Genomic DNA, 144,179 nt, shown 5'->3' with positions numbered 1-144,179 from the left:
ATATGTCAAGTCTACTTTAGTCTGCTTCCTGAGCTTGTAACTTCCAGTCTAAGCTATCTCCTGTGCCGTAGTAGTGGTTGCCTTCTTACCTAATCAAGAAAATATATTATATATTTAAGTATATATCTATAGGTATAGGTAATATAGTCTGGAAAGTTTACTTTGGTCAAAAGGCGTCTACGTTCTTTATAATACTCTATGTCATAACAATTGCTTAATAATTTCGTCGTATTTATCATTTACTTTAAAACAGGATAATCATAATTCTTTAATATACATAATATTTTTTACTGTTTTATTGAACTGTCATTTTCATACAACATTAAAACCGATACCATTTTCAATCCTTATGAATTTTAGAATAGAGAAAAATGCTTAATTTGTTGTCTAAGACGAAATTTGTGTCTAGTTTCGTATTTCTAAAACATTTGTCAGGTTGAAAATACAAATTATAATTCTTCTAGAGGATTCTACCCTATGTTAATCCTTGCTGATCTGATATTTATTCTTCATGAAAGTGGTTTTTCTGCTTAAATTATGAAGCGTGCGTGTACGAAATGTCTACTTTCTGAGATATCGTTAAGTTGAAGAATTAGAGATGAGTGAAAAAGTCAGGGCCTTTGATGTATAGATGTTACTAGTTATAAAAGATATAGGAATGTAAATACAATACCATATCTGATTTAACAGAATATAAAGATCAATAAGGTTACTCCACTACATGAGAACAATGTTGAAATTGATTTTGTTTGTTTTTAAGATGTCAAATTTTGTTTGTTTTTTGCAGATGTCAAATTTTAAATATATGATTTATATGAATCAAAATACTTTTTACATAATTCTATTGGTTAATCAGGAAAAATCTTTTAAATTTTGGTACTTATTCGCTTCAATCTTCAAACGATATACTTTTCACAGAAAATCTGTAAAGCGTTTGGATGTGTAACATTTATATATGTAAAATAAGACATTTTGCATTGTTCTGCAATAAAAAGAAATGTGTAAAAGTTTTTGAAGTGTAACATTGTTCCTATGGGGTAATTAAACTTATTTTAATAAAAAAGGTTAAAAACGTATAAAAGCGATGTAGATTTTATTTCAGGGGCAAATACGATTTACAACTTCCTTGGACATATTTGATTACTTTTTCTCAAATATTACCCATTTATCTTAAACATACAGTCGTAACCACAAATTATGTTATAAGGGGGGTTTTCACTCACGTACTATAGTTCTATCCTGCGGGTAAACTTACCTGCGCAATAATCTTTTGTAAGGGGAGTTTATCCTGGGTCACTAAAGTAAAATGAGAAAAAAATTTAAAATTAAACACTGGTTTGCTTTAAATTCTATTCCTATCTATGTTCAATGTATACTCAAACGCTCTACTCCCTTATTCTAATATTTACAACTCCTATGATTGACTGGTAGCCCCCGAAAGTTCCTTAATTTCCGTTGAAGTGCTCGAGGTCTTGTACCGTGCTTCTGAAATAGCGGTCATTACTCTATGGTTCCCGGTTGAAACAATGGCGAATGAAATTCATAGCTCGATGTCCTGTCGACTGGCTGGCACACCACCACATGTAAAATCAAGAATTCTACCAGCACTTCTCAACGATCCTGCATAAGACTAAGTCTCAAACACGCAAATTCTATTTATATGTGTCATAAATCATGTGGAGGGATTGTGTGTCCATCCCCATCCAACCATATGTGTTGTTGATGATACCAGTTTCTCAACACGCTCGTCCGGTGTTCCGCAGGCTCAACACTTCCTTGCGGAGGTGTCGGTGGGTCAAAATTCCCTTGCGGAGGCGTCGGTGGCTCAACAGGCCCATGCGTGTTTTAAACGGTTGTATTTAGTTTTTTTCTTCTCAAATTATGATACAATATGAAAAATATTGCCTTCAGTTTGAAGTGTTTATTAAACGTAACAACCTGTTTTGAAGTATATTATAAGATTGTAATGAATGGACCCAACAATATAGGAGTGAAAAGCTTTGAAGTCATAGTAATAAGTACTTGAGGTTGCAAAGTTTGTATGTGAGTTTTAATTGTGGCAAATAAAACTTATAATAACCTCATCTAGGTACGAAATAAAAATATGACTTTGCCACGTTGCTGCTAAAATAGAGCAATAATGAACCAAAATGGTTCATAAGGTGCGTCCACACTAGGAAAACGTTCGAGACGAACGTGTTTGTCGAACGTTCGCCGAACAAATATTATTCAGCGAACTAGAAAGATTTGTCCGCTAAACATTTATTGTAGTAGTCTGTCGAACAAAATTGATGTTCGCTCTGAATTCATTAGTGAAGATGGATGCGCGTACCCGTCGGCATTTACTTGCATGTTCTGTTATATCTGCTGCATATTATATTATCAGCTATCAACATCGGCGTCGATGGTGGCAGAGACAGTTATTGAGAAGACGATACGAATATAGCGGTCAAGACTTGAGAGCGGACTTGACAGATGGCTGCCTCTTCTCCAATTTTACTCGGATGTCGAACTTTGATTTTGAAATGCTAGTAACGTTAATAGGCCCAGAAATTTCAAAACAGAATACGAATTTCCGTGAACCAATAAGTGTGAAAGATCGGTTAGCAGTTACATTAAGGTTTTTGGCGAGCGGGGACTCTTATCATTCCCTAATTTATTTGTTTAAAATATCCAAACAAAGTATATCAAATATTTGTTCCAGAAGTATGTGCAGAATTATTGATAGCATTATCTTCTTATGTTAAGACGCCAACTTGAGCTGAAGAATGGGTTGCGGTTGCCGATGAATACCAAAGTAAGTGTCAATTTGACCATTTTCTAGGTGCTCTTGACGGCAAGCACGTCGTGTTGCAGTCACCAGCGTATAGTGGAACAGAGTTTTACAACTACAAAGGACAATTTAGTATAGTGCTAATGGCACTTGTGGATGCTAATTACTTGTTTTTGTACGTGGACGTAGGATGTCCAAGGAAGGTTATCTGATGGAGGGGTTTAAAAAAATTGTGAGCTGTGGAAGAAGTTTGAAAACAAAGAAGCCGGTTTACCTCTTGATAAACCTTTACCTGGTAGGGTTTTTGCGGTACCGTATGTAATTGTTGTGGACGGCGCTTTCGAACTTCATAAAAATATATTGAAACCCTACCCAGGGCCACAAAGAAAAGGCAGCAAAAAAAGAATATTCAATTACCGAACATCAAGAGCACGCAGATGTTCCGAAAACGCTTTTGGCATTTTAAGTTCGGTGTTCAGAGTGTTGAGGAAACCTATGCTTCCTGGTCCTGACAATGCTACAAAGGTAGTTAGTTCTTGTGTTTACTTACACAACTTCTTGCGTTTAAGCAAATCTTCATCAAAAGTGTATGCCCGTCCTGGAGCATTGGACTGTGCACTACCGGATGGAAGTGTTGTGCCTGGGGAATGGAGAAATGATCAGAGAGAACTGGCATCGTTTTATCCCCTTCCTAGAATTGGGCGCAGACGAAGTGAACACGCGCAAGCCATCAGGAACGAGTATGCAACTTTTTTGTGTCTAATAAAGGAAGTGTTCCGTGGCAAAAAAGACTATGATTAAAACCAAGACTTACCAAGAGTAGTTTATATTCTTCTTTTCTGTAAGTTTTTATAAGTAAAGTTTATCAATTAACTACTTTTTATTTAGGTATTGCCCTGGAAATTGAGGCCTTAAATTTCTTTTTAACTATGATTGCTATTGTTTCTATATTCTTTTATAACTCATTAAACACCAAGCATACAAAAGGAATATTAATTTTACTGATTATTGCCTTAACATATATGTCACAATATTTATTGATTTTTTTATGTTAGTGATGACCTTGGGTGAATTTTAAATAATATTCTGGAATTTGAACCTACACCTATCTGTCTAAGGGTTGGCACACTAACAATAAGTCAGTTCGTTAACATTGTATTGACTTGATTTCTCCACAGTGTGAATATAGATTAAACACACTGTGTACATGGCGTATAAAAAACATTAAGAAATCTACTTAAAAGACATGAAAACAACATTTTAGTTCTGGCGAAATTGCTTAACAAGTTATTGATTGTTGGGGATGAAAAAATATTAAAAACAATATTACTTTGTAAATAAAATCAAACTTTTATTACAAACAATAAGCCATAAACGGTGTTATAATAATAGATATCGAGTGACATATTACATAATTCAACGACACAAGTGTAACATAAAATATATAATCTCGATCTGTATGACATTGTAAACATCTGAATACCCTCAATTCACAATGAAAACAAAAATAACTAAATTCTAGTTAGCTGTTGTAATTTGCCCTAAAGGAAAAGCAAAAAATATGAAAATATTTAATGAAATACAAAATAGTTTTCTAAAAGGAAAAACCAAGAAGTGGACACATGTCATGGTTAGTTTATGTCAATACCACTTAGCTGGGTATATGTCATGTACGAAGGCTGCGAGTGAGTTTCCTTCTCCTGCATCCAAAGTGGGGTGGTGAAGTGGTAGTCCTGGATCAGTTGTTGCTGACGCACGAGAACTAGACGATCTGGTGTAAGAAATTTCATCTTCTTCTTAAATTTCTGCCTCAAACAGAAGGTTGCCAATTTTATTCATAAGAATCAGTTGTCTTCTTCGATTGCGAATATTTTTCAGTCTACTGGCAATATATTCGCCATAAATAGACAAAGCGTCTCTTGTTGATCCTTCCTTGAGTGCATTATAGCAGCTTTTCATAATATTAAAGGCTGGAACATTTTTTGCAGGTATTTTGTATTCGTATTTTGATGCGGACGATGGCACTCCAACTTGTTCTTCATCTTCTTTTTCATCTTCTATCATATCTTCTTGTTGATAACTATCTTCTATGACTTCTTGTTGGGGTTGAAGGCGTAAGTGGGCCTTGGTGTAAATTTATCATTCAAAAACGCAAAGTGCTTCAAACCCAACCACTGTGTTTTCTTCTCGTCCGAGCCCATACCAGACTTCGACTCGGCAATTTTTTTCTCCCATCTGTACTGAGACAGCAAACTATCAATTTTGTTCTTCACAACTTCAACGTCAGCGCCAATTTCTGTAGCAATTACTTTTAGACTATCGTTTCTTTTATTTTTCATTTTGTAGCTCTCTTCCCAAGGATTCCACAGTAAACTGTGCTGTTCATACAGCTTTATCAAAGTAAGACTCTTTTCACGGTCCCACAACTGTTGACAACTCATGTCACAATTCTCTATACACACAGTAAAACACAAGAAACTAGCTGCAAGGGTTGCGACGCGCAAGATTTCTAGCTCCAGACTAAACAAAAGTTCGCTCTGTGAGCGAACATTTAGGCTGAACAAAAATGGTGGCGCGCTACCCCCACCATCGCTCCAAGAACGTTTGTCGAAGCCACACAAAAAATGTTCAGCGGATATTGTTCGGCGAACATTGTTCGGCCAGTGTGGACGCAGCTATAGCGGTTCCAGTGTTCTATGGAATTCTGCGTACGAAACTTTACTGTTTAATAAAACTGTTAAATTAACGTCCCTTAACGATGACTTCGAGTTACACGATACGGGTTAGAATTCTACGCTCGGCAAAAAGGGAGAGCGAATTAAAGTAGCAGATGAATCAAAGTCGATTGATTATGATAGAAAGGGAGATTACAATTCGGCTAAAACCAAATCGTAATGAAATTAATGAGACGACGTATTATAAATACAACATGGTCTCGTCAGAAAGTTTAGCTGTAACATATATATATATATATATATATATAGATAATACTTAGTGATATTTTCAGTGGTAAATGTTTGTTCCCTGGAGGTCGACCATACCATAGTATTAGTTTAGGTTAGTAACTGTTTCATTTTTTACTTGTAGAAAACATTGAAGTTGCAATACATCCAAAGCCTGTGTTGTGTCAATAGTTGTGTATTATTTAGGAATTAGAGGTTGAGATATTCACTACAGCGCAGCGTCTGTCTCGGCAAGGCGGGCGTGGCGCCTTGGCGCGCCTCGTCTTGACTAAAAGCTTTTTGTTTTGCTCTCCTTGTCGCCCGACAATGCATTACTGGATTCCACTCAATTAAATCAGCATACACAGCTCAAACTAATGGAGTACTGAACCATTCTTCATAGTCATAAAGTGGTAAAATCTCTGCCCATGTTTATGGCTAAATTAAAAGTTATTGATGCTTGGTTTTGTTGTGCTGTTAATAAATGTCTTTCTATAGATTTATTCAGTTGTTTATCTCCTATCTATGCTTTTTGAACAAAATTCAAAATTAATTAAGCAGACCTGTAGTAGAATTAACTTCATGGTTCAAAATTATTGTACTTCGTTTGACAAGGAAACTTAAACTAAACTTATTGCCACCTTCCAATTTACTCATTATCTTAAATATCATGTAAAGTATTTAAATAAATAAACTGATATAATACATGTGAGTGAAAGTCTATTAAATCTAGATCAAGTATCTGTTTGAAGTATGCAAGTAATTATTTTACTTGGCTGATCGTTAGCGAAGCCTATCACTAGAGGCGCTAGATATATTTGATTGTTGTTGGTTTTTCTCTTTGTCTATCTTTTAGCACGAGATCTTGGGAATGACCTGACCTATATACTTGACATGTTGCATGAAATTATTTTGTATTTAATAAACATCTAGTTTGACGGAGGTCCATGTCATCCAATGGAATTTGGCTGAGTGTTACCAAACATTCTTACATTTATCTTGTGACAAACTGAGCTTGATATGTTATACGTTGTGTGATGAAATCCTATCATATAAGTTTTAGACTTAAATACGATATTTGAACGATTATTGTACGGTTTTACATATTAAAAATCCACTATATAGGGATGCACATCGAGTTATTTGATTAAAGCCTAATTTGAAAGCGTAATATTCAAACGTGTTGTTATTCTTAAACATAATTTTTAATTTCATAGATAGTCCTTCTGTGCAATCTATTTATTAGTTTTGATTAAGGTAAATGTTTTTCATAGTCCATAGTGTTCAAGTTGAAAAATTCATTCTCGAGAAATCTAGCTCAGAGACAGACATACTTCTTTGATCAATCAAAAAGGAACGTTTTTTACCCTCAAACAGAAAGAATAGGCATTTTGCGTCTAAATGACAGCAAAATATAGAAAATTTCAAACATGTAGCTCAAATAATTCCACCTGAGTTACAAGCTCTGCTAATCCTCATTAAAACTCCATCAAGGAGATACACTTAAGGTCACTTAATTCGATCTAAGTAGAATTAAAGATACACACAAAATTGTAAATTCATACTCAATTCGTTCTCAAGATATTTAAACGAGTTACGTGTTTTACTAACTATGAACCAAATCCCACAGATAGTGAAGCATTCTCATCAACTCGATGGTACCTATTTACAAGTGAATTTACTAACAAATTATAATTTCATAGTTAAATTTGTTATCGAGATATCGCTTCGAGTTACAGGCTTTGCTAATGCTCAACCAAATCTCATGGAGAACATGAATCATCATTCACACCGATGTTGTACCTGTATATATAGAAATGAATCTTCATGCAAATTTTAAAATCTATAATGGTATCTATTCTAATATTTTACATAAATGTTAGAGTAGCTGAGATAAATCAATAACACCGTGATTTTCATTTCATGGACAAGGAAAATCATAGTGTTAAAAATCTGTAAAACTAAAGGTTATAGTCAATTTTGACTGAAACTATGTACTAGTTTTGTTGTTCTAAATAAAACAAAACACGAAATTGCGGATTCACATATTTACCTTTCAAAATATGCTTTAAGATATTTTCAATAATAACTAAGTACATTCTTTTTCCGCTTCAAACAGTATCATTAATTTCCATAAATCAATATACTCATTCTTTAGTTATTACAGAAAGACATACTCGTATTGTCAGACAGAAGGGAAATTTTGCTATCCGTCTGAGTGATAAAACATAGTCGGGAGGATTTATAAATGACTAAAGTCTACATTATTTCACACATGCTCCTTAAAAACAAGCACATTTTCTCTCCTCGCTGCATTGGGGAATAACTGCCATGATCTTGCAGTATTATAATACACAATTTTGTACGTAAAACTAGTTAATCATAGTGAAGGCTGCATGAGCTTCTCTGTGCTATATAGCCCATTCATAATACAGTATATGAACATAAGGATCAGGTACTAGCACCCACCTCACCATACCTGTTCTAACCCATTCCATATGCAACCTTTTCTGAGTTTGCTTCGGGTTAAGTTGGTAGTTAAGTAAAGAATTGAGTTTAGTTTCAACTATAACCTGTCATAACAATGACGATTGGAACAGCTGGCAGTGACATCCAGCCGATCACATGGTCTTGTCATTGTTTGTGTCTTTGTTGAATTATACAATACGAGTGCAGACAATACCTTAGTAATATTATTGGTATAACTGGATACGACAGTACAACTAGTCCATAGTGTTTAGGGATTCTTTGCCTCGTTTCGTGTTTAATAATAATAATAATATATATATATATATATATATATATATATATATATATATATATATATATATATATTAGCTGACCCAGTGAACTTCGTTTCACTTACCTCTTGGCCATGTCGCTACCTTTGTTAACATATTTACATATGTACTTTATCGATTTGACAGAGTTACAAAATTCCACACTGATGTGAGTTTCAAAAGTTTTGGGCAATATTGGCGAGTACGGCACAATCCAACGATTATCTACATCAAAATTTTGTCCTTTTATCTTCACAATTACAGATCGCCCACCGTCCTCAACTGATTGCCGATGATACAACGGGTAACCATCGTTTCCCGAGATGGTTTCAGCAATCAGTGCTCTAGGGTATCGCTTAGAACACTTGCCGTCGACCATACAGGGGGAGTTGTTGTTGAAAACTCCGCAAGGTCCATGTATCATATGTTTACTTACTACTGCATGCAATTTTAGGTCAAGTGTTTCATCGGGAATCTCGGCTGAAATTATGGAATCAATGTTTTCTGGCCTTAATTTATCAACTAACCAAACTAATATGTGCGCATGTGGCAGACCACGCTTTTGCCACTCAACAGAGTACATCCAACAACTTGGCCATACACACAATGCTTTATCATGAAATTCATTAAAGATTTTAATTTTTGCTTAAACACTCTGGCAGTGATGTCATGCCTATCAACTGGTGTTTGGCCGTGTAGCAATTCCTTCTTAATTTCCATCCATTGTGGGTTACAGGTGAATGTAATAAATAGGTCTGGACGGCCATATTTTCTAACATACGACATCGCATCTTGCGCGTATTCGTGCATGTGGTGCGGGCTTCCACTGTAAGTGGCCGGCAAAATTGTAATTTTTTCCACATTTTCTGCATTTGCAACGGCATTAATAGCATCACGAATCTGTATGAATAAAAATTCATAGAGTTGACTTTTTTGTTGGTTTCAGCACCTGGAATCAGAAACGATAAACAATGACATTTTTGCATACATTAAATACAACACATTTATTGTCAAATTATCATCATTATCATATCGGACAAAAAGCAATCAATACAGGTAATCAATTTAAAGCATTCTGGTAAACTATATTTTTTGTCTTTTTTGCGGTGCGTAAACATATAAAGATATACTTTACCATGTGTAACAAAACTCTTCGACATAAAATATTGGGTGCTGTTAGGCCCAAACACGACAGTACTTTATTTGCCATCAATAAACACATATATTCTATCATGATCAATGTCTAATTGTAAATTTCCGCATTAATTAGTAGTGTAGGATTCGAAGTTTGACATCGCACACGATGTAGCACATCCTCAGACATGTCATCCCTATATTTCATCCACAAATCTTCCGGATTCGAAGGGGAACATGTGGATATTATAATCGCAAACAATGTTCGAATTTGATGTAGTGAAGATATGATGGAATCCTTGAGCGTATTATCCCAATGTAAATCATTCTCGAGTAACTGTAATAGTTGACACGCCTCACGGTAAGTAGCACACAGATGTCCATCAACTGTTCTTAATTGTTGAAATGGACCACGAACATTCACCAATAACAATCTAAGACAATATCATTCAGCGTTATTTGGATGTACTGTATTTGTCGGCACTATAATCGATTTCTGGATTGTAGGAGAATGCTGCTCGTTCCAGGTTCACAGGAGCATTGCGTTTGCGGAATCGGTCAATTTCCTTTTCCCGGGCTCGCTGCTGTTGTGATCATGTGCCCGAACTCGTTGCATTCTTTGTCTATCCACGTCATTCTGATTTACTGTAGAACGCAAATGTGCCATAACAATACAACTGTTATCATTATCAGTCTCTTGCTGGTCATCAGTGCGATTAGCGCGTGAGGTAGCTCGCCGCACATTCGATCTACTTCGACGACCTATGTTAGGTCGTTTTCTTCTCGGCATTGTAAGCAGTATCTGATATTAATGTCTTCTTGCACTAATAATGTTAACCTATAATGGTGACAGCTGTTTTACCAAAAATTGCATACAGTAGGTAGTAAACATATGATACTGAGACACTTCGTCATTTGTATTTGTTACAGCTGTTAAACTAATTATGGATACATAAACATTAATCAAACGTTTGACAGGTAAGAACAGTTTGTATGGGAAAATCAAATTGTCGTTTTTAGTATTTTCCTTGCAATTTTGTTATATTTTCTCATCGTTTAAACCTTCCCTGGACTTCCACGAACATTTCAAGACCAAAATTAGCCAAATATGTTCAGCCGTTCTCGAGGTTTAGCGAGACTAACGAACGGGAATTCATTTTTATTTATATAGATAACATGTGTGTGTGTGTGTGTGTGTGTGTGTGTGTGTGTGTTTTTACTAGTACATAGAAGGAAAGGAAGCTTTGTAATTAGTTTATTTTACAACTAGGGTTTCCGATCTGTAACTCTTTTTAAAGAAAACCTCAACTAAACTTTTACTTGCAATACTCCTACTTCTTCCTATTTTCTGTCTCTAAATGTATTTTTAATACTATATTACGTCTTTGAATTTTAATCCCATTGTTTCGCATACATTACTCATTTCAATTCCCTATATCCTATAGAATACAGTTACACAAATTTAACGACCCTGAAATTATTACCCAATAAGTTTTTGGATTTTAGTGGAAATCTAGTTACTGAATTTAGAGTTTCTAGGTGAGTAAAGATGTTATCCTGAGACTGAAAGGACTTTTGTCTTCATAGATAGAATAATTTGTATTTACTATTGATGGGTTGTTAATCAGGAGTAACTATAGTAAATATAAATGTAAATGATTATTTAAAGTGTATTTGGAACAAGTGCCTACAATCTGATAGCCTGGATTTTACGTCAAATCATATAAAATGAAAATGTTATTTTACTGAGTAATAGACCATGTCCCTCCCTGAAGATATAATTCGTATACACCCTAAAAAAGCTTTCATTTACATCTTAAGTTGTTCTTATTTATAACTGACTAAACATTACTTACATTTTATATTTATTGATATACATATAACAAAAAAAAAACAAAATTTAATCGTAAAAGTAAGGGCGGAGCAAGTACTTTATGTGATTCAATGTTTATTGAAATTAAATTAAATTAGGCTATTGCTACTTACACAAATTTAATTAATGTAAATAAAAGTCATTTGGTCTTCCGATCATATGGTCGTTTGGTTGTTTAAACACATATGTGGAATAAACGGCCAAATACAAAAACAATTGAATCGTAAATAGTAAGGGCTCTGCGGTGTAATGGTATCACATTCACCCGGCAAATGAGAGATCCGGGTTCGAATCCCAGCGGAGCAAGTACTTGTTGTGATTCAATGTTTATGAAATTAAATTAAATTAGGCTATTACAACTTATACTAATGTAATTAATGTAAATAAAAGTCATTTGACAGGCATTTGGTCTTCCGATCATATGTTAGTTTGGTTATTTAAACATATATGTGAAAGAAACGGCTAAATACAAAAAAAAAAAAATCGTAAAAAGTAAGGGCTCTGCGGTGTAATGGTATCACATTCAGTCGGTAGGTGAGAGATCCGGGTTCGAGCAAGTACTTTTTGTGATTCAATGTTTATTGAAATTAAATTAAATTAGGCTATTGCTACATATACAAATTTAATTAATATATATATATATATATATATATATTTACTACTTTTTCAAATGGTCAATAGATGTAAATATGTAAATAACAATTTTACTCATCGATTACTGTTTACAAAGTTTTTACTCTATATTTGTAGACATAAATTACGTCCACGGAATCTCAAAGGCCTTCAATATGCTTTAATCAATATGCTTAAAATCAGAAGCGCTTTTCTCGTAAAAAATTCAAGCAGTTTGACCTTGTGGATTGTATTAGTGTTTTCGGATTAAAAAATCCGGAGGGATAAATTCGAACCGAATCACTGCAGAAGCCAGCAATCTTGAAAAGCTGAAAACAACCAAAATAAATATTTACAGATTAACTTCTCAAAAAATGCTAGTCGGAAGAAAGAGATGATTTTCATCGTTCCAGGAGCCAAAGTTGATGATGGCCCATTTTTTCAACTATGCTAAACGTAATCTTCACGAATGATGTCACCTTATTATAACGAATCTAGATAGTTAAGTGAGGAATTTAATATAATGAACTTCAGGAATTATGTTCAGATTCAAACGTGTAAACCTGTTAATTAAACAATCTGAAGATTACCTTCTGCTAGGGCCGTTTCAAAAAATAATGTAATCTATACAATTTTGAAACAATAGTCGGATTGAAGTATTTATTGATTTTTAAGGTTAAACATTGACTAATATATTTCTGTTTAAACTCCAGCTGTTTTTATGCGCACCACTCCATGGTTGGATTTGTTTAAAAAGTTTTACGTATATACATATCACTGAGTCTAAATAGAATCAGCACAAACAGATTTATACTGACTGCATAGAGTCTCGACGTTGTGAATATACTTCGTTAGTTACGGGATAATGACATACTTGACATTAGATACGCGCACATCGCTTCTTGTTATTACACTAGTATAAAATTCGCTTTATACTTATTTATAGCTCTTTTTAGTTATAAATTTTAATTTTTGTTATTACTATTTGTATCAAGTGTGTAAATGTTCATTGGTTTCAATATATTATAATTACCAATGTGCTTAGATTTGTAATACAAATATTCAAATTATTTTTATTACTTTAAATGTTTAGAATGATATTATTTATGTTTAAAGAGTTAATAAAATCGCTACAAAATATGTACTGTTTCATCATAATTAACTAAACAAATATTATATTAGAATAGCCCACATCAGATGGAATGCAAAAACTTGTTTTGAAAATATTTGCACAATTAAAACTGAAAGTGAATTTATTCAGCTACATGAAAACCTTATTTGTTGTTATTGACAAAATTCTGTTAGGTTAGAACATCAGTTGATAATTTGTAACAACGTAGTACTAACATTGTTTAGTTTTTCAGAGTTTTATATTTTTGTTGGCTGAAATACTCAATACACGTCAACCACTTGATAAGCGTATTGTTATTAACTATATTAAGAACGGAAAAATGGAACAATTATTAAACAGGATTTACTTAACAATTTGCCATATTTCATGTTAATTTCAATAAACCCCAACCTTACCCATTGTCAATATCCAGTTAGTCCGGAAACAAACTTATAGGTCTTTTTAGGATTTAGAGCAATGTGAGGAACTTCTTGTTCTAAGTGAAAAATATAAACCTTTATTTTTGTCATCTTATATACAGCAAGTATTAAATAGTACTCCAAAACATAAATAAATATTAACACTCCAAGTATTTATTTATTTATTTATCTACGGTAACACCATTAGTACATGTAAAAAAAACAATAAGATATTCTTATATTCAACAATGAGCCAATAAAAATGATCCACATTATAAATTAATAACAATGCCAAAGTAAACTGCTACAACATAACAATAACATATAAAATAGACTATATAGAAAATAACAATAATAGCATAGCAACAATAATAAATAGTAACATTAATTATACGATCAAATGTACATCCATCTGCACTTACACATATACTACGTAGGAATAATTTATAACAATGAAAAGGAAAAAAAAAGAATCAAATGTATACATGTAGAAAAGAGTAGAGGAAAAAAAAGAAAGAAAGAAATATATACACATATTACAATGAGCCAGGTATTAAATAATAAGTACAAAATATAAACTCTGTTGCATTTGATCCAACTAGTTTCATATATCCTTTATTTGTTGTAATCTTAACTCTTAAATACAGCAAGTATTAAATTTGATTGAAGAAAGCCCTAAATAATATCTTAGTATGCCAAATGGGATTGGAAAGTTTTGTTAAAGTGTGGAACAATATTTGGTATTAAAAATCTATTAGAGATCATTAAAAACTGCGTTTCTTATATTTTGAGAGTTTCATTGAATGGAGCTTACATTTCTGTTATAATAGTTTAACATATATACAAACACGCACGAGCCTTCACACAAATTGATGCATATTTTCAAACGATTTAAAAAAGTTACATAAAACGTGTTATTTAAGCTATGTTGCATTATGACTCCTTGTATGTTCCATGCAATAAGATTGGGAGTAAGGTGCAACTTATATATTTTAATTTATATTGTGATTTACTTTCCAATATATAAGTATTATAAATATTGTATCCGGCTCAGGCAGAAGAAGGAAAAATGTCTCATATGGCCGTCATCTCGAAATGTCAAATCAAAGGTGCGTTATTTGTTAGATTGTAGTAGATTTATGCAGTTATCGTGTTCACAAGCTCGCATGTATTGCACAAGTTCATTCATCAGGTTAGGGCATTTTTTATTCTATTTTGGGTCATGATTGAAAATAATTAAGAACACTTGGTATAACAATTATTAAATAGTTTTCTCTTAACGTGCATGCTAAAAAGGTATGTTTGCATCTCTTAGGCCAGACAAAAGACAAAGATTTGTCAACCTGCACTTTCCTAAAGCTCATTTTTGTCTACATTAAAATTAAAGTGTGCTGCAAAATTTAAATTATATAGATGTTTTTTTCGAGATATTTTGCGACATCGTACATTCACATTTTTTATTATGTTAGGTTTCAAAGCAGTGTTAGGTTTCAATAAAACTTCCAGTGAGGCGTAGGGAAGGCACTACAAAGAAACGCGCTAAAATGAAATCAGGTCACCGACTTTTTACAATTATTTTCCACTCTATTATATTTGTTTTATATATTTGGTTTATATATCAGATGTTAAGTTTTTCTCAACATAAAAATCTCTTATAATTGTATTGTTTGTTAGTTTACTAAATTCTGTATACTGATATTTTATCGTTGCTGCCATGTTTACTAATAAGACCAATGCAAAAATATCCTCTAACACTCAGTCCAATCCCATACTGTTACATGCACTTTATTGTATAATAAAGCTTCATTCGATTTTAAGTGGTTTTTTTTCTTCTATGGGATATCGTGCGGACAGAATTCTTGGATATGGCCTCGTTGCTTGGCATTAGGCGGATGAGTGGAGTTCTGAATGGCAGAAGAGTTCAGTTGGACCTAGTGTTTGCCACTCAGCAAGATTTTTCTGTTACTCTCGCTAGCGATCCTCTCCTACCATTCGAAGACTGTCATCCTCCCCTTTTTATCACAGGCACCGTAGGTAGTATCAATCTCTCTATTCAATGCCAACAATATGTTCACGATACGAGGAAAATATAACCTCGAGAATGGCAAGAATTAAATCTTGGTTGGCGCAGTTATCATTGACTACGAATGCAACGATGTTAACTGTGTCTTTTCCAGTTTCTGCTCTCAACTCAGCAACTGTATAAAATTGAATTCCCCCTTAAAAGAGAGTTGGGAGCTCCCCGTTTCCCAAATGGTTTACCAAGGAGTTAAAAGACATGGTTGTCTTCAAGAAAATATTGCATGCACAATACAAGAAAACCCTCACGGACTTCGACTATTGTGCATTTAGCAGTATGCGTGATCCTTTCTAGAGTTTCTAAGGCTAACTACGTCCACTTTGTTGACTCAGCTATCTCATCTAATGTAAAAGTCTGTTGTAGCTTTGTCAGCGATTTAAGACGAAATCTTCTATCCCGAGTGAGACGAACTTCGGTGACTCAGTGTCTTCCCATCCAGGAACGATGTGTAATATGGTCAGCACATTCTTCTCTTCTGGTTATGCGCCTGCTGACAACGGATTACTGCCAACGAAGGCGTATGATACGCCTTTTACTTTCTCCGTGGTTTCAGTTACTGCTGAAGCAATCCATAAAAGGCTGAGAGCTCTCGACGCTTCTAAGGGATGCGGTCCAGATAAAATTACTCCTGGAGTCCTGAAGCATTGCCGCGCCGAATTAGCCCCCATACTTCTCTTATTGTTTAACTTGAGCCTGGCCAAGGGAGGTTTTCCTGAAGTCCTGAAGGTGGGTTATGTCGTACCCATTTTTAAGTCTGGTGACAGACAGGACGTAACTAATTATCGGCCGATTGTGATCCTCTCAGTGTTGGCCAAGATATTCGAGGGTTTGGTACTGGAAATCCTTCAACCACTCTTCAAGAACATCATCTATCTACAACATCAGCTATCTACCGTAACTAATCTTCTCATATTCCAAAGTTATGTTCTTGAGGGTTGTTTCAGTCGTGGGCCTTAGGTTGATGCTGTTTACATCGATTTTAGCAAGGCGTAAGACAGGATCAGCCACAATCACCTACTTAATAAACTGGAGGGTTATGGTGTCTTAGAAACTATGCTGGCATGGTTCCGTAGCTATCTTTCCGACCGTAAGCTGGTGGTTCACTTTGCTAATCAAACTTCTGACGCCTTTGTCCCATCTTCCGGTGTGCCTCAGGACTCCCACCTTGGCCCACTTTTGTTTTCTATATTTATTAATGATATCAAGGAGGTCATAAAAGTTCCTTTCTTACTGATTGCTGACGACATAAAACTTTTTCTTGAAGTATCCTCCAGCGCAGACTGCGAAAATCTTCAGTAAGCACTTAACTGTGTATCGAAATGGTGTCAGTGCAACGGGAGGTCCATTAATGCCAGCAAGGCCAAGCTAATGACATTCAAGAGAACCACCTCCACAATTGGTTTTAACTACTCCCTTGATGACAAGCTTCTTGATCATTGTACATCCATCAAGGTCTTGGAATAATTCTCGACTCCTCCTTTGGCTACAGTCCCCATATTGACCAATTATGCTGCCGAGTGTCTAGTATGATGGGGCTGATTATGAGAACTGCTAGACACGGCCTTAGCTCTAATGCTCTTGTACTCCTCTACAAGTCCCTTGTCCTCCAGCTGTTCGAATACGCTCCAGTTGTTTGGTCTCCTCACCAACTGGGCCTCATAGGCAGACTGCAGTCCGCGCAAAATAAATTCCTTAGGTATTTGGACTGGAGAGAGCCCGATAGGCATCTGAACTTGCTCCGGCTACATCCACTGGTCGTTAGAAGGGAGGTTGCAGATGTTGCCTTTCTTTACAAGATTCTCAACTTTGAGATAGTCTGCCCCCGTCTCTTGGAGCGAATTGTATTTCGTCTCTCTTCTGCCACAAGGTTCCGCCTGTTCGAGCTGGGCCATTTAAACCGCAACTATCTGCAGTTCAGCTCTGTCCCAAGAATGCTTCGGCTTGGCAACGAGGTGTGCAGTGGAGTTTACTTTTTCTGCAATCGACTGGGAGCTTTGAGACGTGCTGTTTTGACAGTGAGGCTGGAGACATTTGATTCGGAGTGAGTTTGTCGAGTCCTACACAGGATTATATTAATAGTTACTCTATTATTCCATTGTTATTTTTGTTGTTTTAGTCTATTATTGTTATTGCTGTCGTTGTTGCATTATTATTTTTTATTACTTGTTATATTATTACTTATTATTGTACTATTGTTATTGATACCACTTATCTTAGGTTTCAAATTGTTTTAGTTATATCTTTGTTATGCCTGTTCATTTATTATATCATAGGCATGGTTAATTGTTGAATTTGATTTTTCATACCGTATTATTTTTATGAGCATTTGCTATTGTTAGTCATTCCAAGTAATGTATTTTATAAAATGGTTATACCGTGGGAATTAAAATAAATAATAAAATCAAAACTTTACCATCATATACTTTCAACTTCACTGTCCAACCCAAATTTGAATTTTCAAGATATTTTAATTACAATAAATAGATTTCAATACCAAAAAATAGCCGGCAGTTGATAAACCAACTCCTTGAATAAAGACCTCGCTGTTCTACCTACTAGCTGGAACATAATCATTTAAACATTAGTTTAATTATATAATTTATTATGACCTATATTTCTTTAATGATAAATTTTCATATTTCAATATTGAACTTAAGACTTTTGGTATTTTAACAAAATTTATTAAAATTAGCTAGCTATAAAAAAATCTAAAGTTTATATTTTTCCCAAAAGTTGTAAAGAACACAACGCCAGAGTATCTATTTATTTTGTACTGTATTGTATTTTAGTATTGGGAACTAATCTATATAAGTATATATATAATACTTAATAACAATAACACTTAACAGTAGATTTTTTTTAAATTTTGAAAATGATTAATTAAAGATGGATACTTGTTCAAACATTTTTTTAGTTTATTTAAAATAGTAACATATATAGTACACCACTCGAATTGTGTAACAAGATTCTAGTTCGTTTTCTACTCTAATAATTAAAAGATACTGTAAAATTTATTATATAATTGTTTATTTTGTTTACACATTTTTTTCTAAGTTATCTGTCTATTGCGTTTACCACCATTTTTGGATTTTAATGGAATATTTTGCCACAGTTACACTGAATGGGATTTTATTAACGTCACATTTAAGTCATCTAGAAGCTTTGATCGAAGCTTTGTTATACAACATCAAAGCGAGCAGCAAGCAAACCCCGACAACCTGTCATCCTCAGTTTCGGGCTGTCCATCTAGCAACAGTGACAAAGGTTGCTGAGGATGGTTCCACAGATGCTGAAATTTTAATTTGAATCAATTTTTGTTTTAGATTATATGTATAAAAACGAGTTAATATATAGTTTTATTCGTAGTTATATTTAGTTTATACAATATCGATAGAATAGAACGTTTGGTAACCGAAATATTTATTTTATTACTAGTTTATAACGCTTTATTTACGAACAAGTATTGATAGCACGGAAGGAACACCAGTAATAGTAACACCCGCATAAAATGCCAAACCACTTCCTCAGTGGTTTACTCTGCAGCATATGCTCAAGAGTTCACATTGTAAGATAAGACTCTTTCCACAAGTTCTTCAGCGAAACACATAACCACAAAACACAACTGAATATATCAGACAACGTCTCCAACAGTATAGTGTACTAACCATCATTGAACGACCATCTTCAATTTAACCCTCCCATATAATAACTGAATCTTTATCAATACTAAGAAACCTAATTTATTTGTTTACGTGAAAAAAACGGTGAAATAAATAAGTAGATAGATTTATGTAGGTGGATATTAATTTTAAAGTAGATTTAAACTTTGTACAAATTAGAATTATTTTAAAATAAAAACTTGTTAAGAAAAAAAAATATAAAAATATAATATTTTTTCATTCATAGCTCATGTTTGCATTTTTATTGATGTTTGTTGTATAATGTGTTAAAAGTGTCATATATTTAAATTATATTCCATAAAACATATTAGATACATATCTAAGATATAATATACTGTAAACAGACGAAGTCCTTATCTTCAGCTATTTGTCCGTGGCCCTCGATATGTAACTGAAAAAAATGCATTTAAAATATTATTGTTTGTGAAGTGATCAAAAATTTTTTACTGTTTTAACTGGCATCAGAGCTATCATAAAGAGCTACTGCTTTTAAATAAAACAATTAAACCCAAATAGAAACCATTTACACCACCTTAAACAATATGCATTTATGTATAAAATAACACGCTCTGGTGAGGACGCATAACATAAAGAAATAATTTTTTTTTTCATCCTATGCTGACATTAATTTGTAATAAGTAAATCTGTAGTATCAAAAGTTCATTTGGAGTAAAAAATCTAATCTATTTATTTTTACTGAATAATGTTGAAAAATATTACCAGCCCCTCTTAATTAGGACTTTCATATAAGTATCTTTTTTATCACTCTGTATCTTAATGGAACCCTGAGATCTGCGAGTATCATAGCTTACCTTGTAGCTAAGTCAACTGATTTTTCCTCTTTCAAACATTACTTTCCCTATGTAAACATATCTTTCTCTGGATAACAATAATTAGTGATTCCGTTATGCGTTTCACAGTCCTATGTTCTAACAGCTGATTTTAATTCCAAAATGAATTATAAAACATTGTTATGTTTCCTTATTGAAGAATAACTAGTAGTCTATGAAATGTAGGATATTCGAATAATTTCAAAGATTTTTTCATCTTTATAAAGATTATTCGTCGGAAAAGTTTTATTACCGCACACGAAAACATTTTTACGCTTGGCTTCATCTCGCGCGTAAATGCAATCTCAGCGCACAATAGTTCATTTTCGAGACTAGTAATGAAAAGTACTGTTCCCACTTACATCACATTTGCCTTGAAAGTCTAGTCCAAAATAAGTAGGCCTTCTTTTGGTGTGACGAGAAACAACTCTAAAAATTTGAATATGTGCTGAAACTCAGTATTGTGTAGAATAATGAACCAGATGCCAACTTTTCCAATTGGGATAGGCTGATTTAAGAAAATAAAAAAATGTTTCGTCTCCATTAATTTGAATAGTTTAATCATATGAGACTTGAAGATCTGAAACACATATATGATTATGTAATGGCACTGAAATATAATACTACGAGTACAACACAGCTTGCCAGAATAGATACACGAATTGAACGCTGAACGAACACTTCATAACGTGTAGTGTTGTTTAGTTTATATACAATTTTGTAAATTATTGTGCAGTAGGGTCGTCATTACGTAACCTACCAAAACACAGAAGGAGCAGACAAGTGGCTCTCTACAGTTCTTGTATCAAATTATGATTATGACAGGAGCTTCATTACGTACCTACCACAGCGCGACTGAAGCAGACACGAAGCTCTCTATAGTTCACGTAACAAATTGTGATTATGACAGGAGCTTCATTACGTAACCTTCAACACCGCGTCTGTAAAAGCCACGTAGCTGCCTACAGATCACGTAACCAATTATGATTATGACAGGAGCTTCATTACGTAACCTACCACAGCGCGTCTGGAGGAGACACGTTGCTCCATATAGTTCATGTAACCAATTATGACTATGACAGGACCTTCATTACGTAACCTACCACAGCGCCTCAGGAGCAGATACGCAGCTCTGTGCAGTTTATGTAAGCAATCTATAATTACTTATCACCTAATGTATGAAATAAAATTCCTTTGAAAATAAAAGGCTGTAAAAATGTTAATTTTAAACTAATAAGAAGTTTCTTATTTTCTAAGGACAGCGTAAAATATCTCTCGAATTGATAAACAATCACGGTATGAATTCTTTTAAGCCCTGCTTGCAATGTGTTCTTACGTGTATTTTGTATTTTTAATTCTGATTGTATTCATTGTTTTAAGACACTTTGTATGTAGACATAGTGGCTATTTATGATACACACAATAATGAACAATGCAATATAAATTTAAGTATACTTGTTTAATGTTTGGGAGTTTTTTTCTTTTGTTTTCATAATAAAATTTTCATGAAGTGTGTTACTGTTTAAGCCTATTTCAATATTTTTTAATTTAAATTGCTCCTCCACGCAGGCTTGGCCTTGGATGCACACCTTTATTTCTGTTCAATCTTTTGTATGTGTTTTATATAATTGTTATATTAGTATATACGGCTATATTTTACTGGTCAGACTTGGCATTCAGGTTAAGGTAAGATTGAACTATTGTAATTGTTATGTAAGCTTGTAATGATTGATTAAGAAAATCAATATATAACTATTAATATTAATAATTGCTATGACATGAGCTTCAATACGTAAACTATTACACCGTGTCTGAAGCAGACACGAAGCTCTCTATAGTTCACGTAACCATTTGTAACTATAACAGGAGTTTCATTAAGTTACCTACCACACCGCGTATGGAGCAGTCACGTAGCTCCCAATAGTTCATGTAACCATATGTGACTATAACAAGAGTTTCATTAAGTTACCTACCACACCGCGTATGGAGCAGTCACGTAGCTCCCAATAGTTCATGTAACCATATGTGACTATAACAAGAGTTTCATTAAGTTACCTACCACACCGCGTATGGAGCAGTCACGTAGCTCCCAATAGTTCATGTAACCATATGTGACTATAACAAGAGTTTCATTAAGTTACCTACCACACCGCGTATGGAGCAGTCACGTAGCTCCCAATAGTTCATGTAACCATATGTGACTATAACAAGAGTTTCATTAAGTTACCTACCACACCGCGTATGGAGCAGTCACGTAGCTCCCAATAGTTCATGTAACCATATGTGACTATAACAAGAGTTTCATTAAGTTACCTACCACACCGCGTATGGAGCAGTCACGTAGCTCCCAATAGTTCATGTAACCATATGTGACTATAACAAGAGTTTCATTAAGTTACCTACCACACCGCGTATGGAGCAGACACGTAGCTCTCTACAGTTCATGTAAAAAATTATGAGTAAGACAGGAGCTTCATTACGTAACCTTCCACTCTGCGTCTGGAGCAGACACCTAGCTCTGTGTAGTAAATGTAACCAATTATGGCTATGACAGGAGCTTCATTACGTAACCTACCACAGCGCTTCAGGAGCAGTCACGTAGCTCTGTGCAGTTCATGTAACCAATTATGGCTATGACAGGGGCTTCATTACTCATCCAGGAACAATATCACAGCATGTAATTGTTTTCACTTCAAACAGCTATTGGTGCTCATTGTATGTTGCGCTCATTTTGTGTTGTTTTGTGGAGAACAAAGACCGAATTGTTGTTGAATGTAGGATAACCGTCACTAGAAATGTGTATTTAAATTTAAAACTAATAAAAATAGGATTAGCACGTCTTATCCTCATTTGCGGTTATTATAGTAAATATAATTAGATTTGTTATGTCATATATTTTCTGCGATAAAGTTTTAAACTATATTGCGAAACTTTTTAATTGCCTTACTTTGACAGATTTAGGTTTTCCTGTAGAAGGAATTTATTGATTAGGGCTCATTATCAGTCTTATTTAGGTAGGTATAAATTGTCGTTATAAAATTATTCTATTATTGCAAACTAAGCGATTCCAAGTCAATTCATACACGTATTTGAAAATGGTGACCATACAGCCATTTCAATAGAGTTGCTGCTTAGTCAGTTTATATTCATATCTGCCATAAGGTAAAGAACACTGTAGTTTATCTTATTGTTTCTTCGTTAAAAAGTATATTTAAAAAAATATTGCACCTAGTAGTAAGTTTATGTACAATTATTAATAATAATCTTTTTAGTCCGGATTGAACCTATAGTGATAGGGGATATTGGATAGACGAAAGCGTCAATTTGTCTTGATTTACAAGAAAGTTGTGGTTTGCTTAGAGTCTGGGAACACATACAAGAATTTAGTTTTCAGATGTCAAATTCTGAGAACTTCTGAAATCAGGATTTTACCAGACGCCAAGATTCTCCATTAGTCGAAAATCACCTGTGGTAGTGAAATCTCATAAAATATAAATTCTTAGAGGATGGAGGCTATAAGTATCCGTAAGCTTTTAGAGATTGGAATATTTAGAGATCAGGACCTTCTGAAGACCAAATGCTTCCAGATGAGGCACATTTCTAGTAGCTAGGTGATGCCATTGGCAAAACACAATAGAGACTAGCATGGCCCAATGATGGTTGCTACCAGATTTCGGGAGATTTTAGATACTTGGATCTACCAGCTCACATGACCACATAAAGGCAATTATTTTAGAGAACATACGTTTTTAGAAGACAAAAACTTCCAGAGGGTGGAAGACTCAAACTCAAAGCCGATAAAAGTTTCTAGTGACACAACAGGTTTTATGAGGATTGAATTATTCAGTATCCCAGGTCTTTTAAAAGTATAAAATTTTAGATTTTAACTAAGGTATGAAAATGAACCCGTATTAAAAGACAACGTCGTGGTCTTGTGGTGTTGTATACTTCGTACAGCAGTACAAATAATAATTATTCGTGGTAAATAATGAATACTGAACATGTAGTACTGCTATAACAAATATATGTGAATATGCTAGCTGCTCACCGTTAGTTTTGCTACTTTGTTTTCGCAATAAGAAAATTTAGTTGTTATGTATGAAAATATATTAGACATGTTGATAGGGCTGTATATGGGGTGAGGTATGGACGAATATTTCTCCTCAAAGCAGAATTAGACGTCATTCAAATTCTGTCATAAAAGTACATATTTTGACATTACTGATAAAGGCCAAAGTAGGGATGAGATTTCACGGAGCACATTTATGAATGTAGTTCGTTAGTTGAGACATGATTACAGTGCACTGCTCTCGATGTGTGTGTGTGTCACTCCTTGATACTGTCTTAGTGTTAGTAGGTATTCCTCAGTAGGTAAATCAATGCAACAAAATTGCTACATTTGCTATGCTATTGTCTCACATTGGAACAAGAAGAATTACTGCTATCAGTTTTAACATTAAAGTGCAAAACAAGTAAACAAGTTGATATATATATATATATATATATATATATATACGGATATGACTCAAAACGGTAAATGTATAAATTACATAATATACATACATATATATAAATAAATATATATATAAAATGTCATTTATCTTTTACGTTTAATCATAGTATCATAACATCTTACTGAACACTTTTATTAAACATCACGATTAGAATACTAGACAGAGAGACATACTTACATACGCGAAAGATGATTATACGTACTTACCGTTTTGAGTCGTATATATGTGTGTGTGTGTGTGTGTGTGTGTGTGTGTGTGTGTGTGTGTGTGTGTGTGCGCGCGCGTGCGCGCGTGTGTGTGTGTATATATTAACAATGGTTTTTCACCTTTGAAACATAAATTAAATAATTAAGTAAATGTTTTCAGACTGTTTTAGAACAATTCACTCTAAGTTTTTTTTATTAAAATAAAAACACAGCTTACTATGGAACACTATCACAACAACACCGACAGAAGCTTTCCAAGCAAATGCCGTTAATTTTTACGAAACTCACAGTTACAAGTCACTAACTCTATCGGTAAATGAATTAGTATCGTTTCAATCGAAGGCGTTTGTCCGTGAAGTTGCAACTTGGTATAGCTTAAATACAACTCTTTATGCTATTTGTTACATTGAATAGTGTATTATCATTAAATATGACAAACCAAAGTGTACTGTACTTATTGCACATTGGTTGAAATATAATTTTTTCATATGTTTTGAGAATATCTTATGTCGGTAAAATGCTATATGTTTACTTATTTGTACGATTGCACATGGTCGATTGTGTGTTCGAATTGCGCTTACATTATTCCACACGGCTTTTATCATACAGAAAGCTAAGATGGAACTATTCTAAACTTAAAGAAAATGGCAGTCAAAGCCAAGCTTTAAAAAAGAAAAGGACATATGTAATATTATTGATAATGTATACCGAATGTTTTTAAACTTTGGCCTACCTAAGGTTGAGTTCCTTTTATAAGGCTTTTCCAAATTTAACTGAAAGTCGACTTATATATTGGATGAAATATTTCCAAAACTTTTGTATTTGCATATTTACACCATATGGTATTTTAATTATAATAAAAATTATGTAAATATTTATTTGTGGAGTCGCCTGATTATGAAACCTTTGGTTTCGAAAGGCCTTGTCCAAAAAATAAATAATTTCGAAAATTACTGTATTATTTACGTTTAGTAGTATTTTGAAAGTTTACTGTTCTAATATTTATTGACTGAAAGCACAGCTAACAGCCTAAAAAGCGAAAATCAATTTACACTTTATAAGATACCTAATTTTCTTTGAAATCAATGAACTATTCCTAAGACATAAATTAATCGTTAACCACGCTAGGTGTAGGTTAAAATATCGAAAGATAACAAAATCAAACAATACTATTTTTTCTAAGATAATAATTTTTCAAGCTTGAAACGACAATTAAACATATAAACCAAAACATAGCTATATTACCTTCAGATAACTACATAGATATATACTAAGACATGCCACTTCCAGAGTTCAATAACCTTACATTTAATGAATTATTAATGATAAAATAGGATTACAAATAATTTATTGGATATTTTTATCAAACACATTAATTTGGCCAAACATGATCATTATTAGTCGAGTTTCTGTATTTGCACACGAAATACACAGGAGAGCTCACCACCAATCTCAGATATAGGGGTGTAAATACAGCTGCAACATTCCGCTCTCCCTCAGAGATGACGTCAGTGACAGCCGCTAGTTGATTTGTATCACAACCGATATTATTATTAAGTATTTTTTGATATTCCAAATTGAAAAGAATATTTTTGCAAAAAGTACACTAAATCTTTTCCTCTCTGTGGTAATTTGAAGTTGTCAACATGAGTAGTTGCCTGGTGGTACACAATAAAACACAAATTTATTTATATTAAGATTTACTAGTTTTTCATTAAATCACAATCTTTTTACAAAACCAATATCACCTACGTATTCACTGAAAGTGCAAAATTCATATGCTGACAAGCACGTTGAATCCATATAAGATCGTAATGTTTAATTGTAGGAACTGATGTAAAACGGTATTAGGAACTTGAGTTACAATGTTTGCATCTTAAATCTACCTGTGGAATAGACTCTTGTAAGAGTTTCCTCACTTGTAAATAAATTTGAGTTAAATAGTAAACTTATTACATACAATTTAGACAGTATCTTATCAAAAGCAACGGTAAATTATATACTATTCTTATAACATATATATAGCACTACGATACGTTAATTTGATAAAAAGCCCTTATTATTAATCAGCATTAAATTTAATTTGTCGTATTAGGTAGGTATTGTATTATTGTTATGCAATTCGTCATGACAAAATATTAAAGAAACAGTCGATTATGTGTAAGTATCAGTCTTTATATTTTTATTTCAGTGGTAGTTAAATTTTTAATTCTATTACTTATGCAATGCTGAAAAAACTATTCAGAATAATTCATTTTAAATAACTGATCAACATATCATAGTATAGTAGTTTATTATTCTAGAAGTCTTTCACATGTGCATTATGAATTAGTTACGAATGACACAACAACAAAGTCCAGCATGAACATATCGGTAGTAATGTAGATAAAACTAATTTTGGGAAACATTTCATAATCAAGTATTCATTTTGGTAATAATTTTAAATATGTTGAAATCGTTATTTTATCATTTGGTTTCAATGGAATTGAAGTAGAAATCAATGTGGTACAAATAATTTTAGGGCTACTAAAATCCCATTATAACAAACCAAGAATGTTTTCGGAAGTAAAAGTAAGAAAGAGTGATTTGATAAAAAAAAAACATAATTAATGTCAAAATTCTACGATTGTTGTAATGTCAACTTTAAAAACCTAAAAAGCAATACAATGGCAAAAATGTTGTTAATGGTTGAAAACTTCATGAAATCTTCACGGATAAAAAATGTTAGAAAATGTTTATTTAAAAATATATATTTACTTACAGTAACATATTAAGAAACATATAAAATTGTTTTTTTACCGATCATGATAATTACAATACATATACATTTTTGTAGCATGTATATTTTAATTTAATTGTATGATTGGACGTAATAACGTGGACCTAAGTGCAAAACGAAGCTGTTAGAATAAAAAAATTAAATAGAAATAGAATGTATTCTTGAACATAGAATGATTTATATTTATGAGACTAAAAAGTGCTTTACGTTTATTCATACTTTAAAAACTGTAGTAAGTCTTCAATAAACTTTATGGTATAGATGGAATGAAGGTTGAATTTTGAACCTAGATCCAGATTGTATTGTTGTAATAGACATATCAACTATGAGCGCTACAGTCACACTTGTTATTGGCACGCTATCACTGGTGGGCATTACTTGGGCTTAACCACCTTGCTGGCAGGGGGTGGGATCTTGGCGAAGGCCGTGGAGTCGAAAACTGGCAGCAAGTCTCTCACTCTTCCTCCTGAAGAGGGTAGGTCCAGGAAGCGGCTAGATCAAACCAACCTTCAGGTTTATACTGAGACATTAGTCAGTCCTGCTATGGTCTGGTCACATACTGATCATTGATTATTTTAATTTCAACATCGTTTCCACATGAAATACTTTATTTTCTAGCATACACAATCCCCTCTTTTTTTTCAAAAAAAAAAAATATTTGAATTTCACAAATTGTCCCTAAAAGAGAAAATATTTTAACACAGTGTATACAGAACTAAGTAAAAGCTTGTTCTTTAGATTCTAAGTATTATCTCATATATTTTTTTATAGTTGTCTTGTAATGTGATTTATATTCTGATAATTTAATATTTTAAAGTAAATGGAGAAAGAAATAGCCATAGTTATAATGTATTTTATATCTCTGTTTGATGTTATAATGTATAATGTATGAAGATATATTTATGACAACTTTGTACATAAGAAACGAAGTGTAAATATATTTAAATATAATATTTCTATCAAGAAGGTTTTTTTATGTATCATTTTTATGTCCTTACGAATTTTCAAAGTAACGGAATGTAAATATAGTTTAGGTGAAATTATGGTACAAATCTTAAACAGAATATAAGCACAGATTACAAATTTAAACAAGACATAAATTAAAATTAGCTGAGTAAAATCACGAAGATATCTACAGAATAGATAAAATAGTTATAGTTATAGATTAATTGACACACGTGTTAGATATATACAAACTTACTATGTACATTGGTATTAGGTGTGAACATAGTTAATTAACTGGATTGTTAGTAGTTAGATAAATTGGGGGTTAAGTACCAGTGAGTTAGTTAATAGTAGTAGAACATATCCGACCTATAGCGCCGATTGTTGGTATACCAGTAGGCAGGATTCAATACATTGCTGCAACAAATTGGAATTTAACAAGATCTGAAGAAATTTCGATGGCTAAAATACACTCCTCCAAGTTTTGCATGCTCATATGTGAACACTATGCAGAACTTCATAGTATAAATTGCAGATTATAAGAATGTTTTCGCTAATAGAAACTAATTATTATGAAGGATCATTAAGCACATGAATCCTGGCAATTTAAAAACACCACTCAGGTCCTACCACTACATGTTAGGCATTTAATGTACATTCACTATATAATTTATTCCTTAGTAATTATATTGCCTTAATAAAAGGCTAATTAGCATATTCTGATATTTTCGATGGAATAAACAAATGCTTATGCTTTATATAGAGAAATAGCTGGTTTAATTAATAATACAATCATAACAGTCGTTTAGAACAGAATTTTCGGACATTTACATTGTTGCATGTTAAAAACTGCAACACTAACTTACAAAAACAGAAAACCGTCCACTTTTTCAGGTTTTAAAACCTAAGATGAAAACTTAGGCTTGCAAAAACGTAAAATTTGATATAAAAACCCAAACGTAGTCTGAAGGAGCCTGCGTCTTTTCCTGCCTTGACAAAAGTATCGCCTTATGTTTTTAAAGTACCAACTCACACAGAGCTATTCCGATATTAATTTACTCTACTCTCCACTCAATTTGTGTAGTGAGTGCAGCATGTGTTTTGCATAATCTGCAATATGTGATGGGCATGAATTGTGCTTTTCCGGGCTGATGCAGGACTTTCAGATGTTTGATTTATTAAATACAAGATTTTCTGTTGTCAAATACAATCTTGCAAGTTCACAAACAAATTATTTTGATTTGATTATAGATTTTTGCATGATTAATATTAAATATTGACCTCTAAACAAGAATATAGAGTTCTTGCTATCTGTTAAATGACAAATGTTCGAAAGTCTATTAACTTTGGACTGGTGTTTTATGTTTTTATTGCATTTTCAAATGATTAAATATTGGTCTATAGTTTTGGTTGAATGTACTGGCAAATATTTTTAGTTTTAGCAACACAACTTAGTTTTAAAATATTTCAACCATTGCAAATGTAATGGATGAAACAATAGCAATCCCTACTACATTGAATTTATAGACAAGAGACCATATGTTTTTTCAATTTACATTTTTATCAATAAAAAATTTCTTTTAAACTGTCGTATATAGCATTAAAATTCAATTGCTATATAATACACATTAAACATCTGTAAAGACTTGTAAAATATTTGATCATTTGTATAGGGTTATAGAGAAAAAACATAATAAATAAGAATAGTGAGTACCAAATCTTATAAATACCTTCATATTGTAACTAATATGTAATATAAATACGATATGAAACTCAACAATTCCTTTTAAAATATTTTACTGGCATTTTGAAGATCTTGGACTTTGTATCCCTTTATTTTCATAACTTGCTTTCGATTATAAAAAAAATTTATACCTGTGAACCTTGTTTATATATGACTTACCATTTATATTACATTACAATCATGATCACAATAGTTTTTAAAGTCTGTAACCAACTTAGTAACTTATTACGACACCAGCTAGTTGTGTGTATCCCCTGTCCACCGTAACTACCAGTTAGATTCCTAAATCAGGATCTAAATACCAAATTAGCACTTGATTCAAACCATTCCTGGCTTACAATAGTTCTGGGAAATTGGTACGTTAACCTTTTTCAAAATCCATTTATGTGAACGAATTCCGTGACAACTATAACATATTCTACATTCTATGAGGCCACATTCTCTTTCAAATAAAAATATATACACCATATTTCCTCTTCTTTCCTGTTTAAAAAAAAGTTAATTACCTTGCATGTATAGTATTTACAAGATATATGGTTGCAAATCAGTTTACCCTGAAATTGTATACATACGTTTAAAATTCCTTTAATACATTTTCTCGATTAGTATGTGTTCTATGCCAGGGTATATAATATATAATGTGCCATAAACTATTGTGGGATTCAAATTCTCATAGAGTGGAAGATCTCAGCTGTTGGAAAATCCCTATATTCTAAATTTTTCAGAAACTGAGCTGTTGGATACCAGGAATTTGTAGAGGCTAGGAGTTTGAATAAGTTAAACTTTCTTAAAGGTTAAGGCTTTGCCAGATTCAGGACACCTCGCAAAAAGCATTGGTTTCAAAAGAAGTTTGTTTAATACTTCAAGGGCACTTAGAAATTATTTGGCCAAAGACGTATATGGGTTCTACAGACAAGGTGGATTGTTTTACCCTAAATTTTATTGGTACTTATCCTCACACATTGCAATAGCGTGTTAGGGCTCCTAAAGACTAAATTATCATAGATATGGGTTGCCTGTATGGATTGATGCGTAAAGGAAGGAGCAGGCTGGGTACTATTGGCAGTTCTCGATGGTCACATATAACACAGACAGTCTACTTAGGCCCACGTGATTTTAAAATTTGTAAGAATGTTTTCTTAAAAAATTATGCACTCTATACATGCACAATATATACCTCTAGTAAAAACTGGTTATCAGGATTTCCGGTTACTTGAAATGGTTACAAAAGTGAAGGAGTGCGTTTTTTAAATAATAGCAAAACTTTTTTAACTTCTACTATAATAACTTTTCCATTAACAATAAACGTAGTTCAGAATAATGAGTAAAGTATGGTAATAAATTGACACTGCTCTAATAAGCCTATAACTGTAAATGAAAAAGTCACAAGCAGTTGCCCTCGGGCAAATAATAGCATTAGTTTATAACCAACATAAATTGTATCAGCTATTGGTTCTTCAGCGGTCAAAGGAAGGAGTAAAAACGATTCTGATAATAAAGAACTGTGAAATTTCATAACTCATTATGATATCACAGAGCAGCTAAACTGGCTAGCGGTTTTTTTATTGACACTTCGATACTTAGCGAACGAAAATTTTTCACCATCGTACTTCCTCGTAAGTTTATCAACATAAAATCGACTGAGTTTTTAATGAAACCGTAGACATTTATTTTGTGTATTTAATCTTTGGAAAAATAAACAATAAATGTGCTCCACCTTAATATTATATTTTAGTATTCAAATTTTTGATCATCTATAATAATATGTATATTGTGTTCTTACTATATTTCCTGTATATTAGAATTTTATTGCATTTGGGACATTCTCGTTCCCTGAAAATCCTGATGCACTGCACTTTATACTTTCCACTATTTTAAAAATTAAAGCTCGAATTAACTAAGGTCCTATTGACCTCAGAATCTTCGTACATGATACTCACCCAGCAGCAGATTTTCTGCCACCCGAAGTCCGGTAGAGGCCGCTAGTAGCGGCAGGCTCAGTAGGGAAAAACGTGGCACCATAAAAGTCGAGACCGTTCTGCAGGAGCAAGTTACACTCATCCAGATTGGCGAGGGTGATGCGAACGATGGGGGGTGGCAGTCCTGTGAGGATAGGACCCGCCTCCGACCCTGAGGTGTTTCCCGACGTAGAGGCGCTCTCCCCCCGTGGCATCTTGTCTAGCGCTCTCGTACTCCCTATTTCGGTATGATATGAATTTTATCTGATGTCTTAAAGAGGAAGGTTTTCCAAAGTGTAGCAGGATAAATGTACTCCATAAACCAACATACGAGTACATAAATTACAATATTCCTATAGGGGTCTTGTAAATACTTTACATACAGAAATAAGGAATTAATTTTAATTTGAATATTTTATAAAAGTTAAACCAGTCTTTCCATTTTTTGGTAAATTTCAAAAATATACACGAATTAATTTTTATTTACCCTGCGAAATTAAAAAATTACATTTTGTGATTTATTTAAGATTTTTTATTTCTCACGTAACTCCATAATCTCTTAAATGTATTTTTATAATAAGATTATTACATCGTATGAGATAAATGTACATTTCAATTAGGTTTTAATACCTAACTTATATTTAAAAAGTAATTGTTCTTGTATGTTTTAAATAAATACGTGATTAAAATTGTTATAAATTAAACTTTGGCTTGTGAAACATAAAATTTGGAAAATTAGGATTGATAACCTAAAACTATATATTTTTATATTCAATAAGAATAATATTAAGAAAATGTAAAACACATTTTCTAATTACTATCACAGTTATACCCATAAAGCTAATGTGAGTTTATTCACTATCGCTCAGCCAACTCCTATGGAGTGACATACCCTATAATCTAACTCAATTTTTTCCTATATAAATATGAACTCGTATAAAAATATCAAGTCTATAGGCAATTTTGTTTTTGAGATATCGTGCCAGGCATAAAGACAGATATAAGCGTTTCTAGCTCCTCGAGTGATAAGTTTATCTGACGCTCAGCCAACAAGCTCGCTATCAAACTTGTATGGATCAAGTAATATTTTATTAAATAATAAAATATTACTATAAATATAGTACGATCAATACAACTGCCACACATGGATAACTGGTCAGTATACCAACTGATTTGAGGTCACTGGTGACTCTATGACATGAGCTGCATATCTTATGTATAAAAATTGTTTTACATCGAAAAAATATCTGCAATATTTTTATAATCCTATTTTTATTCCTACGTCGTGAATTTTCGTTTGTTTTGGAAAGCATTTAAACAAACTGAACATGGTATCAGAACAGTATTCTAAGTGAATTAATGCCTGGGAGAGCCCTATTCCTGGAGTCAGAACTGTCCAAAGGATTCTTTAGGCTACAACATTATGTCTTATTCAGAGATTTTAGTTAGTAAATTTAAAACCTTAAAACTAAAATTACATTATTTGTGGTACGACCTGACGGTGGGAGCTGCAGCTAGGCACAATGAATAAATTAGTATGTAATTGGATGACCCTAATAGACGTATTCCTTGTCATACGTCTTAATTTGAAAAAAAAAATTATTTGACATAATGTATCCTCGGAATTACTTGAGTTGTATAGACGATATTGCTTGATAGCGAAACTAGTCGGAAATAGATATTCGATACGAGAAATTTCTAAGAAGATAATGCTATATCTACTAGAATGTTCTACAGATCACATGGGTCTCTTCCGGTAAAGAAAATATTTGAAGCGTTTGTATAAGCTTTCATAATTATTTCCCAAAACTTTTAGTATGGCTTTAAATAAAAGAAAACTATTAAAGAAAAACATTAGGACATTTAAATAATTCCAAACCGTTCATAGCTTTGTAAAACAGCATTAAGTGCATTCATTTGGTTTCAACGAGAAGAGAAATTTTATTTTTAATTTACAAACATTTTTATTAGGGTATTCCAAAACAAAAATATAAAAATAAATTTGCCCTATAAGTTTTATTTTAACTCTCTTATCAACTCCTCTGTATGTTACTTTTCCTTGTAAACTTAGAAACTTGTAGATGCCATATATCATCACAAGGAAACCCATTCCAATCTCTAGCACCCAACTCATTCAGAGTATGAAGCTGTTCTACCAAAGTCAGTGCTTAAGTTTAATCCTATCCTGAATCAAATCAGAGATAGGGAGAACCAGGAAGTAGAACTTAGTCTAACGTTGAGCACATCATAGCGTGGAATAAATCTCGTAGGAACATTATCTTGCACGTGCACGCACCCACCGCCGTACATGTAACGACGACAAGCAACATCGTTTTATCTACAGCATAAAATATGTTATTTTAGTAATCCGGTCATAATTCAAAGTTTCGACGTTTTATATTATAAGAAATTATTTTGAAACACTGTACAGTTTAAACATTACATTATTAAGGAAGAATATAAGCTTAACTTACCAAGATTTGAATACAGAAATAACAAAAAATGATAAACATTAGAGCCACATCAAATAATAACCAATGATATAAAATACTTAAGTTTTTCATTCCTAATAGTTCGTATTGGGTTTTTTGTGGGGGGGGGGGGGTTGAAATAACTTTTTCCTAAAAATTTTCATAAATAATTTTATAAGAACACTTTCCGAAGAGTGGTGTTGGAAAAGTGGTTACATGTATTTTATTTTAAATCATTTAAACTTTGTTCTACATTTTAGAACATTGGTTTCTTAATAAAATATGTAATTTGAATTTTTTTATTGATAATGAAACAGAACAGATTTAATGCAAAAATTTAAACAAATAAGGAATAAGGAAGAATTGAAGATCGAAAACGGCAAACGGATCTGAAACTGCAAATTGTTAAACCTGTTTGGGTCACAAAACATTGTAATTGTTTGTGTGTTCGATGTCAAATGAGCAAAGGAGGTAGAAATGAGATGAAAAATGTAGAATCACACAATAATGACAGTTCGGTTGTTATTACAATGTCTGACAAAATTTTAGGCGTATTTTATTGCGAATAAGGGCAAATTAATTAAAACTGGAGAATGTTTGGGCATTGATAAATGCGGAGTGAGCCGAGTGTGTGGGCTTAAGAAGTAATTAAGCGAGTGGAACATCGGTAGTGGCTGCTACATTAAGTCCGCAATTTGTCGCTAAGCATGCCTTAATTGCGTGCTATATCAGCGCCTGGCCCTGGGCCAACTATAGCTGAAGCTCTGGCTTGTGACACAGATACAGCTTCATTACACACTTCTCCGATTCAACCACATACCCTATACTCTAGTTGGTGATCGTGAGTTATATTGCAGATTATCGGTTAGTAACTGCTGTTTATAGACCATAATTCATTAATAGGTATGCCGTAATTGCGTACTACATCAACGCTGGTCTTGGGCCAACTATAGCTGAAGCTCTGGCTTGTGACACAGATACAGCTTCATTACCTCTAGACCTCTAGCTTCTACGTCGTATATTGTGTATTTAATATGGCTTGGAAGGGTTTGTTAGCCACTATTAGCCTAAATTGTATAATGACCTCCCGCATAGCCTTAAAGAAAACATATCTGTAGATACTTTCAAACGTAGATTAAGAAAAATGCTCATTAGTAAGTAAGTATGTCACTTGTAATTTATTTATATCTTAATGGAACTATGTACAGTATTGACTTGAGTTGTTCTGTAAATCAGTGTACCTGAGAAACGCTTCAAAATTAAGGCATTTTTATTATTTATTACACACTTCTCCGATTCAACCACATACCCTATACTCTAGCTGGTGATCTTGAGTTGTATCGCAGATTATCGGTTAGTAACTGCTGTTTATAGACCATAATTCATTAATAGGTATGCCGTAATTGCATACTACATCAACGCTGGTCTTGGGCCAACTATAGCTGAAGCTCTGGCTTGTGACACAGATACAGCTTCATTACACTTGTTATTCATCACTTCTACCTCGTATATTGTGTATTTATATATGGCTTGGAAGGGTTTGTTAGCCACTATTAACAAGACAAAGTTTGAAATTGTTGCCATTAGCATTTCAGCAAAAATTCTAACTCCGCTACTTCCCAATAAGGCACGTAAATAAATAAATAATTATATTAACATTTATTCCTGTACCTTTGTAATACCTCTTCACGTTTCAAGATGGTGGCCGTTTACTGCTTGGGAAAGGAGTTGTTATTTCTCAACTGTTATGTAGATAGACCTCTTATGTCGTGATCGTAGGGTTTAAAGCAAAATTGGTGGTAGCTGTTGTTTATAGACGAAAATTCGTTATTTACTAGCCATATCTTTGCTGTGTCTGGTGTCAGTGTCTGGATATTGGTCAACTAATGCCTAATTAGACTCTCACCAATTACCATCTCTACATACCATTGAATCACGCAACTATTAAAATTGTTTTCAAATCTAAAACAATCCTAAAATCATTTACAATATTTTAGTAACCAAGAGTTTCTGGACGTTTAGTCACATTTTCTCATGGTCGATTACAAAAAATACAGCTACACAGGATATTTCAACATGTTAAATGTGTTAGTGATGTTTTAACAAATATCTTTACTGAAAATACTTATTGTTTTACGTAATTGCAAGCAACATTGTACATACTGATTCAAATTGTTAAACCTTATGATGGAAATTCAAGTTTTAACTAAAATAATGAGTAAATATTGTAATAAATGAAATCCTAATTTCAACCCGTATAACCAGAATAGCCTATATCATAAGGACCAATATTTTATACGCCACTGTCCAATCCGGCTATACTATTATCTAGAAAACGTTTTCATATTATTGTTTGTCCTATTCACTCTGAGTCCAAAGATAATATAACTTTTAATTACAATCAATGGTGTATTACTGACTCAGTTTTAAGCTAATCATATAAATAAATATATACATGTTTTTAGCTTTAACATGCAGTACTTTAAATAGGTTTTGCGGATGCCATAGTGGTTGGTAGAAAAATAAAAATCGCACAAAATAATAAAGGAATAAGATTTTAATAATGTGAGAATTTGTTTCATCATATCTAATAGTTATAGATCATGCAATAAAATCTTCGAAAAATATGAACCATTTTTGATGGCCTTAAACATGTTTAAAGTAATTCTATTTTAGCTCAGAACATATTTTATAGTCGCTACAACTTTTTTAGGCATTGCAATATAAGATATTTATGGATTATTCAAAAGGTCATGTGTTCGGATGAAGACTTCCCTTTTAAATATAGTGGATGTTGAATAGCAATTTAAATTCAAAAGCTATCCATCTGTGCATTTTCTTGATAGAAAAAATATATGTGTTTCATGTATAAAGTTGTTTCCCAACCGTAAAAAAATGGCAGACAATTTTTTACAGATTGCAATATTTCTAAGCAGCTTTACTGATGCTTCAGAGGACATTAAAAAATACTTTGACTTCTTCTGAGCCAGTTAAACTTCAAAAACCCACCTACAATTTGACTGTTTCTTTATCCCTGGCTCATAATTTTGTAAGTTATGCTCGTAAAAAATTCTATATTGACTGAGAAGTTCGTCAGGTCTCGTTACTGTAAGCACTCCTCATCTTCGTATTTTACACATGAGATTCCACGTGAAATAGAAATCCTGCAATATATACATGTGGACTGGCTCATTTAATATGCTTGTTGATTCGTCTATCACTCATTTAACCGTGGTTTTAACAATCATTATGGTTTTACTCGGTTCCCCTGGACGCCTCGAACGCGGGGAGATCATCTTATGTGGAAGAAAGGCCTTGGTTTAAGTAGTTTATTTAACAAAATTATGATAATAATATGTTAATTTGTAAAGTTGCAAATAATTAGTTAAATATGACTATGCATTACAACGTTTAAGCTGCGTGTAGCGAAATACGGGAATAATTCTGTTGATGGTAATAACTCATTTACCAACGGACGTATATAACTGTTTAATTTATTCATTCAAATATAAGTGAACGAAATAATTTGAAATTTAAGCCACATTTTAACTTTTTCGGCTGATGTACAGAGTTCCTTTATTATAATTTTTGTCTAAAACCTTGCAACTGTTAGAATTAAGATTTTTTTATTTTTAAATTTAATCTGTGAACATTCGTTTGCCATGCACCAAAAATACGTGTAACGACCTATAATTTATAAAAATGTATCCTTTTGGAAGAGCCGATGGCCGCATCATCCAAGATGTCGGATTTTGGATCTGTGTTAGATATAGTGCAGGTTCATATCTTGTCTGTGACCTTAGCAATTTTTAACCGATTGACCTCCTTATTATTATGTTTGAGAAGATCCTCGAACAGGCCAGTGGATCTGAGGACGGGAAGGATAAGGATTACAAGGAATTGAGCCCTTTATAACAAAAACTACATTGTAATATACGAATACGTGGAAGATGAGAAGAAAAAAGATAAGCAACACAATAAACTCCAAAAGGAAATATTTTGAGTGCGAAGGTCTCTGACCAATATACCTGGATGAGAGCCTCTGCATACATAGAGATTATAATGAAGTTTACCAAAGCCGAAGAAGATAATATGTGGTTATGTTAATGCACTGCACGATAGAACGAATCGCAGTTATATAGGAGTCCGAGTACATAATAAGTATCCTACTGCGGAGAATGGACCAAATAGAAAAACAAAACTTTTTTTGTGGACGGGGGTTCCAGTTACTACAGTTCCAGTCTTCTAATTTACGTTTTTAATTAAAATCATGTTTAATGTATCGATTAAATAGACATGTAAGTAAAGTGATTAATAAATAATTTCTCCAATTTGAAAATGGAATTGGCTTCAAATAATTTGTAAAATCTGGAGAGGTTTTCATCGTATATTTAGTGCACTTACGTTTCAAGCGGTAGTTGGTAAATTGTGGCCGACGAGGACGCAGTTTGTAGTCCTCAGTACAATTAGTTTGTGTTCAGCCACTGTATGCGTGTGGTAAACCGATATTGACTTGAGTACAGCACTATTATTAGCCTGGTTGTCAGAACATGCCTAACCAACTAATATGCCATATATTTCAGTAGGAAGAAGCCTCATATTCAGAAGCTGAGGATTTTTATAAATACGCAAATGAAAAATCTGTCTCAAAGCCCCCAAGCGTTCTTAATGCAACAATTACAATCATGATTAAGAATAATATCTTATATTTTGTGCTTTAAGGCACTTTTCAAAGCAACATGGAGAGAGTTATTTAAATTTCTAAGACCAAAAGCTGAAGAACGTAATTGGATTAGCAGACGAAGCATACCATTCTTTTTCTGGGGAATCCCCAGAAACATTCTTTTCAAGGTTAGGAAGTTGTTCCTACGGATCCGACAGGATCTTTTTAAAACCATGTCGTTTTCAGTATATCTTTACGCGTGATAAATATTAATAGAAAGATCCTAGAGACGAAACTGGCACATAAATTATCTTGGTCTAAGGAAGATTTATTAATTTTGGGGTATAAAAGTTAAAGGGTAGGAAGTTGCAATAATCCAGGAAAGGGTTGGAAAGAATTTCGTTACGACATGTTGGATAGTTTGATACTGCATTAAATCAGTTCATTTAGTATTCAAAAGGCATTAATCCTATTAAGCATGAAGATACATTTTTTTCTTGTGAATAAAGAGTTACCCATTCCGAGTAACTCCTTTTTTTATCTGTACCAGTATTGGACATCCAGAAAAATTAGAAGCAGAAGGAAAAAGAACCCGCCATGTGCAGTAATGTATCTTTGAATATGGAGACTTATATTTTATCTTATAAAATACAATTTGATAAAAGAGAGTATTTGCTGGCAAGGAATATCGACGACAATCAAACTATACATCACCAGTCTACCTTGTATCAAAGAAAACGTTTGGTACAGAAGTTAACTCAGAAGAATAATACATAATTTATTAAATGATTTTAAAAATTTGGGTAGGGTCCAATAAGCGGACCCGGTTTTTTATATCGAAATTGGCAAACGATATTACTTAATCATAACCATCTATATAATCAATCGATACTGATTAATTATTTTGAACTATTAACTTAAATAATCTATATGAACAGCTGTAAACACTTTCAAATAATACAATTAAGGTAATATTTCACATAAGTAACATTGTGTATTAAAAATGGCTGTCAATCTTAGGAAGCTTCACGAAATTGCTTTAAAAGACGATAAAACATGTTTTTTATGGCTTAAGAATGTTGGGTTAGTACCTAAGAATCCATTATGTGATATTTGTGGAAAGGTAACAAATGTAACTGTCAGAGGAGCTAACATGGTCGTCTTCAGATGCAAAAAAGAAGGTAATGGTAAAGGTTATTTGTTACATCATTAAATTCACATTTTAATATAACATATGATTGTTATTACTTTTATATCGATTGATAGTCTATGATATGCGAATATTAGGTATCGAATATTAGGTATCGATGATTATATTCGATATAAAAAACCGGGTCCGCTTATTGGACCCTACCCAAAATTTCACAAAGTAGATGGTCCTAACAGAGGCACTTGGAATTACACTCTCTACAGCTGTATGCTACAGCGACTTTGCACCAGTGCGGTAGTTGGCCATGACAGATTTAACAGGATGTACTTATCTATTGTTCTCGATATCATGACACCCAATCGAAGCGATGACCAATTAAAGTATTTGTATAGTTTGAAAAAGTGTTGCTTCATTTTTAAAGAATAACTGTAAGATAAATGATACTGACCTGAAGTCTGTTGGCCTCCTGCGGATGATAGTGATGTGGCGCTGGCACTGGCCATAACTCCCCCTGCCCCCTGCAGGCGACATACCTCCACTACAGAAGTATACTTGTACAGGGCATGTCTGATGTCCTCCTCGGGCACCTCATCTGGCACTTCCAACACGAATACTACGAAAGTCTTCTGTGGTCTGCACGGAATAGGAATCTGCAATTAATTATTAGCGTCTAAGTTCATCACTTCTCCAATACACATTTTAAAATATTATCATATATTTCTCATTTAACATATTAACATTTCACAACCAAGGAATATATATGTCTTTATTTTTAAAAGATTGCACTATGTACCATTTTGATACGTAACCTATCTATAATTCTGTAACCAAGTATATAGATATATGATTTTTATATTGAACAATCAGTTAATACTAATACAATGACCATTGCAACAGTAAATAAAGATGGACTTTTTTGTTTCTTTAATGAGCACGTAAAGTCTCCATTATCGTCCACGGAAAGAATCATTAAGGTGCACAACTATTAGGTGTTTATGATCCTTGTAGGTTTATGATTCCTTATCGATAAACTATTATTCTTTGATAAATCATGAGCTGAAACTTTAAGAAAACCTTAAGAACCCGTGACCTTCCAGTTCGAGAGACGTAGCCGTAACCCCTACGTTACGGTGGTGGTAATATAGTATAGTAATCAACTAGGTCTGCACAAGGTATGAAATGCACTATCTTTGAAAGCTGTTATATATAAATAAATAACTTTTAATTATGAACGTATTTCAACATGTTTTTCAAATCAACTCAGGTCAACACTAAGTACTAACTAAAACTAGCAAAACTAAGTAATCACAGCTCAGTAGTTGGTATTTATTTAATAATTCTTCATATTTAAAAATGAACAAGATATAATACTTGAAATATGTTCGGGGAGGCCACTGCAAATGCTGGGACAAAATAATAAAAGCCTCTTCTTCCGAATTTCATAAAGTGAAGACATCCATCTTGGTGGTTCTTTGAGAGACCTCCCCTTGATACAAGAGTTTCTTGCTGAGATAATATGGTTCCATAAATGTAGGAACCTTGTGGACTATGCAACACGTTAGCAATCTGTACACCACCTCCACGGGAAGTAACTTGACAGCATCCTGGAAAGGATAGATATGTTCCACCCGGATGAAAATTAACCTGATGGCTGAGTTCTGCAGCTTTTGGATTCTGCCAACGTCCAATCTCGAAATTATGTTCCCATAAGCAGGTAGACAGTAGTTACGAGACTGGCATGACTAACGTTTACATAAGCCGCAGTTTTGCAGTTATACTGTATATCTGCACAAACCCTTCATTCAGCAATTCGCACACTAAGTAAAAGAAATGTTATCGGAAAAGTGAGGCTAAGATCCAACACGACGCCAAGAGTGTTAACTCTATCGCACTCGATCAAGCCCTCACTTGGCACCACCGCCACCCCACTCTCACTAAGGGTTTGTAACAGATTGTGCGGAGCGATATGCAGGACTGTGCATTTGCTTATATTGAACCTGAGTCCATTTTGGTTTGACCAAGTTGACACGTGGTATAGGTCAGTATTGATCTGCTCAATGGCCAATCTATCATATCCGGTGCTGACATTATATCTGCATACAGATGGACGGTGCAACTTTGAGTCTGATTTGTACAAATTGAACAACATTGGCCCGAGGGAGCTGCCTTAAGGTACACGACACAATTGGAAAATGGGCCGAGATATCTCATTGCCAAATGTTGTGAACTACTGTCTTTCTTGCACAAATGATATAATTCATAATTTACACCCTCGCCAAAGCCACAATGGTTCATCTTGGACAGGAGCATTCATGTTTGATTGAATCAAAGGCTTGGGAATAATCTATTAATACAAGAGCGATACAATGACCTTTATCTTGAGCTTTATATAAATTACTAATCAAGTTTGTACTATCTTTTCCACAATTGTTGACATAGCTGGCAGTATGAAGATGGGTCGTAGCTCCTGCTTGATTTTGAGGAGTGCAACTTTAGGCAGTGGCTGAACAACACTTTTATTCCATTATTTAGAGAAAACGTCAGTTTCTAAACATCTTTTTATTATATCAGCGATAGACCCTAATACGTATAGACTCACTGATTTAATCATTTGTATGGAAACGTCATCGATCCCCACAGCTCTACTTCTTACTACATTCACAGCTACGAATTTAAAATCTTCTATCATTTCATTTTTCTCATTTGACCAGAATAACGTAAAAATATCTGGATTAGTATCATCATTAGAACCCATTTCAACTAATTACTTATTTACATCATCTATGTTAAACTTTTCTGACATGACTTCATCTTGTTTTTTACCTATTATGTCACCCTTTTTCAAGCAATTCCAAAATTCTTTAGGGTTTCCAGATGATGCCAAATTTTTAGTACTATAAACCATTTTTATTATATTATGATATTATTTAATTGTTTTAGGTCCAATTTGTATTTCTCCGAGTTTTTACTTTAACCAGAATTCCAATAACTGTTCCTCGATTTATTTTTAAGTTTTATCGTTTTTGCAATCTCTGGTGTTCTCAAGGGAGCTATTATTTTAGTAATCGTTTACATACAATTTATGAGTACCTTCATTATATTCATTCTTTATCTTAGAAGTAATACATCTCTCAATATGATCGACACCTTCTATGCATTTGGCATCATCCTAGTTATTTATGAATGTTGAGTGACATCTTGGTTTACCTCGAAATTGGAGAAATCTCTGTATCAAATTAGCTTGGATTTTTTTTCTTCTCTTATTCACGTACAATATCACAAAATACAACTTAATGGTCACTCATTTTAACTCCTCTGTGGTCTGTTATACTGGAAGCATCTATGACGCCGGTCCTCTTGATCTCAACAGACTCGTCCACTATAATGTGGTATATAAAAGTAGTTAATGTTGCTCTCACTCTCATGGGTTCAATTACGATTTGCATAGCATTCAAATCCTTAAAGAGTTAGCGTAAATACTTCGAATCATGTTCTGAACCTAACAAATTAATGTTCCTATTCCCCAAAAGTATACCTCTGATTTCTAAGTCAACAAATAAGGCGTGAAACATAGCACCTAGGCGGGTAAAATGTATTCTGGTATCAAATAGCTGTCAGAGGGTGAGCCAGGATGAAGCCAAGACATCGAAACCGATATCGCCCACCAGCAAAGCAATGAATGACAGACTGATGCTCCAGGCTTTTAAAACAATTCCCTTAGTTAGGCATTTACCAATAGTTCTCACACTGCACACATTTTTATCCCAGTTTAAAGTCAGCATCACGGGAAAACAGTTTTGGCTTCGCAGCAGTGTGAAACCATTTCCTATTAAATAAAAAAAAAGTTAATTCAACCTAGAACCTAATTTAGGTAAGTTATTTAAAAACAAGAAACATTTGATGGTTGTGGTTATTTATGACGTAAGTATACAACAACAAGTAATCTTAACCAATTCGTGGGGAGTTGGAAATGTAAGGCAGTTTTGTATAAAACTCTACCTTCAGTGTAAATGGTCACGTTTCAACATTGGCATTGGTTTGAACTGGTAGATCAAGGAGATCAGAACAACCGACCGGATGTAATTCCACTGTCTGAAGCAACTGATGTGGCAGAGATTAGTTCATTAGTTCATATCAATCCTAAGATCATTTTCGATGTGGCAATTGAAACTTTTTAATTTTATGATGAAAAATAAGTTATATTATATTTAACGGCATTTCGACTGAGTTATGTCTTCGCCAACACATTTTCACAATAATTGTTTTATTTTCAGTGGACAACCCACCGGTCATATATCATAAAAATCCCTGCCTTTACGACAGCCTGGAGTATCCTATCTAGGCCTACGTCTTAATACGATTATATTTAATCATCCTTACTGTAACTCATGTATTTCTTACTATATACAAAAGGTCTGTGAAGTGTGTTTAAAATAAATATTTTTTTAAATCAAGCAATATAGCCTAATCCATCAAACATTTTTGAAGTAGTAGTGACATTAGCCAACCTTCAAAAGATAGTGCACGAAAAAGAACGTTTCTATTATTTAAGCCGATAGACTAAAAGTGCTATATTACCAGCTACGCTATATTATCTACTGAGTTTTCTAAACTTTTAAAATTATACTTGCATTTTTAATAAATGCTCCGGTTTTTATTTTGCAATGGTTGCTATTTTCTATAAAGTTCTATGAGTTCTGTATTATTTTGGAGGGTAGGGTGAATTTCCTCAGAGAACGGAAAAGATTTTTCCTTTAGCACGCTATAGAGGCGCATTGGTGACAATTTTGATTGATAACCATAATTTTGTAGTATATTTTGTCTTTTTGATCTTATGTGCAGTTTTTCCAAAATTTATTTAAGCAATCTACTTTTAAAATACCTAACTTTAAAGGGTTTCTAGATGTATGCCGTTTATCCCACCGTATGCAATGAGATATACAGTGAATTTTAATCAGACCCCTCAAAGAAAAAGATTCCATGAAAATCATTGTACCTGATATTTACAGGTACAATTTCAAAAAAATGTAAATTTTTTAATGGATTATATGTAGAGCTTAATATGCGCATAGTGATCAATGCATTGTGAAACTTCATATACCGTATGCTGTAATAAAGGCAGTTACAGAATAAGCAGAATGAACTTCTATCATAACTATTATTAAAGTCAAAGATATATGGTTTAGATGGTGTACATTGAAACTAATATGTGTTTTATTATGGTATTCATATAATAAACTCCCATTAACAGTAGAAAGAATTGGTTGCTACATTTTTTATCTGTAAAGGGCGTGCATTTTATTCAGCATGACCACTTGTAGGTAGTAACTTGTAACTTAAAATAAAACGTAATTTAAACATACGTCTGTAGGTGACGACCCGCAGTGTAGGCTGTGAAATACTAAGCAACTAGGAGAATATTCCTTTTCGGAATCCAACAATAATCTCCAGGGACATAGTAGTATAATTGGGGATTACTAAACAACAAACAAACATCCATTCCGTCGATTTTATCCTGCGATATTTGTATTAGTACCATTATTCTTGTTTTACTAAAATGTTGCTATAGTTCAAGTAAAAATCTATATTTATTCATGGAAAAGCTACTTTATGTTTAAAACAAATTTTAATTAAAATTAAGAGTAGTAGAATTATACCTGAGGATCAGAAAACATTGGAAACCATTATTAAGTACTAGACAAATTTAATTACAAATTAATTTAAAATAAACTTGTGTCTTATAGTTGACACAGGTACAAATTGATCGATGTTTATGTATAGGTTATCGCCAGTGCTACCGGTTACTTATAATTTATAAGTAACATAATTTAATATAAAAATGTTTTATTTATGAAATCAATGTTCCATATAAAATCCAAACACTATAATCTGAGATATCTACGGGGTAGATAACCCATTACATAAGTTTTAAACATTTTCCATTAATAAAAACTACAAACGACATTTTTTAATAAAATTTCATTCTATAAGTTTATTTTTAATCTTAGATTTCTATGTAATGTGATTACTCATTTTACAAATTTACATATCTATCGTTTTGAGAATTTGATATTGAGAAATTAAGCGTGTCTTGCATTTTAAATAATCATAATTTTATGGCAAAGGATATTTAGACTTAATGCAACCCACTATATTAACAAATATAGACTATCCCGGATGCCTTAAAGTAGTTACGTCACTAGAGTGGTAGTTTAACATAACATTCTGCAGCTAGGTATGTCATAGTGCGTATGTGTAAAATAAAGATTACCTTCTTGTAAAACCTGGCACCAGTCACTTTGTGAAATCCCTTTTTGAAGGTTGCGTGGTAATCATCCATCTCTGCGAACTTGAAGAGTATCCCGGTAGCGGTCTTGGTGAGGGAGTAGGGACCGCGGAAGTTCATCTTCTCACAGATGGCGGACGCCTTATCCATGTTCAGCTCGTTACTGGGGGTCAGCAGGAAGCAGCCCTTGGTCAGGAAGTTCTCCGAGTCCGAGAGCTCCGAGTCGGTATCGTCCTGGTCACTGGGCTGACGCAAGTCGCTGCTGGACGCCTTCATGTCCGGTCTCAAGGAGCTGCTGCCCTTGCTGCCGACACTGCCTGACTTCATGGATGGACTGGGCGTCGAGTCGCGCGGCGCAGCCTCTACTACTGGCTCTGGCTCTACAAGCTCCTGCTCCACTGCCGCCTCCGCCGCCTCTTCCACTGACATCAACGCTGCATCTGAACCCGCTTCCGGCTCCTCGGACATTTTTGTACCTCGTATGTTGTGAAATTTAAATAAGCCTTTCCGGGCCTACCTCTGTCTCTGTCTAGGGCGTAGGCTCTCACTCGGTAGCGGGCGACTCCCAGTGTTTAGCGGGGCCCACGCTAGGATAGGGTCGAGTGCAAATCGGGTTAACTGATACTCATTTAATCGTTCTGTTGAAAATTACATTGATGATGACAGTCGCAGTTATTTATGCTGATTCGCTTTGACCGCGTTACCTTTAATTATAGCGTCGATAATGCAGATGTAATGAGAGCTCCGACAGCGACCGACTGCAACTGAAATATCAATGATTGGTCCAATATTCTGCGTGGAAACCAAATCGCTCTTCTCTTGACATCAATCAGTTTATTTGCCTGCGATATGTTTTGTTTTCCGTGCTAAAGCGCAACATTATTCATTAAATAGATACTTGCCTTTTCAAGCCCCCTCGAACTTTTAATTAAAACCCAATATTGTATTTTCTACAATAGCTTTAAAATTCGTATCACCACTCTTTCCCTATTAAAATTCATGAAAAAAGACAGAACTTTGAATTCATATTTTATTTTATATTTCAAACATTAAAAAAAATTAAACTAATTATTATGATTTCAGATGCTACACAGTAAAAATAAAGAAAGGTTTATTCTAATATTCATATAATAAAACATACATAACAGTTATTGATATAAGTTTCGGTTGTAAATTGAAAAAGCCTTCTTGTATATAAAATATACTAATTTTACTAAGCATTTTGCTTTGAAATAATTATTACTGTATCTCTAATAACAGAAGTATGGATATGATTTAAAATACAAACCAAAGTTTAAATCCAAGTAGTTTTATCCGTGGGTATGTAAACTATGTTGGTACTCTTTAAAGTGTAAAGCTCTGAATAAACTAATATGACATTCGGGAACACCCTCTTCAGTTTATTCAATGTAAATATGTGTGATTCCTAGTCTGAATTACACATATAATAGGTACTGATATATGGTATGTTAACAACACAAGAGAAAAAAAAGAAATCTGGTTTCAAAAAATATATTAAGATAGTAGATTTATTTAAGAATAAATTTCTTATTTGAAATTCAGCTCTTATTTCAGCTTGAGTGTATGTATTCGACTCCAACATAGACCTAGTGCATATTTAACGTAGGTCTTTCAACTTCTTGCAGGTTTCGAGGAGTCCAATATATACACTTAAGCTGAAATTTCAAATGGGGAATTTATTCTTAAATAAATCTACTATCTTGCTATATTTTTTGAAACCAGATTTCTTTTTTATTTCTTGAGTTCTTAACAAAACATATACCAGTACCTATTATATGTGTGATTCAGACTGTAACCTGCAATGACGATTGAATTGGGGTTTACTTATATTGGAAACTTGATATAAACAAAATGACACGACATTGTAAGAACATATAGTATTGTATAAAACGCGTTAATTGTATTAGGAAGAAAAGCAGTGGTTGTGTGGGGAAGGGTGTTGTGGGACATGTCGACCACAATGCAGAGCAGCCGGTTGTTGTGGTCGGCTATGTATGGCTGCGTCCACCACTTGTATAAAATACTTCTCCCTCGAGATCGTCCTAAATCATTTAGTGCGATATTCACCCGAAATGGCGACACTGTACACCGTAATGGACTCACATTCAACGTGGGATAACTCCTCTCGATAAATATTACTGAGTATTTTAACATCTATGTGGTTGTGGTGAGAAGTGCAATTGGCTGAGAATAACTTCATTTCTGTCTGTCTGTCCGCACGATAATTCGAAAAGGACCGACATATAGATTTCCAATTTTCTATGAAGAATTATTTATATTAGCAGCTCTGAGTTCGATAACTCCATGGGATTTTCCTGATCATCAGTAAATATTTCTATATTGTTCTTAACGGTAACCATGACGGCAACAAGAAATTAGCAGAATAAATGAATATGTAAACAAACTGAATCCAGTCATTTAAGATTGCAACATATAATTTTATTCATAGAGTAAAAATAAAAAGATTAAACATCTTTTTAGCCTGAAAAAGTCATTTTGATACAAGACGGAATTTAAAAGATCTGGTTTGAAATAAATCAAACCAGATCTTGGTGATGAAATCTTATTTCAGCGAACTCTTTTGTCGCAATATCCTCCCTACGTCACAGAAACTTTTTTTAGTTGAACGCAGCTTATAGAACCTAATTGAATGAACAACAATGGGAATGCCAAAAGTGGTAAAATATGTCGAGAAAGATTTCATCTGACTTCAAATTGTGCTTGAAACTTTATTTCCACGTAGACAAGAATGAGCTGTATGATGGTGCATGTCTCACCATGGAACTCGGCAGACCATAATTGAAGGCTATGACTCAGTATGTTAACACTTTCTCTTTTGTCTGCAGAAGGATGCAATAATTTCTTTGCTATTATTCATCTTTCTATCCTTTCACAGGACAACTCAACAGTGAAATGGTTTATGGATTTGAAAGTTTAAATGCAACCCAGTGTAGCCTGTTACACTTGGTGTGGCATTAATAATAGATACCCCAGCATTAAATTTTTGTGTAGTCATTGCTTATTGAAAGTAATATAAATGTACCGATTACGGTTTTATTACACTTCTCCAAGCGGAAAGCATAATTTAACAACCATGTTGAACTTTATCTCTAATATGTATTTTAATGCTTAAATATAAAGTTGACTACTAATAAAAGTGCTCAAGTGAGTTACTAAATAGATATAATAATTATAATTCTGTAATGGATACAAATACATATAGAAAAGTTTAATGTAAAGATTGGTAAACTCAAAAGGTAGATACACTTAAATAAATTAAAGCTACACATTTAATGTTTGTTAAAAACCTTTAAGCCCAAGTTTGTTATTAATTGGCTGTGTGTAACCAATCATTTTTAGTGATTGGTATAAAAGGTTTGTGTACACTGTGAATTTGTGAGTATTACTATCAAAATACAATATCCGTCGGTTTAAGTTGGATTAGAGACCACAGCCGTCACAACCGTCAAAGCAGAGCGTACTCTTTTACATCCAGCCAAGTCTCTCCGCCATAGTGAATACAGCAAGTATTCAAGATATTATTTTTATTCAAGAGGTCAATCTGTGTGTAATATTTTTTATATATTAAAAGGCATAAAGATTTATGGAACTAAATTTAATTAAACCAAACCTGATTCCTATGTTATACAATAAGGTGAGGATATAAACTGATTTATTTCAAAACAGATCTTTTAAATTCCGTCTAGTATCAAAATGACTTTTTCAGGCTAAAAACTACGCAAAGAGAATTTTAGTCCTGTAACTTGCATATTATTATCTATTTATTATGGAAAGTCAAACATATCTGTACCTTAAACATGAAAAAAGCAAAATATAAAACAGAGTAGTGACATTTTTGAAATCTAGGAGGCTAAAATATATGAACGGTGTATTAAAGTAACCCCCAATCTATTACTGGAACTGCGTTAGTCAATTCACAAAAACCCTTCAGTAAAGGTTTAAGAAAGAATAAATATTCAAATTTAATACAATATTTACATTACAATTTTTTATTACAATACGAACATAGTAATTTGCTCCAACACTTTTCACTTTAAGAGGACAGCTGTGGCAGTATAGAGAATATAAATTCAAAGCATGGGTTAATTTCTATACAAAATATGAAAGATCTTTATAAATCTAAAAGAATATTTTAACTGCAGATAAATGCAAAAGTTTCCTTGAAAAAGTAATCTATTACAGCTATTTCTTTGTGCATTTCATGAAAACTAGGTTATAGGCTTATATGCCGTGTAAATGTTTTTCTATGAGCTCTGAATAAAATTTAATCAGGACCCGGTAGGTCCTTTATAAAATCATGGAGTTGACTCACTGAGCAATAACTTTTGATATAATGGTTCTAGAGATTTTATTTTTTTACATAGGTTCCTCTTAATCCAAGGAAACCCATATTGATTTTTAGGACAAAAGGTAAATATACTCGTAGTCCGCCTATCGCTCTGTCTGTCTGAGCAATACTCATTCTGTCGGGTCCACTAATACTTGGTTGTATCGATCTATTCTGTATCTAACAATGAGACCTTGTCCAGGAATTAGTATATACACAGAATAAGTGGCAACAGACTAAAATATTTTTTATTTCACAATAGCAATAGTCGGTAGATTTTCAGACTGATGACTATTATGAATAATGCAAAAGATTTTCTAAAACCACCGGCTCAAATGTTGTTCAGAATTTATGATGAATCGAAGGATTTTATGCAACACTTATAGAAACTGATATAAATTGCATCTGTTCAAACAGCTTTTTGGGTAAAGCAACCAATGTAACAATTGTTCTGACATGTATGTCATGATTGGGAACAAGATCAGGCAGTCAGAAATTGGGGTCTACGAAGCAGAGTTATAATTTTATTTGGAGAGTTATAAATCCCAATAGTTTTGTATTATTTGCGAACAAATTTTGTTTTAAATTTTGTTTTAAATACACATCAAACATCAAAAAAAGGGAATACAATAGGTTGTTGTTAAATCAATGTGTATCGTATTTAATAGTTAAATTCAATTTGTATTTATTAATTACTTCACTATTATATTCAGATGCTCCAATGATAGCACAAACGTATCGCATGTCCTAAATACAATTGTCGTTATTATAATTGTAGGCCTAGCCTAGCACGCAAACAGGGGGAGAGTAACTTTGATACAAAGTGTACAAGAATGATAGTAATATTGTAATTACATTGGAAACATTGTCTGTTTTTACAAATTGAAGCACATTTAACACTCGTTCACTGAATATCAAATCCACGACAGAAAATATAAAAAAGACACACAAAAAAAATAATTTAAATACATTTTCACATGGCATTTAAGTTACAACTAAGCAGATGATATTACATTGATTAGTTGGTTTTGGAAAAGCTTTATAACACATGGTTTTAGGAACCAGCAGTTTTTTTATTTCACAAAAAAATAATTTGTATATATTTTAATTATTTCAAAAATAAAGCTTAACCTCCAATATTTTTATTTTCCCAGTAGAGGTAAATGCAAAAAGCAAATTTTTTACTAAAACGTAATTACTGCAAAAGTATTAATATTATGAGTTATTACGTAATACAAATTAAATTAAACTATTAAATTAGAATTTGGCTTCCTGAATGATAACAACCGTTGTTCACTACATGGAGCAAAGTGTTTTAAGGTACTTAATCACATTTCCGTTTGAGCCCCGGAAGCAACAATTTGGTCCTAGTGATGAAAACTACTTTTCCGAGATACGAGTTTTGCCTTCGTGGAGACAGACGGACATCAAATCTAACTCAATGATAAGCTAAATCTACCGCATGTTAAAAATATAACCTTATAAGAAATCATCAAATTTATAATAGTGTTAACTGAAAATTTGCAACATAAAACACAGCAACTAATGTGATATTGATATAAACATAAAATAATTGTGTTGCTCTTCTTGGAAAAACCTGTTTAACGATAACAAGTTAAAAAATAATTATTTTTGACATTTACGTTATGAAATAGATTTAAAAACAAGTAAGAATTGAGTATATAAATAAGTATATTTATTTTACTACATTGAACTCACATGTCACTACAATGAGTATTGCCGTAGTCATCACAATGGAGTAGCTGAGTTTCTAACCCACATAAAATGTCTGGTAACTTAAGGATCTAAAAATATGAGATTTGATTTGAATCTTAAATTTTAATTATAATTCCCAATCGTAAATTCCTCATCATATTTACTTAATCCAAAGAAATACAACTATTTCATTACAAGATGTAGATGTTTTCATGACATTACCAGTTTTTAGGAGAATCCTCTGTGAGCTGTAATATTTAACATGTTTGTCAAATGATTATCTTTTTCTTTTGAGATGTTAAGATTGATTTGGGTATCTAAACGCGTGAATACGCTTGTATGAAAACGTAATTAATTGGATACGAGTGTAGGGGAAATACCTCTCATAACTTTTAAATGTTTACTCACGATTTTAAGAATCTTAAATGATTTTAATGAACCGTATAGTTTGAAGATTTCCGTAAAGTGTTACTGAAGTTTTTACACTTTAAGGCAATCTCTGCGCCTAATCCTTTGTATAAATATTTATAGTTGTTTTATTTGGATTAAAGAGTGAGTGATTTTCATAAAAGTTTGTAATTTACATAAACTAAAACTTGAGTAGTTAATAATTTATTGCTTACTTGCGCTTATCATACTGTATATAAAAAACAGCTTTTTGGAGATGAACAAAAATCATATGATGCAGATATATACATATATGAAGCAAATTTCTCCTTAATGAAATGTTTCTCTTGGCACACTTAGGCACACGAAAAATACGTTAGTGTATCATTTGGAGATGACTGAACTCATTTGAATAATAAAAGTGTTTACATTTAAAAGTTGACACCGACTTGTTACACAAAACATTCCCTCTGGAACACCGTGCAGTTTTCTTTTTGTCTTCTTTCCAACTTTACCTTAATTGTGTTTTGCAATATGAGATAATTGCTTTAATTTCGATAATTGAATATTCATACAAAGATTAAAAAATGTATAATGCCAAGTGGAAATCTATTTGTTTGAAATTCTTAACAACTGACATTTACACTGGAATTTTTAAACTCGAATACTACAGTTACTATTGGTAAACAAAAAGTTATTCATATTCAAATATTATTTCAATGGACTTCGGCGAATAAAGGATGCGGCTACCCAGTGAATGGAAGTGATGTAGTATCCTGCAGATAACATTAATTGTAGCTGTATAATGAGCTGAATGGCGAGTGACAGGGAGCTGTAAATGTGTAATTAACCGCCAGGTGCGCTGTCATATCGTCAATGAGAGGCGCACTACAACAGCTGACAGGCTCGCTAATGTCAGTTGTACCTCGAAATTGAGTTTAAGGACTTTCATGGATAACGTTCATTCTGACAATGTTCAGTTCTGTGGGTTACATTCAAACTCAACTGGTCAAATTAAAATATTATAATGTACTGCCATGATCCGTCCATTTATTTGAATTTCGAATATTTAATGGATTTGTGTCTGTTATGAATGTTATAGTATTTAATTTATTGATTTTTCGTCAAAAATAAAATGGCTTATACATAGTGAGTAATAGATATATAAAAAAGTGTTTCAATAAAATATACATTCAAAGATTAGGACTTATCGAACTATGAATAATGAATACTCCACATTAAGAATGGTAACAACTTTTATATTCTACTGAAACTATTGGTAGACGACATACAAAACCAAAGCTCACACTCACGCGTTGGGTTGGAATTATTACCCAATCAGTAAGAAGGTAGGATATATATATATATATATATATATATATATATATATATATATATTCCATCTCAAGTAAAAGTATTCAATTCAAATTTCAATGTTTCATACATAAATAATACTGGATTGCAAACTAGTTTTGATATAAACTAATAAAAGAGAAGATTTTCCTATACTGTAGGATCAAAAAAATCTTTTATTTGGAAAAAATATTCTTTGCGATGCATTTTTTTAAAATTTATGATTTGTACAAAACTATTTGAATTGTATAAAATACAACATACTTAATGATGTATTCTATGATTATTACATGATATCAGTATGAGCGAATATATTTTGTTATGTTGAAAAGGATATAAATTATAGTATAGTAAACAAGGTAGGAGTATATCATACCAAGTGTCGTGTAAAAAGTTTTGCCTAGGTTGTATAAAAAGGTTGCTTCTTTATAGCTCATTTAAGTTTTGTAATGTTTTCAGACAGACAACCAAATGAAATGTTTTACTGACGCTCAGTCTCATTGACATGCACCATCATAGAGCTCATTCTCGTCTATGGAAATGAAGTTTCATGCACAATCAAAACTCTGCAGCTGAAATCGTTCTGAAATACCTTAAGGAGTTTCATGTAAATGATTCATATAATTCTATTAAATGTTTGTACAAATGTATTTACTCTGCGATTTTCTCGTTTCAATCATGGTTGCCGATAAAGCTCAGCCAAACCCCATAAAGTGACATGCTACATCGTCTAAACCAATGTTGTCTATATAAACATTAAGTTTTAAGCAAACTATCATTTCTATAGGCCAGTTCGTTCTCGAGATATCGTGAAAACAGAAAAAAGAAATTAATATATTTTAGCGCATTGAGTAATAGGCTTTTCTAACGCTCAAGCAATAATTTTTGGTAAGTTCACAGAAACTATTTTAAGTAGAGAAGTCGTTTAAAACGCTTAAACAATATTTAAATAAAATCCTTTACACTTTGGAGAAAGTTTAAAACGTTGGAATAAGTACACCTATTTATATTAACAGTTCGTTTAGATATTTTCTTACCTCTATTGCTATTTCCCTTATTTTACCACCTTACTGTCAGTTCGTAAAGGAAAACCATGATTTTTTCAATTATGGTTTTTAAGGATTATTTCCGCAGAGAAGACTCGCAATGTGGTTTTATACTACTTGGGCAAATTGAACTTTTACTGCACAAGTCAACAATGAAGTTCAAGCAATCAAATGCGTATACCAAGATTACAAGATTACTCTGCTAACGAAAGAGTACTGAGATAATAACGGTGGAAATATTTCACTGAAGCTATAAATAGTGTAACTGAAACCCATAGTACGCAATTAACTGTTGTGCACACAATAAATAATTTCCAAGATACCGCTCACCATTTCATCAAAACTGTACTAATAATTTAGTGATGGAGTTTGATTAAAATGTATCAAGCATTATAATGATCTTCCTATTGAACACTTTTTAAGTATATAAAATATAATGAATAAAATTAAATTAAAATATTAAAAATAACCCTTTAAAGCATGTAAAACCAAATTCAATATGTTCTATAATCTGAAAGATACCGTTCAGGAAATTCAATACATTACTCCTTAAATGTCACTAAACTCAAAATTTGTTGCAAGTAAAATTCGAGCAAATACCACCTATTTCGAAAATAAGTGATGCAACTTGTAATTAATTATTACAAAGTGTTTGATTCTGTTTAATGATACAAAAAGTAAATAGCATCAAGTTTCCAGTTCACGTTACAATCTCGAAACACACAACTACTGTCAATATTGGACATGAGTTGAGTGTGTAAACAAATTAACTAAAACACATCATAACCATTACGTAGGCTATACTGATCTTCCTCAAAGAGATGGGACTAATTATTAGTATTTAGGTCTAATTGAACCCTATGCTTGTCGATATATAAATAAACGAAATTGTTAAGATAACATGAACTGCTATTTATAAAAACAATTAAGTTTTAATTTACTATAGTTCATTTTTTGAAACATATTACTTCTTCAAGGCTTTTTTCCGAAACTCTTAGAATTTCACTGATAGTGCCTTATTGTCAGAATGAAGATAAACAACTTTTATAAATCATACAAGAACTGTTTCGTATTACATTACCGGTATAGAGATTGTATTGTATAGCACTCATATAAGAACTGTGATAAACAAGTAATGCAATGCATACTGACGCGTTTAAAGCAATATTTGGTTAAATTCGACAATGGAAAGGGAAAAAACGAGTTTTATATTTCTCATTGAACTCGCGTGGTATCGGCCCTCTCTTTATTTGTGACAGGAAATTGAAAGCTCTCGAACAATCCTGGCTCTGACGGCGCATCAAAAACTCATCGAACCTTCCTAATGTGAATAGATTGACATTAGAATTCGTCTTTTGTTTAGCATCATGGAAATAAGCAACTAAAATGCTATACACTAAGCAGTGTGAAATTTGTTGAGTATTGGAATCACTATCTTAATGTGTATGCATTACCCACAAATGTTTAATTAAGCAAGTCAATTAATATTGTTGGATTTTGAAACTAAGGAAGTTTACTAATAAGAGTGAAGTGTACAATATTCAATTTAAGACGCGGTAGTTATTTCAAACATAGAGTAAAACTAACAATCGTAATTGGTTATATAATATTATATAATAAATTACTTGCATAAAATGTTTACGATAGTTACATATTAATTTGTTACTTAAGAAAGACAAATATTAATCTTTAACTAAAAACATAGATGCAATAGAATTTTAATCAAACATTATTTAGATATTTCTGAATAAGTACTGAAAATTTTCGGCAATTGAAAAGATTGAATTCGCCTTACTTTTTCCTAATAAATGATACTATTATCAAAATAGAAGATATCTAACCATTCTTTGTTAAATTGTTTAGAAAAATACTGCTTTCGTTCTCGTTTGCTATCCTATTCTGATTATCATTCTCTTTGAAATACTGCAGTTACGTACTAGGAATATGGCTTAAATAGTTCACTAATTTGAAATTCTAAGAACTATATGTTTTCCTAACTTCCATCTACCAATAGTCGGCTGACAGGTAAGATAAGCTCAATCTATAATTCTCTTCTTATTTTAATCTATGTAGTATAAGAAAGCCTACTTTATTACCTTTACAGGAAAGAGAACTGTCCTATATTGTCATATTAGAGTGTACAAGAAGCCTCATTGGTTAAAGTTTGCTTGTGTTAGGGTCAAGGTAGTCCGACATATTAGAACACAGTAATGCATGTGTGTGTGTGTGTGTGTGTAGTATCATTTCTTGTGTAATAATTTTTCTATCGAAACTAGTTTTTATTAAATAAGTTTTTTAAATTTGTTATCCTTAAATCGTAGAATTTACATGTTTTGCTTTATATATTTCACTACATTCTAAAATATATCTAAAACTAATTATTTGACTTTTGTTAAATGTTTCGAGAAAAGGACAGATTTTTCCTTTGCAGGACTAATTTTTCTATTTGCACAAGTATATTTTCAATATCGTAGATATTTTTTTAGGATAATTTACCAGAAAAATCATTTATTTTTTTATCTTTTTATTAAAGGATAGTTGAATTATGAATGATTTGAATTGTTATGTAATTAATACCAAAAGTTAATAGTTCAAAATATTTAGAATTTTAAATTGTATACATAAAATTTTATATAAAAACTATGATCGATCCTGAATAGTTTGAGAATATAAATTGAGATATTTATGTGTATAATTTGCTCATTATTTACGGCACCAATAAGTAATTTATATTAAATATACATTCATTGATCCCATATAAAACAAATCAACTTTTTATACAGTTCCGATTGTAAAAGTTTATATTCAATACCAAATGTTCAATTTCAGTTTTAAAGTACGCCATTTCATGAATTGATAGCCATATTTAGGTATAACATAAGTAAAATCACCTGTAATTTTTTAAGTGGACAAACTTTCAATCAATAAATTCTAACTTAATTGAATAAGAAAGAATTATGTTTTGTTCCATTTGATCTGAGCATTTTTATACTATTCTTACATTTATTTGTAAATGTTCTGTTTGCTGGTAATTTGATATTTCTATGATATGTGAGATTAAATATTAATTGGATTTTTAAAGATATTTTATTATTTGTAACTTGAAATTAATACTCCCCAAATAAGGTTTTACCATGAAATTAATGAACAAAACCGTTATAAAAGGAAAATACACATAAGGAAATATAAAGTCCTTGTCATAAGCGTCTCAGCTGTAATCTAATCCTAGCGTTGCAAGTGAAGGCCGACTAAGTCGAGAGATCGCGGAAAGACACAGCCCAAACAATACCCTCATAACGTTGGATCCTGTGCATGGCCGCGCCCTCATAATAAGCCCTCATTACAGCTGCTATTGTTTCAGTGCTGAGTACAGGAGACATCACTGGGTCCAACCCTACCTCTGTAATAAATGCATCACTGACGCTCGCTACTTCTGCAGCCTTCCATTTGTAGTTTAGAAAATTTGAAAAATATGATTCTTCATAGTATTATTAGTTATGAAATTGGAAAATATGATTTTTCAATATTAGTAGTAGATTATTACAACATCCATGCTCCAGTCCGATCTTCTTTACAAGATGTTTACTTTCGACAAGTTTTTAAAATTAAATTAATTGTAAGTATTTCAAACTATCTAAACATTAAAAATCATATGCGTGATGTCCAAATAGTCATTGGGAATATTTTCATTTCACTTTGCGAGAATTTAATTTCTAGAAACGATAAAAGTTTCATATGTTGAGAAAAAGCAACACCTATCGATAACTTAACAAACTAATACAGTGCCTCCAACTAAACTTACTGTGCCTTTTAAGAAATTATATGTATACAAATTTGGTTTCGCTTTATTACAATGCAATAAAATCTGTATTTGAGTGAAAAATAAATTATTTTCAGGTATTAATTCTAAAGCAAAAGTCTCTACAAATAAATTTGATTTGATTAAGAATTAAAATGCATTGTTATCTGATACAAAGCTGCTACTGAAATAACTAAAGTTATGGTTCTAAATATACATGTAATACAGTCATTTACTTTCGAATGTTACTTTTAAAATGTCATTTCGATGTAAATGACGGACAACTATCACATATATTACGCATTACATATGTTTCAGTGGGTTAATGTATAGTGTAAAAGAGAAATTGAATATAGTTTAAAATGTAAAGTATTGGACATCTTTACTTAAGCTACTCTGAAGTAAATTAAATAGCACTAAATAAATAAATAAAACAAAAATGCTTTTTATTGTGAGCGTTTCCAAGAAATAATTCAATGTTAAGCATCACATTTCTGACTAATATTATTACTAAATAAGTAATGCTCATCGGCTAGACAGGTGCAACACCTCATAAATTTTAATCTGGAAAGATTTCTTGAACTTTCAATGGAGGATGTTATACATGGTTGGGCTGAAATAAGAGAAGCTTCTCCAACGCAACTTCAGCGTCTCTTTTCGGAAGCGAAGCTTTTTATCATGCCGGTTACTACGCTTGGAGACTTATGCCAGAATCGCAATCTCTTGTACAAGTACTGCGGCTCTCCAGACTCTAGAACGTTATGCATCATGCAGTTAGTCAACAACCACCACAGAGTTTCCATTTGAATCATATTAGCATCAAGCAGATAGGAGGTCACGTATTGAAAAAGTTTCAAATTGAACACATAGCGTAAAGCATTTTGTATTCTCTAAATTCCTTTGGTGTCCTCCCTCGATATATTGTTGCCATAAGCGACATAGAAATAATAGAATACTGAAAGAACCAGTGACTCCGTGATCTGCAACTTAAAGATTCAGGAAGCGTGTTTCTAAATCCATACAGACCTTTCGGTCTGCCTATAACTTGCTGAATTGCGTGTTGTAAGAATTACGTGCTGATAAGAATAAGTGCGTTATGTAACTACCAGGAATGGTAATACTGTCTTGTACACTCTTTGCAGCTTCTCAAACATCGAATTAGGGCCAGAGAGAGAGAAGTCCACGATCGGCTCAAAGTGTAACCTGGTAGATATATCTATGATCTGCAGTTGCCATTGCTGAATGAGTAACTTTAAGACCTGAACTATCCTAACAATACTATTGAAAGAGCAGATAACTACGATATAGAGGAATAAGAAGAAATGTTCCATGAGTTGAAGCGAAGCCGATGCTTCAAAGGAGCCTTCACTATCTAATCTAGATAGAAGCGGAACATGTCATCTACCTTCTTCTTACAGCCACTAACATGATGTCTACGCCGAGATAATACAGTTTCCCAGTGACTATCATCTACAGAATTGTATTTTCCTTAAGTAAGAAATGTTGAGACTATCACTCTCTTGGCCATCAAATATTTCCTTTGGTAATATGAGGGTACATACTGAACTTATCTGGATAAAAGGCGAATTTTAGTGATTTGAGAAACACACGTCTTCTACTATGAAATCCACTAAATTATTTAAGAATTCTACTAGAGTGAATACTTGATTAAGAGCTTATTTTGTGTGAATTTCTTCACTAAACTCGTCTTTATAGCCAGTATATGTTCAAACCATGTTTTAAATTTGTGTTAGTTCTAGATCAGGTAAACTTTAGAATCATGAAGGAGATCATATAAGATTGAATTTCGTGAGTGTTCTCCAAAATTTGCTCTTACCTGTTCTTTTTTACTGAGTGATCCAAAATTCTCATAGGTTTTCAGAGTTTTGTTGAACGTTCTGGGAAATCATACTTCAAGCTCAAAATCGTAAATCACCATACATCAGATATGATTTGTTTGTTTTTTAATTTACTCTATGGCCAGATTCTACTAATTACTAACTCTCAATAACCAAGGTGTGCAAACAATCTGGTGTTTAAGAAAGACATATTTTACAAAACGAGATTTTTACTGAGAGATCCAAAATCCTCATATGTTTTCAGAGTTTTGTTGAACGGTCTGGAAAATCATACTTCAAGCTCAAAATCTTAGATCACCATACATCAACTATGGTGTGTTTGTTTTTTAATTTACTCTATGGCCAGATTCTCCTAATTACTAACCCTCACTAACCAAGGTGTGCAAACAATCTGGTGTTTAAGCAAGACGCCCACATCCGGGTGGTGGGATTAGACAACACTCGATAAACAGTACAATATAAAATAGTTATTACTTAATGTAGACAAATAAATAGATTCTGAACAATAATTTTGTTCTAAAACATTCAAATTCATCCTATAAGGGGTATTAAATCGCAAGATACTTCGTAAGCATAAAAAAATATGTCTCATTCTAAATATAAATTTTATTTTAAAATAAAACTTTATACTTAAGATTATTAGTTTGTTAACCATATCCTTAGTTATGTCTTTAGCAGATTTTTTTCCATTTGAAAAAATATATAGGTTACTTAGTTGTATTAGGAAAAAATAGGCATTTTAAAGACCTTGAAGTTTTATTTTGGGTTTTAATATTAGTACGGAAATCAGCAACATGCTATATAAGTAACAATATAATTTGAAAACTGTATAGACCAAAATTTAAATTTTTATTTAAGGTAAATTTCATCACTAGCTGCCACAAAACTGCCTTAACAATTGCTCACCAGAAAACATAAACAGTATAAAAACCCCTACTCAGAATTCGATAAATTGATTTCGACCAATGACATGGACCAAAAGTGATGGTCGATGCAACAACTGGAAATTGAAACGGCGACAGACAGACGATAAGTCCCGTGGTTGTGGAGTGGACAGTCAAACGATAAATTGAACTGTTATTATTTTTATTTTCCAATCTAGTTCAGCTGAGTTATGGGTATTAATTTGTATTGAATCATATTGATGGAAAAACATTTGATTTCTCTCTTTGACGAAACTTTCAGATAGCATAATATGAGTCATATAATTCTGGTGCATTATACTGACTCATTTTTAGAAGCCGCACCAACAACCAATGACAAAGTAGTATTGAAGGACAAAACGTAAGGAAATATACAGAAATTCCCTTTTACCTTTTTACCTCTACAGTAAATGGCATTCTTCCATGGATGAAGAGGAATCTGCAACCCAAGCTCCAAGTCTCTAGGATCTTTAAAAAAATTTATCTCTTAGATGGGCAGTTGGAAGGACAAACAGACATTCGGACAGCCCTCCAAATAAATAGGGGTTCCTTGCAACATGAGAAACTCATGCACCAAGTTTCTAGTTTCTATTATCTTTTAATCGAGTGTTATGGTACAGTGGGATAGACAATAATTATGAGGCCCATGCGTTTAAAAATCCCAAAGGTCTGGAACAACCAACCAAAGGTGGAGTGATGTCAGAGGCCAGCACATGCCAAAGTGTCGAGTCCTGCTCGTGAGCGAGGGCTGCCAGGGGAGGTTCTATACACCGAGAACTGCCACAGGCCTATATATTTAGATGTCTTAGTATAAATCAATAAAAATTCAGTTAATATGTATAATTAGAGAGTTAAAGTAAAGGAGGAAGCGTAATTTTCAATGAAATACGTATAAAACATTGCTAATTAAAGTACAGTAAAGTAGTACGATAAAGCTATTATTGGATCGTGTGGCAGACGTTTGTGCCGTAAAACTAGATGATTTGCATATAGTGATACCGTTTTAAATGTTTGTGCTTGAAGTTGAAATTCGTTTGGATCTTTTACTAATAACCCATTTTGATTCATTATATGGAATATTGGTTTTTTATTTTATTTCAGAGTTCACTCTATAATATTTCAAATACTTTTATGTAATATACTGTATAATTACTTTTAATATCGTTTTCCATTACATAGGGCGCAATGAGTATGTTAGGAGTGACCAAAGGTGGTAGAGTTAAATATGTTACCTTCACATAGTTACATGATCAAGAGTGAAACACTTAAGAGTGAACATTATTGCCTCTTTTTTGTCAAAACCAGCTGATTTGGTTTTTATAATTTTAATGAATTAAACATGCGACTTAATGAGTCATATAGGGATAGAAAATTAAAGTAATATAAATTTAAAAAGGTACAATATTTTCTTTTAGGCAGTATATTTAACATTGGCTGGAAGGTTTAAAATAAAGCAATCGACCAGTGTAATAAGTTATGAATCTATAGTATAGTGGAACCAGAAAAATAAATTGTTTACTATTGAGTAAATATTTAATTTGTTAATTAAAATAAGAGTTAAAATAATTCGGTCACCAATTGAATTCATCTGAATAAACCAGGATCTAAAATTTGAGTGGTTTTTGAGTTTTGGTTTGGCTAAGAACTCTATAACTCATAAATGTAAACATCTCGCAGTCCAAATTCTTTAAAAACCTTATCTTATGTAATTTTAATCACTATTACAAGCGTACAGAAAGGTTTTCAGACTTAATTTGATTGAGTACTAACATTATACACGCTCATCGTAATGCAATGTTAATAGTAAATATATAAAAAATGTATAGTCCAATCCGTATAATTAACCTGGGAAAGAGTTTACCGAGTTGTTTAATTAATCATTATCGAAAATCTTGGTGTATGTCTGAATTTTATTCTTTGAAGACCTCTCCATAGTTACATTTCTTAGAGTTTATTTCCATATTTTTATGTACACAATGAGTTATTATGAAATTTAATAGGCATACTTATAATAACGACTAAGGAGTCATTAAAAGAATTACAGTTAAGTTTAAAAAATGCATTAGAAATATTAGTTACAACTGATAGGTTTACTTGTAACCTTCCTCACCCAAACGCGGAAAAATAGCTTACTCAGTAAAGAATAAATTTGTATTAATTACGTTGATTAAAATTGAAAACTTCATAAAGTTTAAAAAAGTATTACCTTAAATTTGAATATAAATTACCACTAGAAGCGTGGAGCGTTGGTAACACATATTGCTTTGGCAACGTAATTCGCAGGTAAATGTAGGAGAGCACATTGTTCCGCCAGTATCTCCAGTGAAGGGGACCCCTGTAATCTAATTTGACTCGCTTTGGTTGGCTACTAATGGAGACGGTATTTATTAGTAACACAAAACTTAATGTGTTTTACATTAACACGGTTAACCTCTAGCGGAGAATGGGATTGTAGTTGTTTAGGTTTGTTTGATCTTTCGCAACCCCTTCGCAATTTATTAGCCAACTTAATCCTTTAAACGGGAAACGAGTGTTTTTTTCAGTACAGATTATACTTTATGTATAAACGATAACAGGGGAAATAATATTAATCTATTTTTACTTTAAATTAGTAACTTTTTTCTGTTAATGATCTATAATTTACATTAGTTTTTATAAGGCATTTACTTATCAAAATTAACAATGACGAGTACAGTTATTTGCATCACTTTTTAAGTTGTAATGAAAAATAAAAAATCAGCTTATCATCAATATCAGAATATAAACCTCATTGCTTGCCATAGGCTAAATCATGATTTTCGTTGTTGTAAGTTTTTGTGTAAATTTTATAAGGGAATTTATTGTGTCATATTTGTAATATTGATGTAATAAAACACCATAACATTTGTAAGATCAAAGAAATAAAGTTTGAAATCCAGAACACACCTAACAACTGTATCACGGCTTTTAACTGTACATAATAAGCACTCGAATACTTTCACAGGTATTTACCAACTCCTATGATAGTGCTCTGGAAATAGAGGGAATGCCTTCTGTCACCTGAAAATAATTAGAGGCTTCTTACGACATAAAGCAGTTTTATTCATGCTTATGGTTTTGAACACGAAAGGGAATTCGGTTTGTGTCTATTGGCGTACACAATATGTCCAAAGAAACGTTACAGCGTACTTGTACATATATGGTACAAAAACAAAATTTTACAGAAGAAGTTTGTAAGTCAAAGGTTATTGACATAAAAAGTTATTTATTCACATTGTTTCGTGGGAAATATATTTAAACAATGTGAAACCTTCTGCTTTGGTTGTGTAATTTTCACATGCCTTGTTTTGGCAACTTAATATTAATAGTTTTTATTTTAGTTACAAAGATGTCAAAACTTCTTAGCCTTTTCTTATTCACCACTGTCAGAATCGAGTTGATCTTCAAACCATACTTCATCAATATTCTATGTAATTATGCTTCTGTAAGTTTTCTGTTAAGAGAGTGGTAGTTCTTATAAATAAGATTCAACACTTAAAAGATCTGTCTTTTTCGGTAAATTAATGTTCACAGGAGCACAGGATTAGAAATGCTCTTGAGTTTTCCTCCTGCCTGTCAATTCTGCGAAGAGTATCATCGTCCAAGTCAGTGCATATTAATGCTTTAAAATGATCTTAAGCCAATTTACCTTTCATCTTCTATGTCACACTATGTGACTCGCTTTATGAGAAATTTACCCTTTTGGTAAAGTTAAGAGTAAACTCAAAACCGTCTTGTGTAATTTCGGTCACTTGGAATTGCTTCTTTCCTTTGACACTTCTGACAAATTGATACCAGTCTCTTGAATTTTGAAGTAGTGTCCTACAAGTTTTTTTAGTAGAATGTCACTCTGTTACTCCGAGGTTGATCACTGCCACACTCTAGTCTTGTATGTCCAAACAACAAGAACTTTTGACTCATTATATTTAATGAAGCTTTCTGATTCATGACAAAAAAACATTCCTGCCGGGTTAATATTTTGATTTCTCTCCTAATTCACTCTGAATATGTCACAACATAGGTAACTCTCTCAGCCAGCCCTATCAACGTAATAAACAAACAAAAGGCGGTTTAATCTGATATTCCACTTCCACCTGATTCAAGTACGTATATGTAGCATTCAACAGAGTTGTCAGAAGTACATTTAAAAATCTTGAGTTTTTATATACAAACCATTCTCTTTTAATAAGCGATATTAGTTGAGAGTTGCGTTGCAGAATGGACTTGCTACAACCAAATATTGTTTTTATTACTATCTTTTGCAGATCGTTTGTCTTTCCTCTTGCTTTCATAAGCCTTTGTAGCTTTGAGTAACGGAGCTTCACGTTCTAGTGACAGTCTTTAACTTTGTTTGTTGATTTTCTCGTGCCTTTTCTTGTTTAACAAATCGTAATAAGTCTTGACATGTTAAGAAAGGGTTGTTTGAACTTTTAAAGGATTTTGAGAGATCAAAACATCTCTGAATACACCATACCCTACAGTATCAATGTCACACTTTTCATTTCCACGTATTTGTAATCTTGAAAATTGTTTCATACTCAGTTAGCTACGAGGATAAATTTTACCTCTTCGCGAGTAGTGACTAGTATGTCTTGAACACAACTCAATGTAGTACTCTACTTATTTACTTTCTTCAGTTTTTGTTTGCAGGAGATGCCTTCCTCTACTCTCATTCCCTTACATAATCAGTTTTTAGTATCTTTAATTTCTGAATTACTGCATCTACCTTTCCTCTACTAACACCATGTAATACCATAAATATTCTTATTCCTTTGGTTCTTTTACTTATAGTGTAAGCTGTAGATATTAATTCGTAATGCTTTTTTGCTTAATCATATCCTCTAACTTTCTTCTCATCTTTTTACTGCTACGATTCTCCTCCTTACTCCAAAAAGTTTATCTTAAACATTCCTTTTATTCATTTATTTCTTTGAAATAAATAATTTGTTGATACTTAGTTATTTCCTCAAAGCGTTTTTGTTTGCAAAATTGAAGAACAGGTGGTTTTTTTCTAACATTGACTTTCTATTAGTGAAAGACAACGCTATTTCTTTTTCCTTTTTTCTTCATCTTCTCATACATTTTTTCTCTTCTCCCCTTTGTTGAATGCACAAGATCTTTAATGTCACATCTATGGTCTCCTTATTTGACAAAAAACATGTTAAATTATAGTAATTTACCGTTTATTTCTTTTTCCTTCTTACTTCATCTTCTCATACATTTTTTCTCTTCTTCCCCCCTTTGTTGAATGCACAGGATCTTTAATGTCACATCTATGGTCATATTATTTGACAAAAAATGTTAAATTATAATAATTTACCGTTTATAACGTAAATGTTGTTGACACTTTAAATATCTTTGAATGACACTGATCTCCACAGCCAACATGTCACAAAACCTTCCAGTAACATAACTTCAAAACTGTCAGGAAATTATTTTTGGAACACGTTATATGTCAAAGGTATGAAATTAAATATCAATTATTAAGATCACTAAACATCATATGGCTATCATATCATATTCTGCTTGTTTCACTAAACGATGGCAACTGTCCGGAAAAAAATCCTGTTTCCTTCATATTCTGCTCATTTAATTAATTCGATCAATGATTTTAAAAAGTGGAAAATGTGATAGGGGACATATTAAATTTTTCAATCATATAAAACTGAAAGACATATCAAATTTGGACCTAGGTCAAAGCTATTTCATCATTATATCTAGGACAAATTTAATTTTACTATACTGTAGATTTTGATATACGAAATACGGTATGTGATAACTACATTTTGCCGAAAAACTTACATATCAGCTTTTTATATTACCCACTAACTATCGATATTAAAATGAATGTTTGCAGTTTTAAAAGTTTTAATATAAATAGAGTTAGCCACTATCAAATTAAACTTAAGGAAGTGTCTTCCACAGCTTGATGACTAAAGCAGGTTTTGTAATGTTTGAAAATAGGTTTGGAACTCCTCTTCTACCTTTATATAAGAATCCAATATGATAAATTTCGAAAATGGTCCACTGGGAGTCAGTTTCCGGACCAGAGAGTTGTCCACTTTGGGGAGAAAGCGTAAACTCTCAAGCCGACGCGTCGTAACGTCAGGCATTCGTTGAACGTGGTAACGCTAATCTGTACAGTATATATTTTTTGGATTTTTACTTTCAAAATACAACAATTGTTGTGATAATCTACTACGTGTGTTTGTGTGTAGATAGAATGGTGTACATGCGCATTTTGTATCCGTAGTTATAATTACAGAGTTGCTTCCAATGAAGTTTTGTATTTTACGGATAAAAAACGAGCTTGAAATTACATTTGTATGTTGAATCTAGAAGGATGATAAATAGAAGGTAACATGACAGCTGAAATAGAAATTCATGACCATTCACAAAGTGATTAATCCGGCCTTTTGAAGGACTCCGATGAGACTGGGCGTGGCCTCCCGGCGCCGGTGATCGGTAGCTTCTGAAATGGGAGACAATTGTTAGCGCGCTCCGATGTCAGGGAGTGATGGGGTCGTATAAGTCAAGCTAAGTATCTCATCCGGCGGATGTCATCTGGCCATACACGCCCGCGGCAAGTAAACATCGTATTTCCTATCCTTGGCACATTTTTGAGGTATGCTCCAATTTATACACTTTACTCAATACATATTTTTATCGCGCTCCGATGTTAGGAAGTTATGATGCCGTATAAGTCAAGCTAAGTATCTCATCCGGCGGATGTCATCTGGGCATACACGTCCGCGGCAAGAACATCATCTTTCCTAGCTTTGGCACACTTGAGGCATGTTCCAACTTATATCTCAAACTTCCGACTGGTATAACCTGAGTGACGAGGAGATGAAGATGTACCTAGACCAGATCCAAGTCCCTGGCAACGCAAATAGAATAGATCTTTCTGTCAGCCACTTCCTCAAGATCAACACAGACAGTGAGGACACAGTCAAGATGCGAAGTTCTCTGGCCCTGGACACATACGACTACGTCCTGGCGGCGGTGAACAACCGTGAGGACGAGACGAGAGAAGGCGGAACCCACTGGTCTCTATTAGTGTACACCAGGGAGAGTAACACATACTACCATCTGGACAGCGTGGAGCCCCTGAACTGCCCCCACGCGCAGAGACTGGCAGTAGCGCTTAGTGGTGACCCTGACGTCAACGTGGTACAGATGCAATGCCGTCAATTGAAAAGTGGAGTAGAGTGTGGTGGTTATGTGGTTCACTATATTGAACTTACATGTTCAATGATAGTGAACATCAGCATCAAAGGTGATCGTTGTTTTAACAAAAGCTTTTCAGTAAACAAAATTTACAGCAAAATCAATTGGCTTAAAAACAAAAACAACAAATTAGTTAAAGTATCAAACCATACAACTCCGACCAAAGAAACAAGAAATAAGCTAATTAGTAAAGTAACATTGCTATCTGACAGCCATGGTCGTAATCTACGTCAATTGCTAAAGAATCAGTTAGGTGAAAATTGTGCAGTATACAGTGTTGTGAAGTCAAGTGGCAAGAGTAAGCACATAGTGACTTAGATTACGAGGCGAAACAATTAAGCAACAACGATCGCCTTATCGTTCTGAGTGGTTCGAACAATGTTGAAGAGAAAACTGAATTTAGTGCAAAAGACTATGTAAAAAGAATTGCTGAGAAAACAAAAAATACTAATGTTATTGTCTGTACTGTACCTTTAAGGTATGATAAGCCCCACCTAAATGTCAAAATAATAAAAATAAACATAGAACTAATAATTGAGGCATTGAAATTCGACCACTTGAAAATCTTATCATTAGCAAATATACCACCTAAAAACTATAGCTCTCTTGGTCTACACCTAAACAATTGGGGTAAACACCAGCTATGTAGGGCAATGGTAGACAAAATAAATAAAAAAAGTTTAAACATATAAGCTATGACAATGAAAGGCGTTCTGCTACAGCAAATCTAAATATACCTAGATGTTTTGATATTTCACATAATAATATACAAACTTTAGTAAATGCTGAAAACCTTAAAATATTACACTTAAATGTACAGTATATGAGAGATAAGATAGATTTGATAAATATATTTTTACACATGGAACAGCCTGACTTGGTGGTTTTTAGTGAACATGGCTTGAAAACAGACGAGTTAAAGTCAATTAATTTTCAGCATTATAAAATTATTAGTCAGTTCTCAAGGTCGGAACACAAAAGTAGTGGAGGTTCAGTTATCTTATGTAAAAATGGAATTAATGTAAATTGGATTAATGTAAATAGATTTTCTAAAGAAATGTCACTAGAATTGTCAGGGACTGAAATAATTTTAAATAATGGTGAAAAGATATTTTTGTTTGGTATTTATAGGTCACCTCACTACTCAAATGTAAATATGTTTTTCAAATTGTTTTACCAGTTGTTGTCGAACTATTTGTCAAGTAATAGAAAGCTATGTCTTGTTGTAGGAGATTTGAACTTGAACTGGCTTGTTAAAAATCCTGAAACAAATAGACTAAAGGACCTAATGCGGGAGTTTAATTTAAAGCAATTTGTAAACTCACCAACACGAGAAAACAGACACCTCTTCAACTTTAATTGATCATGTCTTATCGAATATTAACGCTGATATTTTGCAAGTCGACGTAATCGGTACAGGACTTTCCGACCACTTTGCTCAGTTGATTGCAGTTTCACCTCCGAATTCCTCCGCCAAAATTACTCGTTCAGGCCAGCGTTTGCGCTACACCTAATACATGCCCGGAAAATCTGAGAATACTAAACATCTACTAAATAAAGAGTCTTGGGAAACTGTGAAGGATCATTCAAATACCGGAGACAAATTTAGTAGCTTTATTAATATATTTAATCACTATTTTTCGATAGCCTGTCCCATTAAAACAAAACCAAACGTTAAAGGAAAAGGGAAAATTTCCTGGATTACTAAGGGGATAATAATTTCTTCAAGAAAACTTAAAGAACTTGATTATAGGAAAAGAACTAACAAGACTAAATTCTTTTTAGAATACTACCAAAATTATAGAAAAATATACCGAAAGGTTATAAAGGTTGCTAAAGCGGCTTATTTGTACGAACGTCTACGCTATACCGATAATTTAGGTAAAGAAGCGTGGAAAATAATAGATCAAGACAGAAACAGAAAATCTGTTTTGTTACCAGCAGACATGCAGAACCCGGAAATCTTAAACAACTATTTTGCTAATGTTGGTAAACATAAGAGTTCGATGATAACGGAACCGACGGTACAGTCACAATATGATAAAACTTGTCCTAGTACGCTCATGCTGACTCCTACAGACCCCAGAGAAATTTATAAAATAATAATGAAATTTAAAAACTCAAATGCTTCCGGATACGATGGTATATCACATAAACTAGTTCGCCAATGTGCAAATGCCTTATCTATACCCCTTTCGAATGTTATAAACTCCTATATGATGGAAGGTTTCTTTCCGCAGGAAATGAAACAAGCTATCGTACGGCCTATATACAAGGACGGAGATACGGGTCTCCCGTAAAACTATTGACCAATTGCAAATGTTTCAACATTTTCCAAGATATTTGAGCATGTTTTTGCTAATAGACTGCTGGATTTTCTTTTCCATCATAACTTATTATGTAAAGAACAATATGGATTCGTTAGAGGGAAAAACACAGCTTGTGCGATGGCAGAATTTGCAACCCATGCGATCGATGCTTTAGATAAAAAATTTAAATCTGTGGGGGTATTTCTTGATCTTCAAAAGGCATTCGACTGCCTAGATCATGAAGTGCTTTTTGAAAGACTAAGTCGCCTAGGAGTGCGTGGAGTAGCCCTCAACTGGATTAAATCTTTTTTACTAAATAGAACACAAAGTGTTCAGGTTAAAAATGTAAATTCTAATAAATTGGAGTTAAATTTTGGTATTCCCCAAGGCTCCGTTTTGGGGCCGATATTGTTTATCATATATACAAACAGTTTAACAATAAATTTTCCAGAGTTACATATTACAATGCACGCGGAAGATATCGCCTTAATCTTCCAAGCTAAATCAGTAGAGCATATAGAGATAAACTGCTTCTTACAACTAACAAAGTTATATCAATACTTAAATCGAAATAATTTACATGTTAATCCCTCAAAAACCAAAAGTATTTCTATTTCAAATTATTTTAGCTCAGAAATCGATCCACTGATCGTTATGAATGAATTCTAATTGCCTTTAGAATCAGATTGTAAGTACTTGGGATTAATTTTTGATAGTAAATTTACTTGGGAAAAGCACATAGATATGCTATACTCAAAATTATCATCACAATTGTTTTTACTAAGCAGATATTCTCAATATCAAAATTATTTTCTTTTACGACTAATCTACACCTCCCTGATCGAGTCAAGGCTGCGGTATGATATAATAGGGGACGGCTCGATTACTCCACTGATCGTTGGCCCAACGACCCTCCTAAAAAAAAATCATAATTTCTACTACAGAGGATCGTTGGCCCAATGGGGATGGCTCGATTACTCCACTGATCGTAGGCCCACGACCCTCCTGGAAGAAATGTAATTTTTACAGAGGGTAGTTGGCCCAACGACCTTATTTGTTTCATTTCTGTAAATTGTAAATAAAGGGTCGTTGGCCCAACGAACCTTATATGTTTTATGTACTGGTATAGGTTCGTTGGGCCAACGATCAGTGGTGTAATTGGACCATGATTAAATATTAAGCAATATTGTTTAAAGGGGGTCGTTGGGCCAACGAACCTAAGTGAAATGAATCGTACGATGTTCAAAAGAGGGCCGATTACACCACCAGGCGTTGGCCCAACGACCCACGCCGCTACATTAGCTCATTTCAGCGGCCAGAGGGTCGATTAGTCCACTACTTCATTCTCCTTCTCCTTATAAGTCCCCTTGCAAGGCAATGTTTTACTTTTTTAGCACTCCAGTTAATATGTCGTTTTAGTGTTGTTCTCGAGATACTAAATGTATGTAGAAAATATGTCATAACTGATAAAGTAACCACATATATATTAAATACTAAAAATCAAATATATACATATTAGTAGGAGTATGTACTATTATATTAGTATTAGTACCACAAATGCCATTATGAGATGACATTTTGTTTTTATCATTACCTGTTTAATATTTATATAACAAGGTTGATAAAAAGTATAAGTGGTTTAACCAAATATTATATTATTAAATTTCGTTGATAGTTATACTTTGCATGGATAATAAGAAGTCGGTTTAAAATGTAATGAAATCCCGTAAACGTTGTTAGATGCATATGTTTTACAAGTTTAGGAATAATTATAATAGTAATATCATATAACATCTTAAAACTATTTCAAACCCGATTATTTTTCATAATAAAATGTATCGAGAATTATTTTGCATTAAAAAAACCTATTATTGTAAGATTTCTCAGGGTCCATAATCCTTAATATCACGTGAAAATTAATAATTGTTAAACAGTTATAACTACATGTAGAAGCGTTATTTACATATTTTATGGTGTTTTGACATTTGACACAGGTTATTAACATATTATTACACAAGAATGCAATTTTAAACGAACGTTGTGTGTAGGTCGATAGATGAACCACTTTCACTTAAAGATATTTTGTAATAATTTTAATTTGCAATCTTAAATCTTTGGAGTCAAAAAAATTATAAAATACAAACAGCATAACAAGACACACAATGGAAAAATATAACACAAGATTTATACATAAAGAAGAAAATATAGTATTTGTCGATTACTACATTGCCTGTGATATAAAATAATTAAGGTTGACTGAGGTTTTGGGTAGGACGTTATGGTCTTAGCTGAATTATTCAATTAATTCAATTTAAATAATTTCAATAAGATGGATATTCTTTTGAAATAATCTATAATGAATAACTTTTATAAACTATATCTGGACTCCTCCTTCATACAAACACTTATTCATTGATATAGAAAATAATTATGCAATAAATCTACACTATTTAACGATGTGTTATTGTTTGGCCACAATAAAACGATACTGGAAATATATGAGATAAAAATCTAAATAAAAATATATTTTAAATGATCAAGAATTAGTGCAGATTGTTTATACCAGTTTATTCATAAAAATATTTCTATGAAAATATAAATATTTTATATTTTGCTTACGATACTTTGATTGAGCTGCATTACGTTTATAGATTACCTCATATAGAATACCCGGTATAGGATAATGTAATGCCTTCTGTCACATTCCATTAATAATCAACATTAGGCCTACTTCTTCAGAGGCTTCTATTTTAAAGTTGGCAACATATTCTCAATGAAGCTTTAATGATTGATAGTTACCTTTAATATATACTGTAAATGTAGTTTATATCCATCTGAAGAAATGTACCAGATACACGAAAATGTTTAAATGCTTCAGAACATTATACATTGGCTTTTTGAAGAGATTTGGCCAGTTCTTTTACTTGTACATGTATATGTATGTGATAAAAAATCGATACTAATGTAGTTTCAATAAAGATTAAATCACGCTTTTGCCGTTTATACAAATTTTATATAAAACATATATTTGTTTAGTCACGTCAATGATGTAGAATAAATTATAACTAAAAATATATTACGTTTATATTAACCAATGTAATTTTTTCTGTACCGACAAAAAAATTAATAATGTACAAGTTACCTCATACCTGCATTTAATTAATATATTAATTTATAATAACATTTATAGTTATATATATTTTTATTTTTATCAAATGTATTCACGCTCATAATGAAGATAAAATTTCTACAATGCAGGAGGAGCGGCTGCCATTACCGCCTGCCCTTGTCCATAGTGGACTAATCGGTCAGTGGAGTAAATCGACCCTTTTTCACTTGAAATGCAATGTTTTATTTGATCGGGTCGTTGGGGCCAACGACCCAGTGGACTAATCGAACCTCTATAAATTATAAAACGGGTCGTTGGCCCAACGAACAGTGGTGTAATCGAACCTTGCATTCTACAATTTAACTTGTTACTCCAATAGGGTCGTTGGCCCAACGAACCATATACGTTATTAGTATTTGTAAGTAAATTTTTGATCGTTGGGCCAACGAACCTTGATTGTAAATTTACTGTTTAAATTGTAAATACGGTTCGTTGGGCCAACGACCCATTTTAGTTATGTTTTCACTTTATGAAACAAATCAGTCCGATTACACCACTGATCGTTGGGCCAACGACCCACTTATTTTAACTAAACTAATGTTTGGGTCGTTGGGCCAACGATCGGTGGAGTAATCGAACCAGACCCCAGGCTCAGCGTCACGTAGGGAGTTTCTACGAGTATTTTATTTGCAAAAAAGAGCCGTCCGTATAATAGCCGGCGTACGTAGGAGAGCGCCATGTAAAAAAAATTTTTTCAGTCGTATATATTTGTGACCCTCCCGTCTCTATACATTTACGAAATGCTTGTGCACTACAAATTCAAATACGGTTCCATCCAAATTGGTTCGGACGTCCACAATTGCAATACAAGATCCAGCGCTCAACATAGGCAAGTTCCCCACCGACTTCAGCTTAGTGCCTCACTTACCCAGAATATGGGGCCAAAATTATATAACAGGCTACCGCAAAATATTAAAATGGAAAATAATCCTACAAAATTGAAAAAAATTATTATATAACTATCTCATACAGAAAGCTTTTTACTCGGTTTTTTCCGATTAGTAATTTAAAAGTGGCTACAGAAATTGTGAAAAGTTTGAGAAATATTGTTTTATTTAGATATGCAACTTAAACCATATTTTTCTGACGAGTGTAATACAATTATTGTAAAAATTGGCATACTACACAATAAAGAATTTTGATTTTGATTTTTGATATACTTGACTCAATACACATTTTAGCGCGCTCTGATGTCAGGGAGTGACGGGGTCGTATAAGTCAAGCTAAGTATCTCATCTGGCGGATGTCATATGGTCATACACGCCCGTGGCAAGTAAACATCGTCTTTCCTAGGATTGGCACACTGAGGTGTATTCCAACTTATACAATTGACTCAATACACATTTTTAGCGCCCTCCGATGTCAGGAAGTGATGGAGTTGTATAAGTCAAGTTAAGTATCTCATCCGGCGGATGTCATCAGGGGCATACACGCCCGCGGCAAGTAAACATCGTCTTTCACAGCTTTGGCACACTTAAGGCATGTTCCAACTTATACACTTAACTCTATACATATTTGTTACTTTGTTGTGGAAATGTCATGGAGCATCACAGGTTCTCTTCGATATTACTGAAACGTCTTATGTAATGGCCAGCATATTTGTGCTATATAATTCAAATCAATTGTGTTCAAACAAGTTTCTATACAGATGTTCCAAAGAAGAAATAAAGTTACTTTCAAACTTAATCTTATTATTATACAGCAGTATAATTTAAACCATACATACTGCAAAGCAATATTTTACATATTCAAGGTATGAACTTTTATATCCTAACATTTTACCTCATATATTTATAATAATTGATATGCGATGAAATTCATTTGCGCCTATACGACTATCCTGTCTGTGTAATCTTCAAGAAGAGGTTTAACCCTTTCAAGGCCAGGACCAAATATGAGATGTTGCAAAATTTTTTCACATCTCATATCGCCTTGTGAATAGTCAAAAGTGCCAGGCTAAAATTGGCGATTTTGCAGTCTCTTAGATTAAAATTTATAATTTTTCATAAAAATTAGAGAATGACCTAAAAGTTGCACAAAATTACTCGTATGGATATATACTATCAACATAAAATATATAGATGTAGTTTTAAGTAATTTAAAATCTAAAAAATTATGTTTTAATAGATTACATAATTTTTTTTATTTTATTTTTTGCAAATAACTAAGAAAGGAAAACTAATTTTACCGTGGGAAGCTGTTTTATTATATTGTACATTTAGAAAGGAACAACCATAGAAAATGTTGTGTTATTTCTCTCATGGATAAATTTGTTATGACACATTTTGTATAAATACGCATAATTCTACTTCGCAACATTTTATAAGTGTAAAAGCAACTGACTCTTACATTGCAAGAAACTTAAAAATAAATATTCACGTTATGGATGTACTGGTAAACAGATGATTGTAGGATCCATAAATAGTTTCAATACAGTTAAAAAACACTATTTACCAAGAAATATTTACACAATTTTATTTGAAATTTATTTACACTTTTTCTATTTACAAATGTGCTACTTACAATTTTACTCCCGTGAGATCGCAAATTGTCAGTCATTGTAACTACTACACACAATAGCTGAGCACGTAACAACTAAAACTACTAATATTTACAACCACAAAATAAAATAATAAAGAAGAATCCAGCGATCAGCATACAATAGTACGATTACACTAAAGCATAAAGAATTAACGACAATATATCGAGTCGGCTGATAATGTTACGTGATAATTACGAAATAAAAATGCATAGATCTCCAAAATAAACATGATATTCATATTAATTATCTAAAAATATACCAGGGAATAAAAAAACATAAAAATCTAATCATTTGACGTCGTATTTATTTAAGAAAACAACGAATATCAAAGAGACTATATATTGCCGCCTGGCGCTTTTCGCGTATACTCACCGGCAATGTTTTGTCGCCTGGCACTTTTTAGACGCGATCTATGGCGGCAATATATTGCCGCCTGGCCCGGAAAGGGTTAAAGATTTTAAAATTATTACGCGTGTTTCTCTTTGTTCATGAAAGAACTCTCTTGATTTTGGGATCAGAAGGTCAAAAGGCAGCTAAGTTGGTACAGTCAGTTAGTTACAGTCAGATTGGTACGGTCAGTTACTTTGTTTACATACCGTCTGGTCCTTCGATTCTCAGTTGTATGAGTATACCATTCATCCTCTAGCAACATACACGTTATGTATGTTCTCCCTTTAAGATCCTTAAATTAACAGTTTAACAACTAATATTTTCACATCAATTGTCCACACAATTTACGGTTTAGTGAAATGGTAATTGATATCTTTACAAGTACAACCATTTACGAATTGAATTACAAATGACGTCCGTATAAAGATGTGCTGTGATAAAATTAGCACCCCAGAGTCCTTGAGATGGCAGCCAAGCCGGCAGTAATGTATGACTGTATAGGTGTGAGCCGCCGCCCCACCCTCCATTACGGGCCGGAAGGGCGGGTCTCCTCTACTTTCACCCCATTACCGCAAGTGATGATGCACCAGGCCGTTGTATTTATCAACTTTATTTGTGGCCATAAGTTTACCACCCACAATAAATTATTCTTTTCCGGCATGGAAATGATGTAAAATGTCATTCAACTAATTCAGTTTTTTGAAATGTAATGTAGCATCAAGAAATCAACATTCTAAATGGACATTTCCGAACTAGAAATTTAATTAATTGGCACATCAACACGTACAGCCTAAATTTCTGAAAGATATATGGAAACAATTTCAACAGGAAAGAAGAGTTTCAAATGAAAACTCTTTTCTAGACCGGCGCGGGGTGTAAATATATCTTTTCTGTGTTATTGTATGTCAGCGTGCCTGTCCGCAGGAGATCTAAAAAATAAAATGAGCTATAAACTTGAAATTCTCCATGCAACATCAACGTAGTCTGGTACGCGACAGGTGGTTACTCTTACCTTGTTTTAACTCGTATAATTAATTTCAAAATCATTAGGATGCTTTCTCCATTTATATAGTAAACATTGTATTTTTCCATCCTATTAGAACGTTTAGTTAAGTTTATTTCGTGACCTTATTTCAATCATAGTTACCAAAATACATTCAAGTCTGTGTCTAAAAGAATATTTCAATTCAGAACCTGTTTATGCCGTTACCCATTTAATAAGTTGTACATTTAAAAAGTCGCCAAAGTTGATTATTAAAACATAATCCGAGAATATGAATTTAAAATGCAGGTTATTGGAAACTTCAATAACGTTATAAGCACATGCAAATAAGACTCTTTAAATGGAATTATAAAAATATTTAAACACAGATTTCGTTAAGTCATTATCATGCCAGTGGTCTAAAAATAGCGGTTTGATTACAATCCCGGTTCCCAGTTAATCCTAAAAACACTTACTTATCCTTTCTTGACTCTTGAAGGTGAATTTACGAGACAAATTACATTAATTTCGTGTAATAACTAGCAGTTACGAGTACCTGGGCGCTTTTTCGTATTGAATAACAGGTGCGTCATAGGCTTATCTTTCTTAAATGGCATAATAAACATTCTTTAAAATAATGATGCTCATAATAAGATTTTACAATCACCTGATATATTTCAGAATGATTTGATAAGTTTAAAGGAAAACCTGAAGTCAACAGAGAGTGAGAACCGTTTATGGGTACCAAAGAACTAGACAAATGTGTCCAGTATTTCATAATATTTGAATGATTATCTCTAACAATTTAAGTAACACTTTTTTCAAGCCAAGTGCAGGAATGAAGTCCTTAGTAAACGTAGTGGAAGCATTTAAGATGTGATATGTTAAAGCCTCATGATACTGTTGAATCGGAAGTTTAATGAGTAGTATATTTAAGTTTTCATTGTTAAGAGGTCAAAAGATAAAACACATTTACCACTGGGTATATTTCAGGTTAGCGCGTTAAGAAAATTTCTCGGTCGAATCAATTATATTTCACTCTCGATAGGAGTTTGCCTTGTTACCATGCCCCAAAAAATATATACATGCTCGGCCTGAAAGAGAATAATTTAGTTAAGAAATGAGTATTTTCTGCTTTTGTAATCTTCTTCCTGTCAAAGTTATTCCCAGTGTCCTAGTAGCTTTTGCCTTGTTGCCCTGATCAAGAAAATACACGTAAAGATGATCAAGAATACATACACAGGTCTGAGAAGTCTATTTTGGTCGAAAAGCAACTACTTCCGGCCGTTGAAGTCTGCATCCAATACTAAGTGCCATAATAGCATTTTTATTGCATCCTCGATCAAAAAAATAGATTGAAAAGTCTTCTTAGGTCAAAAAGTATCTATTTCCGGCACTTAAAGTCTACTTCCTGTCTAAGATATTTCTGATATCGAAATAGCGTTTTGTATTCTTGCTCCGATTAATAAAATACACATATATGGATGTAACAAGAATTCTTTGGTCACAAAGCCTCTCTGTCTGCCATAGTAATCTACTTACGGACTATAGCATTTCCGGTGCTGTAGTAACGTTAGCTTTGCAAAGTGCTTCGGTCGAAAACCATCCGTTTCTATTCCTGTAAATTTATTTCCGGTCTAAGATGATTCTGGTGCGTTTTGCCTCGATGAAGAAACTATGTAGGCCTACATTGGTCCGTTCGGTCAAAAAGCGAGTACTCGCTGTCGGTATAATCTGCTTTTGGTGTCAGGTAGATTATTTCCGGTGTTGGTAGTCTGGTACAGCACAATACACCTATTTTCCCTTTCTAGAACAGCGAGAAAATGAAAACACAAAATATAGTTCTACTAGAGGTTGCAACACAATTTAACCCCTATGGATGTTTGATAGTCATGAAAATGCGTTAGTTTGTCTATTTACGAGTAAACCACGAGGCATATTTCGTATTTTTAGGCTATCACGAAGTTGAAAACACACATATAGGTATTCTTATAGGGGTTGCAGCTCTATTTCACCCCTAAGGGTCGTTGATATGCGTGGAAAATATTGTATTTTTCTGTTAAGAACATAATGTAGGACATCGGAAAGTTAAAACATGAAATAAAGTTGTTCTAGGGGTTGCAATCTCATTAAAACCCAATGGGTGGTTGATAACCAAGAAAATATTTTTTTCGAAGTGATGGGGCACAACTGTGTTAAATTTCATTGTGCTAGACCTTTGGGAAGTTGAAAAAACAAAAATTTAATTTCTAGGGGCTGCAACTCCATTAATCACAAAAGTTGATTGATTTTAATAAACGAACTTTTATTTACAGATCATAAGACACGTATGTGTGTCAAAGCTAATTTTTATATGACTCTAAATAATTAAAAGATGAAATATAGCTGTTCTAGGGTTTGCAACCCCTATGGGTGTTTTTTTTCTAATTGTTTTAACGTTTCTATTTAAGTCACGAGGAGTAACAAATTTTGGATTTCTGGGATTTTGGTAAGTTAGAGAATTAGTGATAAGCGAATTAGTGAGTATATGCTTTGGTTTTTATATGTAGGATGGTGTGTCTTGAAACTGTTTCGTAAATTGAAAATATTACATGTACGACTATGCTATCAAAATACGTTTTGAAATAATTTTATGGTGGAAAGAGAAAATACTTGTAAATAGAAAATTACCATCCGATATAAAAAGTATACCAAAATAGTTCGATTATCTCAACGATTAAGGGATTTATAGGTTTCTTATCGTTTTACAAACAGGTTATGTAAGAGTTCGTTATGGAAAATAAAGATTTCCTTATTGTTCGATCACTCATAGTATCTACATGATCTTGAGCAGACTGTAATGATGGCCATCTTGATTATAGCTCCAATATAACCATCTTAGTTTAACATTTTAAACATTAAAAAGTTATTTTTATAAATATTTTTAAATAAAATTATGATATATATGTGTAAATATATGAATAATATGCATTAAGCGCTATTTGTATCATTAGTTATTTTTATTTGTTATTCAGAAAGTACCTGATTTATTTTCATGGTTTGTCGGTTGAATATTAAAAAACAAAAATAAGACCGTAGCGTTTGAAATTTAAAATTGTTCTTATGTAATAAATGTCAAAATCGTTTCACTATAACCGGCCCCAATACCATCGAACAAGAATGCGTACCTTCCAAAGTATTATTAGTAAGATAAGAAGTATTTTGAAGTCGATACTTCTCTTAACGTGTTATAATTTAATTTTAAAAAAAATTTTGAAGGATTTATAACCAACATTATCTACAATTGCTCAATATATCACAAAACATTATACAAGCAATGTGAAACTATTGTGCTTCTGAAGATTATTAATAATACGATATAGTTCATATATTCACAGTTCCTCGTTGAACGGTTTCCTTCATCTAACAAACCCAATCTTATGTACTTTATGCAAATTTCTAAGTAAATAAGACCCACTCAGTTTAGTGGGCAGCTAATATATTCAGTGCCCAGCCAATCCCTTGCCAATTGAAATGCAAATTACATTGATCCTTCATCTAGATTGGACAGCGCTACTTAGAAACGCGTAGACATTCTTAAGAATATAAAATTGTTTTTATCTCAGAGCAGAATGTAAAGTTTTACTTACTGAAAATAAATAATTTTACACAAACGCCTAAAAAACCTAATACCAATCCATTATATATTGAAAAAAATAGTACAATATCTTAATATTTGCGGTTAATTATATTGTGTTTTTATAAAGTGCTTTACGACCAGACACACAATAGTCACAATGGAGGGATAGTTTTAGCACCAACTATGCCAAATAGTGCCTTTCACTGGCACTTTCATAAATTTTAACAAATAATGGACGTATCTTTAAAAAGTGTTTAAACTAATTTAAATTAATAATAGTTTATTTTAATAAATTTCAAAGCCCATCGTTGCAATCAATCTGCACTGCTTGTATTTGAAAGTGGTTGACTCCATTGTGATGTTTATTAATTTAGAAATACAAGGATAATTAAATGAATTATACATTCACATTATTATATATATATCATATAATTGGAGATCATCAAATAAAAAATATCATATTAACTATTCATGAAATGTCTAAAAGCTAAATTAACTTTCAATTATTCTTCACGTTTAGCTCCTAACAAAATTGGTTTAGGTTGCTCTAAAGTTTAAGTTGATAAAATTAATATTAACAATAATCATAAAAAAATGGAAAATAAATTTTAAACGATTGTCACATAATTTAATCCTACGTAAATATTTTTGTGTTTTAGGATCCCTAAAACACAAAATCGCTTTCTTCGATCAAACGGTTTATGGGAAGACTTTTTGAATTCTAAATCTATATTAACTCGTTTATCATTGCTAATACAAGCAGCAGACTCCTCAAACATCTCGCGAACCTGCGGCTGTGACAATCCATGCATACTTGTATTTAAAGAATGCAACCCATTTCAAAAACTGATAGCTAATATGCATGAAAAGTGTGAACTAGATATCAAAAGTTTAATTTTGTAATGGGAATTCGTAGTAGCCTCATACTCTACGTTTATTAACCAAACTATATTTCCTTGTAGGTAACTGTGTGTACTAAAGTAATTAAATTAACTAAGTTATCAAATTCCATCAGCAATAGCCGGTTATTATTTGCACTATTCAATTTAAACAAGTTTTAATAATTGATTTATCCTAAAAATTAAGAAATCTGAGAAATTTTAAATAATTATATATTCTCCTGTAAAAATGGACTATAACAATACTAATATTATTAAAAAATATAGCCTATAATAGTATTCGTGATGTTTATAAATAAATAACACGTACACATTTTAAAGAAATATCACTAGTAATGAATTATAAATATTAATACAATGTTTCAATTATTTATTAGTTTATAACTGGATGAAATACATTTTTAAAGGCAAAGTTAAAGTCACATGGCATTTTCTTAGTAACCTTCTTTACAATAATAATTAACAATTTGACATTGTATTTAAGCCAATAATAACTTTTAATATCTATTATTAGGTAAAAAATAAACGTACGAAACAATAAAGAAAAAATAATGTTTCACATAACATTTAATCAAAATATTTTATCCATGGAGAAAGAAAATATCATACACAATAACACCCAGAACAACATAACATTTACAACAAGAACATTAATAACATTATCTAAGAATATCAATAAGTTTCAATGGAAAATAAAAAAGAAAACGCAATACCTTTCTTTTACATTTATAAATTATATAACACCAACAAATTTCACCATAACTTTCTTTATTTTTCCTGTTCAGGTCTTTATTTAATCTTGTCATTATATGATATTATCAACAATTAATTTGGTAGTCTTGTGTATCTGCAACCACTGTTGCTAAAGTTTTCAAGAAAAATTTTGATTTATCATTTATGCTCTAAAGAGGATCTGTTTATAATAGTACCATGTAGTTAGGAGATACCAAAATTAACATCAATTTGAAAATGTACCATTTCATTCCCATCCTATATTTTTTTCTCATGAAAAATAAAATGGCGAGTTAAATATACGTATATGGTATAACAAGATACATAATGAGATCTTTCATTCCAAGATACATCCCTGTGTTTATGTAATCAATTTTACCCATATTTTCCAATTTCTAAAATATTGTTATACTTAATGATATAAACAAGTTTTTTTCCTTGTGATTCGAAGGTATAAACAATATATCTAAAGAAAACGTAAAAATAGATCTATATGATTTTTGTAATGTATTTGCTTCAATACACCCTAAAATTTTTATTTGTCTTTTAAATCCAATTATTGTCAACGGAACCCTTTTCTTATTGGAAATCATTATTCAGAGCTCTTATTAAGTAAATATTTTAGATTGGGTAGACGCGCAGTTACTAATTACTTACTTGTGCAATTGTGTTTATCTTTACATATTTTTAGCCTATGAAACTCTGACATAGTCTTATAGTAGTTTTCCATAATTATAATCTCGTTTCATATAATGGTTGTCTGAGTAAGCCAAGAAACAAACAAAACCATCTTACCGTATACTTGTATGTGATTAGTTTAATAATTCTTAAAGTATTCTACGACATATCTCCATTCTAATGTATGTCCTTGGGTTTCCAAAAATGAAGAATGTGGTTGAAAGATTCACGGAAGGATATCTATCATAACATTGTATTTTTAAAATATAATTCATGCATAAGGTGATTAAAAACTAATCTATCACAATACTCAGTGATTTCCAATAAACCTCAATTGTTTGTTGAATGGTGTTTTTTGTGTAAACAGAGCAAGTCTCCCGTCAGTTAATGGCCTGTACCTTCCGAATAAACATGCGTAATGGCTTGGATGATATTTGAATACTCAAATATTGACATCCTAACCCCACTAGGTTTGTCTGCCCTTCTTGTTTTAGTCATGAACACACGTCAATATTAGACTTGGTGAACATTCAGAAAACGTTTATTAACAACTATTTCGAATTAACTGCTGCACATAAATAACTTTTCACGCTCTCTAATCTACACAGTTTTTAATTCATAAATTAAAAGCTCTAGTTACGTACTACGACAAAAGATTTCGAAAAAAGCTAAAATTTAGTTGAAAATTAATTCAATAATTAGCTGAAACCTATCACTCGAGGGCTGGACAAAATCATTTCTGTCTCTCTGTCCATAGCTCCAGAAAAAACTGGCCTAGATAGCCTACTTGAAACTTTGCCTTAAGCTTGATTTATATTTTAGCAACATCGATATCGATGACGTTATATGTCACTCCATGTTTGAGCGTTAACGAACATGTTTGTATTAGTATTTTGGGGAGAGTTTAATCATAGAATAAATAAATTTGAAAGCAAACTGAGATAGTCACATGACTTATTAACACGTGACTTAGTAATATGTAGAGTAATAAAATGAGCGTTTGAAATGCAATCAGAGAGTAATGAAATGAGATATTTGAAATCTGGCACGTATACTCCGTGAAAGTTATTACGAAACACGTGGTGGGGATTACTCCTAACGCGATTTATGTTTGATTAGGAACAAACGAGATGATATTTTTTGTTCCGCACAAAGGAATAGTTAATAAGCGATTGTTATTACGTGAAATAAAAAGGCCACATAAAAGAACGACGTAGCCAAAGAAATGAGATCAGTTGAGAGAGTTAGAGATTGAATTGCTGTAGTACATCGAATCTCATGGCATGTGGACAAGGATTATCGATGAGATTCACTCTTTTAAAAATAATTCCATTTAATGAGAGAATAGAAATGAGGGGCATGAGTGATTAAAAAGACATAATGTGAAAGAATAGGCACCTGTAAGTCAAATAAGGTGCTGACTGCCACAAAGTGGCAGGCTGTGGGACCTTGTTAGCCACATATTTGAAAGAGACCGTCCCAAAATAAGTTCTGTGATAACGCTGTGATGAATGGCGATTGGGCGAAACTTAAATACAGAAAGGTTGGTCCAACATTATTTATTTCCTATGAAAATTAAAAGCCTATTTACACTAACTTTAACACATTTTGCAGGCGGTTTTATAGGAAATATGTCAAATGCACAGTAATATATTTACGCAATATAAAATGATTACTCAGGATGACACTGAGAATTTTGAGGACAAATAGTGTCACGCAAAAAACATAACTAGCAGATGATGACTATAACATGAGAGATATCCAAGTGTTATTTGATTGGAGGTTTTATATGACAGTGAAATGGCTAAAGTTAATTGTTAATAAAGAAACTGTTCGATTTTGACTGTAGTTTTGAACACGAGAAAAGCTTGTGTCTGGATGGAGCCAAAAAATCCCTCTTTCCAATATATTAGTATAGTAAGAATAATTAGAATCTGACTTTTCCTAATCAGTCTTGTTACTATTCCTGCCTATATTTGAACATTAATGTTACCTGCATTGAAGAGTATCATCATAACAAAAACATACTTAATCTTATACTGAATACTTGCGAGCATTTTGATGAAATATCTATTGTACAAAAGAAGTTAGAACGTAAAAGTAAATTACTAAAATTATAGAGGAATATTGGAAAGACTGTTTAGAAGATTGAATCATTTATTATGTCAATACATTTTCACATAACACACTTTCAGGGCACCAGTTTTTAAAAAATAAAATAAAACATTGTTTTGCTCCTAGTTTACTAACTACTTACCCTTATGATATAATGTGGTATAGTTCTAAAAACGATATCGGTTTTAAAAGGAAATTTTTACAAGAAACGATTTCCTAGCTACTGGGACACAAGAGGTGAATAGCTGTACCAAGGAAAATGTAAATGCTTCATTGCAGACACATAGAAAATAAATATACATTTATAACAGCCACAAATACATAATGGTATTTGGTACGTGATATCCGGAATACGGTTATCTGAAGTACATACATATACATGACAAGAATGATTTTTTTATAATCCCGTCTTTATGTTATAAAAATATAGGAAACCGAAAATAACTCAATCAATTAATCTTTTATTGTTTTAATCACTATAGCATAAAAGTAATAATGTCTAACTATATAATGTCCTGCATGAATATTATAGAGCAGTTTACATGTCGTGAGTGACTACTGTTAGAAGCCAGACTGCGTTGTCAAATGTAGCGATGTTTCTGTGCACGCATCAGAATTTTTTTGGTTTTTGGTAAATCGATATGAGTAAGTTATTTTGTAAACAAGCTTTCCTACATAAATAACAGAGTCAGACTCTCATTGCACTAAGCCCTAAAATGACCTAAAAGGAGTAACTCTGGATATTCAGGATGGGTAGGATTGGGGAAAGGGAGTTGTCGAGAACTGTGAGGAAGGATATTGGACATTAATCTCAGTCATGTCTTCTTGAAAGAAGGAGAGGCCAACTCTATACCAGCCTCTTCGGTCAAAGTGGGAATAGGTGGCACGCCCTTATGACTAGGCTAGCAACTGCCTTTAAGAATTAGGGAGCCCTACCAACCCCCACAGTCGTCCTCCGAAGTAGACTATACCTATCGATCTACCCTTGCACCCCAATTTGCTGTTCGTGATGTGTAACTCCTGGCAATTCATAGAGTTGTCTGTGACATGTCGCTTTTTGCTGTACTTAATACAGTTCTAACTAGAAGGTATAAACCAACCAGAGTTGAATCATCCTGGGACATTCTATTAGCTTGCTTTCATTAGGAATATATTAGTTTTTAAGCAAACGCCAATTATCACTGTAGGCGCGTATGTAAATATTTAGTAACTCCTGTATGTTTTTATAAATCAATAAAACCGGAAGAAAGTTTTTAATGGCCTTATCCGAAATTAATATTATTCGAAACAGGCTTGGTCCCATCAAAATTGAATAATAGAGTTCATAGCGTACTAAATAACTAAAACAAATACGGTTATGATATTTGTTTCGAACCAAAAAATAGATTTGAAGAATTTTGACTGTTAAAAACACAAAAATAAACGTGAATAATGGAAAAATATGATATATAGTTAGAGTATATAGAAAGTCAAGTTTTGCAAAACACCTACTGTAATGCAAATTATGATATAAACTAAATAAAACACTTTCAAACATGTTAAAAATCTGTGGGAAAGACATGTGTTACAGAACATTACAGGGATACGAAATATACTGAGTATATCCTCATAACAAACCAAAAATATATAATATTATAAATGAATATATAATGTTGATTCCAACATAATTATTTATGCCACACTCAGTCACATTACGTTACATGTCGTCTTGACTGTTCGTGTCGCAATTTGCAGTGTTGTATAAATGAAAGCTACAATGTTGTAATGTGACTGTGTGAGTTGGGAAATTGTTTGTTGTTTTTTTGTGTGTACGTTATGTTGCGTGTTTTAACTGCAAAACTCTGCCATTTGGTAGATTAAATGACTTTGTAGTCTAGTCACATGATGGAATGGTGTCACATTTATATTATTAGTTAAACAAATTATTATTAGTACAAAACCTTATTGGTTATTCTCAGATTTGAAAGACGTAAAGATTCATAATTAACAACTAACAGCTAAACCTATATCCTTTGCCAAAAGGAAAAATAAAACTTAACTACTGCTAGCAATGATGCAAGACATACAAGTATATTTGACACTTAAATAAATTATTTAAATAATACGTTTAAAACCTATTGTCATGGTTTTCACAAAGTATGTGAGCTTTCAAAAAATGTTTGCATACAAACATAGAAACACTTATCCTAGTAAAATGTAGCTGTCTGTTATTCATAAGATAGAAACTTTACGCAATTTCCAATCCAGCAGGATGACAGATAAGGCAGAGCTGAAAATTTGATAAACCGGTGTTAGCCGTGATGAGATTAGAGAAACTGACGGATCCCGATGTAATTAAGGGAAAGGGGAACACTCTAAACTCGGTTACAAAATGTCATGTTAACTGTAATGGTGAATCGGTGCAGGGGGTGGTGCTGGCGGGTGATAATGTTCACACCTGGGAAAATAAATTGTCTTTCCTTCAAATAAATGTGTTTATGAGTAAAATTATTTTAAATCTGTTTCATATTTTAAGTAATTATGTTGAAAAAATTAAATTAAGTATGGATTTTTATTTCAATATTAAAAAGTAATGACAGCATATAGTTGAGAGATGACTAACTACCGGATGAAGATTAAAAGCTCTTACTCGGCCTTTTTCATACTATTTTTTCGATGGTGACGGTATATTTTGTTTCGAGTTATAGTATTATTTAGTACTAGACAGGATATACTTAATATAGTGTCCTTTTCCTTCATTCTGTTGGTCTGTCCGTCCAATTATGCGATAAATCGTGAAAATCCTGGGGATTTGAAACTTAGTTCATAGTTCCTCTTGCTTGTATAAAGACAACTTTTGAAGTCAAGCCGTCAAAGGGCAGTTCGTCTGCCTGTTTACCTATTCGTCTGCCACCTGTGCAATGAACTTTAACATAGGTGCCAGAAACTTGATTTTTTAAGTACGTTCCTCTTAAATCAAAGAGGAACTTTACTGATTTTGGGAATTTACAAGTAAAAGAACAGTCTCTCTTTCCGCTACCCGTTTACTCTTGATAGATATATGCTACATACTAGAAACTTAGTTTCTCTTGGTCTGACAATAAACGTTATTTGTAATGTGGTAAAATAGTCAAAAGAGAGTCTGTCCATTTGTCAGATATTTTCCGTGCAATAAGTCTTTCATTACGTTTATGGGATTTTTCGATCACCAGTTGACAATGACAAAACAGTGCAATATGAACGATGGTAATATTAAGACCTTGACAAATTTGATTAGAGTTTGCCATTAACCGTTTATTGGTTTAACACATTCATAGCAAGAAAATGCTTTAATTTGATTGTTGAATACGTTAAGTTTTAAGATGATCAAGATATAAATTAGTTAAAAGTTCTTCAAATAGTTTTTATATTCCCATATATCGAGACAAAATAAAATTGGAACTAATAATTTCACTAAATTGTCAATTAATCTACACATCTGAGTTCTCATTTTAATATTTTTATTTTCATATTATATTCAAAAAGACATGTTACATTTTCAGAAGGGACTGTCGCATTTTCTGAGGAAAACTCAACTCGTTACTGTAGAGGGGAATGGGAGGAAAAGCGCCGCAGTATCGGAGGAAGACGCCGCACCGTTATCAACTCTCCAACATCCACCCCATTACTGTAACAGATGGTGCTAATGTATATTCATATTATATCTGCTTCGGGTGTTTCCATGCCATAGAAAATTACTCTGGATTTAAGTTGCTTCAATAATATATAGCCATACTATCTATAGTTACATATTCAACTTTAACTATTAAGTACAATGCTGACACCATCTTTTTACTTATTCAATATAATTATTCTTTGAACAGTATAAATATTATTTTATTGATCTGGTTTATGCAACAAAACAGAAATAAATATTGGAGGAAAAGTACAATATTTGTTTCCTCATTGTAAAGAAAAACAATATATTACCATATTTTGAGGTAAAATTTCTCGCAATCAATATTTCTATATTTATGCACTTTAAAGTTTCATAAAATACTTAAGATAACTTTTAACCATAGAAAGTAATCAGCGTATTTGAGTTATTATAAATAATTTCTTGTTTCTAATGATGTTAACATATACCAATATTACACAATTTAGAATATTCCAAAAGGAAGATTTAACAATGAGAGAGAAAAGTAAAATTACGCAAACATGTTTTATGTTTAAATTTGAGTTGAAGTATTTTAGAAGTAAACTCTATAAAATAGTATGACAAAATTCAGTAATATATAATATATAGTTATTATTCCACTTCAGCTTACTGGGGTTTTCAGTTTAGCATAATATAATCCTGTAGTAAAGAGATTGAAAACGGCGAGATATAAGCAATAGAATATTAACTAGCAATCATAGTTTATCTTTAATTCAAAGGAATATGAATCGTAAACAAACTTGGAGTTGTTTATAATTAAAAATATGAAATTTATTTGGACTATAATTAAATATGTTTGAATTTGCAGGCAAGAATAATAATTTAATTGAACGTAATTGTAATGTGCTATCTATTTTAAACAGCGACTCTATCTTCAGTAAATACTACTATCTATATAAATGCTAATTTAAATTGGTTATAAATTAAGTAATGAAATAATTAAATGCGAAAACTTCTGAAAATGAAATCACATTGTCAAAAATGTCAACAATGTCATCATCTCTAACATAATTTTATGAAAGAAAAATAAATAGTAAATGTACGGACAAGAATATCTTAAAAAGCTTATGGAAGATATAAGCTTTATTCGAACTTGAACTACACATTGCCTTCAATCAGACACCTGGAATTATGCTTTCCTAAAATGAATGAATGATTGGTAATAATATTCATTCCTTACATACGTTGACTGATACATCTATCTGCACATGATATATCGGCTAAAGTTAAGTTGTAAATATCTTTTTTTAAGTTGACCGCTCACTGGCAACCTCAATATGGCGGAATACAACCTAACAACAAAAATAAGACCTAAAGCAAACTCGGCTGAAATGAATCATCCACGATATTGATTCCATTGTTATAGTTTGAAATATAACTTCAACCTCCTGCCTGTTACTTTCAATACTGTTTAGAATGTTCTTACTTCCTAGAAAACTCATTCGTATAGTCAAATCAGTCTCTCAGACAAATATAATACTCAGAATATTTATTGTCTCTTACACACACAAATAATTTACATTACAAAACAAACAGAAGGAAACAAACATGAATATAAAACTTATTGTTACAAATACAATCATTATTCAAAGAAATTAAAATACAATAATACTCAGTACTATGATATTTACAAATCAGTTGATTTATCATTTGAGTTTTGAAAAAACGCAAAGCCTCAACAACGAACTTTTCTATTTCGTCCAACATAATATTTTTAGTAATAAATGATGTAGATGGAAAAAGTAAAATGTATGATATAAGCAATTTTAATTGTTAATTTTTATATTATACATTGAATGGAAATAAATTATCCTATTTACTTACATATTTTGTAATCTCAGCACAGCTTAACTTTCCTAAAATCTTTCGCATAAAAAAATAATATTTAATTTTTTCCCTCTATGCGTATGTATTAGGTATTGAATACAACGTTGGGAAATTTTATAATCAGTTTATAATGTTATATAATACCCTCTATTCACAAGACTTGAAGCCTTTGGATTTCCTTATTTGGGAATATATCACAAACAAATTTTATACGGCCAATCCACAAAATACTTCTTTAAATTCAAAGAAACATCAACTTTATGAGAAGATTGACACGGAGTGTTGAATATTTTTGTAGCGTGTGAGTGATGCAGTGAAAAGGCCATATTGAACACCTTTTGTAAATTAAAGTGTATTTTAAAACCTTTAAATTTAAATTTCAATACATAATACACCCTACTAAAACTAAAAAAGAATACTACAAACTTCTTAATTTTTGATGTAATAGAAATGTAAGTTTAAATTCTAAATTTTTTTAAAGTAGCTTTTAACTAACCAAATATATTTCTTTTCCTTTTTATTAAGCACAACATTGTCTATTTAATATTTTCTGTGTCTCTTATGGTCTTCAAGATGCCTTCGATGTGCATAACATTTAAAACATCTGGTATGTTGAAAATTTGACTTTGGCGAATACTATGGACTTTTCAATCTCCTAATCTTAGCTTAGCCTTGAACACTTGCACAAATCCATTAAATTTTACAATAATATATTCACTTAACTGGATATTTCCTCTTTGGTATTCACTGGATGTTTTTTTTTATTTATTTTTTAATTTTAATGCAACCTCAGGAGTCAGTATCACAGAATTAGCAGAAAGAAAACGTAACGAATCATCAAAATGATTCTGTCACAAAATTATGCAGCCACTAATTATGAAACTGCGGATATTCCTAAAGAACACTTTAAAATAGTCAGCATGAGGCTAAAACTACTGATTTATGTTAAATAAAAAAAACTACCTTTTCCCGGAAGTAGGAGTTTAGTCTTGTGAAGTAAATAATATTATAGGGGTAGTCCATTATGATTGTTTTATTGCAATAATGTCATATTTCGGGGTTGTACCTGTTTATTTAATGAATTTGAAGCCTTTCAAGTGCTTCTTGCCGTAAACTTCTCAACAAAGACTAAATTTTAAGGTGTGCTTTGGCTTTTGAGGCAAAAATTTCTGTTCAAAAATGTCATCAAAATGGATAAAAACTTTTACTTGACGAAAAGTTATTGAAAACATATCTGCTCTAGTCAGTTCATCTAATAAAAGTATATTTATTGTAATTTGTAGTAAGAGTGATGTATATTTTAAGGAATAATCCAAGAGTATTAACTGTCAGCGGTATTTTCCACTCGTATTCAACAAGAGACAGGCAGAGACAGCAGTGCACAAACATTCAGCATCAACTTTTCAAAAGGGGCAACTTTATCTCCGTGCTTTACTGTTTAGCAGGTTGCCATTAAGTAGTAAAACATGAAAGAGGAAAGGATATATTCTGAAACTCAGGATAGTTCTTCATAGGCTACTACTAAGGTTAAACAATAATATCTGTTGGCAAGAAAAGTAAATTAGTATTATGAATTGTATTTAATATAACTGACATATTAAACTGCATATGTGATTTACCTGATCATTTAAATATAAAAGAATCAGTTGTTACAAAATAATTGTATACCTAAAGGAATATGTTCGTAAACAAAAAATGTTTAATTCCAATCTCAAATCAATTAATATGCCAAAAAGAATTTGCCAAATAGAATTTGGAGGATCCAAGTTTATGAAACACACATCTACAATATATGATTGGTATACATAGCATTGTGCTTGAGGTAATGTGGGAGATGTCAACTGAAAACTTTGGAAATTTATGACATGATTTCCTTGAAAAGCGAAAGAGACATCATATACCGCTTCCTGCGTGATTTTGTCACTAAAACTACCATAAGTAACTGCTGTAATGATCCACTCCACTCAATAATGATCAGTACGTGATCATTTTATCTCATGGCATGAAAGTAAAATAGGTGATATTTATACCTTAGTAAAATAAGACAAGTTTTAGCTTTCTATCCTTAAAATGTCTTTCACCACTCCAAAACGTTACTTATTGAGAATTACGTATCATTTTATGACTTCTAGGGCGCAAAATGTTTTATTTACACAATATTTTTTGGAGTTTTGGCACTCGTATTATTTAGGACGTACTGAAATATAATCAGGTTTAAGTCAAGTAACATGAGAAAAACCTGTTGGTGGGTAAATTAAAATTCCGTAAGGTGGAACCGCAAATTACCTCCATTTTTCCAATGACGGCACTTATAAAACCGTTTGATTCGCAAAATGAACTTTTCGGTGAAAAAAACACGCCACAATTGCGTTAAGTATTGCTTCATAATGCATTAAAAAAATAATTTTATTTAATATTACGTAAATAAGTGAAGTAGGTGATTTTTATATTTGTGATTCATCTCATAAAAAAGTGATGACACTGTACTGAAGATGGAAACTAAATCGAATGAAGAGGAGGGCTTATTGCACGAACTGACGAAATTTGAAGGCAAAATACCAACTGAAGATAAACTTTGTCCACTGCGCAGTGATAACGTGCGGACCTGTATAATATCAGTGCCGTGAGGGGCCGCGCCCGGCGAGTTGATCCCGCCTGTAATCCAATCAAGACAAGCCGATCAATACAATTTGCATTTCAATTGGCAGAGCACAGGTGTTGCTGCCGTCTCACAGCTCTGAATATATTAGCATATTGGCGACACGACAATATGATTAAGATATTAACACTACACACGGCAGAGGTGGCGTGCTGCCTTGTCTTAGCTGAGTTTCACCACACCATATAAATAGAATTGTATGACTAAACGATGTACTAAATAATAAATAGCGTGATATAAAAACAATACCTAGGTCAGATAAACCTTTTTTGTTCAGCTTTATACTGACTCAACTTTCAAAATGTCTGATCAATACTAATATGGACATTATCCGTACAGCAATTTCTCACAGTTTAACATAGTTTAGTAATCATCAAATAATAATAGCTAAAAAATTTTTTACAATGTTTAAAAAATATTCAATGAAGGAAAAGCATGTAGTAAAAACGAAAAATAGGGTTGTAGTTTAAACATACTCTACAATCACTCAATTTCTCTAGAACAGTCTGATTTCATTAAGAGTAAAACTCATCATTTAAACTATGATCACTTTAGGTGTTGTCAAGAGAATAAAAAACTGATACCTATAGTTTACACTGGTTCTTTTACCTGGAGATGAATTATTTTTTCCAAATTACAGAACATATGAATATAGCTCTAAATGTGTTACCTTATCCTAACACTTTTCATTATTGGGTATGTGAGCACAACTCTCCTAAACTAAACTTAAATGGATCATAAGACTTTCATGAAATGAAATCAAATTAGTTTTATTGCAGCAACAATAGTACATTGTATAGCAAACGTCACAGGCTTTAATCTAAAATTTCTTACACTCATACCACAAAGTTCTCATTAACACATACAATTTACAGCTATGCACCTTTCATTCTTCGCCAATATAAGCCACTTTAAACAGCATTATCAGTCGTAAAATTGGGCGGTGTCCCAGTTAAATGCTAAAAACTCCCCTGCATTATAAAATGCTTCTGATACCAAAAGGTGTTTAAGGCGCATTTTGAACGACTCGGGCGTTAGGGAATTCTTTATTGAATTTGGCAGTATATGCGAGGGCAGGTGTTCAAAAACCACTCTAGCACTTTAGACAAATACATTTAGCATGTCTCCAAAACACACAATATAATTAATGGAGTTTACCCAATAAACTTTAGCAAAGACTATACATAAAATTAAGATTATAAATAGCCATTTTAATTACTATATGACATTTTTAAAAGATTTATAACTTAGCCTATACTCATGAATTTTTATTTCTAAGTTGATCGTTCCATAACTTAATTCCAGACTTTTTAATGGTTGTTTTAATCTCTGTCATAATAATTTCTTTTAAAAATTTAACAATTTTCCATTGTAGCATTGATGATTGGTGTTCACAGTTCAATCTCAGTAGCCTACTAGGTTCTCGTGAGTCATGCCATCATCGCCGCCTCCCTGTCTATCTAAGGAATGATTATTGTCATGATGAAGCATTGATTCACAAATAATTGGAGGAGGAAACTACCAAGAGAGAATAAAGAGTGAAGTATAAGTCGTGGGTGGGTCTCTCGTTTCTGTGCAGTTCATTTGTCAAAGAACAAAGCCCAGGATCCAATAGATCATAACCAAACCCTGCTGTGCTCCCGACTGTGACTCGTACAGCCAGCTGCTACGTGACTGTCTCTGCTCATTAGTGTAAATTGGGAAGAATCTATCGACAGAAAAGGTTAACTGAGAAAATATTGTTTTTTACAAATTAATAAAAACAAAGATTTCTCTGTAGGCAGGTGTATTTCATATTTACTTCCTCCTCATAGGAGTAGTAAAGAAGAAATGCAATATTGCAGTTGTCAAAAAAAAGATTTGATTCAATGCAGCAGATGCCTTACGGCGCACATCACAGTAGTAGTAGTCGGTATCACTCACTACCAGCAGTGAAGATATCAATATTAAGATTACCTAAATTCAGTGTGAAGTAATAAAAGGTAATTTACAAAATTGCCCATCGGTACGTGTGTATTTTAATTATAGACACTTATATTCATTGTCCTGATTTTCTCCGAGCGTACGTGTTTTTGCGGTGATATAAATTCTGACTGTGTTCAGTTTTAATAAATTTGATGACTCTGTAGCGTTCCCGAAAAGAGTAATATACAGTAAAATACATTTCACTGAGGACAGAATGGTATGTAACTTTATTTATTTATAGCCAAGCTTTCATCTAGTAGCCACAATATGTATAATTTATCAAGACATTCAAATGTAACCGACTGTTTCCATACATTATTAGTTTTCATTACGCCTTATTTTTAAGATGCTATTACATCAAATATAACCGCATGATAATAATATTTAGATAATAGTATTATAATTTTTAATTACCTTATTGAATTCTACATAAATAGCTATTTAACAGTTTATAAAATAAAACTTTGGATTGTCATTCATCTCTGACCATTATAAATGTCCACAAAACAGAGAGTACTGTGTTTTAGTTAAGATAAAAAGTATATAGAAATAAATATTTTATAGATGGTAAGTAAAAATTGTTACATATTCAGTATTAATTTAAATGAGCGGAAAAAAACATTAATAAAAATCAATGCTAGACATGTTAATATATGGCCATGATTTAATATTTTATTGCCATTCTTTGGTAAAATCATTTTTAAGTTACTAAACCACCATAAAATTCTAATGGATATTCATGTATGAAATAACAAACATCAGTTGGTTTTAAACGTAAATACATGTAGAATAAAGGCAGTAAGAATTATTATAAAAGACGAAAGTAAAGTTAAAATTGTCTTAGTAATCACCACCACCATTACCTCGTGGTTACCATCATTACTAATATTAATATAAGTCCAATATATTGGAAATATTCTTAGACAGAATAATGTTATAATATCTATTTAGATTGTTTTGCATAAAATACATCATATCTTAATTACGGTCACAACTACTGAGCTTAAAAATCTGCATGGACGTTCAAATAAAGTTCAACGTCAAATTTATTGCTGGAGCCAATCGGAACTTAAGGACAGAGCTCTGAAAGCGTCAAAACCGTCTTCCTCACAACTACTCTAGATTCTTCATGGTCAGGTGGATTTTATTTTAACTTGGCATACATGAGACACATTCAACGGAAGTTTATTTGCTGCTAACGCAAACTAAGTTCGAAGGAAAAGTATAATTTACAAAACAGTTATGAGCGCCATAGTTGTTATGAGTATTCACTATTATAAGTTCTAAGGGATGGACGTTGACTGAGGATTGTTGCCCTGCTGAGAACCAGGGAGTTAAGTTTTTTGGCAATAATGGTTTCAGCGTAACTAAGAAATATCCTGCACTCCCAACGAATATATTGATATCAATTATTTGCCTTGGTGTAGACGCTCTATGGTGGAAATATTTAACCGAGAATATTTCATGAACCTCTTTGAAGCCAATGTGTGAGGTCCAAATATATTTTATTCTGTCTTAGATGTATTAGGCATCCAGTATTTCAGCTAAAATACATAAGGTCTCTTTAAGATAAATATATATACCAGCCACAGTTTCGACAAATATTATGACATTTTTTAAGTATTCAGTGCGTGAGAATGATGATAAAAATGCACTTAAAAACACTTTTAACAAGTGTAGCTATAGAGTGTTTTTGAAACTACGAAGTGTGACCAAAATTCCACTAAAACTATTTAAACTATTTATTTAGTCATTTTATGAGCCAAAGAAGCAGAAATGCAAAGGCCTACAACGTTTTAAATATAATAAATTCTCTGAAGCTTTATGAATGCGTGTGTTCTAATAAAAATTAGCGTAAATAATTAATGGAAAAAATATTTAACTAATACCGATGGCGTTACGAAAATATGAGACAATCCAGAGATGGAAACCTCTTAGAATTAAATAAAGGCAGAAAGATTCTATGTACTATGGAATAAACTGGTTCAGAACTAATAAGAAAAAACCATCCAGAGATTGAAAGTCTCTGTAAGCCGTGATGTTCTAGCAGCTGGAACCTCTAGAGTCCAGAAATTTCATTCCATGTTGATTGTGTTCATCTTACAGAAGAAGAAACTAGTCGTCTTGAAAAATAGGGGGAATTGTAACATCTGGTAATGTGAAAAGTGTCGAGTTTCATCTGCAGACGTGAGCACTCAGAATACTCAAACATTTGATGTTCTGAACCCTGACCATAACTGACAATGTTTTACTACATACAACAATGTTGACTTATCGAAGTTATTAATTTACTAAAAAGGCAAGTATATAACTGGAACTGCGAACAAGGAAAATCAGCTTGTGGTTGCTGAAAATAAACTTTACATATACTTATTCTTCTAGGTTGTTAAGATGTGTGTATAGTGAATGGGTGAAACACTACATCAAAGAGGAGCAGGACAGTGAATTTTATAGTTTTCCAACTATAAATAAGTATGATAAAGTAAACTTTGTTTTATTTTAGATAATGTGTTCCAGTTTACATTATCTAAAATAAAACTTACAATAAGCCTTAGTAAATACCTTGAAATATATAGTATTAATGCATCGGTGAAGGCTCTATATTTAAATGTATACTTCTCTATTACGCAATCTGTAAATTATAGTGTGCCCCACAGCTCTATCTTGGTGCCTACTCTGTTTATATATTTAACAATTTTCCCTTTAGTTTACCAACCATCCCTAAGTTCAATGTTTTTTATTTTATTTTTTTTATTTTATTTTATTTTTTTTTTTTTTGCAGATGATTTAGGTCTATATGTGCAGTACGCCTCATTGGTTTCTGCCAGTGCCGCCTAAACACTTAATCTGAGCTGATCACTAACAGGTGTAAATCAAATAAATGAAAGCTGAATGATGAAAAGGTTCCACTTTGTCTTATAAAAAAGCAAAATGTGATGTAGATTATGTTTTTATGTATAATTGTACGATCTACTCTGAGTATAATCACGTTGGCCCTATTGCTTCTAAAATCTTGAAGGGCATTTTTATGTTAAGATCCTTAAGCAATAGTGTACGCCTTGACGTTCTCCATACCATATATTATGCACATATACCAATTACTATGGCATATGGAACTACTCTGGAGGAAACTGTGGTTACAATGCCAAAATATTTATTTTACAGAGATCTGTTTGGCTATTATGAGGCGTTCCTTTTAAAAATCACTGTAAATCACTGTTCATTAGGCTAAGCATACTTTCTTTATCTCAATAGTATGTATTCTCAGTGTTTTTATACGATTTTAAGTTAAATCAATCCAAACTTGTTCTAAATGCTGATATACAAATATGAAACAAGGAATAACACTAACCTACTTGTGAAGAAGTGTTATTATAGTGTAATACTTTCCAAACAAAAATGTTTAATATCTCACCTAAAGACTTAAATGGCTTACCTTTTAAACAATTGAAGGCCAAAAAGAAACTGTTAACTAACGTATGCCTTTACACTGTTAAGGAATTTTATGAGACGGTATTATCCTAGTCATTAATTTGTAGTATTTTTTAAATTTATTTATAGAATTATTTGTTTTAGCCAAAAAACTCTTTACTCTTGATTCATTTAGTAGGATGGAAGCATCTAATGACGACAATCTTTCAGAGTGGTGTTGGGGATTCATATAAAGAGTTTTTAGGTCTTAAAAGAATGGGTGAGCTATAGTAAGGGCTAAAGTGCCAGATTTTTAAGTAATTTGAACTAAGTATCTATAGAAAATGAAAAGTATGAATGTGCAAGGGTGTTTTTTTTAAATATGAAAGCTGTAAGGTTCTCGAAAGATATTTTGATTTCAGAGAGCTATAGGAAACGTGACCGGACGTGCGGTAGATACTATATGAACATGAGAGATTTAAGATGTTAAAGGAGTTACACTTAAAATTATTTTGAGACTAGACAGTTACGTAGCCCGTGAAGGGTGGATCGAGATATGAATTAGTAATTTTCTATGAATTTAGTGAGTTTGCATGTGCCAAAGCGCTAGATGGTTAAGACGAAATACCTGTAGCAAGGATGTAACTTAAAAGTGTTTTACTCTACTTAATTTGATAGTCAAAAAACATTATGGAGCACAAAAGGGTCATAGATTTTTGGAAAGTAAAGCGGTAGTTTTAAATAATCAAAGGCCATAATAAATGATTGAGTATTGAAGTGCTAGGATAGCTAAGTTTTGGAAACATGTTATTCGGGTAAAAAATGCTACATTCAACTGTCCTTTATTAAAAAGATCTTGACTTAGCAGGTTACAAAACATTACAACATCATGAAAGGTCCAAAGTGCTAATATAATATAGTCAGTATGAACTTATAAGATGTAAATTTCACCACCAGAGGTGTAAGGCAGTAGGTTAATCAGAGATCAACTCTCTCTTTAATGACTCTTTGGGCCATTGAATTAAATAGGTTCCTTATTGTTGGTTCCAGCTGTACTCCTACAATTTATTTACTTTATTTCATAGCGAATGGGCCAAATTGTGGTCTGCATGTTATAGAAGTGGAGGTTGTGATGGAGGGTAAGGCTCTAGGAAGCTCATTGTAAAGTAGGGAAAAGGTTTTGAGTATAAAAAGCTTCACCTTTGAAAGTAGATTCTATAAATGCAGTTCAACAATAATATTTCATCAGAAACTATGCACAGTTCGAAATATTTAAAAACCTAATCCTGTATCGATCTTGAAGTTTTATTGTTTTTCATCCAAGTCTTTATAAATCTGTTGACATCACTGAATAATTTATAATTAAAGATAATAAAAGTTTTTCAAAACGAATTTTTAGTAAGCCAGTTTAGTAATTTCATACAGCCGCAGGAAGGCGTGCTTCTTTACCGCAACTTTAATTAATTTAGAGACGTGACCTATAAAAGCAAGTTATCAAGGTAAATTAATGGCTTAGCTAATTGACCTCATAAGGGCAAAAAGGTAAACAGAGTGTAGACATTTCATCAGCGTGAAGGGCGGGGTGATGGGTAAACAGTGGAGTTAACACCCAGCATGTCGCGGCGCCCAGACCCGTCGTCGCCGTCTGGCTCATCACCGTCATCGTCACGTCCCACGTTCCGCGACATGACGTTTCTAGGGCGATATCAGTCATTATTCGCGTTTGCTCTATCTCTCCGAATATAAAATAGAGAATGTAATCATTATCCCAACAGATACTAATGCTGATAATCTATTTTCCCTACAGTGACTCGTAAAATATTCTTCATTATGCAAGTACAGTAAATACAATTATAATTAACTTTTGCTGTTATAACTGGTATTTATAATTTTCAATATTAACCACTGAAAAAATAATTATCATAAAATAGATTAATTTATATTGTACGTATATAGTTGTTGCACTGCAATTCTAATTATCTTAAATAAAAAAAGTATAATTGATCAATCCATATGTATTTCTATTATATTTGGTTTATTATTCAAAAAAAGGTTAAAATGCATATTTTCTGCTCTTATTACACGTAGACAAGGTGACGTATTATTGCTTCAATCAATGTCCCTAAACTATTAATATTTTATGATCGTTTTGCATTTTATAGAAGAAATTTATCCACAAACGTTTTAAACTCCTAAAGTGGTATTGCTGTAGTTGTAGAGGCATTTATGCAAATTGTATGGGATTTAATATGTGATCGTGATGTGGTGAGAATATATACAATTTTAGCTCTGAATATTTGAATATTGACTTTTGCAATACATGTAAATTACATCTCTGCAATAAACAGTGATTGACTGATTATGCAACATACTTAAAAACATTGATACTGAGGCTAGAAAGGAAACACTCTTGCATCAGCTTAAAGCTTTTATAACTTCATCTATAAATCTAATCACCGTAGTCACAATTCCATGGTTGGGCATGCAATATCTTAGAACTCATTCTTTTCTATGTCAAAATGATGTTTCATCCATACTGTACAGTTTACAGACGAAATCTTTCCCACGAAATCTTGCCACCTGGAATATTCACATTTTTGTTAATTACGTTTGGTTTCTTTGCAGTGTTCAAATAGCCAATACTTAGCTACTTCCGGTGAGCTAAGTAGGGTACTACAACACAAGAGTAGGCTGAAATCAAATCTTTTCACTGACTTCTGACAGTGACTTTCCACTCTATTTTTTCATCTTCTTACTCTATGACTCAAAATATCACATGTAATATATGGCTGTACTCAATTTGTTTACAAATCTATTTACTCTACTACTTTATCGTTTCCATCATTATTTAGACCAATCTAAAAATTTTCACTACCGTTCAGCCAAATCCCGTGGAGTGACATGCTCAGTGTTGTTTATAAACAAATGAATCTATGCTAGAATTTTAGTTCCATACTTGAGTTAGTTTTCGAGATATCGTGCAGACTGAAAGACAAATGAAATTTTCCAGCCCACGAGTGTTAGGCTGAGTTAACTCTCATCCATACTGTATTTACCAAATACGAGTACACTATAGTTTGAGAAGTAAAAAATGAGATATAAATTTATTGAAAATTTTATATTCTACAACTCGAGAATTTTACCGAAACAACATATGTTTAGCAAACATATTTATTTATCCATATCTTTAACAATACTACTTAATTAAACTATAGGCATGTTGCATAAAAAAGTATCGCATATTTTAGGTAAAGCAAAAAGCATTTTTTTAATATTTATGGGAAGGTTAGTATACTAAAAATGTAATTAATTAAAATAATAAATAATAACTAAAAATTATTAAGTATTTAAGGCACAAAACTGATGATATTGTGTATATATATATATATATTATATATACAATATCATCAGTTTTGTGCCTTAAATACTTAATAATTTTTAGTTATTATTTATTATTATTTATTATCAATTACTCAAAAATAACTTTAAATGGAAGAATAGTACTTTTACCATTCTCTATTTACATATCATTAAAATTAATCATATCATCATCACAATATGATTAATTTTTTATTGTTAATATTCCTCAGTAATTCTGGTTTTAAACATTTCCACACGTAACATAAAACGCTTAATTAAATAAATCTATGAAATTAAAAAAGTTACATTTTTAGAAATAGTGTGCTTTCATTTACAAGCATTCTTGGAAAAATCAGTCAGACAGAAAGAAATTCCTAAACGAATATGAGTTTAACTGCATCAAAACAATTTCTAAAGAAAAAAAATCAACATTTTTAAACATCTTAATTAATTAATAACCATCACAACTTCAGCATTATCGATCTTTAACATGATCTACTACGCATCCTGTCCATGAAACAAAACTAACAACTGTTTGCTACAATCCTACTACGCCTGTGTTTTCTTTGATTTATATATTTCCTCTTAAAATTTACAAAAATACCGAAAACAAGCGGGCTTTCTAGAAGTATTTTGTTGAAAAACATTATTAAAAATCCGTTGCAAACATTTGTTCTGCTGTACACCAACTGCTTGCATAAGGAAACCGTATCCTTCCCCTAGTAATGCAAATCAGACTGCTTGCACATAAGTAAAACGCGCTACCGAAGGGTTTGTTGTCACCTATTACAGGGGTGCTGACTACTGCTAGGACCGTCATTATGTAAATTACTTTCATTACAGTAAATCACACATTGAGCCTACGTTAACATGCCTCACTCTACAAAGACAACCGATATAAGGTGTTGGAATAATACATCTTGTTAAACAGCTCTGTTTCACAGTTAATTAAAATAACTATTATTGGTGTAAATGAAGACAATACATAAATTGTATTACAGTACTCGCACGCTTCTTCCTTACATATAGATTTAACGTTTTTAATGTCGAAATTAGTATTCAATTCTTCTTCACCTAGATTATTGATTTCAGGACCATTGGACTGCGCAAAAATTATATAAAAGAGAATAAGGGTCTGGTTGTTATAGTACAAGGACGACAGTATTTATAGAATATGCTACATTCACATACAGGATACTAACCTTCTATATCTTGAACTCAAATGGAAAGATACCTTTATGCCTTACGGTCACTAGCAAACCCGGGTATTATGTTGGATATCATATTAAATAAGAAAAGACAATGAAGCGAAAGAAAAAGATCATTATTGTATTTATTTTTAATTTATGATTAAAGAGGCCAGGATTCTGTAAATGTGATTATTGTATCAAATGCTAAAATCCACAACAATACGAGGGATTCATACAATAAGTTGATAACTGCCCTCACTTCATACCTTTATATATAAAATACCGGGATTTATGTGTTCTTTGATTCATGGTGGAAACTTTCATCAATATAACATTTAGGTAGGGCAAGCTTCTGAACTAACCATCGCAGAATATTATAATTGTAACATCCTTTTATCAGTCAAATCAGTATAGTATAATCTAAAATTACTAAACATGTAATAAAACTAAATTTTTCAAAAGATATCTGAAGATATTCTCAGTGACCAGTCCCATCTGTTTAGTTAAAGAATTCTTGACGAACTCCTAGGGTGTAAAAAAATTTTAACATGTAGTCAGTGTGAGTGGTTTTCAGTGTAAGCATGTACAAAGTAATGTTCCGACTTGATAACGCCACACTGCGTATCTTACACTAAGATTTGTATTCTAATAATACACCATTATAACAATACTCTAAACGTTTTAGATGGCCATACAATCCATTAAATAATGTTATTGCACAAAAAGAAGACTATCGACTCATTCCCAAAGATTATAGTGCGTACTGACTGTGAAATAAGCATAGGCTTTATATTACATTTTAAATTTCTTGATTTCTTAAATCAATAATGCTCTCTATAAAACGATAAAAGAATATGTGTACTGTAACAGAAATTTGGTTAGTATAAAAATAAATTAATAATACCTATAACTATTGTATAGTGCCAAACAATTTCAAGTTCTTCTAAATTGTAAAAAAAATTATTTTAAGAAGTATAACAAGTGGAATTGCATTGTACAGTCGTGCAACCAAAAGTATGACTTGTGTGACTCTCTAAACTAAAATTTAAATATTTCTTCGTAATAGCTTTCTCCAAATTTTAAAAGCGCAAAAAAGCTACGTATATTGCATAAAGAGGGAAATTGCAATTTTAATATGCAAATGTAGTACATTTTGTGTTGTTACCTAATTGTATTTCATATGCTCATCGGGTTTAATAGTAGGGGGATATAAATTGTTCAACTTTGATTTTACTTTATAGTAAAAGTGAATTTGCCTAAATTTCAATAACTAGGTATTTTATTAATATAGTTATATTATTTCTTGTATAGGCAACACGGTCCAACAGTAACGGTTCATCTTTGAAATTTAAAGCTTTCACTTGATTTGAGCGATCAGTAATTTCCAAGAGTACTGTAGTCAGATGCAAATAAAACATAAAATTACATATAATTTCAGAGTGGTGGTACGGTATTTGTAAGCGACAGGTGCGACTTGTCATTTAATTTCCCCAGGCGCAGTTCTCCGGCAAGACGGCACATTCCGTAGTGTTGATACATTGACTGTCAAGTGTTTCAGCGTAATGCCGATGTTTTATTGATGTATACAGGAGGTTTATACAATACAGTAAGACATTAAACAATAGTGTACAATGGAGGACAGGTTAATCTCAACTTACAGGTACAACAATTCCTTGTTTAGGGGATACACTATACTCACAGTCTGGTAAAATATTTTAAGATGGCGGTGAAAAGTTTCTAATTAAAAATTTACACTTCATTTACTAATAACAGTAGAAGGTCGGGAAAATGTTTAGAAACTATGTTTTATTTCCCAGATTACTGTGTAAAAACTAATAATCTTATACATTTTTCAAATCTGGAAGGATTTAGGATGATGGCGTTAATCGTTATAGAAGTATACACTCACATATCAGCAATATAATTGACCGCGATGATTACAGTAATTTAATATTGCGACCAATTGGTATGATAATCACAAGTTGATAGCTAAATAAATTTATTGGCCGGCTTCGATCAGTTTCAAGGAGCTTTGTAACTGCTCGAATTCGTTTAATATATATCTTAGTAATCACACGGTGTAGATTAATGGTAGTACGTTCCTTGGATACTTTTATTTTAAAAAGTGTTTAGTTTCACTCATTAATTCCATGTATCACTTAAACATTTACATAGTAGTTGCATTAGTTGTATCTCAGCTGGTAATGTATGAAGATAAAAACCTATTAAGTTTTTTGTTTATTATATTTATAATATAATTGCGATTTTAACATGGAGGTCACACAAAATTGGAGGAATAAAAGGCCGAGAACAAAAAAGCAGCAATGTATGCGAATATAACAACTATCATACTTAACTTACTTAAATAAAGCTTGGTTCATTTATAGAATAGAAAAATGCCTTTATATAAATTTCTGAAACGGCCATGAAACGTTATACATATTTGTAAAACTTTTTTATATTGTTTTACAATAAAATTGACTGTGAAATGTTCTGTTATTTAAATTATTTAAAAAAGTGAAAACTTATTGTAATTTATTGATGGTATGTTAAATTGTGAAGCAAATAAAATGTTTATGAAATTATATAATTTTCTTACCTTTCACTTATTCTTTTAGCTATTTCTATATCTTTTAGGTATCTTATAGGTTCCGCAATTTCAAAATGTGTACATAAAACTTTAGCCATTATTATTTTATGCTATTTTCGAGTTCATGGGATTGGTTATGCAAACGTGAAATATCGTCATGACAGTATCTGAACAAGCTTTATAACTTATAAGGATAATAAATTTGTATTTACTGCGTTCGTAGTTTTTAAGACAGATACTGAGAGCAGTGTAGACTAAATAACTCGTACCAGACATAACATAAGGACTTGGAGCTACTACTACATTCTTCAAAAACAGTAGATGGTTTAAATTAGATCAGTACCTTAAAAGATCATAGGTTTCATAAGTTTCATGTACATTTATGAGTGATTCCATCTGTGTAACTAAGCATAATATTAACAAAATTAAATTTAAATTTATTAAAACAATGAAGTTTAAACAATTAAAACCTAACAGATTTTAAACATCTTTAATGTCTACAGTATAATACAAAGTAGCATGTAAAGTTTAACTTCATAACCTCATATTTTAAGCTATTAGTGTTTTCAAATCTGAACAAAACCTTTAAATTCCCCATAACTTAATGTACTTATATATCTACTTTAATTCCATAGAGAACTATACCTTGCTCTAATTCCTACAAAATAAAATTATCGTTTGCAATGGTTTCAAGAACTTTCAATAGTTAGCAGATGAGGAGGAACTTTTAATAGTTACATGGACATAAATAATCTGTAGGATTTGGACATAAAGTAGTCTTTTTAATACCTTAAAATGATTTTCAAGGAAGTAAACTAATTTTTGTTTAAAACCATTTTTATATGCATTGATGCGAGTAGTATTACTTTAGTGATGTCATAACTTTTACTTGGAAGATTTTGTGACGTCTGTGCAGGACTCTAGTAAATATACCAGTCCGTGCTGTTCCGCTATGGCCTGTTAGGTAGGGAGCGTATTGTGCAGCACATCACAATAGCGATACTTCCACCTCAGAGACCCTTTTCTCACGAGTCCGATCCCCTGCAATAGCCTTCCATCAGCAATTTTGATTGCTAAATTTATGACTAAAGGTAAGCACGACAATGGAAAATATCTTCGACTATTGTGTGCAGTTAGAAGTTGAGTAAAACCAACTGGAACAAAGTGGTGGAGTTCTAACTATTTAGTATAAAAAATCCCAATTGTATTGTAATTAGAATCCTTGAATGACGCTTTATAATCAAGGATAGAACTTATAATGTGAAATGATGCGGCTTGAACTGCCTGTGCCATGACATTAAATGTTCTTCAATCAAATGGATTCAGTAATTGGAACTGGGTTACGTAGGTATGTTGTTTGCTTCTAATTTTAACCTCTGCCTTTCTATCGTATAATTAATTAGCATGAATTGGAGGATCGGTAAATGTATTGAAAACCTCGGTTAAAAGTTGCTTAATTACAGAATGTGTAATTGTAAATATATTTTAGGGTTAAAAATATAAGATGTATAGGAGTTGTAACTTGTATACAAAACCAGAAACATTGCAATTAGTAAGTTAATAAACCTCAGTATTTTTAGTTTACTAATAGAGACGCCCATATTGATTGTATCACCAAAAGAAGTGTGTTAAACCTCGTGTACTTCTAAGACCTTATTTTTAGCCGTAGAATTACGGAATGTCCCTCATTAAAACATGGGGATAATTAATACTTATTCAAGCACTCTTTAAATTTTTTTTCGATATTTTACTCAGAAAAATCCGAATTTTTTGTTTTTCGCCATTTTTAATACATATATACAATTTACAAAAGACCTATACGGCCTTTGGATGCGTGTTACTCTTTACAAATTAGGTAGTAAGCCGATAAAAACTATGGGCGTATAAGTGATTGAGGTATATGTTCTAATTTGTTAAAACTCGTAATATATATAATATATTATATTATAATATTATAGTATATAATATATTATATAATAATATAGATAATAATATAAAAATAAAAAAACCGTTTGTTTCACTGCAGCCAATTCTTAGTTTTAACGTATATCTTCTTTTATGTTAAATAAAATATTATAATCCAACCTTTGATTACTATAACTCCTTCAGTTACGTAGCCTCCGTGGCGCAATTGGCTAGCGCGTTCGGCTGTTAACCGAAAGGTTGGTGGTTCGAGCCCACCCGGGGGCGTATTACTTTTTGCATTCAGGTGTAGAAATATTAAGAAATCTTCGCTGAAACTGCCAATTCAAGATTTATTTATTTCCTTTTTTACAAATTTAGTTTCAAATCATATATTTTTATAGGTACCGGTACTAATAATAGTTTATATCTTCAAATTTAGCCTAAGGCTCAGTAGAACATGGATTTAAAAAAGATCGGAAAGTAATGCCCATATCATGTTTATCTGAGATATAGAACACAAAAAAGATACATGAATGAAATCTAATGACGGCGTGGAAACTAATTGGTACTTCTTCGAGAATGTACACTCTAAAAGCGTAAACAAAATGAAAATTGTGGTTAAATTTATTTAACACGAGGTTATACTGTCATAACACTATGTTAACAAAGAACATTTGATTACATTTTTAAGAGGCTCTGTAAGTGAATTAAACCCTTCATTTATAAAATATCTTAAATTCACAATAAAAACTTATATTTATCAATCAAGATAAAACCTATCCTAGCTTCAAAGTTAGACCAAACAATACAAATCTGTAAAATTTCATTAAAATAGGTTCAGTGGTTTCTGAGATTAGCGTAAACGAACATCGTGAGACGAGATGTTTATATAAAAATACAGATAAATTATTAATTATATGGACTTTTTGCAGCTTTTTACAATTAATTTTACTATATAATTACATTGCCTTCGTATGATCTATTAAACGGTATACTACATGATCTACGATTTATTTGCAGACTAAAAAATGAGATCTTACTGAATGGGAACATCGGGGATAATTAATAAACATTACAATATCTTAAATAATAAAATAACTTATTAAATAAAATATGACGTACGCCCTACTTCATGAAACTTTCGTATGTACCCAGCCAATGGCATGTAGCACAACCACAACAGTTTTGGATTTAAAATGTTGATTTTAAAAACTTCAGTAATAACTCAAATCCAGCAATATTTTTACATTCAACAAATATAACAATATTCCTTACCTTCTCTCAGTATTTATTATGAAATAAAATTGGAGACAAATTTTATTGTCCACTTTATATACTGTACAATCTCGTGTAGAACTAATGGAAATAACAAAATATTATACTTATAATTGTACTTACTTCACTTAGAACTGAGATTTGTAATACTTGTAGTATTAATGTATAAAGAGACTCCAGATAAACGTTATACTTTATAACAAGTAATCATAATAACTTTACAAAGGCAAAGTGTAATGCGAGGACATGAAGTAACTGTTTACAACACTCACTGTCGTTATTGTAGCTGTCTTGACATTTCATTTGCTGACATCAGCTGTCAGACGATACTTTTACTCAGGCTTAAGTTTTATGTTAACATTCATTGAGACTGGGGTGGGAAGTCATTCATGCCATTGTTCTGCTAGAGTTTAATATGTTTTTCATCTCGACCTATTTAATGAAAGTTTTACTTGTCATCTGAACTATATAACTTTACGTAAATTTGGTAACTAATTTAACTAAACAAAATAAAGTTACGATGTAATATTATTAATAATCTAAAGGGCACATTATAGAGTTTAATGAAGGCCAAAATTGGTTGCTACAATAAATGAAGATCTATAAGCGATAAGTATAGCATAAACTGATTATTAAAAAAGAAACAAATTTAAAGAAATAAGTTAATGACTGGAAATTTACTTAGAGGGAAGTGCCGAAACAGGCTGAAAGAACTTGGTCCAACATAACAAAGAAATTTCATTCGGAAAAAAATTAAAACCTGCGTGGGCTCAGAGGAATACTACATCGTACAAAATGATGTTCACTATACTTCGCATATTACGCTCGAGACCCAACAAACTTCAACAAAACTTCAACAAAGCCGTAAGCCATTTTTAGACCTACCAAACGTAAATATGTTTAGGCAAAACATCCTGGTATTGTTATCTTTTACCTACGTGAACTCACATACTTGTAAATAAAGTATTACTTTTGTATTTAGCAAAGTATGAATTAGACTGAATAATAATGTTTAGCAACGTATTGCCTCCTTTATTTATGTATCTGTAGTTTATACATTAAGTCATTTTCATTGTGTGATTGTAAGTGTGAAAATCTGCAACTCCCATGCAACCCATTATTTTATAGGACGGTTTTAAGTTCTTTGTCATTGGAGTAGCAGGGGACATATATTACCAATTTTTAAATAGAATAAAAATTGCAATCTCGAAGATGGAGCATGTATTAGCTATTATTAACTAAATCACATTTAGAACACACCAAGCAATACTTAAAACTTTAATTTTGTGACACCTTTCGATAGCAAGGGTATCTTCATCAGAAACTTTACATTATAAAAATGTAATCTCAGAGCGAAATGTTATTTTTATGTTTTTTTTTACTTTTTTCATTTCGACCTCGACCAAAACAAGTGCGGGCGACTATTGAGTTCGTTCTTAATCAAAAATAATATATTTAGTTTTAAAATCAGATTTCTTTCAGGTTTTATTCAGTGAATATTGGCTCTCCTATATAACTAGTAATATAAAATTTGTATATCAAAATATAAATGTTTGCCGATTGCACGGAATAAAAAGTGTTTACTTTATGGAAAAATTGCGAATTTATAATTTGGTAAAGTGACCAAAGTGTACTTTTAATACCTATTGATGTATATTGTAGGTTCTAGAATATTATCTAGTTAGCATGCTATGTCTAGGTAAGGCAGCAACGGGAAGAACATCATTATTGTTTAGCAGGATTAATTTTCCATCCGACTGGAGCCTTTCTCGTTTCACCGATCTCCTTTATTGAGAGCAACCATTGAACACACCTGGGAGTTTGATAACCCTTCTAACATTTATATAACAGTTGATACAGTATACAAAGATAATTTGGTTGAAACTAATTTTAAATAATTTAATTTGTAACTGAAAACTTTTATTATCTCCTGCATAATTTTAACCGAATTGTCGAATGGCCATAACGAATGATGTAACAATCCTAATCCTAATAATATATGCGAAAGTGCCTTTGTTTGCATGTTTTGTTTTCAGATGTAAACTATTCAACTGATTGTACTGAAATTTTATATGGACATTCTTACAGTTCCCGGTATGAAAATAGCATTTAGAATCAAGTTAAAATATTTGCATTTATTTTTGACATCTAATGTTAATTCGGTTTCACCTATTCAAGCCATCCCACTATAAAGAGGTTGGGATTATCAATGGCTTAGTACCCTTAGTTTCCTTAGTTATGTGCGTGTTGGTAAGTTAGAATATTATTATTAAGTGGCCATTTCAACATTCCGTATTTATTTATTTATCTAGGTTATTAAAAAAATATATAATTTATACATTTTTAAGGTAAATCAATTATAAACATGAAACTAGTCATATTAACTATTTTCCAATACCCTGTTCTACTGTTACATGACGAAAAAATAAAACGAAACGCGCGAAAAGATACGCGCTGTTTTCAAAGTCTTGACATGAATTATTAAATTTTAGGCAATCTATAAAGCGAAGATAGTTTTAAGTTGTCAAATATTAAATAGGTAATAACGTATTTGTATGAAGTTTGTTAAAAAGTACTCAAAATTCTAATTTTATATAAACATGTTTAATGCATAATTTATTATCAGGATACGTAACATTTAAAGCCTTTTGAGAGAAGCTAAGAGCTCTTATACTTAATTTTCTGTAACCATACATATTCTTTAACTATATACATGTGAATTTATAGGAGCAGAACTCTATAAAATTTCGGTCTGTAATGGGTTTATGATTAAGTAAATAATTTTCAGAAAATCAAGGGGTGTGAGATGTGGTATCAATTTTATTCCACCTCAAATCAAAACTCGTCGCCTTTTTATTGAGGAAAGGAAAGAACGAGAGCCCATTATTAGATTTCGGCCGACGTTTGAAGAACATCCACCTTTGTTTAGGGTCTAGTCAACCGGATAATGGGCTTTTATTGGCTAAGATTGGATAAAGTATCGACTTTGGTGCGGATTTGCGACGGGATATAACATTAATGTACAGAAATTCAGAGAATCTAAATAAAGAACCGAGAAACTGTATGAAAAGGTAAGGAATATTTAATTTCAGGTAAGGAATACTAGACGATGGTATTACATATTAAAGTTAATAGATTTTGAAATCTAATATGGAATTAAAGTTACGCCGAATGCATAATTTATGTATTATGCCGAATAGGTTTAGGCAAGAATCGATCTGTTCTAGATGGGAGGAGTATTTCTTCTTTAGGCAAGTTTATAGGCCGAGCGTTTGCAAAGATTATCACTCGAGGAGCTGGATAAATGTCAATTCTGTCTGTCAGTCAGCACGATATCTCTCTAATAAACTTACATATAGTCCTTTATACTACGATTAGTTTTCATCGAGTCCTCTTATGGAGTCATCCATATTAGTCCATGTGATTTGGCTGACCGTTAACAAATGTTATACATTAATCTAATTATCAACCGATTATGAGATTTGGCTGAGCATCATTGAAGTCTGTTATTAAAAATTTTGGTACAATTTTTTACGGGGAGATGTAAAAGTTTCTTATCTGTCAAGAATGAAATGAAATATAGACTTTTTAACATGTTACCTCAGCGAAGCCTCTTACGCAACGCGCTGTGTGACATACTTCTCTCTTGTTTATTGAGAATTATACTCTAGGTCAGTGACACACTATCCTTACTGCAAAGGGCGAGGAAGTTCATTCTTTATAATAGTGAGTTCCATGAATACGTCCCAATTCGCCATGGATAACATATTGGAGGAGCTAGAAGTGTCTCATGGATTTTGAGAGTACCCTATGAGCCTCTAAGAGCATAGATAAACGGTGAGTGAAATGACTGGTAAGATGTAGTGGTCTATTATAACTGGTTGAGTTTGGAGTTGCCTCGTTGTGGATGCTGTTAGATTGCTCGATATGTTGGTTTAATATTCAGATCCAGCAAGTCAATCTTTTTTTTTCTGATAATTGGGAGTTTTAGGCAGTCATAGAACCGGAGTCGTAGTTCAATGTAAGGTCCTTACCATCCATTCATGTCAGGTATTTGCCCGGAAGGGTTCACGCCTGGATAGTTTACACATTCCAGTTGAACCCACACTGGACACAGTAAAAACCGATGTTTCACTTCGATTCTTATGGATTTCTAGGAGCGACTCATCTTGAACATAAATGTCGAGATTGTGGAGTGCAAGGGTAGTTTAATAGGTCTAGTCTACTGCGGGAAATGGCGAGGTTTCCAAACAGTCAAAGGGTCTTGCTAACCGAGACATAAGGGTGTGTCACTCTCTGCCTGTTTTGACTGGAGAGGCTGGTTCAGAGCTGGCTTCTTCTTCTTCCTGACTAAAATGAATGTCCCCTTACAAAAACCTTACAAATCCAGAATATTCTGTCATTCTTGAAGCAGCGCAAAGGTCTGTTTAGAACTAGGTACAATTATTAAGCTTCCTCACCAAGGAAAAAAAGTGTTTTATATCTTTTTGTGGTTGGTAAAGTTAAGAAGACCCATACTGCTCATTGATCGAGGCAGAAAGTGCACTTATTCCTGCACTAGACGAATAGCATTGTATCCATGAGCATTTCAAGGTCGCAAGAAGAAGGTGTGTGGAGACATCCACTTTTATTGTGGTCATTACGCAGTATTTCCTGTTTCTTCGTTTGAAGTCATAGGCGATAGGTGATTTGAAAGGATAGAAATATTTTTTTCCAACGATAAAAAATGTTTTATAACATTTTGAAAACTCATTTATGTAACATAAATTTATGGCAAGTGTTCAAAATATTACTATAAATCTTTTCTTTACTTCACATAGATTTTCACTGTCCATCTTATGAAAATGGTATGATTCAAGGAGGGTAAGACCCCGTACCTGTTTAAATCATTTTTGTAGCTAACAAAATATATCTTCAAATATTTGTGTGAACCAAATTTCACCGTGTGGAACGTTAAACTAGTCGTCTACTCACAGTTTCATCCGTGCTTCATCTGATGCTTAGGAGGCTCCTAATCTTGTATAGATTATCACGGTCTTCATATACGTCACTGTATCGGTTTCTTGGTCTACATTAGCCGAGGAAAATATTACTTGGGGTCTAAATGCAGTTACTCATGCCAATGTATAGTTACATTTACAAACTAATTATGGGGTAATTGATGTGCTAGAGCATGTCCCAGCTTAAGCTGTTAGACTTACGGAGAGTCGATTAAAACTGTATGTTTCAACTATAACTGTATATAGTAACTTTGAGATCCCGTATTCACTTAGTTCATGTTCGACCTGAATTCCGCTCAAATGTTTTTGATGGAGGAATGAATGAATGGTTTAATCAAGAAACTGATTTAAAATAAACTAATTTTATTATTTTAATAAATTTACTTTTTCTAAAACGCGTATAAATCTGACAGCATTTATCTCAAAAACGTTATAGTCCCCCTTAAGGGCACACCAAAACACTATTTTAGATACTTCACAACAGTTAACTTTTATTTATTAATGGTAACAGTGATGGCTTTACCTTTATACACATTATTAAATGCGTTAATACATTCAAAAATAGAATTTTTCCTCCTCAATATACTTACATAGGTAAATACTTTTAAAGTCTAGATATATTCTTTCCCAATTGTCTTTCTCATTTTTTATAAATATATTTACTGAGCTTAAAAGTTTAAACATGATAGATGTTCGCCGTCCGCCAATTCTTTATTTGCCCTCAGCTCCGGATACAACTCAGACGGGAAAACCTTCACTCAACTGGAAAATTAATTCTTCATCGATCCTCACAATATGACTGCCAGAGAGCTGGTTCAGTTGCCTATCTAAAATTGACGTGTTTCGCAAGCTATTGAATTAGTTTCAACGGAGTAAATTATTTGCTGTAGTGTGATTAGAAATTACACGCAATAGGAATCGAGAACAATTTACATTACACAAGCATACAGCCTGCTTGTATTTAAATTGATAGAGAAATTTCACCTAACAGAGAAATTATTCTTTGGTTTTGCTGGTTTTGCTGTTATAAAAAATGCTAAAAATATGAGTTGATGTTTTTCTCAGATCATATTTTAGCTTGTGACTCTAAATACCAACAGTCAGATATATAGATGATAAACAACCACACGCAGATCAACTATTTGGCTTTGTCGCGATCCTCTCTGTCATTATCCAGTTGTCTCAAGTGGTGTAATTATTACTTATGTGTTTGACGGTAGGTTTTAAGTGTACGAAAGTATGAAAAATATGACCTGAGTCAAATGTTTATTTCATTTTTGTAAATCTACCAATGCCCTCGTCCAAAAATTTCTCTCTTGATATAAAAAATAACTATGCTATATGCTTAACCAATGCAAATTTGGACTTAGCTCGTCAACATCTTTGAATGTTTTCGAAATTCGGAAAGATACTAATTTTTTTTTCTTTAACATCAGAGTGTTTCACTTTGAAATGTACTTGTTAGGTTCGAAAAAGGACGGAATACGAGTCTTCTAAATCAAATTCCTCAGGATTAAATTATTTTCTTCTATATAATTGCAGCATTACACATCAGCTACGGAGGAGGTCATGAGGTTTTTTTGCAGAATATGGTCGCATTAATATTCTCTGAATTATGAATCTAATGCTAGGGAAATACGTTCAAACTACGTTTAGTACTAATTAGGTTTGCCTGCTACGGAAACTGTAGCGAGCCAAGTAAATGGTCCGTACTCAAGCGTTACGAATGACTCGTCATTTAATTTCCCCAGACGGCAGCTCGCTGACAAGATACCTGTCTCCCTTCTGCTCCCTACACTTTGTCAGACGGCGAGTAAAGAGCGTATCTCACACATCAAAAGGAATACATAACGTAGAATTAGATTTGCTGAAATTTGTTACTTAAGTAGTGCCCATAACTTTCAGCATCATAATGTACCTTGTTATAACTATTACTTTACAGTGCAGGAAATCTGTGGATGTATTTGAAATCTCTAGAGTATTAAAAACAACTCATTTCTTGTTTTTACCCAAAAGCTCCACCAATTGTTTGAAAGGGAACTGAAAATGTTTCGTAGGCCTAAATTTATGCCAATAATCTCCATAAGGTCCATGCCATAAAACAAGTCACAAGGGCCCATAAAATTCATGTTGAAAATTTGGACGAAGGCATACCTTTAAATACATTTTCAATTGTGCTTGGTTACTATCTTTTATATACGACAATTTGTGGTTGAAACTGTGCTAACTTAAGAAATCTTAGTTATGCTCAAATGTTGGTGGTTAAAAATATCAACTAGGGTCCTATAGCTGATACTAGTACTAAATAACTATTCTGTTTGTTCAATATTTTCGCGAATACATACATATTTTCGTTTATAACAATGAAATATTAAGGCGGATAATAACAATTCTGTTTTTATTTGAAAAAAGGTTCCCCGAATTGTTTTATGTTAAAATTTCTTTCATGAAAAGTTCATACACATATTGTACAAGTTGCATGCAAATTGCAGACAAAGTTATGCAATCAAGTCGTGCAGATAAAATGTGGTGAATGTTTTTGACCCTGATCCTTAAGCTATTAGAGCGTCGTAGCTTGAAGAGCCGTTAAAACATTGTTTTGGGTCAACATTTATTAAATACTCGTACCATGCCAATGCAATTGTTTGATTATAAAAAGTCGTCCAGAAATGTTGTGAAGAATTGATGAGTACCTTCCAACTTGACTAGAAAGCCACTCAAAAACTATGCTATGATAATATCTGTTCTGCACTTACCATATGTGCTTAGACACCTGATTAATTAATTAATTTATAAAATCGTTCTTGCCAACTTTCTTTGGATCCGTTAATACGTGATGAATAGATTAGTACCGAGTTGATAGCACAAACACAGTATAGACGTATGTTATAAAAGTATCAAACTATAGAAGCTATGAGTTATGCAACTCTCACAAGAACTCTATTGTTAATGAATAGACTATTATTAATATTTGATCTTAAATTTGGATTTTTTTCCGTTAACAGTTAACAATATTAGTTACCAGGAACAGAGTACTTTACAGAAATTGAGACACAATTATAACACAAAATTGTCGGTAGTTTTTAATTATCTACTTGTATCGCTAATCTTATATACTTGATAAAAAGGAAAAAAAACGTCATGTTAATATGATGTAACTAATTTAGATTCGTTAATGTGAAAAAGTCAATGTCTTAACACTCGATAAATTACGGTAATTATAGGTTATATAATTAGTAATAATGAACATACAGAACCTCATTGAAATCGTTACTCGTCCGTCTCCGGTTTATTCGTTGTTTGGGGTTTTTTTATTACTATTATGTGGTCTATCAACATAACCTTAAGGTGAAATCAAATTTAATTTTTGGACGTATCTACTGTATAACATTCATATAGTTACAGCAAGTTTTAAAAATATGTAAAATATCATAACGTATAATAATAACAGCCACAATTAGTTGTGTCTCAATCCATCTGATGTTTGTTAACCTCACTATACCGGTGTACTGTTATTATAGTTGCAATCAAAGAGGCAGTGTTGTCGAAGTGGTGTGACAATAAAACAGAATAGAATTGGACCTCAAAAGGGGAAAACCATGTATGTAGAGTGTGAATTACTATAGAAAAATTTAAGTGCAAATATTTTGGCGTAACTCAGAAAACATTTTGTTGATTTCTTTCTACGGGTGAGTTAAGAAAAAGGAAATCCCATTGGAGAGTGGGTTGGTATTTTCACAGAACAGCTGAAAGCAATACTTTTGTCACAGGAAAGTAATGGTTTGTGTGGACTGTTGTTAAGAAACTCAATAAAATCTCCCACTACTGAGTCTAGCGAGTGTGATGTCGCTTCCAACAATTTGTCATCAGTTCCTTATTTTATAACTGAGCAGTCTAACACCACAAACCTTGTAACCCTATCTTGAGATCAGTCCTAATTGGCTGAGCTTTAGCGAAGCCTATCACTCTCGGACCAGGAAAAAATTCATTTCTGTCTGTCTGTCCGCACGTTATCTTGAAAAAAATTACCTTTAGACGAAATTGTATAAAAGGCTGCATTTGAGTTCCTCATTGATGTCACTTCATGTAATTCGACTGTGCGGTAGCGAATATTTATACATTTGTATTACGGTTAACCAAGATTGCAACGAGAAAATAGCAGAATGAAAAAATGAAACTCAATAGACACACATTGGATTCACACATTTGACACATTAACACATTTAACCTAACTATATAACCTCATACATTATTTTATACTGAATTGGTGTAAAAGTTTATGAAAGACTAATATTAGAAAAACTTAAAGCAAATAATGTGAATTTATAGTGTATATGTCGAGAAAAACTTCCATGTTTAGACTTTGAATGTTGCATTTCTACAAAAATGAGTTCTATGATGCGTCAGTTTTGTCTCAACTTCTTCTATTGTATGACTTTATCGTTAACGTTTGACGTTAAACGTTATATTGAATTATTTTTACTTTTATGCTTCTTGGAAGCTATTGAAATCAATATTACTGTTAAATTTTAATTAGCATTTATAAGTCCTGTAAAACCCACACATATTAACTGAGCTTTATATAATAATAATTTTACTTATTGGTAAACTAATCCATATACAGTAGTTCATTCTTATAAGAACATCTTGTTTTTGATAACGCCAGATGTAGATACATTATGTAAAAAATAACATTTCAATTTGAAAAGAAGTTAAATATTCCGGTGCAAATTTTGCTTACACAATTATCCATGAAATATTTCTGCCTCGCTGTGAAAAGGCAGAATTGGCCTTTAGTGAACAGGTTCATGTTTAAAACCTGAGCGAAATATAATTCGGTCCAAAATTTTCGATAATCCAAACCTTCTAACTGAAAACGGGTCTCCACGGTGAAGCATAAATATTTCAAGAACTTTGTAGTGTAAACAATGTTTCAACGAGATCTGACCTGGAAAATGTTATTTATTGAACTGTGCATTTAACTGTTTATGTTTGAGATTAATATCTTAAGAGTATTGAACGATGCAATTCATAATTAATTCAAGATGGGAGTTATACAAGCAAATGACAGTTTGAGATCGTTAATAAGGAAAATTAAATTCAAGGAATGGGCCCCAGTGTCAAAGCCGTCTGGTTACATCTACCCTTCATATCGCGTGATTGAATAGATATTAACAGAAATCTACATGGAAATATATCAGTTCTGGTTAGAATTGGGTTTTTGAAGGAAGAAAATTCTAGATCAGCTTTCAGGTGTGGAGAGGCTTTAGCTTTATATTTTATAATGAACAAAAGATTTAGAAACAATAATAAGTTTGTCATAACATTTGGTTACGAGGATTAAAATCATTATTATTCTTGAGTTTCAAAACTCCTAAGGCATTTGGTTACTTATACACACTTATTAAACCCAATAAATATGTTTCAGTGAACTCGTCAAAGTCATAATTAATAACAGAACCTGTTGTACGTGACAAAAACTGAACTATATTCCTACCACCACCACCTGGATTTCTAGAAAATACCAAACATACAGTTAAAGATTTACTAAAAAAGATATAAGAGAAATTGAATAGGATTGAAATGAAGTGTCAAAAACTCGTTTAAATAGCTCAAAAAATAAAATGTAAAAATATTGAAGCTCACATACCATTGCTTAAAAATAAGCATCATCTTAATAAACGTGGACTATGAACATAATATAAGAAACATATGAAGAAAACCATGATATTTAGTGAAAAACAGTACCGTGTTATAATAATAAGGAAAGTTTCGGTCTATGGTACGAAATAGAAAAGTAAAATTTCTAAAATGCATAAGTTTTATACATATTGAAGAAAAATTGCCTTTTTACGAAATAAAATTACATTTAACCCTTTTACCAACAACCCACCGGTTCTATTCTGTATCTCTACCACATTACTAGTCACGCTGCAGCTTCTTTAGATATAACAGAAATGTTGTCGTCTTAGCAAATGATCTTTGTTGATGTTGATTTAGTAGCGCCAGTAGTCTGCGTCAATCCATTTCTCCTTCAAACAGCTATTCTCAATGGTGGATGTTCGTTTTCTTAAATATCCGTATATCCCAACTATATACTCTCTTATTCTTGTATTCACATTTTAAATTATTATTATTAGCTCTTAGTCATATCTATCACTCTCTTGTCTTACTAGTCTTTAATAACACTCACTCTTACATCTTGGAGTAGATAATAAGCTAATTCTTTCATTTGCATAACAGCTGTGAGAATTTTTAACACACTTTTAGCCGCTACTACGTAACTTATGTCTATATCATCCTAATCCTCAACTAGCAATCAGTAAATATTTCGTTAATTAAGGTGCTGGCCAACTGTTAATCAACGGATCATTCATCAATTTGCACCATCCACTGTTTTTTCTTATTTTACCACTCAAACGAATTTTTGACAATACGCTTTATATGCCATTGTAAACTTGATGAACTTTAGAATAAATTGACGTATTAATTTCTTTCTTTATGCAAACTGACAGTGAAAGATGCCAAAAAGTGATGATCATAGTAACGAACAAACGTAAGATACGTCGCTATTTTTGAAAACAGTTAGTATTATAGTTAAGGCTGCAATATCTTATCCAGCTAAACTAATTAAAGGATTTTTTCAGGTAAATACACGTATCAACAAAATTTCATATTGTTATTCCTTTTAGTTTGTTTGCCAATTTAATCGCAAGTGAATGTTTATATAATTATCTATCTCTGCATAAAACTGATTTTGCCACGTTGGGTTTGAATTTTGAATTGAGTTTGAGTTGCAATTTGAAGTTTGAAGTTGAAGTTTTAATATAGCAATTTACATAATAGTGTTATTGTAATATCTGTGATTTCATAAATCGTGTACGATGGAATTGTGATATATAGGAAAGTATGATGTAAATGTAAAGTACAGCTTCAGACAGAGGACAATGGAATTGCCAATAAATATCAACTGGTGCACAGTAACAAGGCCGGAAGATAAACTGTTATTTGTCTGGCACTCGAACATGTCGAGACTTTATGTTCGATTTACAATTGAGTTTCTTTCCTGTTATATTAGTCAACGTACTCTTCTAGTTTAGTTTTATCAGTCTATTGTGACCTCAATAGCAGAATTTAAATTTAGGAACTTTACTCAACTTTTGTAACAATGTAATAAGAATACGTTCTATTATGTTGTTGTTATTGCTTGAACACGAAACATTTCCAAGACTGCAGCTCATGAAAAACAAAAGTACCCTTAAGTATATCCATATCTCAAGTTTCTAACTGACTTAATAAATGATGAGTATTATTGCCGTGAGGTTATTGTTTTATGCAATTACTCAAAGAGCTGAGAGCTAATTTACAATGTATAGTGATTCAACCTAATTTTTTGTGAAATCAATACAGATATTGAGGAAGAAATATATTGTCAGGCAAATTAGTATAGGTAGTAGTCGAAATGGGAGGTTTTAAAATCGGTTATATATTGTATAATAATAATATTTACTCAGATTCTACATTTCTCAGTTCACAACTACAACTCATAAGTGATAGACATATGAGCAAATAAAAAAAGTTAAAAGACTTTAATTTGCTACTTCCAGCCATAGCTTCAGTCTTTATACGATTGCCTGACTCTAACTCAATTTTATTTTCAAGGTGGTTAGTTTTAAGTTTTTCAAGTTAAGAAAAGTATGACAGTAAATTAAAACAGATTTGATATTTTTAACCCTTTTAAATACTCTCACAATTTAAACCCAAAAATACTATCAGGGCTGACGATCAATCTCTTTCTTGAGAGAGGAGAACTTTCTTTACCAAGTTTATATAAACTGGCTATAAATTGGTGCAAGTTAAACAAAAAATATACTTCAGAAAGTGGTATTGTACAATCGTGAAATATAATTTGAGAGAAACGGTACAGTATGGTGTACAAGGGTGGTACAGCTGGGTGCAATTGGTGTATAATTTCAAAAGAATTTTGTATTACGATTGTTCAAATAATCCTTCAAACTTCACTTGTCCAAAAAGTAATAAAAATATTTTCTCTACCCTGCATATAAAACTAACAATTTAAAGATACAACTTATATTCCAACTTATTTTTAACTTAAGATTGAACATGTCTTTGGTTATTAAAAGAAACATTGCACCTTTAAGCACATATATCTTAAAGGCGAATATAAAGTGGTTCACACTTTTGTACCATCACTTCAATATTAAAAAAATATATTTTTGGCTGAGCGTTAGCGAAACCTATCACTTGATGCGCTGGATAATCATTATTTTGGTTTGTTCGACTGTCTGAATTTGGTCACAATATCTCGAGAACGAACTAGCCCATTGACTTGAAACTTTTTGTATTGAAACTCCATTTTGATATAAGTGACATCTACATGGTGCATGTTACTCTATGGGGTTTGACTGGGTGTTAGCGAACATTTTTATCTTAGTCTTATGAGTAACCATGAAGGTATTTAGTAATTCGAAGTAGAAATAAATTTTTAAAAGAACTAAGCACAATAAAATAACATATAAGGATGAGTCTTATACTAATTTAATCAATTATATACTTCAGTCAACCTCAGTAAAGTTCGTTATACGATACATGGTGTAGCGTACGGTACTCCCACCTAAATGCTATATATTCACCAACTGTTTGTTTAAAAAATGCAGAACATTACAACTGACGAGGATTTGCAATACTGTGCAAAGATTTATAATCAAATTTGTATAATATATCTTTAACATTCCGTGCCATTCTGTAGTCTAATTACGGCTAAACGGATTGCTCTTAAATTTGCAAGAGTTAAGGTATTGAGGTATAGCAAAAGTAGTATTAAGTTTTGTGAAGCAAAATGTTCCTTGCACGTGCGCAAAGTTGAATGCGGTTTGCTATTTAAAAATCTAGACGTATCCACATTAATAAAATACTTAGACTTACAAGGTTGTGAAACTTCTAGATCTGGAATCTAGGACTGTTTAACTTTGTTATGGAATGAAATTATAGAAAACATATTTCAGTGTGCTTTGAAAGAAACGAGTCCATTCACATAACAGCTGATCATTTTAAGCCATAATAGAATTTACTGTGGGAGGGCACGAAGAATGTGAAGAATGAAGATGGGTAAATAGTAGTAATACTCGTTAAATTTTCCCGGTTTAGGTTACCTTTATTCCACCATGCAAGTTATAATATTTAGGAAATGTTGCTTAGCACTTATTTATTTTGAACACTTTTATAAATAATGATAAACCTAATTATATCTGAAATCCGAACTTGAAAATGTGAAATATGTGATGTGTAAGTGTACAAAATTTAAACTTTGTCTAAATAATATTGTTTTTTCGTACTGTATAATAATATCATTTATTCTCACTACTAATCAAATAATATAATTTTTTCGTAATAATATAATAATTTTTTGAATATTATTAAAAGTGAGAATCAGAATATTTTCTAGAAATATTTGATTATCCAATAACTACCAATATTTTGATGGTAAATTATTATTATTGGTAAGTGGTATTGTTCCTTGCAGTATATTGGTACTTAGCAAATACGTAAACATCTTTAACCCGTTTCAGCACTAATACGATTATAAAAATAAATATAGGAATATTTATTATTTCCCTTAATCCTGAGTTTTTGTTTTAAATATACTTTTAGTACTCAGAATGCAAAATTTTGAATTATAAATTTATAAATGAATACTCCTTTGTACACATATTTTTTGACAATAGAAAATAGTTAATTAATAATACCAATCTGAGATGTAGGCCTAGATTAGCAGCCTACTTGCATAAACCATTGTAAAAACATAATCGTATTACAATAACTACAATATTGTACACTGTCATTTCAAGTTATTCCATCGATTACTGTTTAATCATTAATAGTGGATAGTATAAAACAGAAGTATTGCAATTTTACCAACCTCAGTATTGTAAAATTTAGGTGGAACAAGGCTTAATCGTATGGCGGACTGAATAATTATCCATACATAATATTTTATTATCTATTGATTTTTCCAGAAATACCTACATTATAAAGATTTCGAATGTTATAATTAAATGTGATCCTGTTACAGAGCAATAAATAGCACAAAAAACTAAATGTTTCTCACCGAAGATATATGGCACAATAGATGATGACGTAGACAATGAGTTGTTGGTGTAGCAAATAGCGCGTGTACCGAGACGCCTTGACCCAGCTTGACCTCTGACCCACGATGATAGCAGAAACCTTTTTCTCAATACTAGTTAATTTCTTGCCATAAACTGTACATTCATTATTTGAAGGTACATATAATTACTAGCTACATGAATTTATATAGACGTGTAGAACATTAGATTTAAATAGCTTTTATTTTCATGGTTATAATATCACTACTCTAAATATCTTACAAATAGCATTAACACAGTAGTAATACTAATTGAAGTTATATGTAATATCGTGCTTAAAGTAAATTAAAGTTAACTTACTTTTAATTTTTAATATAAAAAGAGTTATTTTACGCTTTTCGATAAACTCGAATTCAGATTATCTAGTTCATAAGCTGGTATAATGTTTTATCATAACGGATCATTGGTGAATTTAATGGTGGGAAGTCACAGAGTTCGTGCACGCACACTCCTCTAGTTTTTCCAAATATATATATTTTCATTGTTTTCGTTTTATTGAAAAGAATAGCGAAGTCTACATATGCGATTTCATGATTTATTATGGAACATGATTTCTAATTAGAGTCAACGTAACGGAACTGTAGGTTGTGTCACCATAGTCGCATATTCATCAGGTACTCTCGGGTGCTTCCGGTAACTCGGCAGTGATAAACTCCTAGAATTTCTGCATGAAGCCAGTGATTCATCAGTTACATACTCACATGATATCACAATATTCATCAAGAAAGCGTCGGATAGCTGTGATTTCGTTAGTTATTGCGAATCTTGGCTACTCTCCCAGTAAGATCAGCTCCGCAGAGCGAAGCTTCTCCACTCTATGACGCTTAAATAAGTTTCGTCCAACATGAGAGACGAAAGACTAACAGGGTTGGGACTATTGGGATACTACAGAGATTTGTACAGGACAGCATAAAATGTAAATAAGTTATAATTATTGAAGTTAGATCCAGGAGGCATCACAAGTTCGTTGGCTTGAGCAGCTATGAATGATAAACTTAACTGTGATAACTAAACTTAACAGTAGTTGCCACATATATGAAGGTTGCGTAAATGGTACTATGGTATCCTAAAACTCCCTTTATTTCATTCCTCACCTTTGACAAAACACTTTTATTGTGTTTCATTATAGGAAGTAATTTTTACTTTATTACATATAGTTGTTATAAAGAAACCTTTTTATAAGTCTGGATAATATTTTAGAAGTATATTTTAGAAGTTTGCTATAATATAATAATTAAATTGGTAGGACTAAAGTAGTTTATATGCTTTAATTGTTGAGAATTACAGAAGAAATTGATTATATGTTTCAAAAGCAACATACATAGTTGTCATTGAACGGAACTAAACTGAATTGTTTTGATAAAAAAATGCATCTATGTTTTATCCGCAATTAAGGGCTGGAATAGGTAAAAGCTTATACATGGGTTTTATTTGTTGGCTAAGCTTTAGAAAACCCTATCAGTCGAAGACCATTTCTTTTTGACTAACTGTATGCATCTCTATCCATCTGACTGCTTGTGCGATATGTCAATAATAAATTGACCAACAGACTAAATATTTTGCACTAACCTTTGTTTCTAAAGAGGCAAAATTGTGTTTGGTTATGACGCATCACTTTACGGCATGGGATTTGGCTAAACATAATCGAATATTTTTAATAAATTTGTAAAAAAAAACAAGTACAATCATACAAGATTTAAATGTGTGATATTATTTGTGAAAAATCATTTTTAATTTTTATTGGTTAAGCAGGAAAAGATTTGTATACACTAAGCACTTAAATATTTGAACAGTTTAAATGTTATACAAAAATCTAAGAAGAGGTTGCGATAACGTAGTTATTAATTATATCACTAAAATATTCCATGGTTCTGTGATAAAAATAATGGCCTAACCGTATGATGGTTAAAATTGTTGTTATGAGGTAAAGATCAAGGTCGTTTTACTACAGCATGGTCTTAATATTTGATACAATAATTTTGAAAATATGCAAATGTTTAAATGTTATCTGTTATTATTATTAATCATCGATCTTGATTTACATATTTGTCAAGAACAGTATAATTGCGTTATAATCAATATTAGTAAAATCATATTGTATATTATAAAGGTGTATTGATAAAGTTAAAAAATAATTAATAATGAAAAACCGATTATTGATTTTGTTTATATAATATTCTTTTAAGGTATTAAAATTATTTCCTACAACAACAAATTATACATTCTGAATAAAACATAAAAATTTTCATGTAGTTCAGAAACTAAATTAAAAAATGTGTTATTTATTTTTAGCTCATTACCAACGTTCGTTTGTCAATTGTTTGTTTGCGAAGGGTTTCTTGATTGTGGGAGTACGTAGGATTTCAGGCCCTAATGATATTTGACATGACATTTTGACCTTTAATTAAAGTTACCTACATCTCAGTTCTGAGTAGTGATTATATACTACACAACAAGGCAGTCTCTGTTCCAGAATTATCCTTAGTGTAGCATTCACTGAAAGGGACTCTATCAATAACACTCAGTTAAGATATTAGTTGTCTATAAACTAAAATAATATCTCAATACTGTAAAGTAGGGTCAAATGTGAATAATTTTGTATCATACTTATTCAAGAACTCTACAATGAAAACACGAATGGGCAATTTGTCTACATGGCGTAATTTTGAAATACTCCCTATACCTAGCTCTACATTTATATAACACAAGGTTTAGAAATAAATGTTTACACAAATTGAAATTAGAATAATAGTAATAGAAATTAGGTTAGCAGTTTCTGTGATATGCCTTATTATTCTTACAGACTAAATAATTTAACCTGTTGCCCACAATCTTGACACGTCAATACGTCAAAGAATATTTGTTTTAAATAGCCAACTAACTAAATGGTTGTTTGATTTTTCTGTTGCATAAATCTTTATAATAGAAATCAGTGATAAAAATGTAATTACCAAAAACATTTTTCTGATGCTGGTATGAGATATTTAAAGAAACCATATATAGTTATTAAAATAAAACAAGAAAACAGAACAAAATATTCGGTTTGACCAAAAATAAAATAAAATAAATAAAAATACCCTATCACGTCTAACAAACAACAATGACCTATATATTCAAAAGGGTTTGGTATTAATATCCTGGGTCAGGGGTCAAGCTGGGTCAAGACAGCTCAGTACACGTGCAATTTGCTAGGCCGACAACTCTTTTTCTACGAAATCATCTATCGTGTTATTCATTCTCGGTGGTACACATTTAGTTTACTTGTGGAAGAGTTTCGCCTTACCGAGGGGAAACTAAAATATATAAAAAAAAAAAATTCTATATTGAAAAATGTATTAAAATATTGTTGGAAATATCAACTTATTTACCCTTATATTATTCGGTATTGTTGTTAACCTGACACTTTTGCGACTGAAATTCCGAAGACCCATAAAATAATAACAAGATTGCAATAAATTCTACACAAGATTTTGTATACAAATACTACCTAAAATCTCCTTTTGGGACTAACAGTTACGTTGAGGGGCATTTTTACCCATTTCAAAATCTACTCCTTTATCGCAAAAATGGGAAATTGGGCTACTCAATACTTTGAAGAGAATATAATCCGTTGAATGATATCTCAATTAAAAGGAAGAAAAAAATACAGTTGTAATATGACATGCCAATGAGATGAAGAAGTGGAAAAAATACAGTCAGCACGTCAAATGGCAAGGAATGTAAGAATGGTCGTAAAATTTATCATGCAAAAAAACAATATATAAATTTAATTGTTACAAGTTGACATGTTTACATACGTATTCAAAATTTTTAAAAAATAACATTGCGTTAATTAATGACATAATTGTATTTGATATGAATTGTAATTTGATATAAATCACTTTACTGGTATGTGTTTCGTTATACGTACACAATACAACATATATAAAAGTGCCTTAAATAAAAACTAATTGATGAATTTTCCGGAAACAAAAATATATGCAGACAACATAAAACTGGCAAACGCCTCCATTCGCTTAGACGATTATGACTTATATTTGATCCATAATTATGATACCTAATTATTACGTTCTTCGATACGATTACCTGTATTACCATAATATATAAAGAAATACAAATTCCATTCTAGATTAACAAGTTTTGATAATACAACAATGGAAACGCAGAAGATCGGCTAGAGGAGTGGGAAATAGAATAACCTAACCCGGGGCTGCACGGAACAGCGCTAAGTGGCAAACTGTGTTACCTCCGAGCGCCACTTGTTGCCTGCCCTCTCTCCCGCTGTTTGTACGCTTTTAAGTGACAGCCCGTTCGGAGTAACAGTTTAGAGAAAATAAAACACTTGTTTCGCAATATAGCGCAGGTTAAATTCCATTATAAAGCAAGCATCAATGTTTTGGCCAAATAAACGTTGTTGTGCTCTACAATCTAAATGATGATGGTGTTTTGTAGCGTTCTCTGACATTCCATCGGACTTTGAGAGAGCCACCGTTATCTGCAGAGAGAATACCATACAATAAAAATTTTGAAATATTATTCTGAAATATGCCATATACTTCTTTTAAATATATGTATAATATATAAGTATATCTATGAGATTCTCGCATGATTCATGATATCTTGAAGTTTTGCAGATAGAGTGGTATAGGGAGTTTGATTGCACTATCTCCGCCTCTGTAATAAAGGCATTTTCTCATTTCAAGTTTGATGTACCTATTTGAATAAATGCACAAACCCTAAAAACATCGAATGTTTCTAAAGCAGTTTAATATACGTGGGGTTTAATGGTGAAAGTCCCTCACTTGAATGTCCCCTAAGTTCACGACTCCTTTGCTTGACTTCGTATCACATTTTATTTTTCTACTCCATAATCAAGGCAACATCAAGATGTGATTCTTTTCTTAACGAACCCAGGCATCCTTGAAGTGGCTAATTATATATATATATATATATATATATATATATATATATATATATATATATATATATATATATCATCACTTTATTACTGCTCTCTCAATCTGTTTACATTATGCCCGTCAATACAAGTGAAATGTAAAGTTCGGGACTTTTAAACACGAAAATTTATAAAAAATTTATAAATCAGTTCACTCAATTATAACTGAAGACAGAGGTACCTTCTGTACAAATCTTGAAAGTACTATGAATTACCATCTTTGTACAACACGTAAATGTAATTTAATTACAATATATAATATATAAATTTAATTGCTCTTATTAGTCTTATTGCGAATTATAACCTCCGCAATTAATTCATAAAGATTGTTCATTTTATATATTTGAATGTAAAGCTGAGATTGATTGTCAAAGCCGTAATGCTGGGCTAAGCAGAGTCAACAATAAGAGATACTTCACTGTTTGTTAGAGAACCACTGCATTTAATTTATTCACTATTATTAAATTTCTTATAGAAAGAATAAATATGATCGTCTTTTTTGGATGTGACCAAATTGCAAACCTTCATCATTGCTGTACATTATAAAAACTTCATATTTAATCAAATTAATAATCGTGGACTAAAATGTTTTGTAATTGTAATTTAAATTATTTGCTAAGGAATATTGGAATTCTTGTTATATGTTTTTGTATTACTTGAGTTTACTGAGGGTGTGTAACTCGATTAAAATTCTATATTGACACGATTAGATATTAAAGATGATTCAACTTAAAATTTACTTCTGAATACAAGATGTATCCAAAATTTTACGAAATAAAGTAATTAAGATATCCGTCTTGTAAGTGTACCTAACAAACGGCCCAGGTCCAGGCAGGATAGTCTCACTGGTCCATCAATCAGCAGGTCTGCTAGGGGAATGGTACTGAAGCGGTGGAGGGGAGGGGTAGGCCAACTACCCTGTAGGATTGATGGCATTAGTAGGGCCGGCCAAATACTCTCCGCCATTTGTTTCGTTTGGAGGTGTTTTTAGGAACAAAACCTGTCGGAAAACAGAAACATACCTTTGGTTGTTATAGGCGTTAACAAATAATTAAATGTTTTAATAATGCTTTATCAAAATATTAACTATAATATTACAATATATATCCTTTTCGTCTTTTTATTGTAAGACGACTTTTATTATTTAGATCTATTTTCGTATATGAATTATTATTCACTTACAATTCAAATCCTGGCCTGGGGAGTAACTCCCAATTGACGGTATTTTCAATTTCTACATAGAGGTCGTAAGGTGAAATTGTATTCCACATTTCAATTCAAGTCACCTTGTACAACTGTTATGCACGATAAAATTGAATCAACTGGGGGGAGGCTATTCTGAATGCTCAACTAACAAAAACGTTTCTAAAAACCTTCACTATGTTTTTCCTCAATATATTTCAAAAATACCGAATGGCTGGAATTACTCATGTTAATGGCGTTCAAATGAAGCCAAGGGTACGAGGAAGTGAACGTATATGATGGCCCGGGCAGTGGCTGAATGTTAACTCAGACGAATGGCTGAAATTACTCATTTAAATTTTCTAATGTAGCTAAAGGCACGAGGAAGTGAACGTGTGCAATGGCCCGGACAGTGGCTCTTTGTTAACTCAGACGAATGGCTGAAATGTTCTAATGTAGCTAAAGGCACGAGGAATTGAACGTGTACGATGGCCCGGGCAGTGGCTGTTTGTCGAATCAGACGAATGGCTGGAATTACTCATGTTAATGGCGTTCAAATGAAGCCAAGGGCACGAGGAAGTAAACGTGTGCGATGGCCCAGACAGTGGCTGTTTGTTAACTCAGACGAATGGCTGAAATGTTCTAATTTAGCTAAAGGCACGAGGAATTGAACGTGTACGATGGCCCGGGCAGTGGCTTTTTGTCGACTCAGACGAATGGCTGGAATTACTCATGTTAATGGCGTTCAAATGAAGCCAAGGGCACGAGGAAGTAAACGTGTGCGATGTCCCGGGAAGTGGCTGTTTGTTAACTCAGACGAATGGCTGAAATGTTCTAATGTAGCTAAAGGCAAAGGAATTGAACGTGTACGATGGCCCGGGCAGTGGCTGTTTGTCGACTCAGACGAATGGCTGGAATTACTCATGTTAATGGCGTTCAAATGAAGCCAAGGGCACGAGGAAGTAAACGTGTGCGATGTCCCGGGAAGTGGCTGTTTGTCGACTCAGACGAATAGCAGGAATTACTCATGTAAATGTTCTAATGTAGCTAAAGGCACGAGGAAGTGAACGTGTACGATGGCCCGGGCAGTGGCTGTTTGTCGACTCAGACGAATGGCTGGAATTACTCATGTTAATTAAGATCCTTCCACCTGAAATGTTTCTTGCCCTCCTGTTTCCTGCTGGAGCATTTACATTTCCAGAAACTAATTGCACAAGAATAGCTTAATGCTTTGAATCTTCAATATTATAATGAATAGCTGCAGTCATGCAAGTATTTCCTACGGGGAAATTTGAATATTGTTTCAATATACTTCATTTCAACAAGTTCCCAGTTAATAACAAGATTATACAACTAATTCTCCTCTAATTCCCCTTTTCATGAAAACTAGTCTGTGTAATAACCGAATGCTTTACACAAAATTGTAATGCCTTTATTACCGAAGACATGTAAAAGGTATTATACATGTATAATAAAACAAACTAATAAGCTAAAATCACATATCGGTTTTAGGAAATAATATAAGATTCTGAACAGTCTATACTATTTATAACTACGAACTAGTGCATATACAAATAGGGTTTTCAAAATGAATTATGTTATCTACATTTTTTTATGTTCTCGTTTCTTTTTTTTACTTTTAAAAATGTACACCTTTTGCTGTAAACACCAGAATATTGTTTTGAATTTAGCTCTGAGTTGCAGGAACGATGAATATAGATAAAGGAAAAAAAGAAATTGTAATAAATTTTGAGGTAAGAACCTCAAAAGCCTAGATGTATGATATCCACTAATTACAATCGATGCATCTTCTCATCTAGCCAAAAAAATAACTTGTCCGTGGAGAATATTCTTAAGTACATTAATAAATATGTCCACATTACTATAATACAGGACAGAAACATTCATCACCTTGTGTCACGTAATAGGTATCGCTGAAGTTAAATGCAAAATTTCAAGTCTGTAGCTCATTTGATTCTCAAGGCGTCCTACAGACACACAGACAATCAGGCAGATAGAAAATTATACAGCTCTGGGTGGACGGGAGACGAGTATTTTTGTTTTCAAGTTATTCTGCGTATAGTTAGGCTATGTGAAGTCTCAGCAAAATTGCATAGAAAAACACGCCTGTAACAAACACGTTGTCTAAGTAGAAATGACGTTTCATGGATCAATTCAAGTCCATAGCTTAATTTGTTCTTGAAGTATCCAGCAGAATACAGACATGTAGGCGAATAGACAAACAGGTCGACACTACAACCCTTGACGGAAGTTAAGCAAAATATACAAAGTTTAAACTTTATAGCTAAATTTACTATCGAGATAAAACCCTGAGTTATAAGCTTTTCTAACGCTCAGCCGATTCTATGGAGGAACCACCATCGAACTATATCTTGTCTAAGTAAAAATAAAGTAATATGATGAAGTATTGAAGGACCCGGTTGAATTTAACGAACGAATTACGTACCAATCCAACAAATATCACAAGTTAAAATTTTAAATTATTGACCTTAATCGTGATAATAATGTTTTATTCTATAATTTTTTTGTTCGCGTTATAATAACTGTTAAAAGTGTAATGTAAAGATGTTCGTTAACGTCAGCTTACGGAATGACATGCAGCATCATTGCACTTGATGTCCCTCATGTAAAATGAAGCTTCATGTAAAATTCCAAGTAAACAAGATCATTATCAAGATATCGTGTGGGTAGATAGACAGATAGATAGGTATCAGTACAAATGTTCCAGCTCACAAAGTGATAGTCCCCACTAACAGTCAGCCAATAATGTTCATTATTGCAGCTGAACATGTACAATCTTTGTTTTGAAATCAATACTTTGTCTTGTTTTATTACAGTATGGATACGGAAATTTTTGTACAATCACAATAATAACAATAACTTCTCACTCTAAAACATTTTTTGTATCAGATACAATTTAAAACTTTCAATTGTGGATTTAAATTAGATTTAGGTTATCTAATAGGGAATCGTTTTGGTCTAATGCCAGACCCTGATTAGCCTAAAAAACCATATATTTCAATTAATATTGTTTTATTTATTCAATACTGACTTTTTTATATAATGTTTTACATAAATATTTTAAAACGTGATTGTAACAAAATAAATATTTATTTAAAAAAATATTTATTGTGTAACGGTGACAATTTCTAAGAAGTGCCGTAAAAATAATCTATTTAAATTATTTAAATAAAAATACTTCTAGTTGCTACACTGACATTATTATTATTATCTTAGTTTCTTTAAGTATTTATTTATTTATTTATTTCCAACGGCAGCAGCCAATTTACAAAGACAAGCATAGATGGTAGAATACAGCGGGGAAAAAAAATTAATACAATCAGATGAAAAATCTACATAAAGTAACAAAATAGGTAGGCCTATACAAAAATTTGATAATAAATAATAAGTATCCAAAGATATAACAAGTTATAAATATCCAAAACATAACAAAAAATAAAAATAAATGACAGTATTGGAGTCATTATGTTTTTCAGTATACCGAATATTGCAGTAATTTACTATTAATATTATTAGTTTTGAACTAACACAGTTTATATTTTAGATATATCTTAGTTAAAGCCTCTACGACAAGATTGATTCTTATTTACTATTTAATCTTGAATTTTAACAGCTGAAACATGATTAACTGAAAATGAAACCATTGGATTGTTTACTGTGAAAACTCCATTCAGAACTGAACGACTATGAATGTGGTCCCTAAACAGCTGTTGGTATGACGTCATCATCAATCACCTATGTTTAGGCCAGATGGAGACTAACTGCCTGTACACGAGTAATTGTTCTGGGCAATGGTTACCATGTGTCTTGTCCCAGCTTGTCGGTATCAATCTTCCAAATAAATTTACATAATATACTATTACGTCAAACAATAATGGGATAGATACTACAATAGTTCATTTGAGATATGTGGAATCAAATAATGATTATATTTAGATATTATTTATTAAAATAACGTTACATATGATGTAACCAAATTTAAAATAACGGGGAAATATATTTAAGAGATTACAAATTCTCTCAGCAATCCTGCTTTATGTACATAATTACTTAGAACCTGTTATATATTGTTTGATTGTTGTTTACTTAATTTGTTTTAAGGAAATGTATTATATTGTGAACAGAGAATATTGTGGGAGAATATATTCTTTGCGTTTGGAAAAGAGTTTTCATGTTAGAGAAAATCAAACAAATCCAAGGAAAATCAAATATTTTAAAGAACAAGCCCTGAGCAAACGTTAAACAACATACTAGACGACGAGTTAAACTAAATAAAGAAATGTTAAATTCACTTTGAAAGTTCACAGTGCATTTTTCAAAATACTAAAACATCTATATATAAATTTATATATATATATATATATATATATATATATATATATATATATATATGTATATCTTTAGAACTAAGAAATCACTCGTTTTTACAACAAACAAATTGGAAATCTTTTCACAAAATTGGATTTGGAGTTGATTTTGACATATATGGTCAAATGGTTTCATTTTATAAATGGTGTTATTAGTAGTTTTAATCCTGTATTATAAGATAAATAATGGACTATTCATTATATCAAGAATGTAAGCAGGTAAAACTCCTTCAAAAATATTATGAGACAATCTCTTTGATTATTTTTTCTACCATTTATGTCTTCCGTATTATATATAAATAAGAAGGATACATTTTTTCGTTTTTTAAGTAGCTAGTTTATTTGTCGGTCTATGGATGTATGTTTTGCACGGTTGGAAAACTTTCGTTTCGCGTCACGGAACGTCATGCTTGTTCATTCTGTAGCCGCTAGGGTGGGATTATCGCGGCCATTTTGATACGAGGTCGTTTCTCAGTCCAGTGGTTATCCTGGCACGATATTGAGAGATTATTGGCGCTCCTAGTTGAAGTGAATACTTATTTGGCGGGCTATAGATTTGCACGGGTGAATATAAGTTCGTTTTTCGTCACGCATGTTTATGGTTTGCACGTGCTTTCAAAGTAGAATGACAGCTTTACCGAAACATAAACAAACCGTTATATAAATATCTGATCTGAACCAGCAAAAGTTGATGTTAATTAAAACTCTGTTAGGAGAGATTAAAAGGCGAATATAAACCACAATAAACAATATATATAATAATGGAAATAACGAAACACTTCTCTAGTGGTGTTTTACAACTTTTTTTATCAACTATTCGATCAGTTTACTCATATTATGATTGACGTAAATGTTGTCCGAAATATCAAATCGTCTGGATCTATCCTTGCTTCTGCAAATTTTCAAACGTTGTGGGATTTTTCTGGATAGGTTACTTAAGATTCAATTTAAAAGCTGTCAAAATTTACTAAATTAATGTATACTCTGCTATCCGTAGCTATGTCGACTTAACACACTAAAATAACTCCCAACACCAAACAAACCTTCCAAAGAAACTAAAATGTGTGGTAAAATACTTGTTTGGATAAATCTACGAACTACTACTTCATTTAGTAATAAATTCAATGTAAAATTAGTTTGATGCATCATTTAATAGCAGTATTTAAAATCTCATCGGATTCTAAATTGAATTTCGGCATGGTTAATACTAATTCACATCATTCTAGTCCACTATTAGTTTTGTCCTCATAGGATTTAAAAAAGTATAAAAATAAATGTATTACACTTTTCTAGCTAACAAAACCGTAGTGTAATTTAATCCTGACAGATAATCAGGATTCTGTTGATTCTTATTCAAACCATTGTGTCTTATCAATTACATTGTGTCTTACCACATTACATTCACTTAAAAAATAAACTCCATAAAACAGATTTTAGTGCAAATGTCGCTGAAGAAACAACAAAACCATTAAATAACTTTTTAAAAGACAAATAAAATTAAGCAATCTCAAACGAAAAAAAAATAATACATTGGGATAATCAACAACAATAGATGCTGTGTTACAATATAATAGCAAGAATGTATTCCAGAATTTGTATTTATTATTTAAGTTATAATAAACTCATAATTAAATTTTTATATATGACAATGTAAATGAGGTAATTATTTATAAAATACTAGATTTAGTAAAAATTATGATGACAAAATTGTAGAAAAAAATATAAACGATAATAATGAAAATGTATCAGTATTTATTACTTTAATATTTAGAAGTCCGTGATCGTTGTAGTATATGAAATGTAAAAATTATTACAAAAATATGTATAGAACTAATAGAAAAATATAAAACGATTTATGTTAAAGAATTGAGTATCTCATATTTTCTTTCACTAAAAATTAACTGTTTAATAATTACCAAACGTAATTTCTCAAGATATAGATTCGCAGCCCGTTATAAAAAGGAGTCACTTCTGTCGGTAGTTCCGCGTCTGCCTTACCATTATTTGATGTTTAATCCTCTTTGTTACTACATGTAATTTTTGCATAGTTGCTTATAATAGTGCCTGTAAGTTATTGGAATAATTTCATAATTCATTTTACACAACTGCAGCTGAAATGGAATTTAACCGCGAAGGATCACCGAATTTAACGCTGTTTGTTAAAGTCACCATTTATTTTAGGATTGTTATTGCTATGATTTTAATAATTATAAAGTTTGTGCGATAAAACTATCAAATTTGTAAGTTAATATCATTAGTTACCTCTTCATGTACAACGAATTCAATCTCAAATCTTATGTTTTAGTCCTGGATATCAAATATATTCGAGAGCACTCCTAGTCAATTATGTTAACCCTAAGTCAAAATTTAAGTTTTCAATTTATTGTTTACCACTAAAATCCATTATATATACAGCTTAATATATAACACAATTATATTGTGCTTTCGAAAGCGACACTCAAGCCGAAACAGCTTGTCACCAGGCTCGGCCGATTGTCCTGTTGGTCACCCTTGACGTAAAGAACGCGTTTAACTCTGCTCGGTGGGAGGACATGCTAGAGGCGTTGCAGCGGGACTTCAGCGTGCCCGACTATCTCCTGGTCGTTGTGCAGGACTACCTGAAGAACCGTCGGCTGTTGTATGAAACCAAAGACGGAATGAGAACGAAAGAGGTCACTGCCGGTACAGCTCAAGGGTCTATTCTTGGCCCAGACCTATGGAATGTGTCACACGATGGTTTGCTTCGCCTCGAGATGCCCCACGACGTCTTCATCGTGGGTTATGCCGATGACGTAGCTGCAGTCATCACGGCGAGGACTCCGGACTTGGCACAGTTACGCCTTAATCAGGTAATGTTTTGGGTCAATGCCTGGATGACGAGCCACGGACTTGAGCTGGCGGTAGCTAAAACCGAAATCGTTATGCTCACTCGACGGAGAATCCCCACTCTGATCTCTATGAATGTGGGGGGTGTCGAGGTTCGGACAAGGACTGCGGCGAGGTACCTGGGCGTGTTACTCGACTGCCGTCTTCGGTATTGGGAGCAAATCCAGGCGGTGTGTGACAAAGCCTCTAAGGTGGTTATGTCTCTCAGCAGGCTGATGGCTAACGTAGGAAGCCGTAGGTCAAGTAAGAGACGCCTCCTCATGTCTACTGTAAACTCAACCCTTCTGTATGGCGCAGAGGTTTGGGCGGGTGTCATGAGGATAAGGCGATACAGTCAAAGGCTGTAATAAAATAATAACCTAATATCAAGTTATTTCTTACATTAGTTCTCAAGAGGCCTGACCACCCCATCGTCATTACTGAATACACAAGTTTTCTATATAAAGTAGAGTCCTTTAGGTAATGAGGAATAGCTTTCATTGAGGTTCATGTTAGAACACATAATTCGGTAGCTTATTTGATTCTACTCAATTATGATTCTATATTAATAATAGTTTAATAACACAGATAATGTCTTCAAAAGGCACGCATGGTAAAAAGAAGTTGGGATTTTATAAAAATATTAAACTACCAATAAAATATATTTGTCTTTATTAGTTCAATAGGATTCGATATGACACAAGCAGTTTATAGATCATACGAAATTAATGTTGTAAACAATTGGAAGGATACCTCTGAATGTGTGATTTTATATATTACTACAAAAATAATTAATTTGGCTGTAAAATATATTAGGCACTTTTTATTTCCTCCTTCAACATTTTTGAAGGCAATATTATCTCAAACCTGTGACTCAGATGCCCGGCTAAAAGGAAGGCTGTACTGTTGCCATTTGAAATGTACAACAATAATCTAATGTGTTTGGATAACCTTTGTTTTATTTAAAGTAGTATGGGTATAAACCTATCTGAAATGCGATTAATTTGGTAACAAAAGTATATTGCAATGATAATTAATGTTTGAAGAACCTGGAGACAACTGTGAACGCAAATACGTAAAAAAATGTTTTGGTTTCTAAATATATAAAAACATCGTTATAATGAATTTGTAACTAAAATTACCAGAGTGCTGATAATGCTTCAGAGCACTAAGCAGAACAAAAATGGACCTAAACTCAACAATTTCGAGGAACCATATTAGGTTTATCTTCTAATATTATTTATCATTGGGAACACCATATATAGCACGGAAAGAAAATAAAATAAACATTATACTTTGAATTATATTATATTTATATATATTTTGGGGCATGTGTATATGGCCAACTGAGAATTTCTTCTATGTATGAAAATCTTTTATCAAACGGGCTACTTTGGGGTAAGTCAATATTAATAAATTGCAACGCCTAGCAAGTTAAATTTTAAAGATATTATAAAAAGAAGAAAAATAGTGAAAACTAGAATTGTTTTAAGGTACTGTATAAAATTCAGTGGCTAATTGAAATTTGATATGTTTATAAAACCCCGAAATTTGAAGTTACATTTAAAACATATAAAACATTTACTCATAGCAAAGTACTACGCATAACATAGCATTTATTAGGTATTATTTTGTATTACCAAAATTCAGTAGGAAGTCCCGGGAATACCAACGTTATTTCTTATTTGTTACCAAATAGTTTGTAGGATGACTTACACCCCAAACTAGTCCATTGGTTGTGGGGGGGGGGGTTGTACCAAACATAAAAAGCTCCTCTGTTAGTCATGTAAACGTGCCCCAAATTAAATCACTTTATCTCTATTTATGAGAAAGTTAATAGTGGTGGGTGGGGCTTGTAAAACATTCGGTGTGTATATATATATATATATATATATATATATATATATATATATGCTTGGTAATAAATGCGTAATGCAATTATTAATAATATTTAAAAACCTGTAGACTACTATGAACGCAAATACTTAAAAGATAAGTATTTTTTGTTACTGAATAGATAAAAACATGGTTTTAATGGATTTGAAACTAATGTCACATGGGTACTCAGAGTAATTTAAAAAATGTGGTATGCACTTGGGTTACATATTTGAAGACCACAGGCTAAAAACGTGTTCAGTCACAAATTTGCGAAATCGTGTTTATTGCGCATTCTAGTAGACAAAGTTGAGCACTACAAACCTGTACTACTGACTGGCTAAATATGCGTTTAGTCCAAGAGATATTTACAAATAAATTTTTAAAGCACAAACTAAACATGGACTTAGTCCTGTATCTACATCCCAAATACGTGTTCAGTCCTGTCTTGCTCCGTCCCTTGTGTCGCAGGCAGCCATGCGTCTAGTTGGCTAGAGGCAGTCAACCAATAAAGTAAGGTTAGTTTTTGTCACCAGGGTTTGTGAATTGAGTGATTTGTGTTTAATTCAGCTTCAATAACTATGGAGAGTGATGCAGTTGAGACAAGTGGTGATGAAATGGAAAAGCCTTCTTCAGGTAAAAAATTTAAAAAAAGACCATGACACGGTAGATTAACTGATGTCAATAAAAAGTTGTTAGCTACTACTCATGAAACAGGTCCAGATTGTAACTGTTCATTGTTTGGTTGTTTTAAAGTCATTAATGCTGCTGAAAGAAGTACTACACTAAAAGCTTTCAACTCATTAGGAAACTGGAATGACCAGTCAGCACACTTAAGTTCATTAATTGCAGTCACATTAGTTGTTCGCAGAAGACCAAGACACAATGACCCAAAAAGTCGTGACTGTAATTTTCGCTACTTAGTAAGAGTAAAACGAAACGATACAATGCAGGAAATTCCTGTTTGCAAAAAGGCCTTCATATCGCTACATGGAATAGGTCGGCGTAGGCTGGAAACTGTACAAAGTGCACTAAAAGAAAAAGGCCAAGCTCCGAAAGACCGCAGAGGTCATAATTTAAATAAACATCCCTGTCATCTATCCGATGAAAAAAATGAATGCAGTGTATGATCACATCAACTCCTTTAGAGGCACAAGAAGCCATTATAGACTAAACAAAACTGACAAAATATACCTACCTGAGGAATTGCCAATTAAAAAATGCTACAACCTTTACAAAATCAAATACCCAAATCTTCTTGTATCTTATGAGAGTTACAGACAAATATTTAACACAAAATTTAATCTATCATTCGGATACCCACGAACTGACACATGTTCAATATGCGATAAGTTAAATGCAGAGCTAAAAATATTAAATCTCAAACTTGTTGAAACCATTGGAAAAGATCAAAAAGATGCAATTCAGAAGCAAATTACATCTTTAAGTAACGAAAATCATTTACATAAGTTAAAAGCTGTCACTTTCTTTACAAAGAAAAGAAAAGCAAGGAAACAAAGTAAAGTACTCGCTAACAAGGAATCCATATGTATGGACTATCAGAAAAACCTACCTGTACCAAACATTACTTCAAACGATGTATATTATAAACTTCAATTGTCATTTTACAATTTTAATATACACCAACTGTCAAACGGGGATGCTATTGCAAAAAAGGTGCAAATGAAGTAATAAGCTTTTTGGACAACTATGTGAATGAAGTTCTTAAGAAAAATATAAGAGACTTAGAAATCTTTTGTGACTCTTGCTCCGGTCAAAATAAAAATTACACCTTGTTTTTGTATTTGTATTAGTTCATAACACTAAACGATTTGACACAATTTTGATAACTTTTCCAATCAAGGGACATTCTTATTTAGAATGTGACAAAAACATATCTCTAGTTAACAAAAAAAGTACAGTTGATACACCAGAGGAGTGGAACCACGTATTTATGACAGCGAGATCAAACCCATCTCCATTCAAGATAATTCCAGTACGTGATTGGACTACTTTTTTGAAAGAGCAATACAAAGAAAAGTGTCCATTTGCCACACGACCCATCCGAGAAGCAAAAATGTTGAAAGATGAAACAGAACTGTTCTACAGGCCTACTTAAAATGGACCTTGGTTTTCATCAGATATCAGACGTCCGCGTTCTAACATCACACTACCTCATCTACAACCTGGAGAATTCTTGTATCCCGACCAGGCATACCAAGGTAAGTTGTTCTGCTAATGCGGTTTCATTGGGACCATCAAAGTAAAATGCAAGTTAGGTAATGCTTATTTTTATTTTCAGCTTTGCTGCCGATATCAAAAGAAAAGTTTGATGATCTTCAAGTGCTTAAGCAGTTCTGTGGACAAAAGGACAGACAATTTTTTTCAACACTTCCTTATATTGACAAAAAAAGGAAATGAACGAGATGCAGAAAAATGACCAGAAAAAGAAAAACGATTATACAAGATTTTATCACAGAGACTGCTTACATCTAGTTTATTTAGTAAACACAAACACACACTCACACACAAATATTTCTTACAATTAAAAGTGTGTTGTTAAGTTTCTTATTATTGCAGTTTTATGTTTTTTCAAGTTGACTTAGCTTACTTTTTGCATGTAAGAGGTGGACTAAACACGTATTTAGCAAGTACAGTTTGTTAAATTTTCTATAAAATTTTTTCTTAGTAGTGCAAATTTTATTTCATTTTACAAATTATGCAAACATATTAATTGTAATTGGCCATATACAATTTTTTT

General features: G+C 32.3%; 3 protein-coding genes and 1 non-coding gene across 6 annotated transcripts; 2 read left to right on the top strand and 2 right to left on the bottom strand.

Moving 5' to 3' along the window:
* Positions 1 to 4,860: 4,860 nt before the first annotated feature.
* On the bottom strand, positions 4,861 to 5,214 carry LOC124363559. Its single transcript, XM_046818812.1, has one exon. It carries the CDS (start codon positions 5,212 to 5,214, stop codon positions 4,861 to 4,863), a length of 354 nt encoding a protein of 117 aa, XP_046674768.1.
* A 21,423-nt stretch (positions 5,215 to 26,637) lies between these two features.
* Positions 26,638 to 47,404, bottom strand: LOC124362555. Of its 3 annotated transcripts, none has more exons than XM_046817169.1 (5): positions 46,936 to 47,404; positions 41,113 to 41,314; positions 32,363 to 32,618; positions 29,048 to 29,095; positions 26,638 to 28,225 (listed from the first exon to the last, which is right to left on the bottom strand). In XM_046817169.1, the coding sequence occupies exons 1-5, from the start codon at positions 47,377 to 47,379 to the stop codon at positions 28,108 to 28,110; spliced, it is 1,068 nt and encodes a 355-aa protein (XP_046673125.1). In that variant the 5' UTR covers positions 47,380 to 47,404; the 3' UTR covers positions 26,638 to 28,107. The 3 variants fall into 3 exon arrangements, with proteins under 3 accessions (XP_046673125.1, XP_046673126.1, XP_046673128.1); XM_046817172.1 differs by having other exon boundaries at positions 28,102 to 28,225; positions 29,012 to 29,095; XM_046817170.1 differs by lacking the exon at positions 29,048 to 29,095.
* A 21,811-nt stretch (positions 47,405 to 69,215) lies between these two features.
* LOC124363558 (sentrin-specific protease 8-like) lies at positions 69,216 to 130,650 on the top strand. Its single transcript, XM_046818811.1, has 2 exons — positions 69,216 to 69,699; positions 130,583 to 130,650. Exons 1-2 carry the CDS (start codon positions 69,216 to 69,218, stop codon positions 130,648 to 130,650), a joined length of 552 nt encoding a protein of 183 aa, XP_046674767.1.
* Positions 109,880 to 109,953, top strand: Trnan-guu. Its single transcript has one exon. It is a non-coding gene; the product is annotated as a tRNA-Asn (tRNA).
* Positions 130,651 to 144,179: the final 13,529 nt, after the last annotated feature.

The sequence above is a fragment of the Homalodisca vitripennis genome, chromosome 5 (genome assembly GCF_021130785.1).
Source record: "Homalodisca vitripennis isolate AUS2020 chromosome 5, UT_GWSS_2.1, whole genome shotgun sequence".
Taxonomy (NCBI): domain Eukaryota; kingdom Metazoa; phylum Arthropoda; class Insecta; order Hemiptera; family Cicadellidae; genus Homalodisca; species Homalodisca vitripennis.
The sequence above is the reverse complement of the archived record's forward strand: the minus strand, read 5'-3'. Positions and strand labels throughout refer to the sequence as shown.

What these genes read in the sequence shown, in the direction of transcription:
- LOC124363559 (XM_046818812.1), bottom strand. Translation starts at nt 5,214, where the DNA reads ATGAGTTGTCAACAGTTGTGGGACCGTGAAAAGAGTCTTACTTTGATA.
- LOC124362555 (XM_046817169.1), bottom strand. Translation starts at nt 47,379, where the DNA reads ATGTCAGTGGAAGAGGCGGCGGAGGCGGCAGTGGAGCAGGAGCTTGTA. An exon ending in GTGCCAGGTTTTACAAGAAG is followed by an intron (nt 41,315 to 46,935) that starts GTAATCTTTATT and finishes AATTAATTGCAG; the next exon opens with ATTCCTATTCCGTGCAGACC. An exon ending in AGGAGGCCAACAGACTTCAG is followed by an intron (nt 32,619 to 41,112) that starts GTCAGTATCATT and finishes ATACCGAAATAG; the next exon opens with GGAGTACGAGAGCGCTAGAC.
- LOC124363558 (XM_046818811.1), top strand. Translation starts at nt 69,216, where the DNA reads ATGTTCCAACTTATATCTCAAACTTCCGACTGGTATAACCTGAGTGAC. An exon ending in AGTGAACATCAGCATCAAAG is followed by an intron (nt 69,700 to 130,582) that starts GTGATCGTTGTT and finishes GGTGTTTTGTAG; the next exon opens with CGTTCTCTGACATTCCATCG.